The sequence below is a fragment of the Mercurialis annua genome, linkage group LG5, assembly GCF_937616625.2.
Source record: "Mercurialis annua linkage group LG5, ddMerAnnu1.2, whole genome shotgun sequence".
In the NCBI taxonomy this organism is placed as follows: Eukaryota; Viridiplantae; Streptophyta; class Magnoliopsida; order Malpighiales; family Euphorbiaceae; genus Mercurialis; species Mercurialis annua.
In genome coordinates this window covers 50,932,537-51,076,715 of record NC_065574.1, presented here as the reverse complement: position 1 = coordinate 51,076,715, position 144,179 = coordinate 50,932,537, and the positions used below count along the sequence as shown (strand labels likewise).

Here is a 144,179-nt window from a genome sequence, read left to right as displayed (position 1 = left end):
ACATTTTTCACCCAATTTCCATCACAATTTTGTCACATAAAAGTATTTTCATCAATCAATCATCCTTGGAAGTTGCTCAAATTAGACAAAAATACATTCATGCCATTAAAGATCGGGAGATGTCATAAGTTGATAAATTTCCAAATTCCGCCACAATCACAAACATACAAAACATTCAAAATCATGCTTAGAGCAAAGATTTAGTGGAGGTGACTCAATAACTAGACTACTACAACAACAAAGTAAAATAAAACACACTAAAGCATAAAACAAGATAAATTTCAACTAACGACATACAATTGACTAACCCTCCTCACACTATTTCGAACTTAGTCCCTAAGTAAGAAATATAAAGCAAAATTGTATGAGTTGAGTTAGAGAAATGCAAATCTCGTTTTAGTCGAATTCCGGTGGTTCGGGCGATGGAGTTGGAGATGGATAGGCCGGCCCTCCTTGGGCATTGAAATAGTCACGTAATTTCTCTTCGTGACGCCTTTGTCGATCATGAAGCCTCTTTTGGCGATATTCCATACGTGCCCACATCTTGCGTTGATCCTCCATGAATCGGAGTTGGGCGGCTTCAAAGTCATTCCTTGTATCCACATTAGGAGCGGGAGGCTCCCATTGCACGCCCTCCGGTATTGCTCCTCCTTCGGCGCTTGTTCCGGCCGCATATTTGTCTTTCCGTCGCACCGGCTCTACTTCTTGTCTTGGTGATGCGCGCAAACCACGCGGAATTGGCATGCCGGGATGTGTTTCCACCCAATTATCGTGTAAGTATTTCCCCACTATTTTCTCTTTCCTCACATATCCTCCTATACCCAAATGATCCATATCAATCATTCGTGGTGATTGAATCCGATATTTGCTTTCATCAAAATCCGGGTCTTGTCTTGCCAAGAACAACACTAACCATCCGAATCCTAGCTTCTTTGGAACTTTTGGAATCTCCCGGAGCAATGCCATCAAACGATACCCCATACTTAATTGCAATTCTTTTTCCGTTGGATGGTCTAAAGCTCGCAAAAGGAACAAATCCGACTTTGATACTTTGTTATGCTCATGGCGACCATGGAAAGTGTGACCATACCACTTAAGCAAGATTATGGTGACAAAATCCCGAACCTCTTTCAATTTGGCGATGTGTGAGTTGTAACTCGGCTTCCTCGATGCTTTATTCCAAATCACGTTTGCCTCCATATCGTCTAAACCCGGCAACTCTTTAAATCCGAACTCATTCAATTCAAGGCCTTGGATCAAACTTTCCATGGAGTATTCCCGCTCTTTGCCATCTAACCGAAATGTAATAGAAGTGTTGTCGGATGACGCAAGAGTGGTGAAGAATTCAAATGTGAGTTCCTCACATTGATCATGTGGTATCTTAGTTACTTTATCAAGGTAGAGGAAGTGAAGACTTTCTTCTAGCGCGTCATCAATTTTCAACTTCTTCATGGTTTCCCAACATATGGCATAAGCATCGGTGATACCCCATTTCTTAAGCTTCTCGTAGCGTTCACCGTCACTATCCGAGCGGATTTCGAAGGGTGCCTTGTATTTCCGTGAAAGAGCCCCGAAATTGGTTGTCTTTCTTGAAGAACGGATAGGTTGTGGTGGTAGCTCCTCTTGAAATTCTTGCTCATTAGGAGGTATGGATTTTTTCTTGGAGGCTCGGCTTGCTCTTGTATTCCGAGACATTGTAGAGGAAGGAAAAGGGTGTTTGAAAGTGTATTTAGTTTTGAGTTTGGCTTAAAAATGGTGGAGATAGAGCTTGGAGAATTTTGCTAGAAGAAAGAGAATGGAGGTCTTGGCTATGGAGTTTTTGATAAATGGGGAAAAGAATTTGGAGAAGATGAAGTGTTGGAGTTCTTTTTGGGGTAAGATTTGAAAAATAGGAGAAGAGGGGTGGAGATCTTGCCATGTCATGAATCTTTGTGAAATGCTTTTCTAATTTGAAGGCCAAGATTAAAACACCTCATCAATCCAACACCCCTCAACACCAACCAATAGGAACATTCCAAAATTTCAACCAATAGGAGCAATGGAATTTTTAAAAAAAATTTGCCCCCTCTTCATTAAAGGGGGGAGCTCGAATCGAGCTCCCCCTTTTAACAGCCATGCTCGAATCGAGCATGGCCTTTTCCATGCCATGCTCGAATCGAGCATGGCAATCTGGTAACCCAGATTGCCATGCTCGATTCGAGCATGGACTTTGGTAAGCCATGCTCGATTCGAGCATGGACTTTGGTAAGCCATGCTCGAATCGAGCATGGCAATCTGGTTACCCAGATTGCCATGCTCGATTCGAGCATGGTCTTTTCCAGACCATGCTCAATTCGAGCATGGTCTTTTTCAAGACCATGCTTGAATCGAGCTCCCATTTAACGAGGGAGACTTCGATACAAGCCTTTCCGTTCAACCTACACACCAAAAATCAAACACACCGGCGTTATCTTGAACAAAAAGACATAAAACTAACAAAAAACAACATCTAAACAATCTAAAGAAGGTAAAACAACAACAAAAACATTAAATCGAACCTCTTGGGAATGCCTCCCAAGTGCGCTTGTTTAGAGTCGAAAGCTCGACCGTCTCACGGTGGACTCATGTAGGATTTGTGAAAGATATCTCATCTTCCACCCGATTCGTCAAGGGTCCAAGATATGGTTTGCACCGGTGGCCATTAACCTTGAAAGTTTCACCCTTGGAATTCTCCAATTCCACCGCACCGTGATTCGCCACATTCCGGATTTTGAATGGGCCACTCCAACGAGATTTCAATTTTCCCGGAAACAACCGCAATCGTGAATTGTAAAGAAGTACAAACGAACCAACCTCTAGAACTTTTGGGGAGATGTGAGCATTATGCCATCGCTTCGTTTTCTCCTTATAGAGCTTGGCATTCTCATATGCCATGAGTCGGAATTCATCTAACTCATTCAATTGAATCAATCTCTTTTCCCCCGCCTTCTTGAAGTCAAAGTTCAACTTCTTAATAGCCCAATACGCTCTATGCTCAAGCTCTAGAGGAAGATGACACGCCTTCCCATAAACAATACGGAATGGTGACATACCAAGTGGAGTTTTGTAGGCCGTCCTATACGCCCACAATGCATCATCCAATTTCAAAGACCAATCTTTCCGGGATCCATTCACCGTCTTCTCGAGAATTCTTTTCAATTCACGGTTCGAAACCTCAACTTGGCCACTCGTTTGGGGGTGATAAGGTGTGGCGACCCGGTGATGCACATTATACTTCCTCATAAGAGCTTGAAATTGCCGATTGCAAAAATGCGAACCACCATCACTAATAACCACTCTAGGAGTCCCAAACCGATTCATTAGCCGCTTAAGAAAACTCAACACCACTTTAGCATCATTAGTGGGCAAAGCCTCCGCTTCTACCTATTTCGAAACATAATCCACACATACCAAAATGTATTGGTTTTTGAATGAAACCGGGAAAGGCCCCATGAAATCTATACCCCATACATCAAATATTTCCACTTCTTGAACCGAAGTCAAAGGCATCTCATCTCTTTTCGAGATGTTGCCTACACGTTGGCACCGATCACAATGGCCAACAAACTCTTTGGCATCACGAAACAAAGTTGGCCAAAAGAACCCGCTCTCAAGCACTCTAGCGGCGGTTCTAGCCGAACCATAATGTCCGGTCTCATGACATGAACTCAAAATGGGCATCATTTCTCCCAAGGACACACATCGTCTCAACATTCCATCACCACATATTTTAAACAAGAAAGGTTCGTCCCACAAGTACCTTTTAACATCGGATAAGAACTTCTTCCTTTTGTGGGATGTCAAGTCCGGAGGCATGACTCCCGATGAGAGGTAATTTGCAAAATCGGCATACCATGGTGTCTCCACTTCCCGAATCATCATAAGCGTTTCGTCCGGAAACCGCTCATTAATCTCCTCACCAATAGGAATTGGTTCCGGATTCTCAAATCTCGAAAGGTGATCCGCCACCACATTCTCCGTACCCTTCTTATCTCGGATTTCTACATCGAACTCTTGCATGAGAAGAATCCACCGAATAAGCCTAGGCTTTGCATCTTGCTTAGTGAATAGATACCGTAAAGCGGCATGATCGGTGTATATGATGCATTTCGACCCAAGCAAGTATTGTCTAAACTTATCGAGAGCAAAGACAACCGCCAACATCTCCTTTTCGGTAGTGGTATAGTTGAGTTGTGCTCCCGCCATAGTTCTACTAGCGTAATAGATCACATGCACCCGCTTGTCCTTTCTTTGCCCCAACACGCAACCCAATGCTTGGTCACTAGCATCACACATTAGCTCAAAAGGCAAACTCCAATCCGGAGATGAAATAATGGGAGCGGTCACAAGTGCCGACTTTAGCTTCTCAAAAGCATCTTGACAATCCCTTGTGAAGTCAAACGACGCATCTTTTACTAGCAAACTTGTCAAAGGTCGAGCAATCGACGAAAAATCTTTAATGAAGCGCCGGTAAAAACCCGCGTGGCCCAAAAATGCCCGAACTCCTTTGACCGTAGTTGGAGCGACTAATTTTTCAATAACCGCCGTTTTTGCCCTATCCACTTCAATTCCCGCCTCCGATATCCTATGCCCGAGTACAATGCCTTCATCCACCATGAAGTGGCACTTTTCCCAATTTAGCACTAAATTTGTCTCCACACATCGTGCTAAAACCCGCCTTAGATTCGCTAAACAACCATCGAACGAATCGCCAAACACGGAGAAGTCATCCATGAACACCTCCATAATATCTTCAATCATATCGTTGAAGATTGAGGTCATACACCTTTGAAATGTGGCGGGTGCGTTGCATAGTCCGAAGGGCATTCGCCGGTATGCAAATGTACCGTAGGGGCATGTGAAGGTCGTCTTCTCTTGATCTTCCGGGAGGATTAAGATTTGATTGTAACCCGAGTACCCATCAAGGAAACAATAAAACTTGTGTCCCGCTACCCTTTCTAACATTTGATCGATAAATGGTAGCGGAAAGTGATCTTTTCGGGTTACCTCATTGAGCTTCCGATAATCGATGCATACACGCCAACCGGTTACCGTCCTCGTGGAGATTTGCTCTCCTTTTTCACTCTCCACCATCGTCATACCGCCCTTTTTAGGAACACATTGAATGGGACTAACCCACTCACTATCCGAAATCGGGTAGATTATTCCGGCGTCGAGGAGCTTGACGATCTCTTTGTGCACTACCTCCTTCATATTCGGATTCAATCTTCGTTGCCTTTGAGCCGACTTCTTTGACTCGTCTTCGAGATTAATCTTATGCATCACAATTTGAGGACTTATTCCTCGAATGTCTGAGATTTGCCAACCCATTGCTAACATGTGCTCTTTCACCACTTGCACAACCTTCCTTTCTTGATCCTTAGAGAGCTTGTTCGAGATGATTATCGGCAAGGTTTCATTCTCCCCAACAAAAGTATACCGAAGGTGTGGCGGAAGCGGCTTCATTTCAACTTTCGGGGGCAACTCCGAAGATGGTGGAGTCACACCATTGCTCTTATCTAAACTTTCCGGCTTCGGTTCATCCTCTCTAGTATACTCATCATCCCCCGACTCGGAATGAAACGAAACTTGAGAGATTTGTTGAGGACAAATTTCTACCCTCTTTGCTTCATTCAACAATTGCACATTCTCCCGGAGTTGCTCTTCCACAATCTCATCAATCACATCAATTCTCATGCAATCCTCCTCCTCGATGGCATTCCGCATCACTCTCTTCATATCAAATTCCACACTTTCCTCATCAATTCTCAAGGTGAGCTTGCCGGCATGAACATCAATGAGAGCACGCCCGGTGTTCATAAAAGGGCGACCAAGAATCATAGGACATTCTTTATCTACCGCATAGTCTAGGATCACAAAATCCACCGGAAAGATGAATTTATCCACTTTAACGAGCACGTCTTCCACTATCCCATATGGCTTTTTGAGAGAGTGATCGGCAAGTTGCAATACCATCGAGGTGCGCTTTACCGGTTGATCGCCAAACAAAGACCTAAAAAGAAACAATGGCATCAAGTTAATACTTGCCCCAAGATCGCACAAGCAATTTATAGCATTCATATTTCCTATAGTGCAAGGTATAGAAAAACTCCCTGGATCCTTAAGCTTTATTGGTAGGTTGCTTTGGATTATGGAACTACAATGCTCCGTGAGCGGTATTGTCCCATCTTGCTCCCAACTACGCTTGTTCATAATTATGTCTTTCAAGAACTTTGCATATTGGGGCATCTCCCGAAGTGCATCCGCCAAGCTTAGATTGATTTGCAATTTCTTGAAAATCTCAAGGAACTTGTGAAATTTTTCGTTCCCTTGAGCTTTCCTTAACCGGCTTGGGAATGGAACCGGTGGCACAAACGGTGGCGGCGGTGGTGGCCTCACATAGGGCTCTTCAACCTCGATAACCACTTCCTCACATTCCTTTGGTAGTTCTTGGCTTGAGCTTGCTACATCAACAACCACTTGAGGCTCATCCTCCTCAACAACATGCTTCTTCCCATTGGCTTTCTCAAGGTTTCTCCCGCTTCGGAGCTCTACCGCCTTAACTTGCTCTCTAGGGTTGTTTTCCGTAGTGGATGGCAACCCTCCTTGAGGTCTTCCTTGAAGCGAAATTGCCATTTGAGAAATTTGAGTTTCCAAATGATGGATAGTAGAAGCTTGATTCTTCTCCCTTTGCTCCATTTTTTCTAACTTCTCTAGCACTTTGGAAAGCACATTTCCCTCATCCGTATTCTTTTGTGGTTGGAATCCCGGAGGGTGTTGAGGTCTACCACCATAGTTGTTTCCTTGCCCTTGATGGTTATGATAAGGGCCTTGATAAGGACCTTGTTGTTGGGGCCTATTTCCTCCTTGGAAACTAGGACCCGCTTGTTGATTTGCTTGCACATTGCCTTGACCCTCTTGATTCCTCCATCCGAAGTTAGGGTGGTTTCTCCACCCCGGATTATAGGTATTCGAGTAAGGATCATTCCCTTGGCGTTGACCTCCCACATAATTCACTTGTTCGTTCCAAGTTTGACCCATGGCATAGCACTCATTACTTCCATGATTGAAATCTCCGCAATGCTCACAACCTACTTGGACATATGCAACCGGAGCATTCCGTGGACCCACTTGTTTCTTCAAGGCATCAACTTGACTTTGTAAAGAGGCATTCATGGCTTTCATCGCTTCAAACTCCTTGGATTGGTCAAGTGTCATCAATGCCTTTTGAGCCGGTGGTCTTCTCCTCTCCGAGGACCAAGTGCTACTTACCATAGCCAATTTTTCAATCAACTCATTAGCCTCATCAAGCGTCTTTTGCATCAAAGAACCTCCCGCGGCCGAATCAATGGTAGATCTTGTGATTTCACCCAAACCATTATAAAATATTTGAAGCACATGTTCCCTTACAAGCCGATGATGAGGTACGTGCCTTTGGAGATCCTTGAACCTCTCCCAAGTTTCATAGAGAGATTCTCCCTCATATTGGTAATAATCAATGATGTCCTTTGTCAACTTCGCGGTTCTCCCCATTGGAAAGTACTTGTGAAGGAAAGCTTGAGCAAGATCCCGCCAATTGTGGATAGATGCATTAGGAAGTGATCGAAGCCACAAGCTAGCCTTGTCTCTTAGTGAGAACGGAAACATTCGAAGCTTGATTTGATCGGAGGTGACATTATGGAGCTTGAATGTGTCCAACACTCCCAAGAACTTGGCTATGTGTTCATTCGGATCCTCACTTGGTAACCCAAAGAATTGGCACCGATTCTCTAGGAGTTGAATCGTGCTAGGCTTGATCTCAAAAGTAGCCGCGGTGACCGGTCTTGCAAAGCACCCATAGGTAGCATTATCCACATCCGGGAGGAAGAAATCCCCCAAAGTTTGTCTTTGTGCTTGATGGCCTTGAACTTGAGGGTGATTGTCCCCTTGTTGCTCTTGCCGATTCCTCTCATCGAGTGGAGGAGGCGGATGTTGCCTCACTCCATCGACTTGAGGGTGATAATGCTCCTCCTCATAGTTATCATCCCCACGTTCCATGATAACGGGTCTACGATTCTCCCTTCTCACACTTCTTTCAAATCTCCCGAGGTTGTCTTGAAACGGTTCTAGCGGAAGATTGACCCTTCGTGTATTGTGCATACACTATAGTTGATCCCCTACACAAACAATAACAAGCAAACCACGCGTAAATCCGGAAAGAAGCAAAAACAACAAAAGTGATAAAAAACAGAAAATAAAGCTAACTCGACCGAACAATAACTAATTTCAATCAATCAATAAACACTCGTCACTCCCCGGCAACGGCGCCAAAAACTTGTTGAGAATAAACCCAACTTGTAATAGAGTGGACCTAAGTCCGAGTTATCGATCCCACAAGGAGTGAATTCAAGAGTGATTATCAATGAGAATGAACTTAGTTGCGATTCAATTCGTTTAGCACAATAGACAATTGGAATTTGAATTCAAGTATCAATTTAACAATAGCACTTAACTAAAATAAAACTTTCAATTAACAATTAAACAACAATTCTAGAAGACTAAAGCGCTCAAACTATTACGGATAACTCAATTAATAAAGGGGTTTGGAGGTCGAAACTACGCTTAGGTCATGCAATCAATGGTTCGGGTCTAGGGCTTCAACAAGTGAACCGAGCGTTCCTAAAGCATAACTCCCGCTCTCTCGAGCCTCAAGGAGTTATAAAATCACAAACAAGCCAACTAACCAAGCCTAATCCACTCTCGTGGCACTAAACACGATTAACAAGCCAATTGGCAATTAACAATCCACTCTAAGGTTTCCTAATTTCTAACCCACTCTCATGGTGTCATTAATTAGGATCCTAATTGATCTATCCAATTAATTAACCTTCTCTCAAAGTGTTAACCAACCTAGAATCATGTTTTAGGTAGCTAAACTAAAACAAGCATTAGGGAAATCAATTAGAACAACAACAATAAGCCCAAACCCTAACCCAAATCATACATTTCTAAACTTCATTTCAACCCCCAAACAAAGGGGTTTAGCCAACCATGGCTAAAACAACAAACATCAAGCAAATAGAATAATAAATCATTGAGAGATAGATCTAATTACCTTTGTAGAAACCCAAGCCAATAGCATTCAATAAGATAATACTTCAATAATAAAATGAGAATAAATCTTCAATAGAAAAAGTTTAAGTATTCAACAATGGAGGAAAATATGAAAATCTGGAAATTCTATTGAAGAAGGTAAGGACTACACTTGGGGATTTCTAAAATTAGGAGAAGATTCAAAAGTACAAAATAGAATAATGTCTAGCAAAATCTTCTATACCTAAAATAAAGATAAGGCCCCATATATATAGTACTTACAAAAGAAGGAAAAAGACAAACATTCAATTACACATGTGTTGGGCCCAAAATAGCAAATTAATAAAGCCTTAATGCATCTTGAATTAAGATTTCCCCATTCCAGCAAGCCCAAGTTCGAATAGAGCTCCTTGGGCTAAATGAGAAGCCCGATTCGAGCTGCCATTTTCTGCTCCAAATCTCAATCTTCAAACCTTCGTAACTCGGTGTAGAAATGTCCGATTCAGTCGATTCTTGAACCGTTGGAAAGCTCAGGACGTCTACTTTAACTTTCATGAAGATCACGAGTTCATTTGAGGCTTCGAGCTAGTCCAAATTGGTCAATTAGTGCCCCGGGGTCAGCTTTTCAGATTTGCAAATGAGCTTCCGCATCGCTTTTGTCGTCTTTTCCAACTTTTGCACCAAAATGCTTCCGCAATGCTCCTAAGTACCTGAAATACTAAAACACGTAATAAGGCATACGAAATACCATAAAACCGTGATAAAACGTTAATAAAGCATGCGGAAACGACGCTAAAGATAGGAGTAAAAATACTCCTATCAGTAACTAAAAGTTCCTCTGGAAAAAGTTTTTACATATTTTACAAGATAATTTTAAAATGCCTCATTCATTATTGTAAATGAGTCATTTCGTTTATATATTTTTTACTTTATTAAGAGGTTTAAATTTGATAAAATAATGTCTTCTGTTTATTGTAATTATATATTAATTTTTGAAAACTTATCTAATCTAGAAGTATTGCAACTAATTATTAATGAATAAAGGATCACTTTCACCTCCGAATTTGCGTTAAAGTATCAAAATGCCCAAAATTAAAAAATCGGATCACTTATACCCTGAATTTGTATAAACCGGATCAAAAAAGGTCCTTTGATGATATGGTGTTCTAATTGGAGAGTGAGATTTAAATCAATCATAATCAACACTAATTAATCTCTAATTAATCATAAAAAAAGACTAGTTAACACAATCTAGCACTAATTAAATGAATGATTTTTTTGGATACTTACCTAAAAATGTTTTTTTGGAGCGGCATGCTGCTCCTCGTTTTTCCAAGGAGCAGCATCTCCCTATTTTTTCCGACGAGGAGCAGAGGCTCCTCATCAAAGAGGAGCTCTACTCCTCAGATGAAGGAGCAGAAGCTCCTCGAAAAATCGAGGAGCAGATCAGGTCGTCCATCTGAAGAGCAGATGCTCCTCGGAAATCGAGGAGCAGATCTGCACCTCCATCTGAGGAACAGATGCTCCTCGGAAATCGAGGAGCTTCTCTTCAAATGGAGGAGCAGATCTGAGGAGCAGATGCTCCTCAGGTTCCGGCGAGGAGGAGCTCTCCTCGCCGAAAAACATATTTAAAAAAAAATTATTAATAAAATATATTAAATTTTAAAATTAATTATTAATTCAAAAAATTTATATGTTAATTTAAAAGTTTCATATGTTAATTTAAAAAAATTAAAAAATTTAAGCACCATTTTAACTTTTTTTTTTGTTAAAAATCACTTTGAAAGAAAACCATTGTCTAAAACCGGAGAGTGTACCTTACTCTTCAAGGTGAGAGTGGGGAGGGGTGTTTTTGAGCCGAAATACGTAAGTTCAGAGAATAAATGATTCTATTTTCCAGTTTTGGATTTTTTTGATACTTTGACACAAGTTTAGGAGTGAAAGTGATCCTTTGTTCAATTATTAATGTTAACTATACAAATTTCATAATTATAACTACATTGTCCATTTGGTAGCTAAAAATTCTTGTGAATAACTATTTTTGCAGATGTAGAATACACAGCTTATATGCTGAAAGTGTACGATAAATATTTGGAGATTCTGACCTCTGGAAGTGTACGATAAATATTTCGTCCACTAAACTACACCTCATTAAAAATAAAAAAAACTTGCTAATTAAGCCACTTAATAATATGAGGAAAAAGCAAATTAAAGAGATATTTGGCTGCAATAACGATAGTCTTATTCATGAAGATCGTAATTTTCAATAGGGCATGCCTGTCTCTGCATGGGTCCAAAATTTCGCACATTCTCTAAATTCAAATAAAAGCCAAATTTCACTCATTTTCATATCTTTTTTAATGCAGAAATTTGTACATCTCACATTGAATTTTTTTGTCTAAGATATTGGACCACAAAGGGAACCGAAATGTTTATTTTATTTTTTAAAATTTGTATAATAACACAACAAAATTTTAAATCTTTCAAAAATGGATATATTATTATTTACTAATATTTTTTAAAATTTGTATAATAACACAACAAAATTTTAAATCTTTCAAAAATGGATATATTATTATTTACTAAGTAGTACTAATATATTGTAAGAGGTAATAAAAAACATCCTAAAGTAATAATCAATTTATTTTAAACACTAAACACTTCTATTTACTTATTATTTCACTTTCTTATTATTAATTTTTATTCATATATCAGTAACAAACAAACAAAATCTCTAATGCTAGGAAAAAAAATGACAATTGAATCAGTAGCGGAACTAGTACTCTAACTAAAAAAATATCGAAATTTTTCTATTCGGATATTTAAAACAAATCAAACGGGAAGTAAATTTGCAGTTGTAGGGGCAGTTTTAACCGCTCCTACAGAGAACAAACTGCACCTAACACATATAGAGGGGGGGGGGGGGTTCTAACCAGTGGTGGAACTACGGAAGGATCAGGAGGGTCGGCCGACCCTCCTCCTCGCCGGAGACAAATGAGAGACCGGTGCTAATCTGTCGGTTTTTGTCTTCGTTTCGACCCTTCCATAGCCGCAGCCCGCAGCAGCCAGGAGATGAGGAGATCTGCCTCAATCCTATGGTCGCAGCCCGCAGCAGCATGGAGATTGCTGTAATGTCTCCGATCTGGCCATCTTTCACGAGTTGCAGCGCTGCAACTCGTGATATTATTTTGCCCTTTTTTGTTTTATTTTTTTATACCAGACGACGAGTCGTTTGGCTTTGAGCCAAACGGCTGTCGTTTGGAATTAAACGTTTGAAACAGAACTAGCCTAAGGTTGTTTCTGTTTCAAACCGGAAAAAGTTAAATTAGGTTAGTTTTTTTTTCCTTTTATTCTTTTATTTTTCAAAACCCTAATCTTAAATTTGAAATTTAATTAATCACCTTTCTATAACACTTAATTCTTAAATCCATAGTAATCTTCTCTCTAAAACCAAAAGCTCTCTCTTCTCTCTAAAACCAAAAGCTTTTTTTCTTCATTTTTTTAAGGGTGGGAGAAGAAGATTTTTCCGGTTAACCAGAAAATCATCTTCTTTCCGCCCATAATACTATTAATCGTAGATCTACTTTTCTTATTTCAATAAATCTTCTTTTAACGTGTTTGTTTAAATTTTATTTTGATTGAATGTTGTTGTAGATCTAAGAGTTGGAAGATAACTTATGGATCTATGTTGAAGATGAGGTTTGAAAAGTTTGAAGCTTCAAGAATCAAGCGGTTTTAAGATCTTATTTTCAGTTTGATTCATTTATGTTTTGGTTAACCTTTTGATGGTTGAAAAAGCCCTAATCGATGACTGTATTAACAGTTCTCATCATTAATTTAGAATAGTTCGTTCAATATGTTGAAGAATCATTCATCTATGTAATTTTCATTCTCATCAATGAAAGTTTTAGCCTTTGATAAAAAAAAAATCTTAAATCCATCGTTATACTTCTTGCACTTTCCAATTCTTAGGGTTTTATTAATTTTTATGTTATTTATTATTATCAACTCAATATTTAGCATTTTAATTTATTAGAAAAATTTATTTAACGTATTTTTATATTTTTTTAAACTTTGTATTTTTATGTGAAATCTCGACCCTCTTGAAAAAAAATTCTGGTTCCGCCACTGATTCTAACTGCCCCTAATTAAAAACCATAAAAAATCTATTTCTTTTAATTCTTTTCCCGGCGATAAGGGTTGGTCCTCTTCAACCCTCCCTAGCTCTGCCACCGAATAGAATAATAAAAGCAGGAAGTATAATACTAAAACAAATGATTTAAAATTAGAAGGGAATGTGTTATGGTGGATAACATGTTTGTTCACATCTCTTATATAATTAATTAATATACACCTCTTCCTCTAATAATAATAATAATAATAATAATAATAATAATAATAATAATAATAATATACACCTCCTGTTTCTAAAAAAAAGTTATCATTCTTTTCTCTAAAGTTCCTTCGACAAAAGAGGGGTGATTTTTGCTTTGTTGATTGGAGAGCAATCTCCTCTTCCACCTTGTTTATATAAAAAGTTTTTCATCAATAATTTTTTTATTATAAAGTCTGTATGTGTGTATAGTTTAGAATTTTTTTTTATTTGTTAATTTTATAGTGGTGTATATGTAATTTTTGATTCCATCATTGTTTTTGAATACATGCCGAGAATTCTTAATTCGTACTCTCTCTATTTTTTTAATTGTCTATTTAAGCAAAAGCGCATATTAAAATAGTACGTGTTTTATCTTAAATTATAAAAATAAATATTAATATAATTCTATTAGTTAATAAATACATTGTAAATTGATTCATAGAGTCATTTATTAAAAATGAACAAATTTAAAAGATAATATCTAAAGTCATATCGAAATTTTTAAAAAACAAGTAATTAGATAAATATATTTTGCTAAATAAACAATTAAAAAATAGATGGAGTGTGATTTTAAATTTAATTAACGATCAAATTTGTTGTAAAATCAATGAGTGTTGTAGCTCATTTGTTAGATTAGATATTTAGATAGTGAAAACAGGGTGAGCTCGATTTTGTTCAGACTTTATTAGGAACGCCTTTTATATATCTCATTTCCTTATTTTTTTGTTGCTCATTCGGTTTGTAAGGTTTCGCCTTGACTAATTCAGATTCGACCCGCATCGCGTACCTGGTATAGTGGGTGAATTTGCCAGCAGAAATTTTCTACATTCATAAAACTCAAACCTGAAACTTTACTTAAGCGATATCAACCCGCTTACCACTTGATATCTCATTCCCGTATTCATGCATAAGATAATGTGCATCAAATCTTCTCGCTCATCCACACAATTAATTCATATGATTTGCTAATTTATTAAGTTTACTGATTTGTCGATATCTCTAATCACACTATAATGACAACAACTGAAAAATATTTGGAAAGTTAAACCCATTGAAAAATATACTTTTCATGTCTACAAATTCATAATAAAAATATTTTTAAATTTTAAAGTTGTCTATTTAAAGAATAGACAAAAATAACGACTGAAACTTCTGAAAATAGTTTTTAGACCTCTATAAGTACACGTGATAGAAATATGAACTCGAAACGAGATTATAATAAAAAAAATAGATTATGGCCAAGATGATATTGTTCGACGCGGAGAACACTTGGTATTGATGTCTTTATATAATGGCATTGACGTCATGGTGATATAGAGTAAACACCATCTCTTTTTGATGTATTTTTTTAGAAGTTTTTATTGAACGTTTTATTATTTTTATTTTTTATTTTTTTATTATGTATAAAAATTTGTTTACAGGTAGCATGTTTTATGTCTTATATCACATTTTTGATTAAATTTGTAATGCTTTATAGTTTGATTTATTATAATACTTTTAAAAATTATTAAATTATGTCAGATTGATGACAAAAGGAATTAGTTAAAAAATGCATTTGATTTATGGCAGTTGCAGGAGTCTATTTGGTTAAATATATTTTCCGAATAAAAAATCATAGACGTGGAAGAAAAACTAATGCAGGTTTCCAACTCTTCAAGCAAACCATTGGCGGACAAATAAACAATTTAAAACAATGATCAAATATTTTATTGCATGTTTCGAATGTTCTTTTAATTAATTGCACATGCATATTACTTTGAATGTTAATTTAATTTGGGCGGCGATAATTATGTGTATTCTATTCAACCTACAGTGGAAGTTTAGTTTAGTTTTATCATTTTTTTTAGCAGAGGACCATGAGGTGTATACACCAGTTCTAATCAGAGTGATTTTATATAATTCAACATTTTTAATCTATCTTTCTATATTGGCTAACGTGACAATTAAAAAATGAATTGATTAAATTCTGTTTTTAAAGATATATACTTTTGAGTGAAAATTAGATGAATGGGTTAAAAGAATTGAATTAAAAAAAATATAAAGCATTTTCCTTCTAATTATAAGACAATATTCTTTTATATTTAAATTAATTTTTATTCGAGTCGCATAAATGTTAATTATAAAATAATATTTTTAAATTTTTTATATATAATAATCACCAATGGCTACTGAATTTTAGAAGTACGGGCACAAAACCCCTTAATGTTTAAAAACGAGCACAAAAACCCCTAATGTTTGTGGCGGCACTCAAAAAACCCAACAAATCCCAAATATGATAAAAATACCACTGGCGCCGTCTTTTTTAGCCAACTATCATTTTTAAAAAAAAATCTGACACTGTCACATCATCTGCCATGTCAGCAAAATACATTAAAAATTCCAAACACCCAAAATACTCCTAATTTAATTTTGAAAAAGACAAAAAAAAATTAAATCAACTCAATCTAATCTAAATCAATAGATTAACCCAACTACCGATCGGACCACTACCCCCACCCGACTACCGCCGCCACCCGACCACAGTCGAAAAATTTTCCGGTCATCTTCAACATGGATCTGTTCTTGAGGAACAGATCTGGCGGGTTTGTTTCCTTTTCGATGACCGGAAAATTTTCTGGTCATCGTTAACTTGGAGAAGATGACCGGAAAATTTTCCGGCGGTGGTCGGGTGGCGGCGGTGGTCAGGTTGGCGGTGGATAGATTGGCCGAATAGTTTAGGTTAGATTGAGCTGAGTTGGCTGGATTAAGTTGGGGTATTTTGGATTTATTTTTTATTTTTTGATAACGTGTCAGATGATGTGGCGCGGCAGATTTTTTTAAAAAAATATCAGTTGACCAGAAAAGACAGCTCCAGTGGTATTTTCGTCCTCATGGAATTTTGTGAGCGCCGCCACAAAGATTAGGGGGTTTTGTGCCCGTTTTTAAATATCAGGAGTTTTGTGCCCGTAGCTCTAAAGTTCAGGGACCATGGGTGATTATTAGCTTTTATATATAAATTGATTTTCATTCAAACATATAGATTTTTCGAGAAAGATAAAACTCTAACTCTAAATATTAAATTTTTGCATGCATGGGTACAATTTAAACTTGCGAAATATATTTAATTTAAAAAAAACATCTTATTAATTTATAATACGCCTTAGTTAATTAGTTTTATACTTTTAATGTTCTTATAGAGAATAAATACTAAAAATTTAGTAATTTTAAAAATTGACAATACAATATAATTATGTTATAAAAATTATTTTAAATTTTAATATGACATAAAATAATTAATTATTTTAAATTATCTCTGACAATATTAATAAAAAAAAATTCATATTCAATACAGTAACAAGAAAGTCATTTGAGACTATAATGTAATTATTTGGGTGTTTATTTCTATCCTATTAAAACAAAATTCATTGTTAATTTACATAATGTTTAATAAAATACAATTCATTTTTCTTTTAAATCACTGTATATTTTAAAAAGTAATATAATATTCATATTTCTTTTTCTTTTTTGAAATCAATATTCACTATTTCTAATTAATGATGCAGTAGAAATATTTGACACCTATAAAAAAACAAAGAGAATAATAAATTAGGAAAAATTGCACCAATGACGTATGGACTTTTTAAAAAAATTATATTATAATAAATATACTTATTCTTTTGCCTATTTAAATGTTCGAGTTTATTTGTTTGTATCAACCATGTGCTTGTGACATGTTATAGCAGTTTTACAAGTCAAAATGAAAAACTAGTTGAAATACCTTTTACAATTAATTATAAAATGATTTACAATGGTTTCCAATGTTTATTTTTTATTTATATTAAATTCAAATAAATATAAATTAGAATAATTATATAAATTAATAAATTAAAATAAACCATATAGTAAATCAATGATTTTAAAAAGATTGGACATGCCTGTTAAACCGATAACTGAAACTGGAGTTTAATCAGGTTTGATCATAGATAAAAAAATTGAAAATTTAGACTGATCATAAATCAATTTTAACTGATATTTTTAATTTTTCCCGGTTCCTTTTTCTATAAACAAAAATAAAAAGAAAAATAAATTATAAATAAAAATAAAATATTAGATAAGTATTAGTAAATCAAATTGACCGCTTGATAGTTATATAAGCATGTAATTTACATAATTATTTAGATTTATTTTTTATGTTTTCAGTATAATTTTTGAGTTTGTAAAATTATTTTAAAATATTTTATTTAAAAAATGAAAAGATTGTAACACCATATTAAAAATATAATTTTAACATAAATATAGTGTATTTAATTTTAAAATGATATTTATAAAAAAAACTAAAAATAAATTCATAAACATATTTTCGGATAATTGATTCTGACCATCACTGACTTTTCCTGTTTTTTCATTTCAGTTACTAAACTATTTTTTTTTCTTTTCGATCATTGAACTTTTATTTTTTTTTTATTTTAAGATTTTCGGATAAAAATGCTTAGCTGGCAGCCGGAAATTGACATGTGACAACCAGATTTTACTAGTTTTACTTTGAAAATTTATCACATATGCATATTTTCACTTTCAAAATGAGTTTTTAGGTCAAATTATGTATATATGACAAGTTTTCAGGTAAAAATAAAGTATTTCCGGCTACCACCGAAGTATTTTTCGCCGAAAAATACTAAAATGAGAAAATTGGAAGTTCAGTGATAAAAAAAATAAAAAATTAATGACTGAAACGAAAAAACTTAAAAGTTTAATAACCTTCAGAATCAATTATTCCATATTTTCATTTAACTTGTAAAATCTTGCTACAATACCATATAAACATAGGGAGAAATTTTTGTATAAACTTGGACCAGCACGTCATTTGTGGACTAACCCTATCATATTATGACACGTTATTAAAATGATAACAATCTTATAAATTCGTTTGTTACTTATTTACATATTTGAATAGTATATATTATAACGTTGTCATCATTTTAATGACGTGTCATAATATGATAGGATTTAGTCCACAAATGACGTGGTGGACTGAGTCTACCTAAAACTTTCTCTAAACACCAGTATAATACAAAATAAACAAGTTCAAACATTTAAAATGGACATAATAAAATATAGAGCAAATTATTATGAGACCTTGCATATATGTTATAATTTACAGTTTATGCCTCATATTTGAAAATCAAACGATATTATACTAAACTTTTATTTTCTTTACCATTTTAGTATTTTTTTATCCACTTTTAGTGTTAGCCAACTGAGTCAAAAAACTAGATTGAAAAAATAAATTTTAATTTAATTTTTAAATTTATATTTTTAATATGTCAACAAATTAATTTTATTATGAAATTTAGTAATATAACGGTTTTTAGTTTCATTTTTAATACTATTTAGTAGTATTTTAATTTTTTGAAAATAAATATTTTTTTGTTTTAAATATTTTTAGTTTAAAAAAATAAATGAAGTAAACAAATTAAAGGAATTTAAAAATAAAAAATAAAAAATAAAACAATTGTATTTATTAAGTCTTGAATTTCATAAATTATATTTATAATTTATATTTATCCTAAAGATAAATTTTAGAACTAAATTAAAATATAATTTTTTAGTTAAATCTAACTAATACCAAAAGTAAACGGAATGATTGAATAGTTGATAAAAATAAAATTGAAAAATCATACTGTCTGATTTTCAAACAGGAAAAATAAAAATACAAATTATATCATATGTGTGGGTCTGAAATAGAAATATCTAAATAAAAAAAATTTAAAATGTTCAAATACTTTTTTGATAATTATGTTTACCTATTAAAATAATAAAAATGTAAAAAATAGAAAAATTTGAATTTTTTAGGAATAATGTCATAAAAATTCATCAACTTTACATCTTTTCTTGATTTAATTACGTTTTCTAAAATTTCTCATAAAAATATATCAACTTTTAATTTTTTCCAAATTCATACACGGTGCTAATATATCACTCATTCATTGATGCAATTTGTTAAGGTGTAAGTTATTTTTAATCAATGAATGAGTGATACATCAACACCGTATATGAATTTGGAAAAATATATGAAAGCTGGTGTATTTTTATAAGAAATTTTAAAAAATATGATTAAATTAAAAAAACATGTAAATTTGGTGAATTTTTATGATATTAATTCAGTTTTTTATTATTAAAAATTTATTATTTTATCCCCACGCGCATATAGATATATAAATAAAATTATTAGAATTCGACAATTAACAATAAAGACACAAAGCACTAATCATTTTCTTGTTGAACAAAACCATGTGCTAGCTGTGCGTTCGACATCTTGAAATGTTGGTGATAATTACCAATTCTGCCCTTTTCTCTACAGTATAGAGCTTGACCAGTCCGATTGATTCCATATGCGTGCCACACACTATATATAAACTATGCATTAATTTTGTCGAATATCAAATAAATAATCAAATACTAATAAGCTATTTTTGGAATAAATGATTAATTTATAAAAGTATGCACTTGATTATATTATAATTTTATTCAAGTGGCATGTTGCATATCAATTAATTTCTATGTATCAACTATTCTAAATTGACTTGATAGCGACCCTCTTTTTAATAAAGAAATTTCCTACTATATTTTTTAATAATTAAAATAATATTTCATTAACATCAAACAGTTATAAGTGTAAGAATTCATAAAAAGTAGAATTGTTTCTAATAACCTAATATAGAACAAGAAGTAAAGATTGTTCGCAGATCGACTTATAAAATTAAAATCAAAATTACATAACTGCTCTATCATCATAAGAATTCTATTTTTCATTGTCTAACAAAAAAAAACTCACCAAAATTTCATAAAAACCCAACAAACAAACTTATTGATACGGAAAGAACAACAAATCTTTCGATATAAAAAGAACAACAAATCTTTCGATATAAAAAGAATAATAAACCTTTCGATATAAAAACGACAACAAACCTTTCAAAAAAGAAAGACAATTACCATAGCAAAAAGCATCAAAAATAAAAAAACTAATATAACCTCTAAATAATTTATCTCTAATTTTTTATTCGAAAATATATTGATATGATGTGCCTCACCGATAAATTTACCAACAAAATAAAAAAGATAAAAAAGGAGTCTGTTATTTATTTATTCTATATAAATAAAGCAATAGAAAAAAGAAATGTCTACCGTCAACGGAAAAAATACACTATTGACGACAGCTGAAGTAAAAAATAAAAAGAAAATTTTTGACAGTTAGAGTTTTTTATTTATGAAAAAAAGAGAATAATTTAGTTTCCTGCTATACCTATACAAATTAGAATGACCTAATATTTTATGTTAATTAACTTTGATCTAATCTATAATCCTAATATATAAATAGCTCCTTGGAAATATTATTACATGTAATAAGTCACTAAGTTCAAATTATAAGGTTTAGCAATAAAATATATAGAGTTATGAAGGAATGAAATTAATTTGATGAACAAATATCCTGCAAATGCATGATGCTTGTGACTCATAATAATACTATTTGGGAATAGTTTTATTTTGGGCAGAGATCCTCTAAAATGAGGCGAATTAATTAAATAATCATATTTCTGTTTTTAAAAAAATATATTAAATAACCATATTAATTAGAAAAGTTAAATGTCAATGTGATTATAATATTTTGTTGTGCTGCCCACATGTATAGGCTTAAGTGATAAGAAAAGAACAAAGGATCAAATCACCCCCTCAACTTGGCACGAAATATCAAATGAGTCATTTTGGCCGGTTTTGGTACAAACTAACCCAAAAGTTGCGTTTTTGTCTCAAAAACCCCCCTCTGCCAGAAATTGTTCAATACGCGCTGATAAAAGCGAGTCCTTGGTTTTCGTGCGATTTTGAGCGGGAAATTAATGACACGTGGACGGCTGATCTGCACTAACCATAACGACTCTAAAAATTAACATCTAATCAAAAAAAACCCTGACCTTTCTTCGATCAAAGCTTCCATTTTTCTGTTTCTCTTAGTTTTCTCTCACCTAGGGCAAAATTAGGTACTTTCAATTCGTTCATAGCAAACAAAATTCCTCTTAACTTCACATTCCCAAAGTGAAACCCATCACGCTAGAAGAAACCCACAGAAGAATCGTTGCAAACGTCGCTGATTTGAAGGGAGTGAACTCGTCCTCTGTGAACTGCGAAAATCAGCAATCACTGCCAGGTATTGGGTTTTACTCACAATTTATTTTGTAAAAGCTATTTTGTTCGTTGGTTTATGAGGGTTGGTGTGTCTGCATTGTATGTTATTGATTATTATGTTGTGCTATTCATTTTTTGTAACCTAGGGTTGCTGTGTTTGCATTTAATTCAGTTGTATTTTAATTTTAAATGTGTGCAAAATGGAGGACAAGTTGGCTATCAAAGTGTTATTGAAAATTAAGCATGGAGGGGTGTTCCTCTTTAATCCTGATTTTAGATATGCTGGGGGAAGGTATTTCAGGCAAGTTATTTCTGACCTTCATCAACTTAACTTCTGTAGGCTGCAACATATTGTAAAGGGGTTGGGGTATGCACAGACACCTAAGATATTCTGGTTACCTAATGGGGGTCTTGTGAATAAAGATTTGAGGTTTTTATATAATGATGATTTCAGGGAGGTACTTTTAGATGAGGGTAGGGACACAAGGGTAGCTAATCTAAACATTTTTCTTGATCATGAAGTAGATGAGCCAAAGATCCTAGGTCAAACTGATGTGTTGTTGCTGAAATGGAAATCTGATATGGATGACAATGATGAGTTAGATGTATTTGGGGGATCAAATAGGGAGACTGAAGTTGGGGGAACAAGTAGGGAGGCTGAAGTTGGGGGAACAAGTAGGGAGGCTGAAGTTGAGCCAGATAACCCAGAGAATTTATTAATGAAAAAAAAATTAGCTGAAATGTGGGATGAAATTGTGGCAAGGACAGGAATTGAAGAAGATGGAAGAGTTGAAGTGGGAATAGAGGTTGACAGTCAGGATCAGAGGGTTGTAGAAGAGGGGCCAGAGGTTGAGAGTCAGGTTTATGTGGAACAAGATGTTCATATCAATGCTGAAGAGGGGCCATATGTTAATCCAGTGCATGGCAATGTAGAAGGGGCAGAAAATGCTCACTTGTTTGATACAGACTGGCTAAGTGGCTTTGATGCAGAAGTAGTGAATGAACCTGGTGTTGACCACACTGCCAACAATAGGTCTTCTAGTGTAAACATGAGTGACCATAATAAGGCTTCTACTGAAAGAAGGCAGGCAAAGGGTAAAAGGAAGCAGACTCCTAAGACAAAAAGTAGGGGTAAGGCCTCTGTTACTGAGAAGGGGAAGAGAAGGGTGTGTAAGTGGGCCAGTCTATGTGTGAGGAGAGAAATAAATGAGCATGTTGATGATGTGGAGGAGGATAGCAGTGGTGATGAGAGGGGCTTAGATTATACTAATGAAGCTGATTACTGCTCTGATGTAGATGATGAGGAATTGTTAAATGCTAGAAGCAAAATGAGGGATAATTATATGAGAAAAATGGATAGAATAGCAAGAGCTCAAAGAGAGGCAGAATTGGGAGATATACAAGGGGAGCCAGTGTTAGTAGGTGAAGATGTTCAAGAGACAAGAGTTCCCAGTGCTACAGTAAGGGTGGTTTATGACCCTCAAACCAATAGTCCTGCATTTGTAGTAGGAATGGTATTTGAAAATGCTGCTCAGTTTAGAGAAGCTTTAAACAAATATGCTGTCAATAGGGGTGTTGAGCTGACAATGCTGAAAAATGAACCATCCAGAGTGAGGGCAACTTGTAAGAAGGAGGGTTGTGATTGGACAATATTAGCTAGCAAGCAAACTAGCACTGGTGATTTCAAGGTTAAGACCTATGATCATCACCATAAGTGCTACAGAGAGTTTAAAATTAGACAAGCAACTCAGAAGTTTTTGGTGGACTATTTCAGAGATAGAATCACTAATTTTTCTCACCTCAAAGCAAAAGAGTTGAAAGCTAGGGCTAAGAAGGAGCTAAAATTGGATGTCACTGATATTAAGTGCAAAAGGGTGAAAGCTGATCTGTTGGCAGAGTTACAAGGGGACTACTTGGAGGAATATGGTCTGTTGTGGGACTACAGAGAGGAGCTACTGGAAACTAATCCTGGAAGCACAGTTGATATATTGGCTGATAGGACCAATCCTGCTGAGTTTGGTGCCATGTACATTTGCTTTGCTGCTTTGAAGCAAGGATGGAAGGCTGGGTGTAGGCCTGTTATAGGGCTGGATGGTTGTTTTCTAAAAACAATTTGCAAAGGTGAGTTGCTGACAGCCATTGGAAGGGATGCCAATAATCAGAGATATCCAATTGCCTGGGCAGTTGTGAGAACAGAATCCAAAGCTACTTGGAGGTGGTTTTTAAAACACTTGAAGCAGGACCTTGACTTGGGAGATGGAACCAAATTAACCTTGATAACTGATATGCAAAAAGTAAGTTTTGTGAATATTTAGTAGATGTAAATTTTATTACACTTGTTTAGTGACTGACAACATGACTTTTATGGTACTTTCAGGGCCTCCTTCCAGCCATCAAGGAGGAATTTCCTGAAGCAGAACATAGATGGTGTGCACAACATATCTTCATGAGGTGGCAAAAAAGATGGAGTGGGGGTGATTTCAGGAAGCAGTTTTGGATGTGTGCAAGAAGCACATTTGAGGAGTATTTTCATGATCAACTTGAGAAGATGGATGCCTTAGGTAATGGTTCAGTTGAACATTTACTTACATATCCACCACACACATGGTGTAAGGCATATTTTTCATTTGATTCTAAGTGTGATGCTGTTGATAATAACATGTGTGAATCATTCAATGGGGATTTGTTAGAGGCTAGGAAGATGCATATTTTAGGACTTCTTGAATGGGTTAGGAAAGATGCAATGAATAGGATTCACAAAAAGAGGATTGAGTGTCAAAAATGGTTTACTAATGTGAGTCCCAGTTCTGTTTTGATGCTTGAAAAAAATATGAACAGGGCTTGTAATTGCCATTTAGATCACAATGGAGAATCTATGTATGAGATTTCAGAGGGAGAAAATGGTCACACTGTTAATATTCTTACTAGAAGTTGCACATGTAGGTTTTGGGATTTAGCTGGAATTCCCTGTCCTCATGGTATTTGTGGCATATACCATAGTGGAAAGGATTTATTAAGCTTCATAGATGATTGTTATTCTAAGGATAAATACTTGGCTAGCTATGGGTATGCAATGATGCCAATTAAGGGAAAATCAATGTGGCCAAGGACAGGGAAAGAGCCCCTTTTGCCTCCAAAGGTCACCAGAAATGCTGGCAGACCAAAGAGGGCAAGAAGAAAAGATCCTGAAGAGCCAAAGCCTTCTGGAAAATTGGCTAGGACAGGTGCTGTGATGACTTGTGGTTACTGCCATAACAGAGGCCATAATGCTAGAGGATGTGTGAAAAAGAAGAATGGTATTACAGTGCCTGCAAAGGAAAAGGGCAAGCAATTGCATCTGATTGATGAAGATACTGACATAGAGGAACAAGCACCAGCAACAGGAACAGCTGAACAAGCATCAACAAGACCAGCAAATGAACAACCACCAGCTCCAACTGCTCAGGTTTCTTTCTTGTTTTGCATTCCTGTTTTTTGGTTGGAGGGGGACATTGACCCAATTTAGACAAGTTTGAGGAGTTATTTGATTCTTTTTTTGCTAGTTAAGGGGGGAATTTGATCTAAACATATATTGTACAGGGGGGTGATTGATCCATATTTTATTTTGACTTTCATTTTTTTCCAGGAAAGGGGCAATGCTTCAGGGGTTCAAAGGGGCAGGGACAAACAAAAGATACGTCTCCCTAGTACCAAATCCAAGAAAAACATGTCAAACACAGTGGGGGCAGGACTTTGCCGAGATGACATTACAGGGGAGGTTTCATTCAATGTATGTTGGCTAAGTGCTTTCTTTTTTTCTTTTTAAAATATGTCTGATTATGTTAGCTAAGTGCTTTCTTGTTTCTTTCATTGTAGTCTGGTCAACTAGGGGATAACTTATTCAATTCAGACAATCCAATACCTAAAGAGCTCCAAAGAAAGATACTCCATAAAACTAGCACCGTGCAATATGAGGGCAGACCTTATTATGGCAGATTCAGGGCACCTGGCTCTCAATGGATGGGGAGTGAGAGCATATCAACTACACAACTCGAATCTGAAGTTGAGAGAAGGATTGGGCAGATGCAGAGGAATAAAGGGGTTACAGTAGAATCAGCTCCTAACCCCCCATATAACAGCTTCTCTATCCCAACACCACCTGCCTTTCATAGTGTAGGTCCACCACATTTCACCCACACAGTATCTGGTCAGTCTCTGTCACAAACTGATTCAAACTCAGTCACTACACCAACTCCATTCAATGTGCAGCAATCCACTTCCATGGGATCACAACTTTCACAGTCTGCTTCGCATGTACCTGGAGTGCAACAGATACCCAACTTAGGAGGTGTTGCCCATGGCCAGAGGCAAAAGCCAACAAACAGAGTTAATGCTCCTTTCAAGCAGCCAACTCCCAAGCCAAATTGGAGGATATGACTGACCACTTGGCTATGGAGTTCTTTTTGGTTTGTATTTTGTGAATTTTGTGTGCCTGTGTGCACAATGATGATGGTAGTCATCTAGATTAGGTATTTTGGCAATGTAGTGCATGTATAAGCAAACTACATTTTGGGCAGTTTATTAACAGGTTTCTTGTAATGAATGTTGCTCTTTTTGTTATGGGAACAGGCTTGTTATCTCTGTTTTTGGTTAAATGAAAGATTAGTTTGTTATGTCAAACAGCAGTGTTATTTTTTACATGTAATATCACTAACAACAACAACTGCATGCACACACAATACTAACATTTGCTTAACCTGCAAAATTTCATTCATAATTAATAATTCCATTACATCATTTAGATAAAATAAACTACAAGTCATTAGGCACTGCCAATGACAGCAACTATTACAAGACCTACAACCATTACAAGTACTCCAAATGCACCACCTACACACCAGAATCTCCTTTTATAAATATCCCCTTCTTCCCTAGCTAGTTTCACCAAATTCTCCAACTCTCCTTTATCTTGCAGGTTATTGAAACAATCATTCCCAAGAACCAAATCATCAACTTCATCCAACAATTCATTAATCAATTGTTTCGATCGAGCAGTATACGCATCATCAACCCATTCAAAGTATCCACAACCCAGCTCAGCATTTTTGCACCCATAAAATCTTCTTCCTGGGTTATCTTTTGTCCAAGATACCCAAATCGGAGCCTTCACAAAAACCCCGCAATCACAGTAATGAGGTCTTCCTTCGTAATGAAAATCAGGCCGGTTGGAGCGCTCACGTCGAAGGCAACGTCGTCTACTAGATCGACTTGAAGATCCTCGAGAAGTTGCCCCAGTTGACATGTTCAACAAGTAGTAACAGAGAAATTAAGGTTATGAAAAACTGAGGGATAGGGAATTTCAAAGAGAGAAGAGAAAATAAATAAATTTGGGATTTCAGAAATTAGGGATTTCAAAGAGAAAAGAAAATTAGGGTTAAGAAAGAAATTGGGTTTGTAAGAAACGGTTTCTATTTAAGGATCAACGGTTTCTATTAAAAAATTAATAAAATGGGTTGCGTGTATGTCAATCGCGAACTGAGACTGGCAGAGGGGGGTTTTTGAGACAAAAACGCAACTTTTGGGTTAGTTTGTACCAAAACCGGCCAAAATGACTCATTTGATATTTCGTGCCAAGTTGAGGGGGTGATTTGATCCTTTGTTCGATAAGAAAATTATAATTCGATAATAAATTATTGGTCACTATCGATACTTTTGAACAGTTAAATTGATTATTCTGGATGTATTTTTTGGGTGGTTGTAGCTCAAGTGTTGGACCATTTTTATTAAGGAGAAAATAAATATGTACAAAAAAACATTTATCTTTTGGACCACAAAGAGCAATATTAATTGCTGATCTTCAAGAAAATAATATGCACATGGTTAGAGTTTGATAAAATTGAATATATTTTTAAGTCTCATTTTCTTTTTAACTAAATTGTCAATTTGTCATAAAAAAAAAATCTAAATTGATTTAACTCGTGCCATTGGTATTAATGGGCTATTTTTTAAATAGTATGAATGCGAAATAATTTTAATTTTTTTTTCACATATGCTCATGCTCTCGAATAATAAAAACAACTGGTGTTGTGGATTGTTAAATAAACAATCCTCAAAAAATTATAATTTGAAGTACCAATTTTGTAAATATGAAACAAATTAATTAGGATACCTTTATCATGAATAATTTGTGCATTCAATAATAATTCTTTCTGAAAGACCGAAATAATTTGAAATGACTTAAACAATAAACACAATGTACTTTCTATTCTTATTTGTACTTAGGTGTTAAAAAAGGTTCCACATTCTCTTTAATAAAAGACCTAATGTTTTAAAAAATTCTGACCTTCCATCCTCTTTTCAATCCTATCCTGACATTAAAAATCAATTAATTTTACCGTATTTTGTATTTTTTTCATTTCGATTGTATCTTAAAACATAAAATTAACTTTTTTTTATTTGACAAAAGTTTTCTAATTTTTTTTATATTATATTAACTGTTTATATTAAAATGACCATTTTTAAAAAACTTTATTAAATTTTTGTCAAATAAATAAAGATCAATTTTATGCTTTAGGTTACAATTGAAATGAAAAAAATACAAAATGAAATAAAATTGATAAATTTCAACGTCATGGTAGGATTGAAAAGGGGATGAAAGATCGGGATTTTTTTTAAGGCATTAAGCCTTAGTAAAAAACCACAATAAACACCCACCTTGGGTTTGACTCACTTGATTCCAAGGATGGGCTCAGTTCCAACCTTACATCTTAAGTATTTGAAAGAGTTCTTAAGATCCGTATTAAATAGAAAGGCCAAACGGTCAGACGCCGAATTTAATTTTCTTGAAAATTTATTAAGATGGTAAGATTCAACTTTAGAAAGATGATCAGACTCCATCAAATTTTTTTTCGTAAAAAAAGCACAATAATAACACACTTAAAATTATTGATAAATCAAATCTAAATAAGAGTAAGAAAATATAGTTGTGTTTATTGTCTAATAATATACAAAGTTATTCAAATTAATTTTTAAAATGATCTAATTATTTATAATTTGTATTACAATAAAAATTACTATATTAGAATAGTTACTCTAAATTAATTTTTTAAATTAATTAGTTAATTTATATATACTAGTTTCGCATTACGTGCTATGCACGTGGCTCGTAACGTGATTCGTCAATGTATAATAAATTTATTATAATTATATCAATTTTTTTAATTATAATCAATATTAAATTAGTTAAGCATTTTTGTAAAAGTAAATATAATATATTCACTTATTAAATTTTTTTCTATACTGAATTTATTCTTTTTTTTGATTTTATGATAATCATAATTAAATAATTAACTTAATTTTATTAATAATATCTTAAAAAATAATAAAAGGGAAATTAAAATAATAATATGTCGATCAAATGCAGTATTTTAATTTTGTAGTTCAATCAAACTAAAAGATAAATATTCCTACTAATTTGGAGAAATGTTTTCTACATACTAAAAACTAAATTGGAGACAATTTAGCTATCTATTCTGATTAGGACTTTAATTATAATATATGTTTAGTGATTAGTTAAATAACTAAATAGTTAATAACTATAAAACCATTATTTAGTAATAAACTGAAAAGGATTATTCAGTAAATTTGCATGTCCCTCCCCCCATCCGTGCTTTTATATATAGTATAGCTTTATATAAATAACTTTAAAATTTATTTATTTTATTAAATATAATCTATTTTTTATATTATGAAAATATTAATTATTATAAGTATTACCCTATATAATTAAGGTCTAATGGAAAAAAACATCCTAACCTTTACAGCTTGTTGCAATTTAATCAATTTTTTAATTTTTACAATAATAATTAAATTATACTTTTCTATTGCAATAATAGCCACTGGCCACTTGTTATCTTCAATTAGACTATGAGTCTAATTTTTTTTTTAAATAAATAATAATATTTTTTTTGTCAAATAAATAATAATATATTAAAAGGTACAAGAAGTGAAAAAAACTCACAGTCAAAATCTCCGTATAAAATATGCAATATTGCTATTATTGTAATAAAAAATACAATTTACCTATTAGTACAAAAATTTAAAAGTTCGGATTAAATTGTAACAAATTTAAAAGGTTTAAATTTTTCTCACCATTAGACTTATAATTAACTAACATTTTAATCAGAATGATTAATCGAATCTCAGTAAGATTATACTCCTATCCGCGATCAGTAAAAAAATTATCTGCTACCAGTACCGCCGACTGTTGAACCAGATAGATCTAATAATTTATTATATCGTTTAATGCAAGATATAAGTAGTATATAAATTAGGATTGGAATTTACTCAAGTTCATTTTGAACTTGAGAAGGTAATGATCACGATCTACACCATTTATTGTAAAATGAACGGTGTTAGATTGAAAAGGTACAATTTTAATTAAATTAGTCTATACCGTTCATTTTACAATGAACAGTGTAGATCGTAAATATGATCTCTTCAGGTTCATTTGAACTTGAGAAAATCCCAATGCTATAAATTAAGGAAAACGAAAAAATAGAGGTGGAGCAATGCACACCATGCCACAACTCACATTAATGCTTCAATGACAATAATTCGATGGGTTTGGAATGGAACTATTTGGGCTATTTCTGGAAACTTAATCCATTTCTGGAACTATTTGGAGTATATTTTTGAAGGGACACTGTTTGTGGACCCATATTCAAACTTAAAATTATTCAAAACAATGAACTATGTTTGTTTTAAATCATTTTTTTAGCTATATAATTTTTTAAATTTGTATATTTAATCAATTACAATTAAATATCTTAGTTTTATAATTGTCTTTTATTTAAAAAAAAATTTCAATCATATTCCAAATTTTGATTTTATTTGTCAAATTTGAATTTTTACACATTTTATCAATTGCGACCGAACTTCTATATTAATATTTTAAAAATTTAGAGAATACCTTTAAAATTCGATTGGAATTTTTTGAATTAAATAATTACATTTTAAACGCAACTGTAAAAAACTTTTTAGATCGGATATAATTATAAACATTTAAATAATTTGATCGTAATTGATAAAAGAGGAATTTTTAGGTAGACTCGGTCTACCATACTAAACCTATTACATTACGACACGCCATTATTTTTATTATTGTAATATTACAATTTAAAAGTGTAAAATAATAATAAGTAAAATTACGGTAATGCCACTATTTTAATGATATGTCATTATGCGATAGAGTAGTTCACAGATGATGTGATAAATTGAGTGTATCTAAGAATTTCTCTTTGATAAAATACGAAAAAAATTAGTTTTTAAAAGTGACACTGACAATTTGATTTTTGAGAAAATTATAAATATTTTAAAATTACATATATGGTATGACTTTTACTCAAGATGGCTATCAGAAATGCGCTAAACGTGAATTTACCAAAAAATAGTTTTCTGCTTTTTTTTTTCAATTTCATTTTTTCAGAAGAATTTCATTTTCATGTACACAATTTGGCATGTGGGATGCTTCTCTTACCGTACTACTCAAGTGGATGGGGGTAGATTTGCAATAACTTTCCTACTTTTCTTTTAAGGTGTATTATTGAATACGGATGAATCAAATCCGAATGTTTGGTGCTTTATCAATTATAATCAATTTTTTAATTTTTTTTTTCAATTATTAATTAAATTTTAAATATTTTATTTTAATTATAATTAAACTCATTTAACTAAATCAATTGAATTTAATTACGTCACAACCATTAACTTATTATATTTTTTTATTCAAATCCGGTTATAAACAAGTTTCATTGTAGTAATGGGAGTGCAAAAACCGACTAAAATAGAAAATTAAATCAAACTAACAAATTTGATTAGGTTTGATATAAAATTACTAGTTAAATTTTAATATAAAACAAATCAAACTGAAAAATTGGCTTACCAATTGACCTATTTGATTTCAAAAAACTACACTTTCATATCTTTTTGATTCGGTTGAATTTAGAGGAAAAAAGATAATTTAACTCGATTTAATTAGATTCGAAAGGAATGCATCGTATAGCTGATTTGCAGAGCCATATAGTTGTTTTATAGTATAAAAAAAATAACCAAAAGAGAATAGTGATAAAAATACTTTAAAAGCGAAAAAAAATTATTTTTAAAATCAAAGTACAAAATTTACAAATAAAATTAAAGATGGAAAATTTCATATAAACTTATAAATTTACCACTATTTATCATGGAGAGAAGAAAACTTCTTTTAGAAACTTGGGCTTGGAATAAGAAGCCGAATTCTGTTTCAAATCTTCAAGTTCAAATGGAAATTTTGGGCCTGATCTCAATACCTGGAACAATGAGTCCATTAGGAACAATTACTTCATCATCTCTACTCTCTAGTACCCCTTCTTTTCCATTATCACTAAAAGGCTCCCCCAACTTAATTTCCGACCAACGCTTTAGGTCAGTTTGGATTGGACCTGGACATTTAATATTTATATTACGTTCAGTCAAATCTGAAATCCTATTTAATTCATATTTCATGTACGGATTTGAACTATAGGCCTGAAAATGTCCGACCGAAATAAGAAGAAATTGAACTCGTCTAAGATCTAAACCAAATTCAATTAGAATTGAGTTTATATGTAAAGAAGTCAAATTTGTGTTAAACTTGACCGACAAAATATAAGGTTTTAGTTTTTCATTTTGATGTTAAATACAAGGTTTTAGTTTTTTTTTATGTTAATTACAAGGTTTTAGTGTTTGAATTTGATGTTAATTACAAAGTTTTAGTTTTCGACCTTGTCACCCAATCCCATGTTAATACTCTATTCATTAGAAAAAAGCAACCATTTAAATTAAAAAAATAAATAAAGATGTATAGTATTACTAGCTTACATTCTTGCACGATCTCAATTTAATATTGGATCACAAAGTTTCTTTTCATCTGATTTTTTTCATTGAAAAATTATCATTTAATGCTTATTTTCATCACAGTAAAAACATATACAAAATTTTGAATGATTTACGGACGAGTCCTACGTTTCCGCGAGTTATTTTTATTTTTGAAAACGCTTTTGGAATTTCAAATTTTATATTTATAATCTAATATTATAAAAAATATCATTTCCCCGTCTCTTTTTTTGAGAAAATTTCCCCGTCTCATTTTAGTATTTCTGTTTTCGTGCAACACAGTATTTGCACTGAACATACATATTACAATACCAAGTTCAATAATGTAAAGCAGTGGAATTGAAGTTGCTCACTACAAATCAAATCCTCAAGGAAGAAAAACTAAACATAAAACACAAGAGATAATAAGATAATTATTAATTAGAACCTGAAATTATTGAACCACTTTAGGCCTGAGCTCAATCCCTTGAACAATAAGGCCAGCTTTAGCAGCATGCACTTCCATCACACTCATCTCTAGTTCACCATCTTCTCCATCTCGGTTCACATACTCTCCGATTTCAATCTCTAGCCACGAATCTTGTCTCCGCTTCGGACTCTCTAATCCCGCCACGCGATCACTTCCGCTTCTTCGCGATCGAACCCGCCTCCGCTCCTCATCAGGCACCAAACAAACTGTTCCTCTATGTTTTTCGCCGCCAACAATGCCGATTGAAACCAGTGTTGCATAGGAATCAAGCCCGTATGCACCTTCACGCAACCTGAATACCAGATAAGCTGCATAATTGGTTTCAGGGGAGAGTATGGAAGTGTCAATCTTGCCGCGAATTTCAAGCCACCACACAAATTCAAGCTCAGCCACCTCCGCGAACCTACGTATACATGCGGTTTTATGTACACATCAGTGAACTTGAATATATTCATTTGATAAAAAAAATAAGGCCATGGGAATGGAATTATAATGAAAACACAATTCGAAATTTAAAGAAGCTCATCTCATAGACATTTTTAAGACAATTATGTAGAATTTAATGTATTCATAAAAATAAAATATGCAAACAGCAAAAACAATTCCTCGCCTAATCCTTGTCTTCAAGGATCACACCATGGAGTATAATTTTGATCGAATCAACTCACAAGCTATTCAAAACTAATCTAAGAAATATATATATATATATGTAAATAAAAATCAAGTTGAGCTCGAGTTCCAACTACTTGAGTCAATAACTGATTCGAGTTTGAATATCAAGATATTCGGCTCTACTTTATTACTAAAATTTAATTTTCAAATATTTATACGAATAATTAAATCGGCCCGAGTCAAAATCGATTCTCATATATTACACCAAACTCGATCACTTAAAATAAATCACCAATCAAACAAGCATAAACAAATTAGAAGGCAAATAAGAAAAAATAAACCTGGAATCAGTAAAAATTTTCCATTGCCAATACTGAGGAGTACCGCCCCATGCTATCATCAGATCTGTTGGGTCCGGCAGTAGCTCAAGAGGGGGGGGGGGGGGGGGTGAATTGAGACTTTAAAATTTTTCTGCTAAAATATGATAAGCTACAGAGTTAGCTTAAGCAGATAGAGTTTTAGTCAAGCCAAGCTAATCAAATATGAGAGATTTGATAGCTTCCAAGAGATCAACTAAAGAGCCATAGAATAAGCTTAAGTTGATATGTTCAAGCAAGGATAAATTGTTCAAATATTGAGGATTTGACAGACAAGTAAGATCAACTTCTAAGCTATTAACTCAGCTTGAGTTGATGCAGATTAGTAAAGATAAGCTAATCAAATATGAATGATTTGTGAGCTTATCAATACAAGAGATAAAGCTAAGTAAACAGAAATCAGATTAGTTTGAGAAATGCCTATAAAAGTTCTTTAGAAAATCTCTTTTTAAAATCAGTTTATTGTGAAGCTAATTAAAACAGAAATGAAAGCATAAAGCTGAGACACCGGATTTTTATAGTGGTTCGGCAACCCTGCCTACATCCACTCCTTAGGGATCCCCATCCCTAAGTATTTCACTCTTCAATCTCTATTGCGGGCTAGAGATAAAGCCAATAAGAATACAACCCTAGTTCTACCCAGAAGCTAGTCTGTAACTTACACGCTGATTTGTTAGCTTCAGCAAACTATTTCCCTTTGAGATTACAAACCTAGTTCTACCCAGAAGCTAGTTTATAACTCACAAGTGATTACATATAAATTTGGTGGTAAAACTCTCACTCAAAACTAACCCTAGTTTCTTTGAGATGAATAACCAACTTATGAAGCACAATGGTGGTGGTGATGATTTTCTCTCTTGATGCTGCCACACTTGATAAATGGTTGATGGAGAGGTATATATAGTCTCCAAGAATCTTCTAGAATTAGGGCTGAGTCATGTGCCTTGATTCTTATCCATAAATGCAAGGTGTGCAATATGCCAAATGGAGGAGCCTCTTGCCAGCCGAGCTAATCAGATCAGGTTGAGAATATTCTGTTTGCTAGTGATCAGGCTGACAATAGTACACTGATGATTCTTGTTTGTTTGTGACTGCCAGGCTGTATGGTACACTGTCAAGGTCTGATCTTGTCTGCTGAGCTGATAAACCTCAAGCTAATTCCAAAAATGCCCTCCAACAATTTTGCTTGCATTTCAAGATAGAATAATCATGAACCTTCTAGAACATGGGTCTTGCAACACTTAAGTAAACAAGTTAGTGGGTTTTAGTTATCATCAAAATTAGGGCTTAGGATAAAGGCCTTTAGCCAACAAGATCTCTGGCAGCAATCATGTAACATTTTTTCCCACTCTGTTTCTCCAAAGAAAAGCTCTGCAACCAAACAAAACACGGTCAACAAAATTACTATAAAACAAGAAACGTTATTATAATTCATTGAGATCGGATTACTTACTTTCTTGGAATCGTCGATAAGAATTGGATTATGGCAGAGGTGAAAATAGAGCTGTTTCTTTGAAGATATTAGCGATGATGATGAAGAAGAAAAGGTTGAGGATCGGGAAATGATGGAGTGGTAATGGGAGGGCAGTAGTTTCTCCCAGAGATCATCGGAATCAGCTGCTGATCGGAATGTTTTAGAGACGACGGAGAATTTACAGGCATCAAGAGGGGTTGTGAATGATAAAATCTTGGCTATGCAACCCTCCGGCAACTCTTCCAAGTCAACTTCACTTGACTTTGTCTCCATCTTTTTTCGTTTTGGTTCTGTAATAAGTTCCGCCTTGGAAGTTTGATTATGAATTTAAAATGGTTGTGACGTGTTATGAGAAACTTAATAAATACTGTAATTTATTTCCTGTCGTGTGCAGTCGACTGCGTAGTGGGTCGTTCAGGTAATAAATTATTTGGATGAATCCGGTTTGTTAGATTATAATTTGATTAAGAAAAGTATTTATTGTTAATTAAAAGTTATTCATTGATATAATTTGCATAACTAGCACTTTTAATTTAATTATGATTTATGTAGCAATCCATGTCCACAATTGATAGTTTTATTTGGTGGTACAAAATTAAAATCGAGGTACTTTATAGCAGTGTTTTAAAACCCGGACCGGCAAGAGAACCGGTGGGGGCACCGGTTCAAGGTTCAACCGGTTCAACCGGTTAAACCACCGGTTGGACCGTTTAGATAATAAATAAATAACCAAATATGTATGTATAATAATATATTCAAAAAATGATGGGCATAAAAAGATAAAAAGTTTATTTTGGGCTCTTAATAAATATATGGGCTTTATAATCAATATTCTGTATAGGCCCTTCAAATTTTATATAATCAACCACTTTTCTATTAGGTTTATGTTCTATTTTACAACTTATTGCACTTGGCGGCGGCTAATTTTTCGCAAAACCTTTCTTTGGCAATGAATAATTGGAAACGTGAAGAATATAGATCCTTTTGTCTTTTTGTTATAATCTTCACTTCCCATTACATGATAAATCTGTTTGAGCCATCATCAACAATTGTAAAGCCATGGTTTTATTTTCATTTATCAATATGTCCATTTCTTTTGATTTTTCTTAACTGAAATATTTCTTTCAATTAAACTGATGTGAAACCGGTTTTAAAGGTCTAACCGGTTATCCGGTTATCCGGGTTTTAACGGATATTTCCGGTTCAAAGAGGTTGAACCGGAAATCCGGGTTTTAGCGGAAAATCGGACTGGACAGGCATCCGGTTCCCGGTCAAACCGGTTGAACCGGCCGGTCCGGTCCGGGTTTTAAATCATTGCTTTATAGATACAAAATTAAAACCGAGATATCAAATCGTTTAATTTTCAAATAAAGGGTATCAAACTGTGAATTATGACATACGTGAGGGGTTTTAGAGTAATTTCTTTTAATTAAATTAACTAGGACTTTTATCCAAAAAAAATTAACTAGGACTAACCTTACATGTAATGAAATTTAAACTATATTTTAAATTTTACTCTGAAATTTCTAATTCGTGAGAAATTTTAAGGGTTAGTTCCATAAAAAATCACGACCTTTATACGAAATTTCATTTTAAAAGTTGGCATTTAGAGGCACGACCTTTCATTTTATTTTAAATCTATCATCAAAATAAAATTCGGTGTATTTTTTCTAACGAAAAATTACTAATTCTACATCCTCTAGTCGAAAGATAATAATATTTGGTGTTGATTTATAATTTGGGTCTTTAATTAATTGTTTAATGAAACTTATAAAAAAAAATACTCTAATGAAATTTGTTTTGGGGGGAGAGTATGGAAGTGTCAATCTTGCCGCGAATTTCAAGCCACCACACGAATTCAAGCTCAGCCACCTCTATGAACCTCTATATATGCGGTTATGTGTACACATCAGAAAACTTGTATATATTCATTTAATCAAACATAAGGCCATGGGAATGAAATCCTAATGAAAAATCTGTTCGAAACCTCTTGTTCCTTAAATTCATGCTTAAAGCATAGAAAAGCCATTACTCACTTCCTCATCCTTTTTTCATACAAACAAAACAATGGCTGAATCTATTCTGCAGAACCTTGCTGACAGCGTTCTCGGAAAGTTGGCCTCTCTTGCACTTGAAGAATTTATCTTGGCATGGAGACTTGAAAGTGATCTTCAACAAATTTACAACTTCTTAAAGGCCATAACTGATGTGTATTACGACGAAAGGGTAAATAGTCATTTTGAGATGAAAGTGTGGGCATGTATCTCCGACCACTTTGATTTAGAAGAAGTTCTTAGAAAAATCAGCGAGGCTGCCACAGGTCAAAAATGTGCTGGATGGGGTATAGAAAAATTGCAAGCATTCTTGAGGGAGACTGTTAACAATAAAACATATTTGCTTATCTTAGATGATGTGTCCAATAAAGACCGACGAAAGTGGAATGAATTGCGAGCTTTATTGATGGGGGGTGCTAATGGAAGTAGAATTTTGGTCACGACAAGAGAAAATAGTGTTGCCTCGGTCATGGCTAGTGTTCCCCCTTACAATTTAAATGATCTTTCTCATAAAAATTGTATGTCTTTGTATTTCAAATGTGCATTTAAAAACGCGCGGGATGCAGAATACCATCCAAATCTTGTAAAAATGGGTGGAGAAATCGTAAGAAAATGCAAAGGAGTTTTTCTAGCAGTAGTAACACTAGGGAATTTGCTTTATTCCATTACGAGTGAGCATGAGTGGGAGATTGTAAGGAATAGTGAGATGTAGAAACTAGAGCAGAAGGAGGATGATATAATGCCCGCACTAAAAATAAGTTATGAATAGTTGCCGTCTTACTTGAAAAGATGCTTTGCGTACTGTTCATTTTTCCCAAAGGATTATGAATACGGTGACATTGAACTGATTCAATTTTGGATGGCACATGGTCTTCTTCAGTGTAAGAATGAGAATGAAGAGTTAGAAGATGTCGGATTGCGTTACTTCAAAGAGTTATCTTCTATATCCCCTTTTCAAGATTTTGAGCAATTGATTGGTGGAATTTGTTGTAAAATGCATAATTTGATGCATGATCTTGCGTTATCATTGACACAAAAAGAGTGCTCGATTGTAACATCTACAACCCAACAAATACCTACATTCTTAGGTCTATAAAAATTGGTAAAATTGCCATGGTGGCTTCTCAATAGTTCCACCAGCACTCTTCAAGTTTTAACTCTTGAACGCTCACCCAATATGAAAGAGATGCCTGTTTGCCTCTCTGGTCTTCAAGAAATAAGTATAGTTGATTGTAAACTACTTATAGAAGATTTTTCCTGGATTCCTAATGTCTCCAAAATTCGTATCAATGGCAAGGAGTTCATGTATTTTGACCATTTTCTTCATCTAACCTTGTTTGTTTTTAGATGTTTAGTCTTTTAATTTAATTGCACTGATAATCTTTGTTTCCAAGCAGCTACAACTCACATCCCGAAAACAAGTTTAATTTCTTCTATATTAAATAGTATTCGGTCACTGAATTAGTCCCGGTAAATTTAGTTTTAAGTCGAGTATAACCATATGGATAGTAAAGCTGTTCTTGCTGAATTTTAATGTTTCAGGATAATGCAACTCTGTATCATTAGTGATTTATTGAATCGATGATTGAGCCCTGTAATGTTTGAGACTTGTTGGTTTTGTCATTTTATTTGTTTTCTTAACGATATTGTTTTTGGAAATGGAAACGCTTCTAAAATTACAAAACTTAAAATTTATTACCAGTTCTTGTAAAAGATATTGTTTCGCTATATTTTGGATGCAAATCGCGCTCATTAATTCGTCATTACTTGTTTTTCACTATTTATATCTTTATTGTTTTTTGTTCTTTTAAGACTTGAAGGTATTAAGAATTTGGCATGAGAAGGAAGTATGTTGCTGGATCATTTCCTTGTTGTACTACTGAGCCAGCATAAAACATTTGAGTCGGTCGATCTCTGTAGAGTGCAGCAATTATACTCCCCAATATACTTCACATAAATGCCAAAATCAAAGGTGGGAGAAGCTACATTTCGCGTAACCGTTGCTTCAGAATCTGCAGAATCCTGTCAAAATGCCCCTGCTATACTTCTCTCTTTGTAGTAGCCAGCGTTGATTCTTTCCAGGATCGAATTCCGGAGTCCATCGAAATAGATAAAATAGAAAAGTACCGATTCGATGGGATTCATATGCCAAAGCTTTGACAACATCTTGTGAAGCATAAAGGGTTATCAGAACATGTCTATGGTAAAATGGGGTCCATTATTACCATTTATTAGCAATATTATCTGATGGCAAAATGGGGTTTGATGATGGAAGAGCAGGATTCCATTTGAATTCAAACCGATCAGCTCTAGTTCATGCTCTAACGAAAATTTAGTATTCGATATATTTATTATGGCGATAAAAAAACTACTAAAAAATACTCGACCTTTCATGTAATGGACACATTTAATTTTATAATAAATTTCAATATAAAACAGTCTCTAATTAAATTTATTACAAATTAGAAGTAAACCTCTTGCATGTTCCTAAAATTGTTAAATCAACAAGCAAAAAAGCCAATTTAGTTACTGAATATTTAACATTAGATTAAATAATCAAAATTATTCAGGATAACTACAAAACTATCCTAAAAAATCAATTAATTTACAAAAAATACGTACTTAGTTAAAACAATTCAATTTCACCTACAAATTTAATTTTTTTAACATAATTTACGTATTTTTTTACTATTTGTTTCGCATTACGTGCTACGCACGTGGTTCGTGATATGATTCGTCAATTCATGTATTAATTAAATTTATTACAATAATACCAATATTTTTAATTAACATTAAATCAATTAGAGTTTTTGTTAGAAATTAATACTTCAATTTCTTAAGTTATTAATCTTAAAATTAATTGACATTAATAATAGTTATTTAACATTAATCCTTATAATTGCACTAATGCATTTTATTTATAATCAGTGTTAAATTATTTAATTAGTTAGAGTCTTTGATAAAGAAATATTTTGTGAGTTAGATTAAAGTTATTATAGATAATAAGGTGTTTTATTTAAAATTAATTAGAGTTTTATTAGATTATAAAATATCTTATAAGGTGGATTAAATTTATTATAATAATCAATAACTGTATCGTTTTGTTTTATTCGTAATCAATATTATGAAATATTTCATAAGTCACGTCAATTTTTTATTAAATAATAATATATTTTATTTATAATTAATTTTAAATTATTTAAATCGCAAATGTTATAAGAGTCCTATTTAGGAGTGTCTTACTAAATAGGTTTATCTTTTCAGAGAGGAATATATTTCCAAGTAAGAAAGTGATTCCGTGAGATCTGATCTTCTAGATATTGTTCCATTTTCATGTAATCTGATCCTTCGACGATGCGCTTTAGACTTAATTCTTTTTTTACCGAATTTTACAGGATTCGGTTTTACTGGGAATTCAGGCGAATCCCTTTAAATACTCCTCAATCACGACGAAGTCACTAGAACTCGAGCGTCGTTATTTTTGGGCTTTCAGTTTAGGCGAGTCCCTGGATTCACTCGGATGAGTGGATCATTTACGACTCGGTTCATAGTACTTATGTTGAAATTCAGTTTCCATGGGTACTCATCAAAATTATGTCAAATTTGACATTTTGCAAATATAAGACCATAAATAAAAAAAAAACAAAATATTTTTTAATTTAACTTTATTAATTTACATGTAAATTTTTAAATATTATTTAGCAAAATCTTTCCAGATTTTATAAAAATCTATCTAACTTTTCAAAAATGTATATCTATCCTAATCTGATCAATTCGCTGAAAACCTAGTTAATTTTTTAAAATTGATTTAACTATTTTGAATATTTAAAAAAAATAAAAAGAAAAACAGTTGTAGATTAAGATGTCATGTGGATCGAATAAATTATAATTTCATATATTATGCCAACTTGGCATGCCACGTATACACAATTAAATTGATCTTGAAAAATTGAGTAGATTTCCAGCGAATTGATCAAAATGAGATAGATCTAACTTTTAAAATATTTAAATGTATTTTTTGAAAAGTCGAAAAAGTTTGGCCTTTTAGCACTATCTCACTTTTATAATATTATTAAAAAATTATTTATAAATGTAAATCTCTACCCATGCGCTCTAAATAGATCCGTTCACATATTCATTATTTGTTTTATCTATACCAATACGAAAATTTTATCGTATTTAACATTTCAGTAGTTTATCTATGTTTCCAAAAAGATTTCTAAAACTTCAAACTCTATGTTTAGTAAATATTATTTACCAACCTATTTCAAATGAGATAATCAGATTATTCAATAAATTTAGGCCTAATCTCAATGCCTTGAACAATAAGGCCAGTCTTAGGAGCATTCATTTCCAATAAACTCATCTCTAGTTCACCATCTTCTCCAATTCGATTCAAATACTCGCCGATTTCAATCTCCAGCCACAAATCTTGTCTCCGTTTCGGACACAGTAATCCGACACAGCTGCGACTCTGTCTCTGATCCACTTCCGGCATCAAACAAATCGATGCTTTATGTTTTTCGCCGCCAACAATACCAATCGAAACCTCGGTTGCATATGAATCAAGTCCAGCTGCATCTTCACGCAACCTGAATACTAGATATGTTACATAACTTGTTTCAGGGGACAGCATGGAAGTGTCAATCTTGCCGCAAATTTCAAGCCGCCAGACAAATCTAAGCTCAGCCACCTCCGGAAACCTGTATTAATTTATATATGGTTTTGTTTGCACATCAAGAAAATGTATATATTCATTTAATCCAAATTAAGGTCATGTTTGCTAGGTCATCGAAATGGAATCCGAATGAAAATACTTTTTTTTTTAAGTTGAAAGAAGTTCATCTTAAATTATTAGAAATAACGCTTGATAACTGAATTGTTACTTCATCCATCCTGGTAACGTGTGGATAATTAACGTACAATCATAGGGGCGAAGCAACCTCGACCAGATGAGAGGACTCTAAATCCAGCAAACAGAGCTCCTGGCTATGCCAAATCGATAATCAAGATACTATTGGATGAGATACAAACACATCTATCTTACAAAAATCCATGGTGACCGAGATACAAATATCGAGTTAGGAATTATCCGTTATCACCGCTATGATAACATGACTTACTCTCCGGCGTTCGCACCTAGATTCCGAGATACAAATACCGAGATATAACACGGGATCTACTTAATAGGGGAAATGGGACCACCAAACAAGGTCTATATAAGCCACATTATGGGGAAACTCTAAGGTATTTCTTTCTTTTCACTCAATGTAATTTTTTTTCTTTTCTCTCTTCTTTTACAAACTTAAAAAGTTGACTTGAAAATGTATTTCTGATGATGTTGAACGAAAAAAATTATTTTATTTGTTCTATTTTATAAATAATGAGGGTTTAATTGTGCCTAAAATTAAGTTAAATGCTTATGTATATTTTTATAAAAACTAGGAATGTTTGTTTGTACCTTTTACTTTCTTTTTTATGAATAAACTTATATTACTCTAAATTGGTTATCAATCTATTAGCAGTTTCATGATAAACCAAACAAACATGCCATAAACGAATTAAAAGGTAAATAAACCTGGAACCAATATGATATTTCCATTGCCAAAACAGATGAGTACCACCCCACGCTATCATCAGATCTCTTGCACCAATCATATAGCATTTCTTTCCACTCCGTTTCTCCAACCAAAAGCTCTACATACAACCAAACAAAATATAATTATATGTATAGATTAGAACAAGAAAAATAATTATTTCATTAAGATCAGATTACTTACTTTCTTGGAATCGTCGATAAGGATTGGATTATGGCAGAGGTGAAAATAGAGCTGTTTCTTTGAAGATATTAGCGATGATGATGAAGAAGAAAACGACGAGGATCGAGAAATAATTGAGTGGTAATCGGAGGGCAGTAATTTGTCCCAGAGATCATCGGAATCAGCTGCTGATCGGAATGTTTTAGAAACGACGGACAATTTACAGGCATCAAGAGGTGTGGTGAATGATAAAATATTGGCTATGCAACCCTCCGGCAACTCTTCCAAGTCAACTTCACTTGACTTCGTCTCCATATTTTTCTTTTGGTTTGTTTAACTCCGCCTTGGAATTCTGTTTATGGTGTTATGGCAAAACAAACAAATGGATGGAACCAAATTAAAATTTATAGTTTGATCTGTTTTCTAATTGGATAAAGCGAGTATCATTTGGTTCATACTTCTATTCTTTTTATTGATATAATCTTTCACTTTTATTTTCGTCACCTATTTTATCTTTCTATATATTTTTAGTATTAGTTAATTGAATTAAATAATTCAATTAATAATATTTTAATTTTAATTTAGTTCTTAAATTTATATTTGTCACCAATTTAATTAAAAATTAAAAATTTGTAAAATTCAGTGGTTTAATAAATTTAATTTATTTAATTTTTACTCTTTACTTTTAATTTCTTTTTAACTTTAATTTTTGGAATTTTTTTTACTTCATTTTTAGTTTTTGAAACAAACAATTAAAATTTATTTTTCTTTTTCAAAATTTTAAACATTAATAAATATTAAAAAAATAAATTGAAGCCGTTAACTCACTAAATTTCATAATAATATAATTTTTATTTAGACATATTAAAAATATAAATTAAACTGTTAAATTGAAATTTATTTATTTTTTTAATTTAGTTTTTTGATTTATTTGTTTAACACTTAAAATAGATGGAATGACTAAATTGTTGATGGAAATAAATCGTTTGATTCGCAAACATGAAGGAAGAAAGTGTGCATTGTGATATATTTGAAGGGTCTTATAGTAATTTATTTTAAAAAATATAAAAATCTAATTATTCCATTTTGATGTGATTTTTAGTCTGAAATTTCTAAAATCGAACCAAACATGACGTGTTTGAATTGGAAAATATGTTTATTTTTAAATAGACAATACCGTGTAAGAGGCCGGATCGTATTAATCAAATTAAGATGGGCTTACATACACGATCCTAATTTCCTGTAATCGAAATAGGGTTCCATTTGGGCCAGTTGTTATGGGCTCTAATCTGCACCAGTAAAGCTGGTCCATCTAGTTAATTGGGTCAACGTAAATTTCGGGTTATTTTGATTCATAATTTGTACAAGCAGGGCTTGGGCTGTAGTTAATAAGTGAAAAAGCCATTTCATTTCATCACAACCTTGGACTAGGAGAAACAAAAGAGGTTTTACCTCATTTTTGATCGTGTTTATCCCGGAATGGATATGTCACGTCATTTTTATAGTAAATTAATGGATATTTATAAAAAAAAATTATTTATTTTTTTATCATTAATTATCACAACATTACAAACGTTTCATTTGTTTATTATACGAATAACATGACCGTTGCGTTGTATGATTATTTCATTTTTAATATGTCCATTAATCCAGATATTTTTAATATGTCCATTCTTCTTTTTCTTAAGAAGAAAAAGACATCTTCAGGTACTATTGCTCCAATACAACATTTAGATGCTGTTGCAGTAACTTTTCGGAGATGGGAAGATTTAGTTGATTCAGATTCTTCAAAAGATCCATTAGATAATATAAATGTAAATATTGACAAATGTTTTGAAACAGATGGTTCTCAGTGTTTGTCAAATATGCAAGAAGAAGAGTATTGGAACACAATTCAAAGAAAAAATTTGGCGCATCAGAAAAAATTTAAGGTAAATCTTTCTAAAAGAATTTTAAAGGAATCAGTAAGACTAAATTTATGAAGATAATTTATGCATCCTCCGGCTCAAGTTTGTTTCTGATGCGGTTCGATCTTCTCGTCGAGCAAAGAAGCGTTTCTCGAAGATAACCTGGGGTTGGAATTTATTTAAACTTTAGTCTTTTTATCCCTTGTTGGATTGTTTAGTTTTGATTTTGTATTCAAACTTTTTATTTTTATTTGTAATAATATTTGGAGCAAGAAATGTGATTTCTTGACTCCAACCTTCACTTAAAAAAATCCAGATATTTAACTAATTATGTTTTAATTTTAGAGTTAATTATTAAAAAATATTTTTTTTATTTTTCCACTCAATTGTTTAAACATTCAACAATCGTTAATTTTAGCCTATTTTTCGATCTTCAGTTTCAATTGTAGCTAGGCTAATGTCATCGTATCATAAACGTGTCGTGTACCCATTTAAAAATAAATATATTTATCCAATCAAAACACGACTCGTTTAACTAATTGTGTCAAAGTTTCAAACTCAAATACAACATGTTTATTAGACGGGTTAGAATGTGCCGAACTGTCTAACCTATTTATTAAAAAAAGGTCATAATAGATCACGTGATTAACCTGTTTAACACGTCCATTTTTTGTTTGATGAATTGTTTAACATGTTTGTTAATAAATTGTTTAACACATTTTTTGTTAACTAAATGAGTATATAATTAAATAATTAATCACTAAAAACTTTTAATTTTATACGATAAACAACAATTCATAAATTATATTTGTTATATAAGTATAGTTGGTCACGTATATATAATAATTTAATTAATTAATATAGTTAATATTAGGCTTAAAATTGTTTTATACGGCTTATGCAAATTTAACATGATCAACCTGCTATTTAACCTGTCATAAAAATATTGATCCATAATGATTTGAACTTGTGTAAACTCAATCCTGACTTGCTTAACTTTGTGTCATGTTGTGCCGCGTTGTGTCATTTAAATGGATCGTGTCAAAAGTTGTCATTTCTAATTATAGCATTTATTATTGGAGTTAAAAAAATTCAAATATTTCTTCATATTTAGCTTTTTTGATGGTAAAATAAAATAAAGTGGAACAAAATGAATTTCAAATAATTGGAATTGCATTTTCCATAAGAGACTTGACACCTTCTAAAAACATATATGCATGGCTGATATAAAATAAGAATAGAAAGAAAATAATATTGAAGTGATAGACAAAACCAAAATATGAAGGGAAAAAAGAAGATCGGACAGCTATGAAGAGGAGACAATACACGATTCAGAATCCAGCACAAAAACAAAGCTATACCCATAGGCCGGTTAACTCGAGAAGCATGGCCGCTATACAAAAATATACCCTTATCTATATCCAAAAACGACAATGTTTTTGGTCGGAAGTTTAAGCTATACAAAACAATACTACTAGGACAATTATACATCCATCACTTCAAAATTATCTACTCTTTAGTTTCGGCTATTGCAAATAAAAAGAATATCTTTTTTTGCCCATTTTAGAGGGAATGTTTCTTTAAAAAATTTATTTTATTTTATATATCTCATTTCTATTGTAAATGATAACGTAGAGATAACATATAATAGGGCATAACAACCTAGTAAAATTAAATATCACTAAATCAAGTATAGACCATTTGAGTAACCGACTTATAAACAGTTCGGAAACTAGATTACTCGAGACACTACTAGAAAAAAAGCATTTTAGCAACGGATTTTTCCGTCGCTAAAGGTTGAAATCCGTTGGTAAATTAAGTTTTTTGTTGGTAAAAGGTTGAAATCTGTCGCTAAATAAGATTTTTTATGTCGGTAATTTGATGCTTTCTAGTAGTGAGATAACCCGGGGAGTCGATAATCGAAATACCAGACAAATATCATCACACCTGAGAGATGATTTTAAGGGGACCACATCAGATTTGATGACAAACGAGCATGTTCCCTGTGCAGTTTGCACCTGATACACCACTCGAGGTATAACCGAATTGGGCATCTAAGGCAAACAGAAAAGTGGGGACCAGAGAGAAAGAATAGAGAAAGGTTTGCACAAGTGACTATATAAACCATCTTATATGCAAATCCTAAGATACGAATCTATTCTCATATTTTTAACCCTTCCTTCTTTCTCTTCTCTCTTCTTTTCCTTACTCAAACTGACTTGAACATCGTAGACAGCCGGTGAACCCTGTTTCTTCTGATCTTTATTTGTTCTTCCTCTCTAGGTATTGAAGGACAGCTCGGATCGTGAATTATCAATAAAAAAACATTTAATTATTTTATATACAATTTATAACATAATACTTAACATGAATAAATTAAGCAAAAGGTCTCAAAAGCCACCGAATTTTATTTTCAATTGCACCCTTACATTGAAAAACAATAAATTTTGCCATATTTTGCATTTTCGACTTCGAATTGTATCCTAAAGAATTAAACTAACGTCTTTTTATTCGGAAATTTTTTTAAATAAATCCTTCATTATTATCATATATTCTAATTAGACTAGGGGTGAGCACTGTTTGAAAAAATCCGGAGATCGGCAAATCTCCGGAACCAAATCAAAAACCGGAGATATCAAAAATGGGATCTCCGGATCCGTACTAATGTTCGGTTCGGTTCAGTCCGATGATTTTATTTTTCGGTACGGTTCGGTATAGAAATTCGGTCCTAACGATTCGGTACGGTTCGATACGGATATCGTTAGAACTGCGGATATTGATTTATCTAAAATATAGTTTTTTTGTTCTTTTTTATTCTTTTATATAATTTCAACACCAATTTTTACGATCTAAATATGTATTGCACATTTTTGCAAACTGGTAGAATTTTTAAAAACATGATTAATATTCATAATTTACTTTAACCTACAACAAAGTTACATAATTCACTTGCTAACTAGGTCATACAGACATGCAAAAAATTATTCACTGATTATAATAAAAAATATATCAAAATTCCTTCATCATATTGTTCTAATACAATGATAGAATTTTATCATTAAACAAAAATCCAAAATTCACCAATTCATACATTAATTATAATTAAAACTGCCAAACACTCAAAATTAGTTTCTGATCATAAAAAAATGCTAATGTCTTTTAAACTAACTAATATGATATTGATTTTCGGTGCTTCAAAATAGTTGTTTTTTATCTTAAAATTGTCAAATAAATATAACAAAAGTTAGATATAAAAGTTAAAAATATAAACCAAAAAATAATCCCCCATTTTATACACTAAGCAATTATCGACTAAAATTAAAATTATAAATTAAAGAATAATAATATAATTAAACACCACAATAATTTTATGGTTAAAATAAAAACTATAAATTTAGCTATAAACAGTGGACTGATGAGTATATAAGATAAACAGTGAACTATAAGATTGAAAAGAAAAAGAATAAACAGTGTGAAAAACTATCTCACATGCCATTTCATGGTAGCTAATTTGCTATAAATTAATCAATCATTCAATTACAAATTAGTAAAATTTAACATGTATTGGTTTTTATTTTTCATTCCAGCCAAATGTCTAAATTTAAATTGAAAATTTCATATACCTTTTTACTTTCGAGGTTGACAAAACGCTTAATTTCAGGTCTTGAATTATTTTTGAAAACAAATTTTAAATAAAATTAAAAATATGTAAAAATGCTAATTAAAAAGCATCCATAATGCAAAACTATAATTAAATTACGTACCCGATTCAAAACGTTCAAGATCTTCTATTGCTTCCTCAACTTGAATTGTTTTTTTAAAACTCCCCAACTAATGTTGACAACAAATAAAAACTTCAGCTATTGTAGGAGTTAAAGAACTCCTAAAACGATCTAAATCAATTAATTTCATATATAATTCTTACTAGATAATTAGAGATTATAATATTAATTAAATTTATTATGGTTATGTGATTGTGTTTTATTTATAAACATTAATTATTAAATTAGTTAGAGTTTTTATATTCATTAAGGTTACAAAATAATTATTTAGTAATTTAAAAGTAATATGAATATAATTATTAAATTAAAAATAGAATAGGACATATAGAATTTTGGTTCTTCGGTTTAAGTTTGGTTTTTCGGTTCGGTATGATTCGGTACGGTTTTCCGTAGGGTTATCTACCTAAGATCCAGAACCGTACCAATAAAATTTTTGGTACGGTTCAGTTCGGAAAAAGTCAATGGTCAACGGATATTTTTCAGTCCTAGATATTTTCGGTTCAGTTTTTGGTTCGGTTTTGGAGATATCCAGAATCTGTGTTTACCCCTAAATTAAACGTTGATGTTGTAAATAGTACAATTTATTTCTCACTAAATTCAACAAAACATAATATTTTTTTATTTAATGTAAATTAATTATTATAATTTTTTAAATAAAAAACTGGTTATTACGATAAAAAAAACTCTTTAAACAAAATGGAGCCGACTAAAAAAAAATTCAAAAATACTTTGCCGGACTCGATTTACAAACTAAAACCAGATCTGGTTTTTTCATGGAGAAGACTTCATGGAGAATCATCTTCCATGTAGAAGACGAACGGTTTGTCTTCTCCATGGAGAAATCACCTGTTAGTTTTTTCATGGAGAAACCAAAAATCGGCTGTTGGTTGTTTTCTCGATGGTAGTGAGTTCGTGAATAGGAGGAGCCAGCATAAGGTGGCGGATTCGGAAGAGGTTTTAATAAAATTTTAAAAATTAATTATATATTGGATGAGTCGGCGGAGTCTGAGTGTTAATAATGTTGGTTTTTAGTTTATTTAATTTTTAAATAAATTTTTAAAAATTAATTAATTATATATTAAATTAATTTCTCATTTATGACTTATTTGACTGTTTTTAAAGATGAAGGAGTTATTTGAATTTTTTTCTACTCATTTTATCTTTCCTCTTTTTCTCTTTCCTTTTTCTTTCGGCTCCTTTTCCTTTTTCTTTATTTTTCTGTAACGTTGTTCTCTTTTTTTTTTCATTTCAATAGAATTAAGTAATGATAATCGATCGTATGTCTCTTAAAGAATTTGAAGTAACGATCCTGCCATTGCTATCGTTGTATCCTCTTATTCTGAATCTTCCTTTTCCTCTTTTTATTTTTTTATCTGTTAATTGTCAATTATCATTGACGATTTGGTACATATGTTTGAAAATATTGTAAATTATTTGAAACTATTCTATTTTGAAACTGTTTTTAGATAAATTTTACAAATTATGTTTTTGGAATGTGTTTGAAACTGTTCAAAAAATAATTTGTAAACTGTTTGAAACTCTTTTATAAACTGTATTTTATAAACCGCTTAAACATTTTTATAAACTATATTTCAAAAACGACTTAAACTTTTGTAAACTGTTTGAAGTCTTTTGAACATACGTAAATTGTTTGTTAGAAACCGCTTTAAACTGTTTGAAACTTTTATAAACTATTTGAAACCTTTATAAATTGTTTTAAAATCTTTGTAAGCTGCTTGAAACTGTTTGAAACCTTTGTAATTGGTTTGAAAACTTTTGTAAACTATTTGAAATTTTTTAAAACTGTTTTTATATAAAAGTTGCATATTGTATTTTGGAAATTATTTGAAATTCTATTAAACTGTTTGAAATCTTTGTAAACTATTTAAATTTTGTATAAACTGTTTAAAACAGTTTTCTTTTGGTACTGTTTGAAATCTTTGCAAACTGTTTGAAACTATTGTATAATCTTTTTTTTTAAAAAAACGATAATAAAATTATATTTTAGAAATTTTTCGAAACCGTTTGAAACTGTTTTTAATAGATTTTTAGTTAAAAAAAATAAACTAAAAATTTACCATTTTTTATTTTTGGAGAATATTATGATCGTTGCATCTGAATTCGAGTAAAATTCGAAGCGATTTATTTTTAAATTAAAAATTCGAGTGGATTAGAAACTAGATTTGAAATTCAAAATAAATTTTCAAGAAGTAATGATAGAATTAAAGAAATCAGTTTGTTGAATTGTTATAAGCTGAAAATTTTGAATTGATTTGTTAAATTTTTAATTAGTATTTTTTGAATAAGCTGAAAAAGAAGAAAAAAGCTTTAAAGTTAACAAATGCTAGTATTTTTTCTATTTAAATTATTTGCTAATTTTCTCTTAAAAAATTCAAAAGTCCATGGTTTTTCAGACTTTTTGTCAAAAATAAATAAAAATAAATTTATTTATTTTTAATATGTGGATAACAAAATGAAATATTGGGACACAAATAATACATTAAAATAAAATAAGAGGGTGCCTTCATAAATTATTGATTGGCACCTGGCTAGTTATTTATTCTTAAACCATTGTATATTTTGTTTTGTTTGTTTGATCGGCAAATTAAAGTTTTTTTTTTAAATATCAAATTTTATTAAATTGAATCCAAAATATTTATATTTGAAGGAAATTTAGAAAATTCAAAAATATAAACCGATGATCTCACATAGAATAGACTATTATTCGCGTTGTCTGATTCACAAATTTACTTACAAAAATAAAAACTAAATTATCAACTGTTTTGCTAATTAAGTGAAATCCTAGCTCAAATTTCTCTAACGCCCGCTAACTGGTTTCTGATATTAAAAACAATAGACATAATATATGATTTAATCACCACTGACAAATCTGGCCTTTAAAAAAAGATAATAAATTTTTCACATAGAAAGGACAATAAATAATATAAAAATTATTATAATTCATAAACAATTCTCTTTTTATTGTTGAGTACTATTGAATATCACCTAGCTAGTTATTTATCCTTTATTATATCCAGTTTTTTTTTAAATTCAGTTTTTTTTATTTCCTTAGGATATAAGCTATATTAAAATTTTATTATCCTCATATAAAAATTATTATAATACATAAACAATTCTATTTTTATTGTTGAGTACTATTCAATGTCACCTAGCTAGTTATTTATATTAAAATTTTATGATCCTCCACCTCATGGTTCCCTTAGTCTCCATAGACTCCATTGATTGAAAAAATATAAATGGATATGCTTTTTAATGCATTTCAATAACCTTCTTTTATGGATCTTATTAGTATGGAGAAATAGGTTAAAAATAAATTATAAAAATACAATATTAAATATTTGTCAGAATTAATACCGTCAACACATTAAATTGCAAAATAAATTTTAATAAAAATAATAATACACAAATTCCATATCTATAAATAAAAGTTCAACCATTCATATCAAATAATTTTTTTTAATATACTCCAAAATAGGTAATATCTTCTCTATACTATACTTTTAAATAGATATAATTGTCATGAATTGAAATTAAAATTTTAAAATAACAATAATTATGTTAAATATTTCATAAATAAAAAATCATGCATTAGTGGTTAGATTGTCCCTTTTAATCTTATCTTAAAAGAAAATAGTTTTGCCCCCAATTTAGGGCAAGATAGTATTACGTGTCTTGAGTTGAGAAGTCTTGGTATATGTTTTTCTGTATAGGACGACTTTGACAATGTCTCAAAAAAAGATCTGATTGGAAATGATCAATAAATTTAATTGGTTTGTCAAAGTTTGGTATTAAAGTATTGCTTATACTTATTTAAAATATATGTAATGTAGGTTTTAAGTATTTTAAACACAAGCATATCCAAATAATCATTATTTGATCATTATTTGGAGTAATTAATAATCATAGCTTGGTTTTTTTTATATGCATTTTAAAATATACTTATATCAATATTTATGTTAAAGTATGGCCTGAAGATTTCTCATCAATTAATCATGCATTTTGTCTAATTCCAAGGAAACAGAAGTTTCTCAAGCAATTAAGGATTTTAGCTCTTTTAGTTATTAAACAATATTATTTAAATAAAAACATATTTTCTGGGATATTTTGTGTTTGTTTCCCTGGAATAATTAATCACATTCAAATTCAATACAATAAATTAAATAGTTTTGAATAATTGTATTAAAAAATATTCGTATATATAGATAAAACAAAAGATCCCCAATATTTAGAAATGGATTGGAAATTGTCATTTATAGTTATACATAAATAATTGATGACATGTTATATGTCTATAGATCATATCTCATTTATATTATTATCATATAGATTATGTCCCTTCACTTACTATCTTCAATTATTTTGAAGGTTTAATTGTTACAAAAAGACCTCAATTTTTTAATATATTTTTTTTATTTTATTCCGACATTATAAAATCGCCAATTGTACTCAATTACACATATTTCGGATTTCAATTACACCGGATTTTGACGGCAGCCGAAGCGGAAAAATAAAATAAAAAGTCTTGACGGTTAGAATTTTCTATTTGAAAGAGAAAAAAAGGGAATACCCATTTGTTAGTTTAGATAGAAAAACTTATTTTACTATAACTTGCATATATATTATTTTGGAACTTTATAAGTCTTAAAAAAAATTATTACTTCATGAAAATGTGTTTGTTATCCTCCATAAAACTTAGGGTTAAATGCAAATTCATACACCAACTTTGACCTAATTTGCAATTACAACATAAACTTTGAAACTTGGCAATGTCAGTAACCAACTTTACACTTTTGGCAAATCGATACACCAAACTCAAAAAACACTAACGTGGACATTGTAATAAACCGTCATTTGTCGTTTTATGATTGGTCGGCGTACCAATTTGCCAAGAAATGAAAGTTGGTTACCGACATTGCCAAGTTTAAAAGTTTATGTTGTAATTGCAAATTAGGTCAAAGTTGGTGTATGAATTTGCATTTAATCCTAAAACTTAAAAAGAATTTAATTCTGATTGGCGAGATATTAGATTCGTTTAAAGCATTGTCACATAAGAATAGTATATTATCAGTATAACTACCGAGTAAAATGTTGTTTGTTAAGTATATTGTATATAATTATTTTATTAAGTAACGTCGATGAAGATCAAGAAGAATGTCATATTTACAATATGATTTATATATAATTTTATGTATGTATACATTTATTTACTTTTATTAATGATTATTAATAGCTAATTTTAATTGTTAGACAGATAATATACCACGGGTACGTCTATTGTTCTTGAAAGTCGGTCGTTTGATTTACCCCTCGTATAGGAGTTTTGCAAGTTTTTAAAATCACAAGCTTGTAACTAGTGGCAGACCTAATTTTTTTTTTTTATAAAATGCGCAGATTGTACTAAAAATTTATAAAATCTGGCAAAGTTGACAAAACATGAATTTTAAGGTGGACAGTGCTTATTATTTTAAGGCAGAAAAATTATAATATTAGATTATATATTCATATGTTTTCAAAGATTCAAAATATTAAGGTGGTCAACCATAAGCTTTTCATAGGTCCACCTCTTATAATTAAGCAAAGAACCAACTTGATATAAATCATTTTATATCAACTTTCGACTAATATAAGAACTGTTAATTTTCTCTTTAAATCTCATTTTTAGAGAGTGACCTTTCGAACATCAATTTCCGATCACTATTTGACCCTTCTAAATATATCATTGTCGCTTTACGTGTTTCACATCTGGTTTGTAGTGTGACTCGTCAAATAATGACAATTATATTTAGGGGCAATGTCATAAATATTCACCAATTTTATATATTTTCTCAATTTAATCACGTTATTTAAAACTTCTCATAAAATACACCAACTTTCAATTTGTTTTCAAATTCATACACGGTGTTGACGTGACACTCATATATTGGTGCAATTTGCTGAAGTGTAAGTTATTTTTAACCAATGAATGAGTGACACGTCAGCACCGTGTATGAATTTAGGAAAAAATGAAAGTTGGTGTATTTTTATGAGAAGTTTTAAAGAACGTGATTAAATTGAAAAAAAACGTATGAAGTTTGTGAATTTTTATGACATTAACCCTTATATTTATTATGGATTAGGATAATTATATTTATATTTAATTAATAATTAGTTCTACAATTATAAATTGTATTTAAATATAAAATATTAAATAATAATTAAAGTAGTAGTTAATTAGAAATAGTTTATCTTATTTATAAAGAATATAAATAAAATTTATTAAAATGATAATTAAAATAGTAATTTATTAAAAGTAGTTTATCTTACTTATAATTATAGATTAGATAAAAAAATCAAAATAGTAGTACTTAAATATTTAAAATATTTTATTTTAATTAGTACTCTAGACAATTATCTTAATATAATATTATAAATACTTTATTTTTGTTCGTACTCTAACTCTAATAAATATCTTAATAGTTTTTAATCAATAATTATATTTTATAAAATATAAAAAACGTTAAATATGTCTCCTCCACTATCCGTACTCTTCTATATAGTATAGATAAATCAATATTTCTAATCTATTTACGGTAGAGAATATGACTCATTAAGATCTGACACATTTGGATAGCGAGTCCTATTTAAAATTAAACATCAAAATAATAAATAAGCATGAATTTTATAGGAATTATTCTCAAAATACCTCATTTTCAAAAATATTTACAGCTTTTTTATCCATCTTTCCATAATTTTCCTCTCCACCCTTATTGAAAACATAATATTAAAAATACCCTATTATATATTAAAGTTTTATTTCATTTTAGGGCATTTAATTTTCATAGACCAACCACAATATTTCTCTCTCCTCACAAATTTTTTCTCTTTCTCTCTAGTTTTCTCTCCCTATCAAATTTCTCTTTTCCTTTTCATTTCTCTCCCTATAAATCTTTCCTCTTCTTTTCTTCTTTTCCGATCGCCGCTTTTTTTCATTTTGCTGTCGCATGTTTTCCGGTAAATTTTCAGTCATATTTTTTTCACCGTCGCATTTTTTCGGTGGATCTCTCATTTTTGCAATTTTTCCAATGATTTTCTCGCCGCTGCGTTTCTTCTAATGGATTCCTCCACGTCGTTTTTAGATTTTTTTTAATTTTTTGTGATAAATTAAATTTTTTATAAAAAAATTGTTGTAGATCTATTATTTTTATGTTCATAAATTTTTTCTATTATTCATATAATTATTTTATTTTTTTCATATTTTTTTCTTTTATTTTGATGCTACTGATTTTATAAAAATGTATTGATTTATGGTGTACTTGTAGTGTTTTCATGGTATATTTACGTTATAGTGTATTTCTGGTGTATTTATAGTGTTTTCTGGTGTATTTGAAATGTTTATGGTGTATTTGCAGTGTTTTTGTGGTATATACTATAAAAACACTACAAAAACAACATAAATACACTATATCTACATTATTGTTACAATACAAAAACATCATAATTACACTAAAAATACAATAAATACACTATAATACACCATATTTACATTAAAAATACAATTAAAAAAATTAAGAAAAACGCCAGAAAAAATCTGTAAAAAAGAGAATTAATCATTAAAAAGTAAAAAAAATATTTGTAAAATTAAAGAAAAAGTATTTTTTTTTTATAAAAAAAAGGTTAGAAAGGTAAAAACACAAAAGACAATGTAAAATTTTAAATAAAATAAAAATAGTATAGCATAAGAAATTCTGTCTTTTTTACACACATTTAATTTTTGTCCATATTAAAATTTGGTGTAAAAAGAATTCCAAAAATAATTGAGTTTTCAGACTAAGAAAGTTTCAGAAAACTCTAAGCAAATCTATCCATGGTGGTACGTTGTTGATAGGGATGGCAATGGGGCGGGGTGGGGACGGGGAAGCCATCCCCATCCCCATCCCCGTGTCTATGGGGAATCCCCATCCCCGTCCCCATTTAATTAATGGGGTTTAAATCATCCCCGTCCCCATACCCATGGATTCCCCATCCCCATGGGGATCCCCGTTCCCCGTACAATTAAATATAATTTATAAATAATTTCATTATTTTCATAAGATATTTAAAAAAACTAATTATAGAAAATACTATTATCTTTTATAATATTATATATTTATAACTAAATTGAAACTAATAAAAAAATTAAATTAAATTATTTAAAATTATAAATAACATATTAAAACTTATACTAATATAATATAAATATGCATAAATATAAATCGGGTCTCCATGGGGACGGGGATGGGGATCCCCATGGGGTGGGGACTATACTCCCCGTCCCCTCCCCATTTCCGTGGTTGGGGATTGATTTTTCCCCATCCCCGTACCCATGGGGGTAATTGGTGGAGATTCCCCGCCCCATTAGGGGCGGGTCCCCACGGGGAACGGAGAATCCCCTCCCCATTGCCATCCCTAGTTGTTGACCCGTAAATTACAAGGCATTGCATTGCATGAACTTGTTACCTAATTAGAAAGGTTGATTTCCTCGCACTTTCATATGTTGCATCAATGTACTAGAAAGAATAAGTAAGCCTCAAGACCAAATGATATTCACATAATAAATTCAAATAATTATATATAAAGTGGGTTATTATTTGAGGTAGTGAGTTATTAACTTATTATTTAAAGTTACCTCTCTCCACTACAAGCGCTCTCCCGCACGCAATTATTAAAAAAATTCAATTGAAAAGACTATTTATTGGTGATTGGGTTATTATTTGCTATAAATAATTAAATGGTCTTTATTGATTTTAGATTTTAGTTTTTTGTTTGACGAATGAATAATTTATGAAGTAGGCTCGTGATAGGAGTAGAAATACTCCTATTTCCGTGAACTTTTCAGGATGTTATTGTTTTTTTAACATGCGATTTGAACTTGTTTAAGTGCTTATTTGTGATGTGCAAGCTTTTCAGGTATATGTGTTGAAACCGACGATTTTCAGAGCTTAATGGAGCACTGGGGACTTATTTGAAGAATCACAAGTGTCGGGATGAGTTTCAAGGTTTTTCGAGGAGAAAATGGTGTTAGCACGTCGTACCAACATCTTGCACGTCGTACTAAATGTTCAAGAAGTCATCCTTAGATCAGAAGAAAACGCACGATGGAGTAGAGAGGTCAGCACGATGTGCTGAAAAGGGACCCCAATTCAGAAGAAAACGCACGGTTGAGGAGAGACATGGGCACGTCGTGCCCCTGAGAGAAAATTTGGCTGGCACGACGTGCCAATCACTTGCACGTCGCGTCAACCTTAAGTCTGCAGTGTTGAATGTTACAAGTTTGCCATTACGATTCGTGATTCATTAAACGAAGACCCGGGGTAATTTAGACATTCCGAAGAGCTGAGAATCAGAATTAGACCCTAATTACACTAGGGTATAAAGAGTTTAGCAATACATCTTGTAAAGGGTTCGATTAATTACCGTTTCTAAGACATAAACCCTAGTTTTAAAATTTTAAATTTCATATATTCGTTCTTGGATTCTTTTCAGTACTTTTCTTCGATTATCAGTAGTTTACTTTCGAACAAGGTACGAATTATTATAATTTCATATTCAATATTCAGTTTAACCTAAGAATGAATCTCTTTATTATTTCCTTAAGTTTTTCTATTATTATGTGTAGCTAAACCCTTCGTTGGGGATTATTAATTAAATTTATGTCTGTTTAATTAAATTGGAATTATAAGTTTTTGTTCTTGATATGTTTTAATTATTGTACCTAATGCTTAGACTGAACTGATCACTTAACCTATGCCATATGTTTTAGTTTTAGCTCGAGAGAGTAAAATTTGAATAGAACAATATAATTAAGATGTAGGAGTTAATTGCACGAGAGTGAATTGACGATTGCGTGTTCATTGGATTCACTTCATAAACACTCAATTAAATAGCTTGTAGGTTTTTTTGACAATCGAATAATCTTTCATTAATAATAATGAGCAGTTACAGGTGTAAGAATTTAGAAAGGATAAAACCGTCATGGAACAAGATGTAAACCTTAATTCACAGATTGCCTTACAAAATAAAATCAAAAGTACATAACTACTCTACCACAATAAGATCCAATCCTTTTCTGTCTAACAAAAAACTCACAAACTTTTCATAAAAAAACAAACAATTCTTTCATAGAGAAAGAACAACAAAAATTTCGTAAAGAAAGACAATCGCTGTAAAATAGTTATAGAAAAACTAATATAACCTATAACGATTTCATCTTCAATCTTGTAAGATCTTGCTTTATCTCTAATTTTTAATTTGTTATATTGAAATTGATGCGCCTCGTTGATAGATTTACCAACAAAAATGAAAAGGATGAAAAGGAGTCGGTCATTTATTTTATTGTAAAGCAATAAAAAAATAGCTATCGCCAATGGCAAAAATAAACCATTGACAGCAGCCGAAGCGAAAAACAAAAAGAGAACTCTTGAGAGTTAGGGTTTTTTATTTGAGAGAGAGAGATATATATTATATTATATCTTGATACAACTACGTACTTACTATCTAGAATTGGTAAATAGCTTGTAGGTTAATCATTGTGCGTGGGTGGATATTTAACCTATTGTTAGTTAGTTTTATGTTTTTGTCTACAATTACTCGAGAGATAATTTTAGATGCTTCTGATTAGTCCGAACCTTATCAGAACAACATAACCCATAACTCGAATTAAATAAACAGCATAATAAAGATTAATAATTCATGTTTTTCTCATTATTATTAAACACCATTTTAATTACAGTTTAGTTTATTTATTTATATTACTTTAATTCTGTCTTTTAATTACATCAACAAAACAAAATTATCTTTTTAACTATACAAATCGAGTCTTTTAACTGGTTGTTTTTAGAAGCTTTCTCTGTGGGTACGATATCCGGATTTCGCAGTCTGTATTACAAGTTGGCTCCATCTTGCGTATTTTTACCAACAACTCGATAACATATTATTAACGATAAATTTATAATCTTTACATGGTGAGTTGAGTTTGCATTTTTCTCACTTCTAAATTCTAATATGGTTGCTTCGTGAAATGTTTCACTAATTAAACAATACAAAGCGACAACATAATCTTTATTGTAATATGAAGAGTGAGTGACCTAATGACCAATTAACAACTATAATTTTCATAAATTGAAGTCACCTCTCTCATTTCTTGATGTCAACAAAATTAGGTGATCAGTAAAACGTTCAAAGAATTTTCAACTATACATCAAATCATGTTGGCTTATGGATATATTGGGATTTCAATTTCAAGTGAAGATATTAAAGGGTCCGAATCTTTGTTCTTGCCTGCTACATATATTAGAGTAAATTACTTTAAGACACCCATTTATATTATATTAAACATTTAAAAAGTCACATTTAGATATGTATCGTATCGTGTAACCCGTGTATATTCGTGTCGTGTTTGGGTTTTGTATTTCAAACCAGATTAATAGTCATACCGTGTTCGTGTTTAGATTAATTGTGTTCGTGTTTAAACAGGTCTAACCCGTTTATAACCTGACACATGTCTAATTTCACCCTTTTCTTTCTGTTTTCTATTCAACAAGAAACGCTTTCTAACTGAAATTACAACCTTAAATAACTGCTGAAAGTGATTTAACGGTGACAGTCAGGAATTCGATTACTGCAGTGGAGTTCTTTATATTATAATTAATTATCATATTATATAGTAATTAAATTAGATGAATTGGATTAGAAGAATATAGAAGAAACAGTTGCGTTGACATAACATTTTCAGAAGACAAATTAAATTTGTGCCACATTTTAACAAGTGATTGGTGATGAAACTGAATATACATACAAATATTCATCATTTTCAGGCAATGATTTAATATCCATACAATTTATAAATAACTGGTTCGTTTTAGGTAAGGTTATGGACCACTATTTGATGCTGATTTTGTCAAACTTTAGACAGTCCCCTAACCATCCATACTTTTAAGCTGCTGTCTATTATATATTCAAAAATGACAACAATCTTGTATTTTTATTGAGTTTTTCTATTTTTTTTTAATAATTCTAAATTTTTCTTTGGAATGAGCTTAAAATTTTAATATATTTAAAAATCTAAAAAATCGTATCTGATTCCGAAAGGTTATAAGATTTTTGTATTTAGCAAGTGCACGTAAATTGTTTATATTATATCTATCACAATTGAACCATGACACTTGCGCTGAATAGTAAACGTTTGATCCAACACAAATAAAAATTCAATAAACTTCAATAAAAAAAAATCTAGTATGTCGTATAATAATCCTCATAGAAATTATTCCATTTAAACTTTCTATCCTATAATACTAAAAATATTTTATCTGTTTATCAACTGTCGATTCATATTTTTTTATAAGATGATAAAAAAATAAAAAAAGTAATTTATTTCATTGTACTTTTGTTATGGACAAAATAAAAAATTCAAGCTGAATAAAAATCTAATATCAAATTAATTTTAATAATATTATTTTGTAAATTAAATTTATAAAATAGATAATTATCTACCATAAAGTGTCCATGCTATTGATTTATTTGTGAGTTTAACTAAGAAGCTGCCTACATTTTAGTAACGACCACAAATTCAAATAATGAATACGAAATTTCTGAAAGGAAAACAAAACACTCCTTGACTTGTGATTGCAACTTGTAAATAAAATTACCCAAAAAGTATATAGAAAAAAATACAAACCCATCTACAGACCTTTATATTTATCATTTTTATTCATGAGGTCCCTATCACAAACTTGCAGTCTTTTTGGTCCTCCTATTACCAGAATTTCAATTCTCATGACCTTACATGAACGGAATTTGGTAAATGCATCCCTCCCGTTAACTACTAACTCTACCTAATTAAACCATATCGAAACTTAAAAATAAATAAAAATCAGTTAAAAGTCCCCGTATTATATTATTTTTATTGAATAGGTCCATATATTATACAACTTATGACGTCAAATATATCATAACTTCTCGCGCGGGTGATACGCATCAATCCAAGTAAGGGCATGAAAATTAAAATTTAGATAGTTAAAGGACCAAGAAAAATTGGAAATCTGTGGTATGATAAAATATAGGGATGTTATAAAAAAAATAGAGCAAATTACTTAGAGACCCCTGAGATATACCATAATTAACAGTTTGGTACCCCTTATTTCAAAAGTCTACTTAATGGTCCCTCAGTTTTAATTATGTTAACAAAGATGTCATTTTGTTAATTTGAGGGACCAAATCGTTAATTAACGGATTGAAACTCGGGTACTAAATCGTTTAAAAGTAAGGGACCAAATCGTTTAATAAAATTAAAAATGAGGGACCAAATCGTTCATAAAATTAAAAGTGGGGTACCAAATCATTTGAAAATAAGTGTCGAAATTAACGGAGGGACCTAATAGTTAATGAAATTAAAACTGAGGGACTATTAAGTAGACTTTTGAAATAAGAAGTATCAAACTGTTAATTATAGTATACCTCAGGGACCTTAGTGTAATTTGCTCAAAAAAATATAGGGACCTCAGAAATAGGTTTAGCACAAATTCAGACAAAAATACGAAGGAAAAAAGAACAATCATTAATTTATGCACACACAGAGGTCAAGAAACTCCCTTACGTAAATTCTCCTCAAAGCAACAACCACTCTCTGTGTTCTTCTTCCTCTCAAAACACACTACCAGACCATCACTTCTTCTTCTTTATTATACTCATCATCAACAAATTCTCTGGTTCTCAAGAATTCAAGAAAATAAAAAAAACCATGTCTTCTTCAACAAAACATTTTTCTTCATATTATCTTCATCTTGTTCTGTTTACAGTTTTTTTCTTTACAACTCCATCATCTTCCTCCATCGAATCCTTCATTTTCGGCGGATGTTCACAGCAAAAATACACCTCCGGTTCACCTTACGAGTTCAACGTAAACTCGCTGCTCACTTCTTTAGTCAACTCAGCCACCTTCACAACTTACAACAATTTCACAGTCCAAAGCCCTTCTTCTTCTCAAGACACCATCTACGGCCTCTTCCAATGCCGCGGAGACCTCTCTAATAACGACTGTGCTCGCTGTGTTGCAGCCGCCGTGACTCAGCTCGGGTCTCTCTGCCTCGACTCAAACGGTGGCGCGTTACAGCTTGACGGGTGTTTTATTAAGTATGATAACGTGAAATTCTTAGGTGTTGAAGACAAGACTGTTGTGTTGAAGAAATGTGGACCGTCGATTGGGTATAATTCTGATGCGTTGACTCGGCGTGACGCGGTGTTGGGTTATTTAGGAGCGAGTGATGGGTCCTATAAACCGTATAGAGTGGCTGGGTCCGGTGATGTTTCTGGTGTGGCGCAGTGTGTACAAGATTTGAGTTCAAGTGAGTGTACGGATTGCTTATCGGAGGGTGTTGATCGGATTAAGACGGATTGTGGGGCAGCTGCTTCGGGTGATATGTTCTTGGCTAAATGCTACGTGCGATTCTCTGAGCGTGGAGTTCACTCTCACGGTGGAGATGGTAAGCGGTTTCGCCACCGTAATGGGTGGTGGTTTCCACTTTTTGTTTTTTGGTGTGTGATTTTGTTTGAATTAGTGGGTAATTAGTGAAAATGGTAAATCTTGATTAAATCTCGAATTTTTGTTAAGTAGAGCGTCAATCCGGACTCTTAACTTCCAACTCGGATTAAATAACTTTTTTTATCATTTCATTTTGATCAATATAAAACACTCGATTTTTAGGTCAATTATAAACAAAATTATAAAATATATTAACAAGTTTAGGAATTAAAGTGATCTAATTTTATCTTTAATTGACCTTAGAATAAAAATGTTGTTTTAATCGACCTAAAAACTGAAAGTGTTGTCCTTAATTAATCAAAATGGATGAGAGTGAGTTATTTGATTCCGAGGTATAAGTTTAGGAACCGGATTTACCTTTGCTCAACATTTTTTTACCTTTTACACCATGTCAAAATGTAAATAATCTTTGGTGTGTTTTAAATTTGCATGGTGATTAATTGGACTATTATTTTTTTTGGATGTGTTTCTGTTTTTGTGTTATGAATTGAATGGTTGAATTGTTTATTCAAGAATTGATAATGTAATCGTATTTTTAAGGAACTCATGTTCTAATTATTTTGTGTTCCATTTAGTAGATGTGGTAAGATATGATTGAGTTTATATTGTGAGAAATCTTAAACATTGTTAAACATATGTAATTAGAAGAATTAAGTGTTATGTGAAGCCTTAATCACCATGGCATGTGAGGGGCCCACATTGAGTTAATGCATTAAGAATCGACAAGAATCCAACGTATATATGAGTAATTATCCACTAATCATTGTTTTAAATATTCTAAGTTTTTAAATAAATGTGATGAACTAAAACATCAATTGAGAAAGAAAAAAAAGAACTAAGACATCAATTTGTCCCATTTTTAGAACTCATTGCAAATGCATGGGAATTTTATTACTCATTGAAATAGTAATACAACACATTCTCTTAGACTTTGCTTAGTTAATTGAGAATGTTAATTAATTGTGCAATTAAGAAACATATAGTACTTGTTTATGATAGCAAAAAAGTTTTCCCGAGTCTACGGTAAGCTCAGATATATTTTAGCTAGATTTCCCATTTTTAATCACCTCGATTATAAATTTTATTTATTCCGTGACAATATGGTGACTTACTTAGTTTTCGATTTAATTATAAATTATAATTAATTAGGTTTCTCAATATCAAGTAAAATTAATGTTGATTAACACTCTAAAATAAAGAAATTGTAATTATTAACTTATGATTGTTTTATTTTCTTGATTTTACGTAGGTAACAACAATGATGATGAGATTGAGAAGACATTAGCAATATTAATTGGACTTATTGCTGGGGTTGCACTACTCATTGTATTCCTTTCTTTCTTGAGAAAAGTGTGCGAAAAAGGAAAAGGTATGTCATTTTATTTCTTTAGTTCCCTTTTCCTTGTTTTATTTAAAGAATAAAGGGTCATTATGATCACTAAATTTGTACATTATAGTCAATTAACTCACTTTTAACTATTTTTATAAATTAATGATAACATTTTATGTTTTTATATCAATTAACTCTAAATTATACAAAATACAATGACTCAATTCAGGAGTGTAATTGAAAATGCAGAGTAATATCCCTAATTAACTTAAAAATATATAATGTTGTCTTTAATTGATTAAATTGATTAAATATGAGTTAATTGATCGTGACGCACAAATTTAGAACCTTCAATGACTCTTTGTTCATTCTTAAAAGGCAAAAAGTGCACTTAAATTATTTTATTGTTGTTGTCATTTCGGCTCTCAGTATTTTTAAAACCGTACAAATAAACCATAAATAATAACACCATTAAAAGTTAGTCTTAATATACTCACATGGAAATGATATAGCATTTAAAGAAAATCTTAAAAAGAAATAATGTCAAAACTTCTTTTCTTTTTCTTTTTGACATTGTCAACACTCATATATTTTGTGCATGCAGGTGGTAAATGATAGAAATTCTTATGGACATATGAGGAATTGATTCTCCATCTCCTTATTGTGCTATGGTAATTTGGTTAGCAAATGGTGGCCATTTTGCTTCACTTTACCTTTTCTTTTTTTTGAAGAACTCAAAAGGGTGTGGATAGAAAGATTGTTAATGGAAAGGGGTTATCTTGACACTAGTGATAAACAAAGTTGCAATAAGGTGAAAAAGTCCAAAGATTCCTCACTTTTCTTCCTAGTTCCTATTATACACCCACTACAAATCTTTTAGCAATATATGTTAGCCCTTTGTTCAATTGTTTCTAATTATTTGTATAAAATAGTCCTTTTTTTGTTGATGTTTAGTTAGTGTGACATTTTGTTGGGTGTTATTAGATCATTAAAGTTTGATTTTCCTCAAAAAAAATTAGGTGATATGTTAATTTTTATGTCAAATTCAATGTTTCAAAAGTTACTTTTCCATTTATAACAAATTCTAGCTACTTGTCTCCAGTCTCTCCATGAAATGATTTTAGTTTATTGAATTTAATTATATAGACTATTTATAGATCTTATATATTAAGAAAAGTAAATATTTTTAGAAATTTAATCTTAATGTAAATAATATATATTAGTATCTTTGTAAATATAGTCTAGTGCTAGGATATTTTATCAATAAAGGTTCATTTTATCTGTAAATTTAAAAAAAATCAATTAACTCAAATCCATAGTTCTAAAAACAAATCATCTAGAATTTGAAATTTTAGCTCGTTTTATCTTTTCGCTTTTAAATTGTTCAATAATTTTCTGTCATGTCTAACTCCAATCTGTATAAAATACTCTAATTTATTTTTTCTCATCTCATGTGAGAGTGTAAAATAAGATAAAATGTCAAATTTGTAGTAATTATTTTTCTTCAACACCATGAGCTAATGGACTTTAACTAATCTTTTATGCTAAGTTTAGGGTAAAATGAAACTTTGGTTATATTTTTACTATTGAGACTACTTTTAAAAAAGCAAATAAAAGGTTAATAATGTGATTAGAGTTGCCAACTCATGTTTGACTAATTTGTCTAAAGACCAAAAACACAATCGAAATCTATTTCTTAGAATTGTGAATTGAAGCTGATCAAGACAATATGCTTTTGCACTTTATTTCCTTTAAATCAAAAACTTAATTTAATAATTAATGAGAGAATTAAGAGGGGCAAATTGGATGGATTAAAGGTAGAATGATGAGGAACATGACACACTGGCTAGTGAGATATAAAACCTATATGAAATGAATTTAATTAAGTTTGGTTCTATATCTCTCATCTATTATCATCCATTAGCTTTGGCAAAATGTTATTGAATTTGGAAGTTTTGTACATATATGTGTAGGGCTGTCCCAATCTAGTCCTTACAACTATTACTTTAATTCATCTTTCACAAGTATGGTTACACTTTACAATCATTCTTTTTATCTCTCCAAATATTTGTTCTAAATCCGTTTTTCAATCAATGGATATTAGGATGGACGGCAGTTCTTATAATCATTGGTTACCCTATTGGAAAATAAATTTTTATCAACGGACTCGTTGATAATCGACATGAAAAATAGTCAGTGATCATATGTTTTTAATAATTAAGTTGCACGGAAATAGAAACGGCAATTTTTTTTTAAACCAAACATATAGAAGATATAAAATAATAGAAATATAGAAATAGATTAATAAATATTATGAATTATATAATTTTAAATATCATATATGATTTTTAAAATATATATTTTTATGTAAATTAGTTATATATATTTATGACATTTAATCCCCCCCCCCCCCCTTCTATCATAAAATATTTCAATTTTTTGTTAGATTTGAATTTTTATATAATTTGCTCCCTTTATTTCTTTTAAAAAAAAAAACTTAATTCTTTCTTTTTCTATAAAATATATGTTAAACAAAAAAAAAAAAATCTTCTTTAAGTTATATTTTTATAAACTTCTTTAATTTTTATATAGATTTGAATAAACTAGTACACCTTATGAATTTTTATAAAGTATACATGTTAAAAAGTAAAAGAACTATAAATAAATTCTTATATGTATATACAACTGCAGGAAGGTTCCTGAATTAGTTCTTTCCAAAAAACATTTACTAGAGAATGATATCAGTTTGATTCTATTCTATCCTTTAAGCCATTTTCTCTTCTTTAGTTTAGATAATATATATATTTATATAGCAAAAAAAAAAATGGGAACTCGAAATATTATTTACTCTTCTAATAATTTCCTCAATCAGCATAAATTAATAATTGTTTGGCCATTGTAAAAGAATGCAATACAAAATAAGCTTTACTTCAGTTTTCTGAGGCATCGTTTTCCAGCAATTGTTTACTTAACACAATCTCATATTCTAAAAAACAAAAGAAATTAAAGTCCTGATAGTTCGATACGCTAGACATTATCCACTGTAATATTTTTTTTTAAATTAAAAATATATATTGAATTCAGAAGCTGTAAAAGGTTAAATTCGAACTGTTGAAAAATTAAAATTAAATTCGACAATCAGATGTCATTTAGCTGGACTGGAATTTTTTAGTTCCGCTATTGATATTATTGGTTGTGTCAACGGATGATGCGGTAGACAAAGTAAGTATATTCTATAATCTTATGATAACATATGTTGTAGTTGAATGATTTGTATACTGACATATGAATACATATAAAGTTTTTTAGTTCATTAGCTAATTTTAATTAAGAATACTAGAGAGAGAGGACAATAAAGAATGGCAATGCTTTGCCAAAATGAACTATATATTATATTATATTTAATTAAGAATATTAGAGAGATAAGGACAAGATGATTAGTTAGAAAGATTATTCGAAGACAAGGATAGTTACGTGTTACTCTCAAGTATGCTTGTTATGGAATTAGGAGTTAACATTACATTATTATAATTAGATTTGGAAATTAACAATAATATTCTCATTTTCTAACCTAAGTAGTTGGTCTAAACCTTATTAAACATATTCTTTGAAACATACTGCCCAACCAATTGCATTACCAGTTTATTTATGTTTACTTGGAGATTTTTTTTTTGTTAATCCAGCTTGATAAGTTGGATTATGAAATATATATTATATTTTGTATTTGAACCAAAAACTTTATTAAATGAGAAAAATTTAGTTTGACAGAACAATTACTTGGTTATTTCCTAATATTTTTTGGGTCAAATCACATACAATTTAGCTATCATTCAGTATATATTTGCTTTATTATAGCTGATTTTTTTATTACAAAAATGCATAGCTGATAACAATTAATATTATTTTTTACTCTTACCTTAGATATTTATAGATATTATTTCAACAAAAATAAAAAACCAATTGGCACCTTTTAACATAAAAAAAAACAATAAATTAAACTACACTAAAATTATGGCCTCGCTTGGTTGGGGGGAATTCACTATGGCATCAAGTTTTGTCCCTGGTTATATACATCACATTTGATTTTTTAATAATTAATATCAATTATAACTTTTTTTTACAAATATAACATGTATAAAATATATTTAAGTATTATATATATAATGAAAAAAATTAAGTATCATGTATACATTACAATGTATATAATTTTACATGTCGAATTGATTCACACAATAATTTTTTTTTCCATTTCTTTGTATCTTTACTAGTCGGACCTTCAATAGGATAAGAACGGCCCATTCGGCCTAGCCCATCAGCAACGTTTCAGAATGTATGTCTTGCATGGTTTGGGCTACTCATCCTATCCACAAACTTTGACCCGGCCTAATTATTAAAAATGAGCAATTGCAGCACTAATATCAGAACTTTATCAGATATCAATTTAAGACTTTTTTGTAATTATTCTACTATTACTCTACCTTGTCTATTTTATCATTAAACAATAAACACAAATAAGTATAATTTATTTAAATGATTGATTTTACATAATCAACAATTTAATGAGGCTAAAGCATCACATTTGTTTGATCTTTAAATAAATAAATTTAACAAAATAATTAAATTTAAGTTTATATTTTCTATTTTTTACTTATTAAATTTTTAGGATTTATTATAGTTCTAGAATTTAAAGAAAGAAAAATTAAGTGCAATTACATAAAAAAATATGAAATTAAAATTGAGCATGAATTAGATTATTTTTAATTTGGAACTGTAACCTCAGATTCCAAAAAATAAAATAAAACCAGCTTAGAACTGGGTAGCTTTCGGTTTTTAGCTGATTTTGGTCTGATTTCAGGTTTAACTGTTTTCGTATCGGTTTTATCCGGGCCCTGTTCCAGCCCAAACCGGCCATGGCCAGGCCTCACAGACATAGTCACCCTATAGAGACACATCAAAGCCTTGATCTGTGACACGTGTCATCCCAAACTAAAACCGCTGAGTCACCGTCGCCGAGTCATTCTCTTACTCACGAAGAAAAGCACAGAACAAAACCACCAAAAAAAACAGATCTAGAATTCCCAAATTTCCCCAATCATGGCACTCGAATGGGTTGTGTTAGGCTACGCCGCCGCCGCAGAAGCGATCATGGTCCTCCTCTTAACAGTTCCCGGCCTAGACGGACTCCGTAAAGGCTTAATCGCCGTCACGCGCAACCTTCTGAAACCGTTTCTATCGGTGGTCCCGTTCTGCCTCTTCCTTCTCATGGACATATACTGGAAGTACGAGACAATGCCGAGCTGCGAAGCAGATTCGTGCACGCCGTCGGAGCATCTCAGGCACCAGAAGTCGATAATGAAGAGTCAGCGGAACGCGCTTCTGATCGCGGCGGCGCTTGTGTTTTACTGGCTGCTGTTTTCCGTTACGCATCTGGTGGTTAAGATCGAGCAGTTGAATCAGAGAATTGAGAGGATGAAGAATAAAGAGTGATTTAAAGGTTAGGTTTGTAATTTTGTTTGTTTGTTTAATTGTTGTATGTTTTTTAATGGTGATTATAATGCTGTTTTAATCTGACTGTTTCTGAAATAAATATGATATGATTAATTAAAGACTTATTTTGAGTTTAATCTGATTGCTAAATTTGATTAGAAAAATTATCAATATTAAGCACAAATGAATTGATTATGTTTAGGCTTAATTTAATGCATCATATATTATTTAGATATAGCAATGCTAATTTTGGTGAACTTAACAAGTAAGTGATAAATAAAATTTAATTGATTCTTAATCTAATTCATATATGTGCTAGTTGCTAGTTCAGATTGCTCGAATGTCGATTGACCTTGATATGGATACAATAGGTTATTTGCCCGACTTCGTGCTTTTCGGTTCAATTCTCATCCACTATATCCTTTAGCATTTACAAGATCTCTTTTGTTTCCAAGTTTAGTGGAGCTTTGGTTAGTTGAATTCAAGAATTATCCGGTCTAGGTAAGAAATTTTCTTAGTTCAGTTCGATATCATCGGCTGATACGATGGTAAATGGTTCTAAGTATAGTTGAGCTTTTGTGAGATAGTTCGTGAATTATCGGATCTAGGTAAAACATTTTCTTAGTTTATTTTGATATCATTGACTTATTCGATGGTAAATGGTTCTACCAAACATTTAGTAGTCGAGCTCATTTCATTGTGAAGAGTTGTAATAGACCTTTTGTGATGCATGAATCATGATGATACCAATTTAGAGTTGTTAAGTTTTTGTCTAAAACTAAATTTAGTACTTAATGCTGCCATTTCTTCAGATAAGAGACTTTTTCAACACATATATGGAGGCAACCGTTCTCTTTCATGGCCAGATAGCATGCATAGTATATGTTTTATCTTTGTTATCTAAGATGGTGATATATGGTGTTCGGATATTTGTCGAATTCTATATTTTGTAGTTTTATGCTTTTGTTTTTCATTTTTGCAAATACTTTTAGAACACGTAATTATTTTGCCTTTTTCCATTGCAAAATTTTCTCTTTCACCGTTTTTGTTTTGATACAACATAGGTAGTTCATAGATGTTGATGCGTGGATGAATTGTCGAAAGTCTCGAGTGGTATATGCTGTAACATAATTTTATCATATAAAGATAGAAATGGAACACTAAAGAACACTTGAACGCATGAACTATAATTAAGCATCTTTCATTACTAGTAGTAGTTGATATGGAATTCATATATGTATAGCTCTCTGCTATATTCTTTTATCATGCATAGGTTTAAGTCTCCATAAATACGGTCTCCTTAAACTTCCCGAGATTATATAATGAATATTAGCTTCTTGAGGAGAATTTTGAACATCAAACTCGTATAAAATCAAATCCTTTTAACTTGTACTCTTCTTATAATCCAATGTGTGATCCCTTTTGCATGGTTGTACTTGGTTATGTTTTAGTGAACTTTGCCAAATGAAGGATAATACAATCAACTTTTAAAATCAAATCCTTTTAACTTGTACTCTTCTTATAATCCAATAGAAACTCTCGTGTAATTTATAGAGAGAAAGGGGAGAAAGAGAAGAAGGAAACAAACTATATAATGTCCAATTGTTTTTGCAATTAATTTGGTTATAATCCATTATTTGTTTTTAAAAGTTGATTGTATTATCCTTCATTTTTTCCTTACTTTCTAATAAAAAAAAAAATGAGTGGTTCGATTCTTTACTCTCTCCTCTTTATATCTCCATTTTGCACAGGAGGATGCACTCGTATAGTTACTTGGAAGTTGGAACCTGTAATGTTACTAACATGGATAGATTGTTCCTTAGCAGGGTTGCAACTAAAGAACTAATGTTTGCACCATTTCTAGTTATTTCTTCTCTTTGCTTATTTCTGTTTCTGATCGATGAAGGTAGATATTTCTTTTACGGAATATATTAAATTCAGATAAGCCGGTGATTTAAACTCACATGTCTAATTATGTCTAATTTTGGAATGGAGGGTGTAAATTTAAACTCATTTATAACCATGTATGATTAATCGCATTGATGAAGATATTTCCTTCCATTATTTAATGTGTAGTAGCATCTCAATCACCATGTGTATATGTCTTTCCATTCGGATCTCCATGAGTACTCATGATATCATTTCAAAAGACATAAGGTAAAGGATAAGCTCATTTTACTCCCACGAAAATAAAGGAAATCAATTTACTCATTGGATGATGGTTATCTAATAAAAGATTAATTTGGAGGACTTTTTTAGACTTTTTTAAATAAAAAAAAGATCAATTTAATGTGTAAGGATACAACGAAACGAGAAAATGCGAAATATGGTAAAATTGACCAGTTTGCAACGTTGGGATAGGAATGAAAATGGGATAAAAGAATCGGGTGTGTTTGAGATATTAAACCTAAAATTTATCTATACATCTTACATACCCTTTGTGATCGTCTTTGTGTTTTTGCAATTGTTTAAATTTATAAAGCTCATATTTTTGAAAAAAATTTAGGTAGATTCAGTTCAGTCTATCACGTCATTCGTGGACTAAACCAATCATATCATAACACTTCATTAAAATGAGAGTATTCTTGTAATATTATTATTCAAAAGTGTATGTAAATAATAAATGAAATTATAAGAATATTCTCATTTTAATAAGGTGTTATAACATGATTGGTTTAGTTCACAGATGACGTGGTGGACTGAGCGTGCATAAAATTTCCCCATATTTCTTGATCATTTAGATCATTTCGTTTTTTATCTTTGAAAATTTGTATGGGTTTGATGAGTGAGCCTTTAAACATTATTATTACATTTAAGCGTGAGCTAACTGAAAAACATTTAAGATGTTTTGCAGTGAGCCATTGAAAAACATTTATGTGGTTTTGAATTAGTCTAGAAAACTCAATGACTTCAGACTTGCCATAAAATTTCAAAGTTGTGTGTGAACTTGATAAAATTTAGTTGAATCTCTAATTGTGTTGATGTTAGTGAAATTTAATTAAATGTCTATAATAATTAATTTTTAAAAATAATTAAAAACACAAAGGATTTTAATTATTATTTGATATAATAAAGTGCTGTGAGATAAGGCGCAGCGGAATAGTAAAAAATTAATTAAGAAATCAAGTTTCAGGTAAAATATAGAGTTGAACTAAAACAAACACTAGATTTACGAGTTTTTGTCAAAGACTAATCTACAGGCGAAGGAACGATTTTTATTCATTAATAGATGAAAATTACAAAAGGGTTATATAATTTTTTTTAATGCCCAAATCTAATAGTAAACCCAAATAATGTTTTAGTCGTACTCAGGGGCGGAACGAGGGAGGGTCGAGGAGGGTCGGCCGACCCTCCCTCGCTGGAGAAATACAAGGGACCGGTGCTATTCTATCACCGGTCCCCTTTGTCTTGACCCCCAGCAGATCGAAGATCTGCTGGGTTGCTTCCTTCAAACCAGTTGTAGCGGCAGCGCTGCAACTGGTTTATTTTTTTTAGGGTTTTAAAGGGCCGAACGACATGTCTTTCGGCCCTTTTTTAATTTATTTATTTTTGTCCAAACGACTTGTCGTTTGGACCAAGCGTTTGAAACAGAAACAGTGAAGTCTGTTTCTGTTTCAAACGAAACAAATCATGAAAAAAGGCTGAATGAAGCCCTTCTTTTCTCCCTTCTTTCTCTTTTCTTTTCTAAACCCTAATCATAAAATTGGATCTCTTTCACTCAATTAATCACTCTATATCACTTAATTCTTAAACTCATCCTTATTTCTACTCAACTATCAAAAGGTATTGTGATTTGTTTTTTTCTATTTTAACCTAGTTTTTTTATATTTTTCTATTTTTACATAATTAGTTAGTTTTGTTATATTATCTAACAATAATCTTAAATTATAGAGAAAATAACAAGAAAAATCATAAATCACAATTGCCATCTTAGATAGAGTTATTTCTTTGTTACTATTATTATTTCAATTAATAGCACAAAACTCATTTAGTTTTCATTTACTGCCATCTTTCTTAAGCTTACATGTGTCCAAACCTCCACCCTCATTTAACTGATTTTTTTCCTTCATCCTTACTCTCTTTTCCTTCTCGTGCACTGCTACTGCCACTAACCGCCTATTTTACTAATGCACTGCTCATTCATTTGCTCTTTACTTTCTTCTCCCTATTTTCTGGGGCCTACTTATTCAATGTGGACTGGTCCCTTTTACACATTAATTTGGAAATTGTTAATATTTTGAATTTCTCCACTTTTTTGGCATCAAAACAATATGACAAAATGTGATTTCTAACGACAACTATGAGCCCTTTGTAATAATATATATATATATATATATATATATATATATATATATATATTAAATCTTGTGTGATATGGTTTAATATATTAATACAAACTTGACTATTAGTTTTGTGACCGGGTGTATAAGAGTTAGAAGAGAAGAATGAGAAAATGGTGAAGTATTCTGAAATGATTATTTTGTCTTAATGTTAGGCTTTTGTGTATAAAGTTAATTGTTCATTTTGATGAGCTAAAATTTGCAATTATGAAGTATAATTTAACTATGTAGTTATGATATTGGGTGGTGGTTGTGGTGGAGATAGCTGGAGGTTGGAGAAGACATGTCAATTAATTTTAAAGCTAAATTTTTTTTAAAATTATGCTTTTCATATATTTTGTTTTTCAATTTATTATTGAATAGAAGCTTTTTAAAACTATTTGTAAAAATATTTATAAAAATACTTTAAAAAAATTAAAAAATATTCAAGATATTAGAAAAATATTTACAAAAATGCTGGAGATATGTTTGATACAACTATGATATATATTTGATATATTTCCGATACATATTTGATACATTTCCGATACATTTTTGAAATATTTCTAATACATCTTTGATACATTTTTGGTATATTTTTGATACATCTTCGATACCTTTTGATACATTTCCATACATATTTGATGCATCCGATATATATTTAATACATATTCAATCGTTCGAACTCTTTTTCTTGTTTTTTATAAGTCTTTTTTTAGTCTTATTACATATATTCTTTTAATACATATTTGATAAATATTTGATACATGTTCGATACATGTGTGATACATATTTGATACATTTTTGATACATATCCGATCGTTCGAACTATTTTTTCTTGTTTTTTAAAACATCTTTTTTAGTTTTATTACATATTTTTTATACATATTTGATACATTTTTGATATATAATTTGTACATGATAGATATTTATTTTTTAAATGTACTTAATAGATACATGATATATATATATATATTTAATTATATAATTCACACATGATATATCTCTGATACATTTTTGTTATAAATTCGATTGTTCGAATCATTTTTTTTTGTTTTTTTATGTCTTTTTCTAACATTGTTATATATTATTTATACATATTTGATACATCTTCGATATATAATTTATACATGAAAAATATATTATTCATGCATCAACATGTGTTCGGAATGTATCAACAATGAATCCGATAAATAATTTATAAAATTATATTTTTTAAAATTGTATTAGTATATATTTTTGTATTTTTACAATTAAATAAATTTAATAAATTAAAATTTTAAATTAAAATTTGCATTAACTTTTTCAAAATTAAATATTAAATAAATAGATATAATAAGATTTGTATTTTATTAAAAAAATCATTTATATAAATATGATAAGAATTTTGTTTTATTAGAAAAAAAAAAGAGGACCACGTGGAAAAAGAAAGAGAGAAAAAGAAAAGAGTTGGACCACATGAGAAAGACAAAGGGGACCACATGACAAAAGAAAGAGAGAGAAAAGAGAAGATGGGACCACATGAGAGAGATAAAAGAGGACACGTGGAAAACAAAGAGAGAAGAGCTGATATCATTATTCACATAGATTCTCTCTTATTGATGCACACATGTCCTCTTTTTATTGGGATGACATGAATGTAAACTTTTAGTATTTTGTGATATGAATGTAAAATAAGTGAGCTAAATGGCAATTAGTGTAATTGGAGCCTATTTTTTGGCAATTTTGTTATTTTCTCTAAATTATATCTTTTTAGGTCATATATATTGATTTTGCAATGTCAAGAAGTGGGTTTGACAAAACTTTAACAAGTAAGTTTTTGTAATTATTGTTTATTTTTACCATTAATTACATATTTAAATTGGTGTGTTGATGATGAATCATAGATGAATTAATTTTTTATATGTTAATTGTTATATAAATGAATTGATTTGAATGTCGATTAGTTTTTATGTTTTGTACTAGTGAATTGATTGATTAAATTGATTGAATAATTAGCTTGATGAATTAGATAATTAAATTGATAGATTTTTTTTGTTAATTTTGTAAGGTAAATCAAGAAATACAAATATATTGAATTTTTTCAAGCCTAGAAATGTTGATTCGAGTACTCCTTCATCTTCTGAGGCGACTAATATGCCACAAAAGAGAAGACGTGTAGAATTTAATCCTAATGAACTTATTGTTGATCCTGGGCTTCGACCGTGTATTGATGATTATGATGTGAGAATTAGAGACCAAGTTAGAAGACAATACTTATTAAAGGGTCCGTGTCAACCATATGGTCATAATTTTCCAAAAAAAAAAAACAAGCAACAGAAATGAGAAGTTTTATAGAGACATGGTTTAAAAAGTTTATTTGGTTGGAATATAGTGTAGAGAAAGATGTTGCATTCTGTTTGTATTGTTATCTGTTTGCAAGTCCAGGTTCAAAGAGTGAAACTTTTACAAGAAAAGGATTTAGCAATTGGAAAAAGGCAACAAAAAATTTTAATGACCATGTTGGTGCAGTAAGCAGTGTTCACAATGACGCAAGACGTCATTGTGAGGATTTTCAGAATCAACGCCAAAGCATTTCACATGTTTTGACCACTCAAAGTCGTGAAATGGAAAATGCTTATCGTACTCGTTTGACAACAGTGTTAGAAGTTGTTCGCATTCTTGTTTGGCAAGGTTTAGCATTCCGTGGTCATGATGAGACTCTTGAATCTTTACAAAGGGGGAATTTTCTTGAGGTAGTGGCATGGTATGCCAAGATGGATGAAACAGTCAGAAATGTCATCGGTGGTAATGCTCCTGGGAATAACCAACTGACATCTCCCAAGATTCAAAAAGAATTAGTTAGTTCTTGTGCCTCACAAGTAACATTAGCCATTCTTACTGAACTTGGAGATAGGAAATTCTCTTTACTAGTGGACGAGGCTCGGGATTGTTCTGTAAAAGAACAAATGGCAGTGATGATAAGGTTTGTGAATAAGAAAGGTGAAATAATCGGGAGGTTTCTCGCCATTGAGCATGTTAGTGACACTTCATCGCGTTCTTTAAAAGCGGCTGTGGATATGTTGTTTGCTCGGCATAATTTATCTATTTCTAGATTGCGAGGTCAAGCATATGATGGAGCATCCAACATGAGGGGAGAGTTTAATGGGCTTAAGGCACTTATTCAACGAGAAAATCCTTTTGCTTTCTATGTCCATTGTTTTGCTCATCAACTGCAGTTGGTGATTGTTGCTATTTCAAAACATATTCCGGTTGTTGCTGAATTTTTTACTAACATCAATATGATTGTTACTATTGCTGGTGCTTCTTGCAAAAGAAGAGATGAATTAAACAAACATAGGGATGCTGACATTTTTGAGAAATTAGAGACTGGTGAGCTTACTACAGGAAAAGGGCTTAATCAACAGACTAATCTTGCAAGACCTAGTGATACTCGTTGGGGTACAGATCATGTCACTTTAGCCCGTTTGTTGTCTATGTGGAGTTCAGCCTTATATGTGCTTGAAAGGGTTTATGAAGATGGAATTGAACCAGAGTCGAGGGGCAAAGCAAGTGCCTTGATTAAACTGATGGAAGACTTTCACTTTGTATTTATTCTGCATCTAATGCTTAAATTATTGGGTATAACAAATGCATTGTCGCTTGCCTTGCAACAGAAAGATCAGAATATTGTTAATGCGATGAACTTGATAGAAGTTTTGAAAGTAAAGCTACAAAACTTGAGAGACAGTGGATGGGATGCTTTGATACATGAAGTCACCATGTTTTGTAACAAGCATGGCATTGTAGTGCCAGATATGGAAGATCAGTTTCTTATTCCAGGACGGTCACGTCGTGCAAGGAACTTGGTAACTTGTTATCATCATCATCATAATGAGGTTTTTCTTCCTGTGATTGATTTGCTTGCTGTTGAGATGAATAATAGGTTTTCCGAATCTAGCACTGCATTATTAAGTTACATCTCATGTCTTGATCCAAGAGATTCTTTTTCTTGATTTGATCAACACGGTTTGATTTGCCTTGCTGAACTTTATTCTGATGATTTCTCTGCTATTGACTTGCAATTTTTGAGAGAGGATCTAGATACATACATTTTTGAAGTAAGAACAAGTTCTGATTTTACTAGTTGTGAAGATCTTTCTGTCCTAGCAATTAAGATGGTTCAAACTGGTAGACATTTAGTGTTTCCATTGGTTTATCGTTTGATTGAGTTGGCTTTGATCTTACCGGTAGCTACCGCATCTGTTGAGAGAGCTTTTTCTGCAATGAAGCACATCAAGTCAGATTTACGGAACAGCATGGCAGATGAGTGGTTGAATGATTTAATGATTTGCTTCATTGAGAGGGCGATATTTGCTTCCATCGATAATGAAGACATTTTACAGCATTTTCAAAACAAAGAAAACCGGCGAACTCAACTTCCACCTCTTGCCCTTTCTAATTCTTAGTGTTTTTTTAATTTTTTTATGTTATTTATTATTATCAACTCAATATTTAACATTTTTATTTAACAAATTTTTTTATTTAATGTACTTTTATATTTTTATGTGAAATCTCGACCCTCTTAATTTACAATCCTGGTTCCGCCACTGGTCGTACTAATCTGCCTCATATTCTTAAATTTTACGAGGCATATTAAACTTTAACAGGATGAATATTGTATTTAAATTTTAATAAGACAAAAACTATATTGGAATAAATTAAAAAAAATTAGAAATTGAACTTCGCACTAATTTTTGAAATTGAAAGATAAAATTGAAGTAATGGGAAAAACATGTACAGATAAAAAGTCGTAAGGGTTTATATCGAAATTTTACATATGAATTAAACGCTAAGAAATTTCAGACAAAGGACATAGCGCATATTTAAGGATTCCAAGATCAGGTCAACTCCCTCAAATCTCCTCTGAATTTTTGTTTTTGCTCATTCTTATTACATAAATTATTTAATCTAAATCGTTTCAAAAATCCTTAATCCATTTACTTATCTTTTTTAATCTTCTTTTTGTTAGTTTTTAGATTCAATTAGTCTGTTCATAACACTGATCAATCACTAATTTGCTATTGATTTTTTTTCTTCCATAATATAGTTAGCTGAAATTTTAGTTTCTTGATTTTGAATTGAAAAAAATGGATGATATGAAAGATAAATTCAAGGGTTTCGTCAAGAAAATGAATACCCAATTATCATCATCATCTTCCTCTGGCAAATTTAAGGGTCAAGGTAGAGTCTTGGGTTCTTCTTCTTCATCAGAACCAACTAATTCTAATCCTATTCATGCCCGTTATTCACAACCCGTTAACCCTAAACCAATCCCAAAAAATTCTTCTTCTTCTTCTTCATCAAATTCCAAATCTTTACCTCAAAAAACAGTACCCACTTCTGTCAACAATTCGAACCCGAGCCGAAAACCGGCTGATGGGTTTGATCCATTTGACTCGTTGATCACCAATGGAGAAAGATCTAAAAATGGGTATTCTTTAAACGTGTTTGAATGTCCAATTTGTGGGCAGCCCTTTAGATCAGAAGAAGAGGTTTCTGAGCATGTAGAGACCTGTGTTAATCATAATCATAATAATGATGGAGAGAATGGGGAGAATGGGAGTGAATTGGAGAGTTGTGTGCATGTTTATTTGTCAGGGAAGTTGCCAGATGGTTCTGTGGAAGTTGTGCTTAGATTGTTTAGAAATATCGTTAAGGAACCGGAGAATGCGAAGTTTCGGAGGGTGCGAATGAGTAATCCGAAGATTCGGGAGGCGGTTAGTGAGGTTGCGGGAGGTGTTGAGTTATTGGAGTTTGTTGGGTTTGAGTTGAGAGAAGAGAGTGGAGAAATGTGGGCAGTTATGGATGTTCCTGATGAGGAGAGAGTTAGGTTGATTAGTAAAGTGATTGGGTTGTTAGAACCTAGAAAGGTGGAAGAGCAAGTGGTGAAGGTGGAGGATAATAAGTCGTCGGAAGAGCTGGTCGAGCCGAAGAAGATTGATAGAGAGGTATTTTATCATGTGTTAGTGTTTGATTTGCAAATTGTATTATATATATAGATTGATGCTTCGTGATGGATCACATTTGATGTTTTGCTATGTTTTTGGCTGGCAATTGTTTATTAGGCAGAGTTTAGGAAACTGGTTTATTTGTTTATGTTTATCTTAGAACACCTAAAGTAGAAAGTAAATAGAACTTAAAGGTTGGTTTCACAACTTCAATTCAGAGTGTATTGAGGTTTCTTCTCTGTATGTACATTGTAATGCCTAATTTGAATTGAAGAAGACTTGTGGGATCTTTTTTTTTACGTTTATCGGTATATGTATATATCTATGTGTTAGAACTAGTATAAGTCAACTTAGGTTTGCCCATTTTCTTTGGTAATTTGATTTAGAATTTATCCGTTTATTAAGCTTTCTATGTGAAGGTCTAGCTCATTAAATTTTGTATGTATCCTAAAAGCACGAATGAAATGCATGATTGGGGAGGGAGAGGGACATGAGCTTGCGAATTTGCAAAAGGATGAACATGTAGATTTTTGTTCTCTCTGGCTGAACCTTCAAAATTTTGCCTAGATTGTCGGAAGTTGCAATTTCTCGAACTAGATTTGCGCGGGAACATAACTCAAGATATCATGTAAATGGTTGAAATAGAACTATGTTTAGTGAACAGTTATTGAATTTGTGTGTTATGTTGCAACTAGAAGTACTACACGATATTTGTCTGGCATACATACGTTTTTCATTTTATTATGATCAACACATGTGATTATAAATCTTCATTTTGCTCAAGTCCATCGTACCAGCAGGTCCAGCACACATGTTATTCTGATCAACTCTTTTGGCTTGCCAGATTCGGGTTTTCTTCTCTGTCCCAGAAAATGTAGCTGCAAGAATTGAACTACCTGATACATTTTACAAGCTTTCTCTCGAAGAGATAAAAAGAGAGGCTGATTCTCGGAAGAAAAAGATTGCAGACTCTCAGCTTTTGATTCCAAAGTCTTACAAGGAAAAACAAGTACAGGCTTCCAGGAAGAGATACAAAAGGACGCTTATACGTATCCAATTTCCTGACGGAGTGGTGCTTCAGGGTGTCTTTGCTCCATGGGAACCAACTAGTGCACTTTACGAGGTCAGTTTGTTCAGCTAATTTTACAAATACATTAGCTGTTTTATTCTGATCAGCAGTTAAACTGATGAGCACCTTGATGCTTACTGAAAATTAACTTTCATTGTTTAGAAATTATCATTTAATACAAAAATTGTCCTCATCTTACATCACGTTGAACATTTTTTTCCTCATGCCTCTCTTTTTGGCTGAACTCTTTACTATGAGGATGTCATATTTTATTGTTTGATTCTCTTGATCTATGACTTGTTTTTCAAAAATCCTACCGGCCCACCTTTGTGTGCATGTGGTCAATCCAATAAAACGAACAGACTTAGAATGATAATTGGAACGGAATGCTATCATTAGTTGATTTTCATTTGCATATGGGTGATGCCCAAGGCATCAGGAATGGGAATAGTTTCCTCGTTCTTCGTGGTAAAACAGTGCCCAAAGTTTGCCCTTATGTGAAAAATCTTGAGGCTCTGAACTGGCTACTAACATGCATCAATTTTAGGGGTGTGCATTCGAGATCAAACCAAACCGAACTGAATGTACGGTAGATTTAAAATATTACAAACCAAACCTGTCGGTTTGGCTTTTTTTTAGTTCAGTTTGGTTTTTATCAAAAGTGAACTGACTTTTTTTAATCTTCAGAAAGAAACCAAACTCATTTTTTTATACTTGCAGACCAAAACAATTTTGGCTCAGTTTGGTTGTTATGTTTGGTTTGATTTTTGCGCACCCCTATGCATCATACTTGTGTTCGTATATTTGAAAACTCAAGGAGTGCATGTAGCTGTGTCTTTCACTCATGATTTAAACTTGTAATTTATTTCAGTTTGTAAGCATGTCGCTAAAGGACCCCAGTTTGGAGTTCGAGTTGTTAGATCCTGTCCTCGTCAAACGCCGGACAATCCCTCATTTTCCCAATGTCGGACAGAGGGCCTCAACGCTAGAGGATGAAGGCTTAGTCCCTTCAGCTCTCGTCAAGTTCAGACCAAGAGAAACGGAAGACTCCTTCTTCACAGGGCTCTGTAATGAGCTCTTGGAAATTAGTGAGCCTCTTAATTGATTCCGGAATGGAGTGCAAATGATAGTATCAACGCCTGTGATCTGTTTGCAATCGTTTTAGCAACTTTCTTTTAATTTATTTTTTTGTGTGATCTCTTCCACATTTTTTCTAGCAAATAGATTGTACCTGCCATGAAGTGTGTTTGCATTCGTGTGCTTATAGTTTTCTGTACACTTGCAATTAAAATAATATGAGAGTTTATACAGTTTGCAAATATAAAATGTACTTGAATTGTAATTGATTTACAATGTCCCTCTTTTAAAAGAATGGTGATGGCATTTCTTACTTGTTATGAAGAACAAAAATTGAGGATAATAATTATTATTGCTGAGAGATTCGGTAATTTGAAATTGCATCACAAATGTTATTTATTCTCTTAAAAAATGTTACTTATTTATTGTTTGTTTTCTTTTGATTTTTAGTTATTTAGATAACTTAAAATGCCTTGTAAAGAAGTTTCAATTAAATAGATCTAAAATTTTAAAGGAAAACAATTGTTCCTTTGTCCCTAAATTGATGGATAATTTATGATAAGTACAAGTAATACACCCATTTAATTTATCTAAAAAAATAGTTAATTGATAAAAAGAATTAACATTTCTATCCTTATTTAATATAGTATTAAAAAGGCTTAATTACTTAAAAAAAACCCACATTATAACATTTATTCGTTTATACCCCTTTTTTTGATTTTTCATTTTCGTCTCTACCCTAAAGAGTTAATTTGACCTCTTTTCATTTGAAAAAATATTCAAAATGATCATTTATATTCAGCTTATATTCTAATTAAACATTAATAATCTTAATTATTTATAATATTTTCATACTTTAATTAATTTAATTGTCAAAAATTTAAATTTTAGGGTAGAGATGAAAACGAAAAATCAAAAAAAGTGTACAAATGAACTTTTTCCTACGTGAGGGTATAAACGAAAAAATGTTACAAGGTGGGGTTTTTTTTAAGTAATTAGGCCTAATAAAAAAGATAGCAACTTTAATAAATTAATAAAATTAATTTTCTGTAAAAATTGCTTAACAATCATCAATCATTACATAGCTTCCATAGAAACAAATTCAAGAACAAATCTTTACATAAAACACATTTAAGCACAAATCTTTACACAAAACACATTCAAGCACAAATCTTCTGCAGCCAACTCCTATGATTGAACCTTTTTTTTTTTCACACAACACTGCATATAAGATATTCAAAGCTACTATTTATTATTCTTGTTTCTTCTACTTCATAATAATCTGTCAACCTGTTATCATATTTACGAAAAGAATGAGAATTTAAAGTTGATTGTTAACGAGGATTACGTTTTCTTTTTAGCGGATTCTTTTTCTTTCTCTAAGTGTTCGAATACGCTTCCGTCATACACCGCCCTAACCGTGTCTTTCTGCAGCAAACCGTCCTTATCCTTGCAAAGCATGTACAGAACTTTCCATTCTGTAAAGCTTGCAAGCCTGCAATCATAATTTCACCGCACATGTTTATTATTAACGCTATGAAATCAGAAATAGGATTGACTACTGATAATTCGAGCCATTATTTACATGCTTAAGAAATTAAAATTAGAAAAACTAACCATCCTGCGTAGTTCTTTGGTTCTCTGTTTGCCTTTAGCATTGCCTTCAGTTCCATTGATGTTAGGGCATTTGGATTTGATTTTGCATGCTTCCGAAAAATTTCCTCGAATTTTTCATGAACGAACCTAGAAAAAGTTAAAAATTCAAGAATAAAAAACCATAAAATATCAAACTTGTATTTTACGTTATCGTCATCTTTTCTTTTTCTCGTTTTCTCATACTTTTTATCTAAGCAAAAGTAATCTTATTATAGGATTCTTATAGCGACCTTCCTTCGGTGTCGTAGGCCCCTGAATCGCTTCCATGTTTGCCTCTGTGGATGTTCTTGATCTCGATAGGGAAAAGTAGAGAGGGAAACTTCCCCTGCAATGCACAACAACTCGATAAACTTACGAAATGATTGATAATGTTCTGTTCAAATTCTATTACAAAATTATCCAATTACTCTCTAGGTTAAAAATTCGACCACATTTAAAGATATATACATAATTTTTATTTTTCAGCGACCATAGGTACAATATATTAAAGATTAAAGTTCAATTATCGATTCAAATGCTAAGTTAAATGAAGTGAAATGAGAAAATCCAGATGAATAGCAAGACCAACAAATCTTGAGTTAAGCTAGCTCTTTTATACACAGATATAACAAACTAAATCATAAACTTTAGCCTATTTTACAATTATAATACAAATTTTTTAATTTTAGCAGTTTCACATACCAAGTATCATATTTTTACGATTCGAAACACCAATTAAATTTCTGATACATTTGTGGCGTGGACACCAAAAATTAGTAAATAATAGCGTTATTTTCGTATTAAATCTGAACGTTTCACGTTCTATCTGATCTCATTCTTAACAACGTTGAATCATTGTGTAGCATATTTCTGTTTTGTGAAGTTGTTTTATACAAAATGGCGCCGTTTATTTATACATTTTTTTTTAACATTTTATTTTGGTGAAAAACGACTATACACTATACAATGCAAAAGCGCAAAAGGTCAGAATGTAAGATGTGACGTTTTAAAAAATAGGATTACATCTCTAAAAACATAAAACATTGGAATTTAATATGCAAATAACACTAAATAATATAAGTAAAGAGATGGAGAAAAGGAAAATACAGGGCGAGTTTTTCGGCTGAGGCCAAGGTTGATGAAAATGGCACTTGCAGTAGATAAGAGGAAACCACATCCAATTGCTCTAAAACCTTTAAAAACAGAAATCTCTTATCAAATACTTGGATGAACAAGGTCAACCTCTCAAATTTGTGTCTCGAGATTAAAGAAATACATTTTAACTTTTTCAGGTCAATTGTATCCTTAAAATTGTATTTTGAATCAATAGATCACCTTAATCAATTAGAGTATATAAATTTGTGTTTCGGGATCAAAGTCCGGGTTGGAGGTTTATAATTTTGAAGTTACTCGACCTAAATTAAGAAAGTTTTAGTGATCTAATTAACAGATAAAATTTAAAATGACTTAAAATAATTTATTTGACTCTAAAACACAAATATGAAAATCTAAATAATCCAAAAAAAGATTAAAATATATTTATTTAACCGAGACACAAATTTAAAAGCCGGTTAAATACTAAACTAAGTAATTAACTAATGAGAAATTACCTTGAAAAGTCTCCCATGGATAAACAATTCCATCTTTATTTCTATCGAAGAACAAAACATGTTTCTGTAAAACATTGTGTTCATTCGGTACAAATTGCCCTTCAAAACACAACACATAATAATCATTAACCAACAAAATACAAAATATAATTCCCCTCAAATTTTTCATTTGAGAAAAATACAAATTACAAAAAAAAAAAAAGAAAATTAATCAGAGATGAATCATATAAATTATACATACCCTTTTGTTGGTTTTCAGCTGTTACGGTGGTAGGAGCCATAGGTAGAGGGAAAAAGTGGTGTTTGGTTGGCGAGAAAATCGGATTTGTTTATATTGAAGAAGAAGAAAAATAAGAGAAGTGAAAAAAATATTGGTTTTGCTGTAATTGAATGTTGTTGGGATGTTTGTAATTGAATTATAATGGAAAGACAGCTCTGATTTATAAAGATAAAGAGTTAAAAACAAAATTCTCATTATTATTATTATAATGTTGTTTCTGATACGTTATGCTTTCAAATCAGATGTTTCGAATACAAAATAAGCCATGTTTTAGTGCTATTATTATGAATTAGAAAAAAAAAAAAGGTACCATGGATTAATCAATTTACCTCCTCAAATTGGCATCAAATATCAATAAAGTCATTTTTAAAATTTTTGGATGAAATAAATCCACCACTTTCTCATTTTCGTATTAAATCACACCTCCTCCAAAAAGTGGAACACTTTCCAGTTTTAAATGGTAAAAAGTTCAAAATAAAACTCAATTAGAATTTTTTTTTATTTTTAAAATTAACGCTTAATGATTATTAAATTTCAATTTTTGCCTTATATTTTAAAACTTCAAAAATTAGATTATTTTTTTAAACAAAAATTAAGGGACTTGTTTTCTTTTTTTTCCTTCCTCTCCGGTCAACTCCCTCCATTCTGATTTCACCGCCGACGGTCCTTCAAAACGAGGAGCTGCTGCTCCTCGCCAGCTCCTTGCGAATGAGGAGCTGTTACTCCTCATTTCGGAGGAGCAAATCCTCCTCGATGGCGGCTAACGGTAGCGGCGATAGAGCGGTGTGTGGCGGTGGTGGTTGTCAGTATTTGATTTTCAGGCGATGGGTAGCGGCGGTGGGACGAAAGAAAAAGAAAGGGGAAAAAAGAAAAAAAGTCCCTATTTTTGTTTAAAAAATAATTTGAATTAGTTAATCTTACTCTCTTTTTTTGGTAAAAAAGGTGAAATTTATCCGTTTTTGCTACGTTGTGGGTTGAATTGATCCGAATTTGCTCACTTGTGGGTTCAACTGATCCGAATTTGCTCACTTGTGGGTTCAACTGATCCGATTTACTCGAAAATAACTTCTTTTATATTTCGTGCCAAGCCGAGGGGGTGAATTTATCCCTTGTTCTAAAAAAAGTCATATAAATAAGGTCGCGGATTTAATCATATTCAAATATGCAGCCGTTTAAAATTTGAGATAAGAGCTTTGTTTTCCACAAGAAGTTTGAGCAGAAACGAGTCTAGATATGGAAAAATTAAAGGTACCATAATTAGAACTCATCCAAAGTGTCTAATGTATGTTATACTAAAAAAAAATATGATTTGAAGTGTCAAAAGATTTTGACATTAACTTTATTGGCCAAGTAAAGCTATAAATATTTTAGTATTTTACTTATACCCTGAATTTGTTCAAACTAGCTTTGGACTTGTTTGAAATTTTAGACCAAATTGAGGGGGTAAAATGATCCTTTGTACAATATATTATTGCTTCATTATGCGATATAATAATAACCATGTGGGGAATCACACAAATCGACCAGAATATTTTTGTTTAAGTAGCTTTGCATTTAACAATACTTTGATAAACATTGATATATTATCAAAATGACGTCATTTTGAAGTTTAATTTTTTTGTCGATTTGGTTAACTAGTGATAAAAGTCAAACTAAAACCGAAAACGAACTTTTTATTCATTCACATCCAAGTTAATTATGTTTAGCCATTTCAATTGAATCATAATAAAAAAATATTTAGTTTGCTTCAAATTACAGTTCAAACTATAAAATTTTCGAATTGAAATGTCCCTTGAAGCTAGTTTATCGACATATTAGTTTTCCAATTTCTTCTATAATTTTAGGGGAAGGAGAGCATCGCGTCTCGAACCAAACATCCTAAGGTGATTTGAATAAAAGTTATAGACATAATAAAAAGGACATAAATCAAAGAGAAATTTAGCTTTAATAAAGGAAGTAAAGAAATGGAGGAATAAAGGAAATAAAAATTGAGGAGTAATGTGAATACAACAAACAAAAAATAAAAATAAAAGAAAGGATAACTTAAAAAGTGTAGCTTAAGAGGAACAACAAAGAAAAAAGTGATGCTAAATGCTTTTACGCCACTTCCACTCTCCCCCCATACATAGAATAGAATCAACTCATCGCCTAAATTAGGGCATTTATTTTGGTGACTATATATGTAGCGTAAATTGCCAATAAATTTACCCATTTCATTCACATTATTTGATTGCTTGCTGTTTTTAAATACCCTGTTTTGTGCAGCTTATAATATGCTAACCGTGTAAAAAATTAAGGCTTGTTTAGTACTCCCTCCGTCTAGGGAGTACATCGAACCAAATTAACCGGAAATCGAATTAAACTGAAAAATGATTAATTCGGATTATATATATTGTAGGTTTGCTTCGGTTTTAAACTTTAAAAACACTAATATAAATATATCACAATATTTTAAACACTCAACTTTTCTAATCAATTTAACCGAATCATTTCATAAAAAAATAACTTAACGAACCAAGCTCAAACTCCAGCAACCGACACTCCAACTTAAAACTTTTTATATAACCACCTCTCAACCTCCCACAACTTCTAAATCAAACATCACTCAGCCTCTAAACCAAACATGGAGCAACCAAATTATCTTAAGCATGCATGGTTTTGGAGTGAAGTTTAAGAGCCGTCAGCTATTAAATCTTACTTTAAGATTTTAAGCCATATATATCACATTTATAATTAATAGATTATTGTATTAAACAGACGTATGGTGACACAGGATAAGATGAGAACATGGTACATGACTACACGTTGGATCAAAAAACATTATATGAACATATCATGACCAGATCCCTTAGTTGACAATAGCATCCATAGTTGTGTTCAAAATTAATACTCAAACTCTAGTTAAGGTATAACACATTTTTTGATCCTGAACTAATTGTATTTTGGAATTTGATCCATCTACTTTTATTTATCAATATAGAGTTCTTACACTTTTAATTTTATAGACACTGGATCCCTCCATCACAAAAAGTATTAAGTATTAAAAAAAACAATCTAAGAACTTAATATCAACAAAACTAAAAGTGTAGGGACTAAATTTTAATAAAATTAAAGTAAAAGAACAAATGAAAAATTTATTCCAGCCGCAGTAACAGCACGTGTACTTTATTTCCGTGACGGAAGGGCTTGTTATCTACAAAATTTAAAGCGTAGGGACTCAACATTGACATATAAAAATGTGGGGATTCAATGCCATAAGGTGAAAAAGGACAAGGACCTAAAAATGCATTTTGCATCCATTAAACTAACTAAGGTTAATGAAAAGAATCATTGTATGCGTGTTAAACTTGAAATTCCAAGACACCAAAGATTGTTCTTTTCATAAGAGGAAAAAAGGAAAAAGCTTCCATGGTATATAAATATGACAAGTACACACATTTCTTCATGCATAGAACACACACCGAATCATAAAGATGGAAACTGAAATAAAAGGGGAGTGTTTTTACGCTATTAGAATTGGCACAGCAAATATAAATTGTTAAAAATGTGGGACAATTCATCGAGTTATAATTATTTTAGCCACCATGTCATTTTTCTCATCATACACAAGATTACATACCAGTAGGAGGAATAGTGTATTACCTATATACAGTTTCTTGTTCACACAGCTTAGAGAATACAACACTTCAACACAAGCCCTTTTTGATCCATCCTTCCCTCTTCGTTTCCTGCAATTGCAAAATCTATGTGAATATATATCTGTAGACTAATTTACGGCAAAGAACAATTGAAATAATCAGAAATAATAAAAGCAAGATTGCAAACCTTCAGGAGGCTGAGCAAGCTTCCGGTTTTGCGGTAACACCATTTCTTTCTTCAATTGAGTCAATATATCCTCCATTGTGTACTCCCTCTTCCAATTAGCAAGCATAGGGAATACACTAGGTTCGACCTGATAAATTTGTCACCCGTAAGCCTATTTTCAATTACTCAAAATCACAGCCTAGGAGAACTAAATAAACATAATCCCACTTACCGCTCCAGTTTCAGGATTGACACAGGTCATATTTACGCGGGACTGGAACCTTACGGTTGGTGGATTATCTGGATAATCTGTTCCACAAAATAATTTCAACTGGTAGATACGACCCTCGTGAACAGTCTGACAAGTAGCACAAATAAATTCATTACTATTTTATGTGGAAAAATGATGAAAATTAAAATCGACTGTGAGTGCAAAACCAAATTCATAAATGGACAAAGGATACGTCAATGTCAAGAAAGAGACCCAATGGATTGCACTGACAAACAAACAGAATACAAACCCATTAACAGGGTTGTCACAAAAGAATCACTTGTTTATCGCTCTCTTTCTTATTACAAGAGCCATAATCATTTGATTTCATTCCAAACCAGGTTTCAATCAAACCAATTCTTTTTTTAAACTTGGGAAAGGGTTAGCAAGGGGCAATAGGTTTCTTTCTCTAAATGCATACAGCCAGAATTGTGTTTCGGAACCCGAATAGAGGATGCAAGAAATTTCTGTCGTCATGGGACTGAGAAAACATTATCAGCCCATAAAACCACAAGCATGCACTCGATTGCTACTTCTGCTGAAACATATCCCACAAAGTAGGTTGCTACATTTAGAATTCCCTAGATAAGTCCAGAAACTTGATAAAAACTATTAAAAGAGGGGCAGGGGTAGATTTTTTATCAGGACTTCGGAAAAATCTGTCAGAAAAAGGTAATTATAAATTGTTGACTGGGAAGGAAACAGCTCAGAAACTGACACCTCAACCAAGATAGGAGACGGTAGCAATTCAAGTGGACAGTCCATAATTTTCAATTTCAATAATAGTTCATAACAACTACTCCCTCCGTCCCATTCTAATTGAACACTATTTTCTTTTTGGGTGTCCCATTCTAATTGACAGTTTCTATTTATAAAGTACTTTTCACACTACTTTTCTCTTTATACCCTCTTCAATTAATGCATTTAGAAAGCATATTTTTAAAAAGTTGTGATGCATTTAATGTAATATAAGGATATAAAAGTAATGTTACTAAAATTTCTTAAATAATGTGCAATTGAAATTTTCTCAATTAGAATGGGACAGAGGGAGTAATAAACATAAGAACAAAAGTTTTCTGTTGCTAGATCAATGGCATGAGGCCACTAGAATAGAACAAACGATGAACACTTGCTAATATTAATCCTTAACCACATAAAGAAATGAGAATAAGAAGGTGACTGCACTCATCAATTGTAAATTGTACCCAGATGGTAATCACCATGGTTAAATCTATTCCCAAAACGATGAAAAATGGTGATACGAATTGATGTTTACCATTATTGTGAGATTTAGATCACACAACTATTAGCAGACCTCCCAAATCCAAGTACATCCACTAGCATGCACAACCAACATGAGAAAGATAAAATGAGGAAAAAGATGCATACACTTGGGGGTCCAATAATAGTTCCTGTCCATGATTGCATCAAAATATCATCAGCATCATCCATTCCATAGCTGACAGTTCCATCTCCAATCCCCTTCTCCCCTCTCTCAAGCTCTTCCAGTAATCTGAAATTCCTGGGCACTGCAAATGCCGCCAAAAATATTAGTTATAATTATTCTATCCTCATGTATGAAAACTCTAGGAAGTTCCATTGGTTAGAGTATCTAACTAGAATTAGTCTTACGCAAATTGACTGTTTAAGGAAAAAGAAAAACGACATGTCTCACATTATAATACTAACAAGCAGGTTAATTGCTTTTTTTACTTGAGCAATGCAGCTGTAAGTTTGTAACTACCATGGCAAACTCTCCAAGAAAGAACCCTCTAATAAAATAAAAATGATAGTGCTCGTCATATTATTATGCATAGTGCATACTGTAAAGCACTAATGCAGCATACCAAGCGTTTAAAGCCACAAGTCAAAAAATTGGAGAATACTATATATTTTGTCGTTATAAAACACTTAATCTAGCCGTGCTATATTTTTAAATCCGGAGAATTAGTATAAAATATCAGCTCTGCTACTTTGAATTATATTGATTCAGTTCACAATCCTAAGCGTGATTGCCTTGGACCTCTTTTCGGTGTGATTGCCTAAATCATTCTAAGTGGGATTCTTTCTTTTCACTTAATTTCCTGACCTGAAATTCTGAAAAGGTTACTTCTGTCGTTTTACTATTCAAACATTTAACATACATAAAATGAATTTCTCAAATCTCCTACATCAATCCCTCTACACGATACATACCATTATCAAATCTTTAGTATTTAATATAATCTAACTGATCTAACAAAGTTTCAACCTTCTAACGACTTCATGGAGATACATGTACTAGCTGCGAAAAAGATATGATGCATGGCACCAAGTCACCAACCCCAGCATATAAAGTTCCAAGTTATTATTTTTTCTGATTTGTCTTCTTAAAATTGTTAAATATCAATGAATTCGAATGAAAGAGGTTTACAACCCATGGCATTGTTAGTTTATATGTCTGTATCAGTACCTTCAACTACGGCAGCATTTGCTTTTTCATGCAACAAAGGATAAGTTAAACCCAAGGGAAGGCTGCTTTATTTATAACTATTCTCTGGTACTACAACATCTCAGACTCTTTTGCAACATTAGAGAAGCAATTGAATTACAAACAACGAGAGCAATTAAACCATTACGAGCCTTCATCCTCTCAAAAATTGTTCTTACATTACGAATCCTCCACTTCATTGCTAATGAAGTTACTAAAGCAGGGCAATTCCAATCAAAGTTTCAAACTGTGAACTACAGTCAGAAATAGTCTCTACTATTTGATCTTATCAATAAATTTCGTACACCAGAATGCCCAATGATTCAAATCTCAGTTCATATCCAAGCTAATTTATTTTTTAAAAAAAAAACTAAAAAAATGATCTTTTACTATACCCAGAAATGAAACTCAGTTTTAAACGTAAAATGAAGCACAACCGCATAAAATTAATCAAATTTAAGAAATAAAGAATTGGTAAAAAAAAACTAGGGTTTATAATAATTCAAAGAGCTCACTTACCAACAACACTTGATCCTTCAGAACCCATTGTTAAGTGAATGTCAAAATTGGCTGACAAAAAAATTAGGGTTTGCTGTTCAGCTACAGATTAGAGAGAGAATTTCAAAAAATCTAGAGAGAGAAAATGAGAAATGGAGACCAACAACTACTGTCTTGCAGTTTATGCATACGACCACCTCGTAGGTCTACTACAATCTACTTGGCATGTAATAAGTTTATGTTTGTTTGCAGAATAATCCTTTATCTTGTTATTTGTTTTCAAATCCGTCCCTTATTTTTCTCTTATAAAAATAGTAGTTAGATTACCGCCATATCACAACGGTTAGTTCTTAAGAATGCATTAGTGAGCTTAATTATGACCAAAGGATCAATTCACCCCCTCAACTTGCCACGAAATATCAAAAAAATCATTTTGGACGTTTTTAGATCAAATAGACCCGCAATTTGCGGGTTTCGGTCAAAAAGCCCCTCCCCCACTCCCAGCTAAGCAAATGTGTTACACTTTCCGGAAAAAATAGAAAAGGTATTAAAAAACCCTCAATATTTTATTTATCTCTTAGATTAATACTTAATAATCTTAATTTTCAATTACATTTTTTAATTTTTAAAAATTCAATAACTAATTTAACTTTTAATAAAAAATAAAAGGTCCTTTTCTATTTTTCCCTCCTTCTTCTTCCATTCCCCTTTCTTTTCTTTCTTCTTCTTCCTTCTTTTTTTTTCTTTGTTCCGGCCACCACTGTCTGTCGCCGCCTTCGTCCCCCACCACCTCTTTAAGCAAGTTCGTCCCCCACCACGTGCTCAGGCGAGGAGCAGCGAGCAACAAGTCCTTGAGGAGTTGCTGCTTCTCGAAAACGAGGAGGAGCAGCTCCTCCAATGAGGAGCGGTTTGTGACAGAGGGGGTCGGGCAGTTTCCAACGGCGGTTTCCGGTGGTTTATATTTTAGGTGTTTAAATAACATAATTAGACTAATTAGATCTAATTAGAATTTTAATTGCGTTTTATTAAGGTTGTAATCGTGATTAATTAGAATTAATTAGCAATCTCACTTTTTGGATGTGCTTTTGTGTTAGAGTGGCTGATTTGAGCGAAAAACGCAAGTTGCTGATCTGTTTAATCTAAAAACGTTTAAAATGACTCATTTGATATTTTGTGCCAAGTTGAGGAGGTGAATTGATCCTTTCTTCGCTTAATTATATAGAACGTGAAAGCTTAAATATCAAAATATTAGGGAAATGCATTTATTATTTCATAATCAAATGAATCAACTACATGTTTTTTAAATTTTGGTAAATAAAAGGATTAATTACACCAAAAATCATGAATTTTACATCTTTTTAAGAAAATAACATGACTTTTTAAATGTGGCAAATAAAGGCACAACCTTTCGTTTATGTTAAGTTCAACATTCGCACATTTTTCGATGAAATTTTGCTGAATTTAAAACTTGATGGGTGTGCCGCGTGTCCTGTCACATCAGCAAAAATGCCCCTAATGTTGAAATTGCAATAAAATGAAAGATGACGCTTTTCTTTGTCACGTTTTAAAGGTCATGCTATTTTCGTGAAAAGTGTAAAAGTCATGATTTTTTGATATAATTAACCTTAAATAAAAATACAAGAATATATATTAAAACATTATAAATTGCGTCCATTATACTTAATTTATACATTTTCAATGTTTAATCATCTAAAAATATTAAAACTTTATTTGTTGTTCTAATTCTAATTAAAAAATTTAAAATCGTCCATTTTAATTTATGATCCTCGCCTATCTTTTAATTATACCTATTCATTTAAATAATCAAACTTTTATAATTTTTTTTTCCAATTCTAATCAAATTTATTTCTTTAGTTGAGAGGTACTTATCAAAATTAAAGAGTTTGGTGAGAATTGAAAAGATCCAAAAAATTATTTTTCTTTTGCATAAATAAACCTTCAAAATAAATTAACTGCATTTAATATATCATTAAGGGCTATTATTTGTTTAATATCAAACCTTTGTTGGTTTTGTTAGTTATAGCCAAATCTTTCAAAATCGTCAAGATTATTCCATTTTGGGATATTCAGAACCTTTTGTAGCCAATTTTTGAATTTAATCCTAAGTTATTACATGCAGGATTAGCCTAAATAGCTAGAAAAAGTTATGAATATCCTAAAATGGGCTAATCCTGCCGATTTTGAAAAGTTTTTGATTTTTCGAATTTTAAATATGAAATTAATTTTAAATGAAATGAAATAAATTGAATATTGTATTTCGAGTTTAAACGCAAATTTAAATTATAAAAATTCATTTGAACCAAACACATATTTTGTAAGAACTCAATTGAATTTCATAAAAAATGTGAAACTTATTTCAACCAAACAGACTCTTAAAAAAAATTTGAGACCGAGAGAATATACACAACAAATTCAACAACCGTTTTTTTTTTTAAATTTCTCTATTACTAATATACAGTCTCAACTGCAGTACTTATACTAACAACTCAAGAAAAAACAGTTACAAGAGAAAATACTTTATTATGCATAAGGTAAAAAGAAAAAATTCACTACAAACTATCATACAAACAACAAATTAAATATTTTATTATTGAAGCTTTACTTCACATGCTTTGATTATTGCTGCATAAGCTTGAACTGCGCTGCACAAGCTAGGTAGAATCCTTGAGCTCATTCAATTGCCTACAATCTCTCTGTTCTAAATCGATAGACGCTTTAAGACAGATTATACATACACAAATTATTTTAATTTATCAAGATAAAATAAATTAAATATATATAAAAAGAACTCAATAATCCGATAAAATTGGATAATGATAGAAATCAGTACATCGGAGCTCGGAAAGGGACTCCTTTTCTGGATTGCTTTAGTATCCTCTTCTTAATAGATGATGCGCAGTCTTCATCTTTTTGGCAATAAATGGCTGAAACCTATCAGTCAAATTAATTACATTATGAGATTAACATTAATTTTTCCAATTATTAATAAATTTCCTTCAACAAATACTATAATTAGTAAATATTAGGAAAAAAAATTAAGAAACCTTGCATGAAATGCTGCAATATAGTGAACTATTATCTTGTAATCTTCTGCTGCATGCAATACAACTATAACCCCTTGCATGAATTTGTTGCTGTAGTTTGCGGCCATTTCTTTGCTTTAAGAACAACACTTTGGCTTTGTTCGTAAGATATGTCTACATATGAAGATAGAAAAATTAAAATTATATATTGCATTCATGATCATATATCTAATTTTACTCCTTAATTAATTTGGAAAATTTGGATTCAAACATTTATTTGTGTGGTGGAAGAATTTGTACAATTAGGTGAACTTATGACATTTATATTTAATGCACTTCATCATTCCTATTTTAGAAGCATATTAATTTGATTTTGAGTTTCCATTTTTGGTATAAATGAATAGCAATTAATGAAAGCAAATAAATAAATAAATAAATTGCATCTTACCAATTCACATGGTCATTTTTATCTGGCTAATAGACCGAAAAACTCTCGATCTTTGATTTTTTTTCAATAACATCATGACGTTATAATTTTGTCAATTTTACCCTTTTTGTATTTTCAACTTTCAATAGCATCCTAATGTTGGTTTATAATTTTTGAAACCGCAAACCAGACCAATCATTACTCTTTTTCTATTTTCAAGCCAAAATCAAACCAATAATCTTCTAAACCGCAATATTTGGTTTGGTTTGGTGAACTGGTTTGACTTGGTTGGTTTGACAACTCTATTAAAAACACCCAACCTTTTAACCTCTTTCCAATCATACTCTGACGTTGAAAATTAGTCAATTTTATCCTATTTCGCATTTTTTCGTTTCAATTGTAACCTTAAACATTAAATTGACCTTTTTTATTTGAAAAAAGTTCAAAAATTCTTTAAATTGATCCTTTTTGCATTAAATTGACCTTTTTTGAAGAACTTAATTGAACTTATTTGAACTTTCTAAATAAAAAAATGTCAATTTAATGTTTAAGAGTACAATTAAAACAAAAAAATTATACGAAATAAGATAAAATTAACCAGTTTTAAACGTCAGACTAAGATTGGAAAGGGCTAAAAGGCCGTTTATGTGTTTTAAAGGATTAGGCCTATTCTGAAAAGTAAAAAACCAAAAAAAATGTAAGATATTAAATTTCTTGGCAACGTTATTGATGAGTACTATGGAGTATAATTGAGGTTACAATATTTTCTCCTTCATGCAATTTGGTTATTGAACTTCTAAATGTTACCGATTGGTTATCGTACTAGTGACTCCGGCATATTTTCAATAAAATTCGGCTAATTTATGCATACATGGAAATCTGTTTGTTTATAATTTTTTTTTTATTTTCACATCAACCATATTAATAAAAGATATCTCACACTCGTTCACCATGTCACCTTTTCTATTCTTCCAAATTTAAAACTTCAATATAAAATTTGACTGTCACGTAAGTATAAATTGACCAAATTTTATTTAAAAATCTACCGGAGTTACTTATAAAAGCATAGTACGTTTAGTAATTTGTAACGTGTTAAGTTCGATACCTAAACTGCAGTAAGGAAAAATTACAGTAACTCCTATAATCAATTACTCGTAACATGGAAGAACTAAACATATATGCATTTTATACCTGTATGCCAGAACAATTGAAGAGCTTGCACAAGTCTTGTCGATTGATCACATCACTATAAATATATCTCCGAATCTTTAAAAAACAAAATAAACATATAAATATATCTCCGAATCTTTAAAAACCAAAATAAACATATATATTAAAGCACCCGAATATTATTATACAATAATTAATTATAGGATGATAAATAATTACCAAAAAATAAATATATGATTATATTAATGCATGCATGCAAATATATCTAGTTTTAGAAACCTTGATGTGGTTATGGTGAGCATGATGAAGTGGGAGACAATTAGAACAGAAAGAAGAACAACAATCAATGCAAAATCTATCCTCTTCATTCTTCTTCACACCAATATGAACTTTGCATTTTCTGAAGAACATTGTGTTGAACATTACAATTACCCATTTTGGTATTACCATCATCATCTGCAACGAAATCGCCTTAGTTAATTATAAGAAAATTAACGAGTTATTTGCATGTAAAATTTCAATTTTTCGCGTTCATAGCAATTTAAGCATAATTTTTAAAACTTGATAGAAAAAAATTTCAACCTTTTATTTTTTAGCATGCACGAAGTCAGTTTTCTTCACCAAACGATGTCGTTTTGACCGCTTTCTAATAGCTAAACAACATCCAATAATGACTTTGGATTGTACAATTTAAAAAAATTAAAAGTTAGGGTTTTATGTGTCAAATTTTAAATATTGTAGTTAGATCGTTACAAACACAAAAAGCTGAGATTTATATGCAAATAATTCAAAATTAATTAGTAAAATTGAAGAAGATAAATATGTTTTTTTAATTACTTGATTTTCAGTTGTTTGAAGCCTTCTGATGCTCGCCTTTCTCATATTCTTTTATTTTTCTTTCTCAATCTGTAACTGAGCTCTCTTCATGGATATATATTTGAGGTTATAATTAGTATAGCATTTATATTTACAGGCTTTGAATTAAATTCCTCGCAGTTTTCTCTGGATTATTTAACTAGATTTTTTATGAGGATTGGTTGAAAATCTGTCAGTAGCAGTAGTTGTAGAATATTCATTCAACTTCAAAATGATTGGAATCTTTTTAACTTGTAAGTATCATTAAACCTTATTTATAAGTCATTTAACTTATAAATTCTTGATTATTTATTCGATGTAAGATTTATTCATACTTCTAACATTCTTTTCTGAGTGTTTATCCCGCACAACGGATGTGTCACGCCATTTTTACAACAAACCAATAAACATTTATAATAACAAATTTTTATTTATTATTTATTTTTTTATCATTAAACATTTACATATGGCTAACGCCCCATTAGTTTGTTGCACGAATGACGTGGTGCAACTGTTGCATTGTATAATTATTCTTCTTTTCTTGACTGTAAATGGATTTGAATCGGTTATCACTTATTTAACATATATGTAGTATTTTCATTCATAATATACTCTTTTTCGCTAGTTTCGCATTATATGTTACGCACTCGGCTCATAACGTGGTTTGCCAATTTATATATTAATTAAAAATTCATTATAATTATATCATTTTATTTTACATAAATCAATATCAAAATTAAACTATTTTTTATTAAAAATAATTTTATTTATAATTAATATTATATTATTTAGAAAATTTATTGGATTAAAAAATATCTTTATGAGTTCGTTAAAGATTAATGTAAAGATGTAAGTCCTCCCTCTTTCCATCCGTGTTTTTATATATAATAATGGGTCTAATTATTAAACCTTTGTTTAAAGTTATATTAATAAAAAAGTAGTTCTGGTTATAATGAAACTACATTTTTTTTAAATGGCTTAATTCCTTAAAAAAACCCCACCTTGCACTTTTTCTTCGTTTATACCCTGACCTTGTAAAAACACCATTTGTACCCAATTTTGAGTTTTTATGTTTCATCCCTACCCAAAAGCATTAAATTGTACTCTTTTTATTTGAAAAAGAGTTTAAAACATACTTTTTTCTATTTTAAAAAATACAATAAATCCTTAAACTTAAAAAATAATCAAATACATCCAAATAATTAATTAATTTTTTTAATTTTATAAAATAATAAAAAAATTAAAAAAATTTATTATTATTTTTAATTTTTTTTGAAGAAGATTGTATTTTTGTATTATTAATAACATTAATATCTAATTAGTATATAAGTTAAAAATGAAGGATTGTTTTAAACTCTTTTTCAAATGAAAAGAGTACAATTTAATACTTTTGGGTAGAGATGAAACATAAAAACTCAAAATTGGATACAAATGCTGTTTTTACAAGGTCAAACGAAAAAAAATATAAGGTGGAGTTTTTTTAAGGAATTAAGTAATTCTAAATTAAATAAGATAACAACGAAACGATGAAACTGAAATAACATACTGAAAAGGGATTAATAAACTTTTGATATCTGAACTTTTTAAAAATGATAATATGGTGTTTTAGTATAAATTTATATCAAATCAGTAAGTGAACTAGATAAATAATTATAAATTAATTATTCCATCCGGTTTATGCCAGAAAAAGGTGACATGAAGGATGACGTGGCTGAAATATTCAGGTGACTAACCGGCGTTTTTATCTGCTACCGAAACAAAACCGCCGAAACCACTAATTTGTAATTATTTAACAAATTCAGACACCATATTGATATAATTTGTTTTTGAAACACCATATTGTCATTTTTTTTTAAATTCAGACACCAAAAATTTATTAATCCCTACTAAAAATTAAAAAGTTTGTATTTACTATAGCAGTATTAGTCCGTAAATTAAAGGCTATTTATTCCACACACCAAATTATCTTAGAACACTATAATAAACGTACGGTAATCTTGATTGCTTTGGCAATTGAATTCCGCTTTCTACATTCTGATGTCTGGGTATGAATAATTCACACCCAACTCATCTACACTTGATACGAAATTAGTTAGATTCCATTAATGAATGTAATGCATAAACAGACAGATATCAATTATTGCTCATAAACCAATTTTAAAACAGCTCACAAAATATTTATAAACTATTTTATAACTATGAGGTAATATATTATAAGTTTAAGAAGTAAATTTTCCATCAAAAAAGAGTTTAAGAAGTAAATTGTTATATTTTATTAATTAAACTTTTGTTCTTTTTCAATTAATGATTGCATACAATGGACATCAATTAAAAATGGGGAAAAAAGTCATTCATGCCCCTAACGTTTGAGGTTTAGATCAAGCAAGCCGTCAACGTCCGGAAAGGTTCACCCATGCCCCAACGTTTGTAAAAATGAACAATCATGCCCCTCGGTTTAACACCATTTCACGGCTCCTATAGGACTCCGTTAGTGTGATCCTATGTGGCAGAGATAAAAGGATCGTTTATGCCCCTAAGGTTTAGGTCTGGAATCAAATGAGCCCTCAACATTTGAAAAAGGTTCACTGATGCCCCTAACGTTTGAAAAGGTTCACTTATGCCCCCAACGTTTGAAAAATGAACAGTCATGCCCTAATTTAACACTGTCTCATGGCTTCCCAGACTCCGTTAGCGTGATCCTACATGACTAATATTTACCGTCAAATTTTTCTCTATGGTCGGTCTTTCTCTCAGCAACAATAGTCTGTCATTGCAAAGCCATTTTATTACAAGACCGAGCTAAACCGATAGACTGCCCTTCTCCAACAATGGAATAAGGAATTCTCTTCAGTAATCGGTATCTTATTTGATGAAACTAGACAGAAACGCAAAATAAAAAAGAATACAATCTCTATCCTTTTAGTTAATCGTTTTATATAATTGTTGGGTTTCTAATTTTTGGAGGAATGTAATTGTCGAAGCCAAACACATGAAGAAGATGAATAAACTGATTTTTTTTTATAATGTACGTTTAATCGTCCTCAATGATAGCGGACAATTATTACCCATTAATTGTTTGACGGTGGTCGCTTATGGTTGGATTAATGGAAAACACTAAAAATTAGCCACGTATGATCACACTAATGGAGTTTGAGAAGTAATGATAATGTGTTAAATTGGGGGCCTAATTGTTCAGTTTTTTCAAACATTGGGGGCATAAGTGAACCTTTTCAAACATTAGGGGCATAAGTGAACCTTTTTTAAACGTTGAGGGCTTATTTGATTCTGGACCCAAACCTTAGGGGCACAAATGATCTTTTTATCTCTGCCACGAAGGATCACACTAACGGAATTTTAGGAGCAGTGAAACAGTGTTAAATTGAGGGGTCTGATTGTTCATTTTTACAAACGTTGGGGGCATAGGTGAACCTTTCCGGACGTTGAGGGCTTACTTGATCCAAAACCCAAACTTTAGGGATATGAATGACAATGTCTATTAATGATCTTTAAGTTTTAAGTCAAATCTGGCTTCAAAAAGGAGACCGGAATACCAAATATTTTCACGCAAGCACTATGCATAGACGACGGCGCAATACTATCACTGGATTATTTGATGAACAGAAACGTTGGCACACGGATCCTTCCATTATCAATCATCTCATTTTACAGCATTTTCAACAACAATTCCATACTACCCTTCAACATGATTCTAATGAGGTACTCTCTTCGTTTACATCCAAAATAACCCCTCATATGAATGATAAATTATTCCAAACGGTTACGGATGTGGAAATCTCCAATGCTGTTTTTTCTATTAACCCATCTAAAGCACCGGGTAGTGATGGCTTTACATCACTGTTCTTTCAACATTATTGGCATATTATAAATAGTGATATTACCAATTCTGTTATACACTTTTTTAGAGGAGGACATTTATTAAAAAGTTTTAATCATACGATAATTGCCCTCATACCTAAGGTCCAAACTCCCACGGTGGTTTCTGAATTTCGTCCAATTAGTCTTTGTACCACCTATTATAAGATTATTTCCAAAATTCTCACATCTAGACTTCAAGGTATTCTTCCATCACTTGTCTCTTCTGCCCAAAATGCTTTTACTAAAGGTCGATCAATAGCGGATAATATCTTACTAGTGCATGAGGTGATACACTACCTGAAAACTAAGACAACTGGCAATGTTCACTTTATGGCACTCAAGTTAGATATAAGTAAAGCTTATGACAAGCTAGAATGGCCGTTTATTGAAGCAATGTTACAAGCTTGGGGTTTTCACCCTCAATTCATTGGGTGGTTGATGGAATGTATTACTACGGTGTCATACTCTATTCGTATTAATGGCACTTCACATGGTTATTTTAAACCAACACGAGGACTTCGCCAAGGGGACCCGTTATCTCCACTCATTTATGTGTTGTGTTCTGAGGGTTTCACACATATCCTAGCAAGGGCAGTGCAAGCAAACACATTGACAGGAATACGTATAGCTAAACATTGTCCAACTATTACACATCTTCTATTTGCAGATGATACTATCATTTTTTCGAAGGCCACATTTTCAGATATAACGGGTATTCAACATCTTCTTAAGCAATATGGCGACATCAGTGGGCAGTATATAAATTTTCACAAATCGTCAGTTATTTTTAGTGCCAATGTTGATCCTTACCATAGAAGCCTATTGACTCATCTTCTTCAAGTTCCCCAAAACATCATTCAAGAAAAATATCTTGGCCTCCCGTTTCAGCTCCAGCGTTCTAAAACTCGTTCTTTTGCTGGTATTGTATCCACAATTGTATCTAAGTTACATGGATGGAAGGAGCAATTCTTATCTTCAGCTGGCAAAGAAATAATGATCAAAGCCGTAGCATCTGCTATTCCAGTCTATGCCATGATGTGTTTCATTATCCCAAAATCCCTCTGCACTCGTATTACTCGGGCAATTCGTCAATTTTGGTGGGGACAACAACGTGACGAACGGAAAATTTGCTGGATACCTTGGCAAACAATGAATCGAAGTAAATGGGAAGGAGGATTGGGCTTCAAGGATTTAGCAACATTTAATCATGCGCTTCTTGCTAAACAGTGCTGGCGACTGTTACATTCCCCACATTCACTATTATATAAAGTGTATCAAGGGAAGTATTTTCATAATTCAGATTTTATACATGCTTCCATAGGTAACAGACCTTCGTGGGGATGGCGTAGCCTCCGTTGGGGTTTCCAATTACTCTCTAAGGGTCTCAGATGGCATATTAATAGTGGCACTTCCATACATTGTCTCTCAGATCCATGGATTCCGAGCTCCTATCCTTTTAAACCCCAACACTCGGCCAATATTCATCTTGCTCCTCAATATGTGGTACAATTAATTAATCCTCAACAACGCAGTTGGAATGTGCCATTAATTCAACAAATCTTTGCCGCGGAAGATGCCTCAATAATTCTTTCAATTCCTCTTCCTTATTGGCCACGATAGGACAATATTCTGTCAAATCAGGATATTATATTGCATTACACCAAGGGTTCCAACCGTTTACATCGTCTATTCCTGCAATGAACAAAAAAGATTGGCAATTCTTATGGGGTTTACTGATTCCTCATAAGCAGAAGCTTTTTATTTGGAGATGTCTGCATGATGGTCTTCCGACAGGCACAGCGTTAAATATACGCCTACATATTGATGCGACATGTGGGTTCTGTGGGGTACAAGAAGATCTTATGCACATACTTTTCCATTGCACTAGAGCTCAACAAATTTGGTTCACTTCCCCTTTAAATTTTCGTTTTATATGGGAAATGAATTCTCCCTTTGCAATGATTTGGAAACACACTACTTCTCAACTTCAGCATTTGGATCCATCTGATGCAGCTACTCACCTTTTTATTTCCATCCTCTGGCATATTTGGAAATCCCGAAACAAATGGATTTTTCAGGGTTTAGAGACTCCTACACTTATTGTTATAAATACTGCTATTCAAACATGCCAAGAATTTGCAGAAGCTCGGCGGTTGGAGCAACCAGGAACATTTAGGACTTTGAATAATATTAGTCAGTCTGTTCCGGAAGACACAAATATTGCAATTCCGGATGGATTTCACAAATTATCTTATGATGCTGCGGTGAATTCTCATAAAAAATTTGGTTGTATTGCGGTGGTGGCCATTAACTCTTGTAATTCACGTCTCCTCAAATTTTCAGCTGTTTTCCGACATATATGGGACCCTGGCATACTTGAATGTTTGGCACTTCGAGAGGCTATGAATTGGGCAATTCAGAATGATTGGAAGAATGTTATTTTTGAAGGCGCACTCCAAGTATCCTCTATTATTAACTCAAACATTTGTAATGTTGCAGCTTTGCAGGGTATTTGTGAAGACATTTGGCATCTTAGACGATCCTTCACTTCGACAATCTTCCGTTACATTCCGAGACAGGCAAACAAGCTAGCGCATTAATGGGCACAATCGGTCAAAGCTTCATATAGTTAGCCTTAATCATTTTTTTTTTTGGATTTTTAGTTTTGTTGTTCTTCTATCTATCTTTGTTTTAAAAAAAAAAAATCTTTAAGTTTTAATGATTTTTTTGAACATGAGTAAATCCGCCAGCAACTCTTGCCAATCTGTAAATGATCTTTAAGTTACCATGATGCATGTACAATTTCTCTTATAGTTGCAATTTCAAGTCATTTGGATCCATTTGATCTGGAATTATAAATTTATGGGTCTGTTTGATTTTAATAAAAATAATTGGATTTAATTGATCTTGACATACAATTTTATGTATTAAAATGACCATTCCCTCGTTTATTTTAGACTGCAGTGTTTTTGGCCATTCATAAGCAAGGTTAAAAAAAGTATATGGCGAGCAATTGGTCATTTTATAATTTCATTTTTTTAAAAAATTATTAATTTAAAAGTGAAAATATAACCATTTGATTTCAAATAAAAAATAAAAATAAAAATTATAACATATATAAAGTTACGAGAGTAATTAGCTCTAAAACTTATCAACAAAATTTAGATTTAAAAGATTTTAAATCCTTTTTTAATGTTTAACTTTAAAAAATTAATTTTTGTCCAAACAAAATTTATATAAAGGATTAATGTTATAAGTTCATCAACTTTGTAAGTTTTTATAATTTAATCACGCCTTTTAGAATTTATCATAAAATACACATTTTTTTTTCCAAATTCATACAAAGTGATGAGGTAACATTCATTTATTTGTATAGTTTATTAAAGTGAAGGTCATTTTTCGGCTGCCGTCTCAGCAAATTATGATTCCGTATATGTATTTGAAAAAAAAATTAAGGTATTTTATGATAAGTTTAGAAATTGTAATTAAATTAAAAAACGTATAAAATTGATTAATTTTTATAACATAATCTCTTTATATAAAACATCAAAAGTTTAATGGCTTAATATATTATTTAACCCTTAAACTTGACCACCTTATTCCCTGTTGCGACTCATAAACTAGTTTTGTGTTTCATTAAACCTCTTAACGATTTTTTGTTCTATTTAACGCCTCAAACTATACCATTTATTCTATTTAATCCCTTAACTATTTTTTTTGCCTATTGTACATTTAAATTTTAAATTTTTATCCATTTGACCTCCTAAAAAATACAATTAATTTATTTTCAACCATATTATATCTAACATGAATGTTTAGAAGTATATAAATAAATTTTTATGTACGACGACATATAATTTTTTTAAAATATGTTTATTTAAAATTTTAATAATTTTTTTGTAAATTATTGACGCAACTAGAAATTAGAAAGAAAAGGGTAGAAATAAATAAAAAATATTTAAAATTGATCAAATGATTACATTATATTACATCTTAAACATGTAAATATTTTTTTACATTTCAACAATGATAAAAGAAGTTTGTCTCTTTTTGTAAACGATATTTATAAAATATATAAATTTATTATACTTTGATAATATTAAATGAATGTTTAATTGATTAAAAATATTTAAATTTTAGTGTGTTCCGTAAATTAAACTCGAATTTCTAATTTTAGAAATTTTAAGATACCAACTTTTAATTTTTTTGCAAAATCAAACTTTTCAAATCAATTATGAAGCTTTCAAGTTTGTGTTTAAATTGCAAAACACGCTAAAATTCATGATTTTTAAAGCAATTAATCCTTAAATAGATTTTTAAATAATATATAAAATATATCGCTCTTTATATTAAATGTAAAAATATATTTATATCCTTTTTAAAATTAATACATTGTGTAAGAGGTTAAATGGATAAAAAAATACTTTAGATGTTCAGTCGGAAAAACATTTTGTTAAAGAGTTGAATAGAACAAATAGTATAGTTTGAGGGATTAAATAGAACAAAAAAATAGTGAAAAGGTTCAATGGAACTCAAAACTAGTTCAGGTGTCAAAGGGAACAAAATAATAAACTTTAGGGGTTAAATAATATCTTAAGTTAAAGTTTAATCATTAGAAAATTAAGTTATCAAGACAAGTTAAACATTATCCTACAGAAACACAAAGCACATGAACACCAAATCAAAACAAACCTTAATTTCATGACAACATTCAACGAATTCGATCAATTCAACGAAGCTAAAAAATTCGACGATTCCAAAACCGGCGTTAAAGGTTTACTAGACTCAGGCCTCACTACTATACCTCGTATTTTCATCCACCCACCCGAAACTCTATCCGGTATCAACCCCGTTAACCGAAAACCCGGCTCCGATCATGTCATCCCGACCATCGACCTCTCCGGAGTTCACTCCGGCGACCGGAGATCAACGATTGTGGAGGAGATATCACGTGCAAGTAGAGAGCTAGGGTTTTTTCAGATAGTGAACCACGGTGTGCCGGTGGAAGTTTTGGATAAGGTTATTAACGGAGTTAAGGCGTTTCATGAACTGCCGACGGAGGTTAAGAAACGATGGTATAGACGGGATATGGTTAACGGAGTTAACTTTTTTTCTAATGTTGATTTGTTTAAGTCTAAAGCTGCTAGTTGGAGGTGTGTGTTGTTTCGATAATATTGCATAATTACTGTTATTTTATCTGTTTAATTGAATTCTTGATTAATTTTACGAAGCGCGGAAATAAAAATGCTGAAATTGAAAATGCCGAAATATGGAAATAGAATCGATTATAAATATAAAGTTTTTGAAATATTTTTGACAAAAAATCTAGGAGATGCTGATATTTAAGGCTCGAAAAATTTCTGTGCATTATAGCATCAAAATTATCGAGAAATTCTCATACAAAGAAGGTGCGAGACACGGAAACTTAAGGCTCGAAAAGATTCCGTGCAATATAGTATGAAAGTTCTTGAGAATTTTTCATAAAAAGAAACTACGAGATGCTGAAACTTAAGACTCAGAAAGTTTCCGCGTTACGTAAAAGTTCTCGAGAAATTTGCATAAAAAGAATAATGAAACGCCCAAGACTCGAAAATATCTGTGCATTGTAGCATGAAAGTTGAGAAATTTTCGTTACAATGTAGCATCACAGTTTTAAATTTGTTTGATATATGTTATGTAGGGATACGCTTCAGATAAGGCTAGGTTCCAACTTAGCAGAGATTCCTGAAATTCCGGAGGTATGCCGGGAAGAGGTCATGGATTGGAGTGAAGAGGCCGTGCAGGTGGCGGAGCTGTTAATGGAGTTGTTATGTGAAGGGTTAGCAGTGAAATCAAGTACCTTGAAGGAGATGTCATGTTTAGAAGGCAGGGTGATGGTTGGTCACTACTATCCGCACTGTCCTCAGCCTGATCTTACGGTTGGGATCACATCACATACCGATCCTGGGGTTTTAACTCTGTTACTTCAGGACTCTATTGGCGGTTTGCAGGTTAGGCATGGTGATGAATGGGTTGATGTTACTCCTGTTCCGGGAGCTATTGTTGTTAACATTGGAGATATACTTCAGGTAAGAATAAGCTAAATTATACGGAATTTTTCGAATACTACCTCTCAGTACTTTTTAGATATTTTGAGAAACGCTTCCGAAACTCTATATTTATAACTAGTAAGTAACTACTAACTACTCTTTAAAAATATGTTTTGCCATTTTCTGTTTTTTAGTTTTCCATTTAAGTGTCTCTGTTTCGGTGCTATATAGAGAATAAATTATGTCGAAAGAGTGAATGCTCGAGTTGATAACTGATGTTTGATGCTGTCTACTAATTTTCCTGTCTGCAGATTATGTCCAATGATGAATACAAAAGTGTAGATCACAGAGTGTTGGCTAATCCTTCACACGATCCGCGAGTTTCCATTGCCATTTTCTTCAACCCTGGCAAGAGAGACTGCCAGTACGGGCCCCTTCCGGATCTAATTTCACCAGAAAAGCCAGCTATTTATAAGCAATTTACGCTCGTGGATTACATGAAAAAATTCTTCTCAAAGGAATTGGATGGCAAAGGTTTGACAGGTTACTTTAAGCTGTAACTAAAATACCTAAATGCAGTATTGTAATAAAAAACAGGACAAGCAAGTACATTGACATTTTAATCTAAATTATACCGATTGAATGACATTGTATTCTAAATTAAAAGTACCGAAATGGAAAACAATATAAATTGTGTTTTATAAAAATATGGTATAAATATAGAGTTTTGTTTCAGAATTGTTTTGAAAATGAAATGAAACTATCAGAACCCTTCTCCCCTTAAAAATAAAAGGAAAAGAGGAGGGATGAGTCTCATTAGGCCAAAGCGAAAAAAACTGAAATGAAAAGTGATGAAATAATTTTTTTACAAGAATAATATTTTAAATAAAGAGTTTTCACATTTTAAATTGTTTCTCGAGAAGTTTTTGTGCAACATATTAGAAACCGCATACAGTTATGGAACTCCATTTTCATGAGTTGCAGAGACAGAGCTGTTCGATTCAGTTTTCTTCGTATGCCCAAACCATTCAGCCATATCTTCATCATAAGTAGCTTCAACATACTTGAATGTTCCCCGTGTGTCATCATCATATTCAACTTCTTCGTCACTTTCGCTCGTTGTGATAACACTTTTATTTTTCTTCTCTAACATCTCTGCCTTCCATTTCTCTCTTTTTTGTTCATCTTGAGACAAAATGCTCTTACCTCCTACAATTGGGAAGTTCATATATCTAGCATCTTTGTTGCATAAACTTGAGTCGTCGTCATCTTCTTCTTCCTCTACAAATTTCCAGTTACGTGGACCTTTTTTTCTATTTTTTCTATCGCGTTTTTCAGATTTATCATTCGCAGCTTCATTTTCAGCGTTGTTGGAGCTCAACCTACTATAGCCTCCATTATCTTGTTCAGGTTTAGTAGATACATTGTTGGGAGAATTTAATGCCTTTGACCTTCTATGATCACATTTCAAGCACACCATATTTCTTCTGAAATTAATATAGTTGCACCTGGAAAAAAGCTTGAAGAGTAAGCGACTAGGGGTGTGAAAAACCTAACCAAATAGAATAACCAAACAAACTGAAAAAATAAGTTCAGTTGTAGTTGAAATCTTTTCGATATTTTTTTTTAATTTGGTTTGGTTTGTTAAAAGATATATATTTTATGATTCAATTTGGTTCAAACCGAATGCATGAGTACTGATATCAATAGGCTATTCTACAGAAAACTTACGATTCACATTCCCACTCCCCGAGACTTAGCTGCCGCTTTGGAGGTTTCTCTTCACACTGTAGACATCTTGTATTCTTTGCAAAGTTCAAGAAATTGCATCTGTAACAATTAAAAGTGACATAAGAAATCAAGCATAAAGTATTATCATGCCATGAACAAATGAGACAATCATTACTTTTCACAAATCCAGTCTCCTTTTTTCAATGGAAGATGATCTTGATCCTCTTGTAGTCGTCTTAGTCTATCTTGAAATAAACCATTACAGCGTAAACATCGAACATTCCTGGCGAAGTTGAGGAATTTGCACCTGAAAGCCATGAATTAAAAAGGAAAATGTTAATTTCACTCTAGACCAATAATAACAAATGGACCAGTATCGTAGAAATCGCGAGATATGCAATCTAGTATTACTTGGGGCAAAGCCAATCCCCTTGCTTCATTGGAATATTTGCTTGTCCTTCAGTAGCCTTTGGCGGATCAGTGTCATCTTGGTTACTGCTATAATCAACCATTTCCTTCAGCAACCTTCTAACAGATTCCTTAACGATTTTGTTTTGAGATAACTTGTTATCCGAATTAACCAAATTGGAATCAAGCCCGTAGGTCAACAGAAAGCGCATGACATCTACAGTGCGACCGCCTTCATCCTCACGTGCCTTGACATATGCCCTTTCACAGTCTCCCCTCATCTTGCAGGAGCTGCAAACCTAAAAAGATCCTCTCCTAAGTTAAATGAGCAGACAATAACACACATACAGAATCTATAAATTCTGACCATGAAAATTCATAAAATAAAGTGCTGAATCGTAACAGATCTTCTAAATGTGAAAGGAAAAGGCACAGAACATACATTTCCTTCATCAATGCGCACATGTGCTCTAAGGCGTTTCCCTGAGTTGACGACTTTCCTATCTATGCTTGGGCAGCCACATACTGCAATGAAGTGGATATCTCTCCGAGAGAAAAACCTGACAGCAAACAAATCTCTTAGAAGGTTGATAGAATTCCTTTATGATGCACAGAAAGCGAAACAGTGAAATGGGATATGTTGAAACAGAAAATGGCAAAATAATTTTCTTTTTTACAGTTATTTAATAGGTTAAATATATTAAGCTATGGAGTTTCTTAAGCATTTTCAAAAACTAAAAACAAACACCAACTCGTCAAGTTCCCGTGCAATATAGAAATTCCTTTAATTTATAGTTGGAAGCAAGTATCTAATAAGACTAAGCTCTTGTTTCTTGCCCCTTGCTTTCCCTAATAGTTCAAAAGCTGAAAAATCTCCTCTTACTAGAATAATACTCCACGGGGAACTGCCGCATATATAATAATAACTGATCAAACACATAGTCAGCTTACTGATTCCAAGTTGTCTGAGACGCATCACAACTTTCTTCATTCTCTTAAATGTTAGGAACCGATTCCAAGACACGCAGCTTTAAAGGGACATATCTAAGTTCTCAGGTACCAATTTTTATTTTTTATTGGTGACGAGGACTCACTCTCCCGAGTCGAAGCTCAAGATCATTGTCAAATCACGGGATGTGGACCACTCGCAAGCCACATATCTTGCAATTTCGGGCTATAATGGCCAGCAGTCCCGTCAACCACTCCATTTATTATAAAGGGCGTAGTTTGAACCCGTGACCATAGCGCACAGATGGTCTAGGCTTAGACCACTAGACCAAACCCATGCGGTGTTTTGCCTTACCAGCCACTCATAAAATGGCGTTCTTAAAACAGACACCATTCTATAGCATTAACCCAAAATCAAACAGGTTGCGTGCATACTCCGAAAACAAAACGGGAACCTATCTATAATCAAAAAAATTAAAATGAAAGCCGAAATCCAACATAAAAAAATGAACATAAATAGAAATTAATATCTCAAAATAATATCTTACAAAACCATTCTAATTCATGCTACAAAAAAATTGAAAAACTACTCTTATATTACCGTATGAGCCCGCATTGATCCCGAGCAAAATTAAGGCAGGCCGTTCGAATCCAGTTCGTTTCCTTCGAACCCAATTCACCATTTACAAACGGGTTCTCTTTAGCATCAAAATAACCTCTCTTTAACAACAATTCCATCAAATCTACCCATTCAGGCCAGGGATGTGAAATATGAACCGTCGAATCATTTCGTTCAGTCTGTTTATTTTGAGCACAGAGTTCATTGCTTTTTGATGATTGGTGAGATATTTGGTATCTGGGTCTTGAAGAATCGACCCTTTTAACTTCATCGAGAACAAAATCAAGCTTTGAATTGGGATTTAGGGTTTTGGAGTTACTACTGTGTAGCTGCGAAATGGGTACTGTGAATTTGGGGGTTTTTGTAAAGTAAGTTTGGAGTGTGGAATAGAGAGATTTGTAACGAGATTTGAACATTTTATGGATTTGATTAATGGAGTTTACGAAGATGGCGGGAAAATTAGGATGAAATGAAACTATCAATTTGGAGCCTTCTCTAAAGGCTTAACGGTCCGATTTTCAAACATTGTATAGTATAGTAATGTTTTTAGAAGAAAGGGTCCATGAACAACTAATCTTAAATTCTTTTATTTTTCGGTCAGATTATTCCAATTCCGGATCGGAACCGGCGGTTTAAGGGTTAATCTGTCGATAAGGTGCTATTTAGTTTTTAATATTTATATATAACATTAAAAATTTGATAGATTAATTTTATATTGTAAAAGAAAATTTAAAATAATTTTATCGCAATAATTAGAAATTTTCTAATTTTTTTCGCATCCCTCACCTGCAATTTGTATTTCACGCATTTTTAAAATATAATTATCGAGTAATTTAACCCAAAATAAAGAGTTTTGAAGTTACTTATTCAAAAAACAAAAAATGGCATTAAATGGTTTTGTGTCATAAAATCAGAGGGCGTGTTGACCCTTTGTTCAATGTTTTTAAAAGTTATAGTACTATTTTTACACTAAAAAACATATATTCCTTTTTGTATTAAATTTTATATTATCATCAATAGTTATATATTATTTTATTATTTTACAAATTATATCTAAACTTAAAAATTTGTACATATTTATCCGAAAATAAAAATTATTAATAAAAAAAATATTCTTATTGTTTTAGTTGTTTATTATTATCTAATAATAAAGAAGTATATTATTTATCAAATATATAGTGTAATTAGTTTATGATATATAGTTATATACTCTTTATGTATTTTTCACAATTTAGTTACTTTTAATTTTTATTGTTTGAAATTGGATATGCAGGTACTTCAAATCAGACGAAACTAGAAGGTAGGATAAACAATTGTTTTATTATCCGTCATTCATCAATTATCTTTTTATTTCTTTAAAATTATTTTATTTTTGATCATTTCACTTCACTTTCTTTAGGCAGCGTCAGCGTGACCTAGTGTAGTTAGTAAAGCGTCTCCAAATTTATTTGGAGGTCGTGGATTGAAAATCCATCTCTATAATTAATATGTAATAAAATGAGATTTTAGTAGTTGGATGTCATCTATAATTAAAAAAAAAATTATGGTTATTTGACTTTTTTTTCTTTCTAATCCAATCATATTAAATACCTGAATCGTGTCATGTGTGCGATTGGAACTTTAAGTCCAAAAAATAACGGTTTAATACATAGTTTAACCCCTAAATTTGTACCCTTTTACCCATCTAACCCTTAAATTACACGTCTCACCTATCAAACCTCTGAACTTGTTAAATAATCCGATTTGACCCCTGAACTTGTTAAATAATCCGATTTGACCCCTGAACTTAATAAATCCATAAATATTGAATCTCTTAGTGTCCACCTGTCAGTTGAAACATTCTAGAAGAAATTGTGTACGGATGGGTTCAATGTTTATGTATTTATCAAGTTTAGGGGTCAAATCGGGTTATTTAACAAGTTCAGGGGTTCGATAAATGAGACGTTAAGTTTGGAGGTTAGATGGGTAAAAGAGTACAAGTTCAGGGGTCAAACTATGTATTCAGCCAAGAAATAACCGTATTATAACATATGCTTCATGTCCTGGGTAATTGATTCGGACACCACTGTATTTTCAAGTTTTTTCATATCAATCATTAAACTAAATTTTTTATCATTAAACTTTTTCTTCATATAGGATTTTTTACTGAAAATTACTTAGCTGGTAGCCGAAATTTATTTATTTTTACTTGAAAACTTGCCAAGTAAGCATAATTTGACCTAAAAACTCCTTTTTAAAATAAAATTATGTGCATGTGATAAATATTTAAAGTAATATTAGTTAAATCCGGTTGCCACATGTCAACGTTCGGCTGCCACCTGAATATTTTTTGTCAGATAATATCAAAATAAAAAAACTAAAAGTTTAATAATAAAAAAATAATTTAATGACAGAAATGAAAAATTTGAAAATTCAATAATATTCAAAATCAATTACCCTTTATATCCTTATTCAAAACTGATTAATGTAAAAAATCCAATCAGGATCTAATTATCGTTTCTTTTTAAGAAGAATTAAGGATTATTTTAAATATAATTAAAGGAGACGTGAAAATATAATATAAGAGTCCATCATAAAAAGATAAAATATGGAGTACAATTAATATTCAGTAACAAATTGTCAAAAAGATATATCCAATGTAGAAGTATCTTCACATTTAACACAAAATAGAACATGTTACAAACTTTTCAAAATAATAATAATAATATTTACAAGCTAATAATTTTCTCATATATGACCGGAAGAAATTCTTAAAAAAAATTCAGTCTAATATGTTATCTGTCTAACCTATCATATGACACGTAATTCAAATAGTAGCACTATCGTAATTTTATTTATTACTACTTTTTTATACATTTGAATAATAATATTACAATAATGTCATTATTTCAATGACGTGTCATAATATGATAGACTTAGTTCACAGATGATGTGGTACACTGAGTCTATTTAAAAATTTCTCATGTGACTGGTTAATAAAGTAGAAAGTCTAGATTACTAATAGTTTAAAATTTTTATTTATATTTATATGACCAATATTGTTCGAGTATCAATGACATTTAAAATACGACATTGAATTAATGTAGGATTCATAAACTAATTGATGGCTGCAAAGTCAAGCGATTCTTTTCCTTGGTGGGAATTGCTAAAGAAATTGGTCATGTAATCTCCAAATATAATTTCTCTATAAATAGCTAATCCATCTTTTTTCACCAGTTGAGCCAATGGTCCAATTTTTTGTGTTGGTTTTGGAATCGTAAAAATTGGTATTGACACCCTTGATTTTTCACTTGTTGTCCTCACTCTATGTTCTGCACTTTTATACTTTCCATTGCTTACTATCTGCAGCAAACAATAGTGTGTTTGATAAAATATTTAACAATTTAAACTCATCAATGATTAATTTTAAATTGAATATTTAACAATTTTAATTTAGGAGATTAATTATATTTGTATCAAATTAATTATTTGTAAATTAAATAAAGCTTATAATAAACTTAAACTAAAGAAAATAATCACAAAAGGAAATAAATCTTTTGAAGGTGTCTGACATCTTATAAAATAATAAAACGAGCATAAATGAGTCTCTTGTACATAAAATAATAATTTGTTTTTATATTATATTAATTTTTTTATATCTCTTAATTTAGGCATATAACATCTTATTGTTGTACTTCAATTTTTTTTATTGCATTACATACGGGAACTTTTTAATAGTTATTTTTAGTTAATTTAAAAAATATAGTTATTTTTAGTTGAAACCAGACTTACTCGAGTCAAGTTCGAATATCATTCGAGTTCATAACTGAAGTTGAGAATTTAAGTCAATTTAAACTCATTCTCGAGCTTAACTCATTCTCGAGCTTAACTCATAACCTAAGAAGCACGGAAACTTCAAAAAAGTTGCGTTTCCCGTTTCAGAAATGTTTCAGAAACCAAAAACTCTTGGACACCCGTACGAAACGTTTCGGGCCGTTTCCGTAAATAATAAAAATTAAAAATTTGTAAAAAAATTAAAATATTACCCACAAATAAAAAAATCTAACTAGTTACCTATAATTTTTACATTTCCATTGTCGACAATACATCAAATATACTTATTTGTGTTGAATTATATTATACTTTTTTATATATTTATAAAATTTTAAATATTTAGTATATTAAAATGAATTATTTTGTTAGTTATCATAAATATTTAGATAATATTTTTATAAATATATCCCTATATTTTTGTTATTTGCACGTTTTCCCCACGTTTCGTGTCCTTCATTTTGAAAAAATTTTGTTTTCCCGTGTCCGTTTCGTATCGTTTCCGTTTCCCATTTCCGTTTCCGTGCTACCTATAACACATTTGAGTTCAATTTCAGCTCGACTTTTTTAGACTCCTAAAGTTTCATGTATAATTTTTTTGAATTTTAAAATAAGCTAATTATTACTCCAAATAACGAATGGAACACAAAAAAGTTGATGATTTATTCCAACCTGTAACATATCACCAACATTAATGACCAAAGCACCAGAAATTGGTGGAATCTCCATCCATTCTCCTTTCTTCTCACCATCTTCAACTTTGACATACAAACCGCCAATGTCATCTTGTAATAACACAGTAAGGGTACCCATGTCGGAGTGTTGTCCCACTCCAACGGTAAGTTCAGGATTCGGACATGTCGGATAGAAGTTCATGTTTACCATCTTCGACCCGATCAATGCTTCTACTATTTCATCTTCTACTTCCACTCCTAGCTTAGTAATTAGAACATCCACTATTTTTTTCACCATCTTGATTGATGTTCGTAAATATTCCAGTACAACATCCCTGAAAAAGAATAAATGTAACGCATGATCGTTATTGATAAGTCACTGCTGCTTCGACCCCATGATGTGTTATTACAACGTTATCAATTATAAAGACAATAATTATTGATTTGTTGCAATTTATGCTTTATGGTGGTTTGAAACGACTCTTTAAATATCCTAACTCTATAATTAAGCTAGGTTAAGAATTTTTATGGTCCTAAATCCTGACTCAATGTTTCATTTAATATCAAAATTTCAATTTAGATCAAAGTGGTACCAATTTTTTTATTTTTATTTTAGATAACAGTATCTCGTCAATTTCTAGTCTCAAATGACAAATCGATAGGATGCACCTTTAAAATATATTGACACCACATTTATCACATGAGAGTCGTCATCTAATGTGCACTTTGATATTATAAGAATAGGGTGATCAATATATATTATATATGAGTCTAAAATGTTGGATTTGGAGTAATTAATATATTTTTTTTAAAATACTTTGGCTTAAGTAAAAATTAAAGTCCGTTGCTTACTTGCATTCCTTAGGCCAATGTTGATGTGCTTCTTCATCAGTAGTATACATCATGCTTATATAATCTTTCCATTCCAATGCCTTCTCTTTCTCCGGCACAAAACTGGTGCCATACTTCACATAAGGGCTAGGGCTCACACCCTTGCAATAGATAGCCTTTCGTTCGGGTGGTTGGTTAAAGAGACTATGAGCCGCATGCTTCAACGTCTCTAGCACCTCGACGGGAACACCATGGTTCACCACTTGGAAAAACCCTAAAGTCTCGGCGGCTCTAGCTAGTTCCTCCGTCACTCGATCATGCTCCGGACCGTCTAGTTTTGACAAATCAATTGGTTTGTTTTCATTTAATGTGGATTTATGTTTGTCTATTCTTTCTTCTGGAGGTTGAACATATTGTTGTGGTACTTCTGATAGCCCTAAATCTACCATCCCTTTCACGCCATTGCCGTCTCTCACAACAAAATTGAATAATGAGTTTGATTCTGAAAAACTTGGATGAGCCATTTATCAACTTATTTTAATACGGAAACAATATACGTTGAGCGGAAATGTGAAAATCAAAAATTAAGATGGAAAATATCGAAATAAAAAATAGAGGAAAATAATATGTTTTATGAAATGTAATATAAATATTAAATTTCCGAGTTTCAAAATATTTTAAAAAAGGGAAAGAAAATGCAGAAATTTGTTAGTAAATATATTTTCTTATGGATGTTGAGGGTTCTATTATATATACTCTCTAGTCTCTCCTATTAAGAGGAAATGACCAACCATACTCTCTGACTATTTTATCTGTAAATGTATTAACTCATAAAATCTAAATCTGAAAACCTAAAATTTGAATTGATATTTAAAGCAATAACTATTTTTTTTTGTATGCCAGAGCCATATTGATATGTATTTATTTTCCATTTATATTATTGTATATCTGTAACTAATTTTTATTTGACTTATTCATCACCCCTTTTTCTTTCTCCTTTTTATCCTTTTTTATTTATCCATTTTTACAGTCAAGAAATCAGAACAATGCACTCCTCTTCTAGTAGGCAAATTAGATAATCTTACAAAAAAGGCCCTTAGGCTTTTTGACCTTACTATTGTTAACAACTTTGCCACGGAGCTTTCTCAAAAAAATTCTAGAAAATTAAACTTCATTCAAAAAGATCTCCTAGAATGTTGATAGAATTTCTCCATGTTGCATGGAATCAAAACGATGAAACGGGATATGTTGAAATGGAAAACGTAGAAATGCATTTTTACAAAAATAGGTTGTGATATAAAGTTTCGGAGTTTGAAAATGTTTATGAAAACTACAGCGAAATGCTGAAATGTGGAACTCGATAAGTTTTCATACAATATACAGCTGGTTGCGGAATTCAATCAATTATACTAGTGAATCACGCAGTGGCGGATCCAGAAAATTTGTGTGATGGGGTCCATATATATTAAATTTTTAAATAACAAAAATATTAATTTTTTGATTTTTTTAATATTAAACAATAAGTTGGTTTATTAATTATCCTTGATTAATTTGTGTATCTTTAAAATCTTAAATAATTGCATCATTATTCACACTATTAAAAGTTAATCCTTCGTTATACTTTAAAATTATAGTATATATAGATATATATTAAAAAAAATTATATATGAACAAGACACTCTAATTATTTAAAAATTTAATTGTGTACTTAATAATTTTATATAATATTTCTAAGGTAAATTTAAATTTTAAAATAACTTAAATTTTATTTTAATTAATATAAAATGTATCAAATATTCTGAGATGGACAATAAATTTTGCTGTTAAACATTGAATTTATGAAAAATCTATAGGTTGTAATTTGATTTTGTTTAAAAATATGGATATGTTATAGCAAATTTTATTTAATTTCAGAAAGATGGGGTCCATGGACCCCACCCTCTCCTATGTGCATCCGCCTCCAGAATCACGTATTGGGCTAAATAATTATACTGGAAAAATTCACAGGATAGATTGGAAGGTTATAAGCGGACCATTTAAGTACCAACCTCCATAAACAGAATTGAACTTGATATAAGCAATAAAGAGAACACTAGAATTTTAACGAGGTTCATTCAAAAGACCGGCTTACATCTTCAGGCACTGCCCAAAATACACCACTAATCGAGGGAAAGAACAGCAAACGGAAGCCTTAAAAATAGTAGGCTAGTTTGCTTTAGAATGGGATGCTTAGGAAATGGAGAGTGGGTTTTCTTTTATAGGTGAGGGAAGACCCCCACCTCTCCCTCCCTAAGCAATGTGCGACAAACTTCAATACTTTAAATGAGCCTATTTCAACAAATCTTCATTTAGGCAAATTTTCTTTTTCCACAAACCCAGAATACATTTAGCAGTGCTTTATGTGCTTCAAAAAGCGCAAACTTTCAAATTCTGAGAATACTAATCATATTCAAATAGTGTTTGAACTTAATTGCTGTCACCACTTTTGTCATCATATTTGCAGAATTTTTCGCCTGCAGGATTTTTTTCGTGGTAAAAATTTTCTGAAGTAGAATTCCACCTTCTTTAATAACCTCTTAGATGAAATGATACTGGACATCGATGTGCTTCGTCCTTGCATGGAAAACTTGGTTCTTTGCTAAGCGAATAACACTCTGACTATCACAATGATTCTCTACATGTTTTTGTCCAACTCTCAGTTCACCAAACAACCTTTGAAGTCAAACTGATTCTTTAACAACCTCCGTACTTGCCATGTAATTTGCGTCTGTAGTTGGCAAAACAACTGTTAATTGCAAAGTAGACTTTCAACTAATCAACGCCTTTGCTAATATAAACACATAGCTTGTACTCAACCGCCGCTTATCTAAATCACCCGTATAATCGAATCACACTACCGAACAACACTTTAACCATCTTTCTTGCCCCGCTCAAATATTAGACTAACATGTCAAGAATATACCGTAGAATCCATTTTATAGCTTGTTTGTGAAAATCCGCAAGCGTACGGATGCCAACTTATAATACAGGCTGTGAAATCCAAATACCGTATCCACGGGGAAACATATTAGATACACTCAATTATAATACTCAATTTGAATAGCTAATAAGATCTTTGAATGTTGTTATTAAACTAATTAAACTAAAAGAGCAATTATGATAAAAATTAATTAAAACTGTAATTAAAATGGAGTTTAAACAATAATGGAAAAGATCAGGGATTATTAATCTTCGCTATACCATTAATCTCATGGGTTATGGATTTCATTGTCAAATTACGGTTTAGGAGTGTCGAAAGCACCTATAGCTCTCTCTCGAGCAGCTACAAGTAAAAACAGGCAAATAAATAATTAATAAGAAAATTACTCAATCTCATGTTATAATTAATCCAATTAACTACTCAGTTGATGTTTATTAAGCGAACCGTAAGAACACATTATTGATTAAATGGTCTATTCAATTCAACTTTCTCAAGTTACAATTAAAATATAAAACAATAGATTAAATGATCATATTAAACTAGGCATTAGGAACGATAATCAATATGCAATTTGGACAACAGCCCATAAATCCAATCAATAATCTCCGAAAATGGGTTTAACTACTAATATTTATAGAAAATTTAATAATAACATATAAGGAATTCACAGATAAGAAGAAAACAACAATAATCAATCTCTCATTGTACCTCGGTCGCTAGAATTTCAATACAATATAGATGAATAATCCATAATATAGTCGCAAAACTATAAACTGGAAGTAAAATATGCTAATACAAAGTTTAGGTCTAATTTAGAATGTCACGAACCCTTGCTTTGATGAATAATGTGGTATAATATGTCTTTCAGCTCAGAGAATGATTTTGTCTCGTATCCATGTGTATTCCTGAAGTTACCCTCAAGTTTAAGTGAATTCAAATGATGTGGAAAGGTCAAAACGACCATTTACTACCTTGGAATCGCAGAGCGTGCGTTCGCACACTATTTTGCCTTTCTAAGGGTGTGCGTTCGTAAACCCTTATACTTGGCCAAATTCTTTTTTCAAAAGTCATTGTAAAGTATGATTTGATCACACACCTCAAATTTGTTGCACACTGTCAACTCATAACTCTATGTAGAAACGTCGAAATGAGTCGGTTTTTGATTTTTTGGAATGTTTAGGATGTCTACGTTATTTATTAGGGATAACATAAAGTCAATTGAAGTCTTTAAATGCTTCAAAACGTTCAATCAATGCAGTATGGTCAAAATTACATATACACAAATGTGATATCAACGTCTTTTTTTTTCGATAACCTCCGCAGTGCTCCCATTAAGCTCTAAACTCATACATTTATATACATTTAATCCGAAACACTCAAAAATAATAATAATAAAAATCAAAATAGCTCAATTATAACAGTAAAAGCGCAATAAAAAGACTGAAATACACATAGGATATAAGAGTATTTCTACTCCTATCAAGTGAAATTGTTTGTAAGAGTTTTTCGTGTCTAGATGTCCCAACTAGATGGAATTCAACATATCTTATGTTAAATACTGCTCTTATGTATCAAAAAGTTTTTAAAAAGTATAGGAAAAAAGAGTCTATCTTTAAGAAAGATTTGGGTAATGAGGTTCCTGATTTTGCTGATTGGGAGAATGTGAGGGTGTTATGTAGTATGTTACAATATTTTTATAAAATGACTCTGAAAATTTCTGGTTCTCTTTATGTGACTTCTAACAACCATTTGAATGAGATTTCTGATTTATGTACAATCTTACAAGATTGGATCAAGTCTAGTGATGAGTCTTTGAGGTCGATGGGCACTAAAATGAAATTGAAATTTGATAAATATTGGGGTAATCCAACTATGATGAACAAGTTGATATTTTTTGCTAATATTTTAGATCCTAGGGATAGAGTTGTGTATATGGAGTATACCTTGGTTCAAATGTATGGTGTGCATCAAGGTAAATTCCTGTACAGATTTGTGATGGATGATTTTCTTGAATTATTCAATAATTATGAATTGCAATATACGAAAGAGAAGGCTGCTAGTAGCCAGAATATTGTGTCATCTGAATTTATTGGCCGATTCTCTCAAGCCAATTATGTGCTGAAAGAAAGGTATCTACAACAAATGATGGAGACTTTAGGATGTGCTTGCAGTACCAATCTCCACAATTGCTTCTCAGTCAGCATTTAATACTGGTGGAAGAGTTCTTGATGACTTTAGGAGTATTCTAACTCCTATAATTGTGGAAGCCCTTATCTGCACCCATGATTGGCTAAAAGATCCAACAAAACCTGTTTCTGTTGATGAGTCTTTGGAGGAGTTGGAACAGTTTGAACAAGGTAATTCCTTTGCTTTCTCAATTCTGTTTCATTTAGGTTTTACTTTTAAACATTTATGAATTACTAACTTTTTAATATTCTTTGATTTTCAGGTTTTCAAGAACTAACCAATGCTAAAACTAACCTAATAGTTTGTCTTTATATCCTTGCTTTTTATACTTATAACTTGTATGCTGCTTTGGCCTGTTGGAACTTGAAAGCCAATATTCTGCTATGATTATCCTATCTGACTTAGTTGCCTTGGTGCCTCTTGATAATGATAAGTTAGCACTGGCATTATAGAGATATGATTTATAAGTTTATATTGTTAGAGTTGTTACCTGTTGGATTTGATTTCTCTGTCTTTATGCTTATCTGGCCATGATAATGCTTCCACTTTCTAAGTTTGGATACTATAGACTATAAACTGACGATGCACTTAAAAGTTGCCACCATTTTATGGTCTTTAGTATTTGTACTTGACATATTATAATCTGAGCCTTTATAGCAATTGACATTGTTGATGAGATCTGTTTCTGTTTTCTCTTATATGTCTTGTGCTAATTTATCATTACATTTTTAATTATGATGAGAGCTTCCACTTGTTAAAGTCTGCTATTAGCTTGACCATTAACTGTGCGATATAATTGTTACCTTTTAAGAGAGTTGAGCTTATATGACTTATAATATTTAAAGATTGAGCCTCTTGTAAATTTTTTACACTTCATACTTTGTAAATATATTTATATTTTGCCAAACTCATTGTTTTCTGTTTTGTTTAATTTGTTTTACAGATTTAATCACTTGGAAGCTGCAAGGAATTTATTGGATGCATAATTTGTAAACACAATTTTGCTCACCCCTACTAACATATATTTTGTTAGATTACATTACTTGCATTTTTTGTTGCAACTTTAGGTCTTATTTTTATTATGCCTTAACAAATATGTTAGATTACATTAGTTGTAATTTTTGTACAGGCAATATATAAACACTTTGGCCTGCATTTTTATTGTAAGCCGTAATTTTTTTGGGGGCAATAATGTTGCAATAGATGAATGTAAAAAAGTTTATGTATATATAATTATATAGTTGTTATTTTAATTTGTAACAAAAAATGTTTATTTTTTCGGTGCACCGTCCGAACTGTATTAGTTTAAATCGACATTTCAGTGTACCAAAAAAACCATACACCGAAATAGGTGGTTTGGTTTTCATTTTAACAGGGTCGGTTTGGTTTAGTTATGGCAAATTATACTCCACACTGAGTCCAACCGAACCGTGCATACCCCTAAATATAAGAATTGCATGTGTGCGGTTGGTATCTAAAATCCAACAAAATACCAATTTGTTGTTTAGTTTCTTGCAATTGGTCTCTAGACAATGCACATACTTGCCAGTTTATGTAAAATTAAGTGAGTTATGTTCTTCTTTGGGGGCATGTATGAGCTACTCTTTCTTTTATTGTTGGTTGTTATGGTCCTAAATGGACAATTCTTAATATAAGTATTGGTCAGCAAAAGTCACCTTTATGGTCAGCAAAATTCATCTGCTCATTAGATCACAATATGTTTCTCTCACTCTCTCTCTTGTCTGGTTATTATACGGCAACTACAGGCAAAATATAAGCAATATTGCTGAGTCTTAACAATAAAATTTAAAACTTAAAACTTGATTCCGTTCGAAATTCATCGACTTTTAACTTGTTCAATTTCAAATTCGGTAGAATAATTAAGAACTAAAATTGATTTGACTCAATTTAATTATCCATATAAAAAAAATTAAGCAAAATTTAGTACAAAAATAAAAATATTATTTTATATGTTTATAATTACAAAAAAAGAAAATTAGTTAGTGTTACGAGTCTGACGATCTTAATAGTGTAACTACTAAAAGATTAGAGTAGGCTCTAGTCCGGATTGCTGTGAGAATTTTTTGAGAGAATGAGATAGAGTTCTTAATGAATCTAGAACTAGGAGAAGACCACGCTCGGACCGGCCACCGGAAGGTCGTAGCTGAATTAAAGATTAAATCCAAGCTAAAATAAAATTATAGTTCCACTCTACCGACCGGTTGAGTATTTTGAAGTTCAAATTCTACTCGGATCGCCCTAGCTAGTCCAGCCTGTATTTAGTTCAATTTGGCAACTGTTTTGACATTGAATCTGTGAATGTTTGGCAGTTCCATTGATGGATCCATCTATATATCGGCTGTATCCGTTTTGATTTAGTAGGAATATTGCATACAACTAGATATCGTTAGAGTAATGAAGAAATTATATATCATAATAATTATAAAAAATGATTTATAAATAGAGAGATTAATAGTGGTTTATAAATAGAGATAAATTTCATATCATAATAATTACAAAAAAATAATTTATAAATAGATATATTGAAAGTGGTTTATAAATACAGATAAATTTCATATCATAACAAGTAGTTTTGTACAAAATAGATTCCAATCCGTAAGTCATTTGACTCGAGCACTTCCAAAATCAATTAGCTATACATTTTTTTTTAAGGCCTAATGTCTTAAAAAACCCGACCTTTTAGCCCCTTTTCAATCATACCCTGACGTTGAAAATTTGTCAATTTTACCCTATTTTGCATTTTTGTGTTTCAATTGTACCCTGAAAAATTAAATTAACGTCTTTTGCGTTTGGAAATTTGTTTAAAACATTCTCCATGTCTCGCATATATTAATTGTATATTTTTAAAATTTATTTAAATTTAGTTAAATTAATTAAGAATTTGAATTAGTGTTAATTTGATTATGGTTTCTATTTAGTTTTTAAAAATAAAGGACTTATTTGTACTTTTTTGAATAAAAAGAATTTAATTTCATGTTTAGACTTAATTAATTGGATGATTTCATCATTTAAGTAAAAAAATTAATAAAAATTAAAATATTGGGGTACAATTGAAAACGGAAAATTCAAAAGTGGGTAAAATTGACAAATTTTCAACGTCGGGGTGGAATTGAAAAAAAGTTTAAAAGTGAGGGGTTTTTGAGTGATTAGACCTTTTTTTAATTCATCGGATCTCATTAAATTGAATATGAAATAGTTAAATTTATAAGAAATTCGGGATAATTTAAAAACTAAATCTGATGACCTGACATGGAACAGACAACATGCTGCCTGATTCGCAGACCTTACTTACGAAAATAAAAATAAATTATTAACAGTTTCGCGAATTAAGTGCAGTCTTTGATTACTCTTCGTTCAAACTTCTCCAAACATCCGCAAACTCACAGCATCTGATTCAATCAACACTTAATATAACTCCTTCTAAAAAAGAGACAACAACTCCTTCTAAAATGGAGGCAACAAACCTTTCACAAAGAAAGGACAACAAACTCCTAAAGAAAGGACAAAATAAAACATTCATAAAAAAAGACAAACAATAAAAAAAAACTAATATAGCTCATAGGCGGATCCATTTTGTTACTGAAAGATCTTCAATCTATCGTCGCTTCTTGATAATTGAATTGCTTTTCGTGATAAATTTTAATCCGTCAGAAAAATGAAAAAGAATTGGCTATTTATTATATTCTATGAAATTAAAATAATATAAACAAAAGGGGTGGCTACCGTCAATAGAAAAATTAAGTCATTGACAGCTGCCGAAGAAAAAATAAAAAAAATTATATGCGGTTAGGGTTTGCTAGAGAGAAAAGAGAAGATTAGCTATACATATGACAAACTTATCAAATATTGTCATTTGTCAATATAGAAATAAAATGTTAGAGCCATTATGAAGAAAAATATTAAAGATCATAATTATATATTTAAGAAGGCAAATAACAACACAATTAATGGTGTCACACATCTAATCGTTAAGATGTAGGTGAGTCTTTTAATTTAAATGAGGTCGTATGTTCCAACTGTACTCATATATACAGTAGTTTAAAGTCCAGGGCTAGAATATTCCGTCTCTCGAAAAACTTATCTGACTCGAGAAAAATTAACTTAAATGTACAAAGTTTAAAGGTATTCAACTCCTCCAAAACACCTCATGTACTCTATAAGTAAAAAAAAACAAATGATGATATACAACTACCTAACATGAACTAATGTTGAAATTGGGTGCAAGTTATTATTTATGAATAGCAAGTTGAGTGGTTAACATATACCTTTAGACCATGTTTGGTTCATGGAATGGAATAACATGAAATAGAATAGCTATTTCATAAGGAATGGAATAGCCATTTTTTAATTTTTGAGAGGAGTACTTATTCCACAAAATCATGGAATAGCAATTCCATAGAATACCTATTCCATGAACCAAAGCAAAGAATTATCATTCCATATGGAATAACTATTCCATTTCGCACCTATTCCATAAACCAAACATGGCCTTACTTCTAAAAATTGTAATATGATAGGAGTTGAAACTGAATTTTGGTTTTAGAGGCACAATTAAGGTCCATAAATTAAAAGCTGAGAGTTCTTACATTACACGCGAACATATATGGTGCTATTTGGCAAATAACTTTCTGGTTTGGCCTAACCAATAGCAATAATTTTAATAATTTGCATTTACCATCCCTGAACTATGTTTTCTATCTCAAAACCGTCCCAATAATTCATTTCATGTTTCAGTTTTCCTTAAACTTTTATTTAATAATTTAATTGTATCTCTATCGTGAATTTTTGTCTTATTCTGTTAATTTGGTAACATGTCAACCAAATGGAATCCTATTGAACCCATTAAATCTCAAGTTTTATATTCAATCCAAGGAAATCTTCCAACGATGTGGATTTTTAATTAAGATTTTGAAATTTTAATATATTTACTGGATTCTAAAAAGTAAAAGTAAAAAAGTATAAATAAAACAAAACAAGAGTCAAGGGTGGATTCAGTATGATTTAAACTGGCTGACATGTTACCAAACATAATATCAAACTCGGTAATAAATCATCAAAAATTAATGAGTATTCGAGGCATCGACAATCAGATTATTAAATAATTTTTTTAAAACAATTAAGGTATAAAATAAAGTTGAAGGATGGTTTTGAAAGAGGAAAGATAGTTCAGGAGGGTTAGTGTAAATTATCCCAACAATTTGAGTGACGATAGTGAGCATTATGAGAGGAAAGAATCTGATACATGAAGAATAAATTGAGTGGGATTAGTTATGGCAGCTTGATTTAGAATTGTATTCCCCACTTGCCAATCAAGAATAAGAACATTTCCTTCATCAAGACTAATTAATGAGTTTAGAAATTTTGAGTTTGGTGAAAAAGATAAGTTCATTTTATCGGATGAATTTGGCGAAAAAGATAAATTAAGACCAATTTTAAAGCCTGAAAAAATATACTACTAATAAATTTGATGTTTTGGTTCGTTATACATCTTCGGCTTTAAATTGTCTAAAAATATTTTACCATCTCAACTCCAATTTATAAATAGTACTTCTAGATGGGGGTAAAATGAAACAAAATGTCAAGTTCGACAATCAAAACATCGTTATTGTTCGACATTCTCTGTTGCCATAGATTAAAGCCGGTCATATTGTAGTATAGTAAAATTTATTTTTTAACTTCATAGTTTCGTAGGAATCTTTTCGTCATACAAAATTCATGTAGCGGTCTTCTATTTCTTTCATCTGCTTTAATGCGATGACTAACATTACATCTACAATCACCATCTTTTCGAAAAATCGAGATATTTAAATTGTGTATACCGAAACAATGTGACCTTACTCAAGATAACTCTACTTTCTCCTCCAGTCCTACGCTCACCAACTTCTCTAAATTTCTACCTTGTTATTTACTCTTTTTTAGGTCTCATTTATTAGCATAATATCATGTGCAAATATCATACATCAAGGAATATCATCTTGAATATTAATTGTAATTTTTTTCTGTTCTTTTAAAATTCTTAAAACAACGAACCTTTGGTCCCCTATAAGATTATGAATTGATAATTCCAGGGTAAAAATGGGAAGAATTGGTTCTTACGGATTAAGATTTGAACATAACATTTAGATAGTTGGCTTTCCTTTAGAACAAGGTTCCATAAAATGTAACAAACTCATAAATCAATGAAACTTTTTATTTTAATTACAATGGGAGATACATTAGCGATGATACATTAGCGAGACTTTAATCACCCTAATCTCAATAATTATCTATAACTTTCTTCATAGCATCGTAGATTAAGTAGAGTCGCAAACGTAGGAGATGGTAAACGCCTTTGATTTTCATGTCTAGATCTGCGTTTTTAAACTAGCTCCTTGGTGTTTCTAAATTTTTAAGTATAAAAGATCAAAAGAGTTTAAGTTCGAGATTTTTTTTAAAAAAAAACTCATCACTTGCCAATTTTAGTCGTTTTACACCATAAACTGACATCAATCTCACGTCATTCTTGATTGTCAAGGGGGTAAATTACTCAAAAATTAACAAGGAGTGGAATTTTTTTGTTCAAAACTAAAAAATTTAATTTTTTTTTATCTTTAATCTTAAATTTGAGGGGTGAACTAAATCTTTATTGCTCTAAATTTACAATTGAAAACTCATCCAAAGCATTGTGAGCAAACTATACAAAGTTAAGTTGTTGTTCATATAGCTAGCATTGAGCGCATGGATTTACATTTTCATCCTTTTCTTGTTGTAAAAATGTTAGCCTCCTAACTAGTATGTCCAATGCTTCTTTCATCCACCAATGTCTACAAGCATCTCTTGCTTCAGCCACAGGCAGCTATACAATTTAACATAAAAAATAAATTAGAACAATGCATTACAAAATTAGATTTAATTTATTTTATTTTTTTCATTTCGAGTGACTTACCCAAATTCTTTGGCGGACGTGGCTTTCCGGCCAGAAATCGAGTTGCTCCGTCACAAGTAGAGGGAACATATACCCTTCATAAAATGTTCCATGTCTTTTGCTCAAAAAGTTCCATTTTCCTAGTTCATCCTGTATATACATCATACAGCAAAACTATATTTAGATATTTTATTTATAATAAGAGGGCAGAATGAAATGATTAAAGAAAAAAATAATATCGAAAAGAATAAAAAAAATAATTGGTAAGAAGCAATATTAAACGAGTTAAGTTGTTGGTGAGTCTGTGACTGTAGAAAGAAACGCGATGAAACAACTAAAAAATATTTTAAAAATCGAAAAAATTATCTAAAAGTTATAGGTGACCGGTGGGTAGAAAGGACGGCCGCCCATTTCATCGGTTAATTTGGTAGGTGAGTTCAAACTTTGTCTCAACTTCGTAATAAAAAAAGAACCATAGATTCAATTTATTAAGAAGCAAAAATGGAAAATAAACTAACCTGAACATTGCCAAGCACCCCAGCCTCTTCAAGAGATTCCCGGGAAGCTGCCTCTTCAACGGATTCATCAAGCTCCCAACCACCCTGAAAATTAAATTAAATGCAAGATACATCAGTTAATTATTTAATACATTAAAGTTCGTGATTTAATTGGCATTTAATATCGTATTAATATTCACTTAAATACAAAGGATCATACCTTAGGAAACATCATTCCTTGACCACCTTTTTGAGAAGAGATCAGAAGAATCTCTAATTCATCATGACTGCAATTCTTGTATCTATAAGGAACGCACCTGCAATTTCATGCCACACAAATTAGATTATGTTATTCAATTCCTATATAGTCATATTAAATATCAATAAAATCATAAACTATAACGTATTTTTTGTAAAAATAATCCGCAATTCGAATGATCGATTAAATGAGATCTATCGCTTACCCTACGACTTGGCGGCGGCCTTGCGTATCATATCGTTGCAATTCCCTTCCTGAACGAGACACCATACATGCCATTTTTTTTCTTTAAAGATAATAATACAACTTCAAGAACAAAAACGAGAACGAAAATAATACGAGACTACGAAAAAGAGAGAGGATATATTAATTTATTTTTATAGATAAGAAAAAGATTGGTTTATATAATTATGTTTGTTTGTTTGTTACTTAATTTGTGTTTGCTTCAGAAACTAAAATTTCAGTAGTTGAAAGAGAGAGATGGATGAGATGTTATTTTTGTAAGATTGAGAAAACCAGTGAAAACTAAAGGGCTTATATAGACAAAACAGAAATAAAACAAATTCCGTATAAAATAATAAAGTAATATAACAAAAATAGACTTTTGAAGTCTTTAACTAACAACGTGGATGCTTTGAGGGACCAATCAGAAATCAAGATAAAGTCCACACATATTATACACATAGTTTACATATATATGTTATCTCTTAATTAATACTCATGTCTATACTATATATATTATGACGCGTTTTATGCCTAGATATGTCAGTTTCTATGCCGTTTCCTTGAACCATTTTTTTTTTAAATTCATCGGATCTCATTAAATTGAATATGAAACAATAATATTTATAAGAAATTCGGGATAATTTGAAAACTAAACCCGATGACCTGACATGGAACAGACAACATGCTGCCTGATTTGCAGACCTTACTTACGAAAATAAAAATAAATTACTAACTGTTTCGCGAATTAATTGCAGTCTTCAATCACTCTTCGTTCAAACTTCTCCAAACACCTGCAAACTCCCAGCATCCGATTCAATCAACACTTGATATAACTCCTTCTAAAAAAGAGACAACAACTCCTTCTAAAAAGGAGATAACAAACCTTTCACAGAGAAAGGACAACAAACCTTTCATAAAGAAAGGACAAAGTGAAACATTCATGAAAAAGACAAACAATAAAAAATAAATAAAACTAGTATAGCTCATAGACGAATCCATTTTGTTACTGAAAGATCTTCAATCTATCGTCGCTTCTTGATAATTGAATTGCGCTTCGTGATAAATTTTAATCCGTCAGAAAAATGAAAAAGAATTGACTATTTATTATATTATATGAAATTAAAATAACATAAACAAAAGGGGTGGCTACCGTCAATAGAAAAATTAAGCCATTGACGGCTGTCGAAGAAAAAAATAAGAAAAAAGCTCTAGACGGCTAAGGTTTATTTAATAGAACCTCTTTAGATCTCTTTTGTTTTGTAATTATAAATTTTCCGAAAAATAACTTTCCAGGAAGTTAATTATTTAGAAATTTTGATTAGTAGGAAAGTAAGAAATATTTAGTTTGTTTTTTAACTTCTTAAAAAAATTATTTTTATGCTTTAAATGATAAAACAAATAAAACTATTGATAAATAATTAAACAATTAAATATAAAGGCATTATTGTATTACATTTGTTTATGTAGGAAAATACAACTTACCTAAATTTTGTTAAGAAAGTTACTTTCCTAGTGAATGGGAAGTTTGACTATCAACTTCCCGAAAAATAAGACATATAAAATGGATGAAGCAAATATTTTTTTATCACTTTCCAAGAAATTTTATTTCCCTGGTTAACTTACCCCCAATCAAGCGAAATTTTAAATTGATACTCTATAAATTAATAAATTAATAATTTTTTTAAAATAATATATTTCTTCAGTTTCGATTTGAGTCAATTGAAAAAATTATCAATTTTGGTAAGATTGTCACTTGAAAAAATTATCAATTTAAAAGTTTTTATATAAACATATGGCCTCATTAATATAAATTAATAATTTTTTGAAGTTATAAATACGACTAATATAAATTACTAATAGTTGGAATTATTTGCGAAATACCTGTTTTTCCAAAACTATTTACACCATTTTTGGCCATCTTTCTCTTATTTTTTGCGCTACCTATTTTTATAACTTATTTACAAAAGTATCCACTATATATACTAGCCTTATCTCATTTTAGGTTAAACTTTTATATAGTTACTTTTTTTCTCTCTTTTTTCTATTCTCTCTTAAAGTTGTCTTTTTTTTCTTTTTTCTTTTTTTTCTTTTTTTAATTTTCAGTTTTTCTCTTCCGGTTGCTTTTTTGTTCGTCTTTTTCGTTCGCTTTTCTGTCCGTCCACTTCCGATGGATTTCTCGTTATTTCCGGTTGTTTTTTTCGTTCGTCTCTTCCGTTCGCGCTAGTCCATTAGTCTCTTCTGTTCGCGCTATGGATTTCTCGACATCGTTTTAGATTTGTATAATTTTTAATATTTTTTGTGATGATTTAAATATTTTATAAATAATTATAGCTCTATAAATTTTTTTATAAAATTGTTTTATTATTCATATAATTTTTTTGTCTTTCTCTTATTCATATATTTGTTTATTGCTACTGATTTTATAAAGACAAATTGATTTATGATGTATTTATAGTAATTTTATAATATATTTATGTTATAGTGTATTTTTAGTGTATTTATAGTGTATTTCTGGTGTTTTTGGGAGATTTATGTTTTTGTGTATTTATGCCCTTTTTTTAGTATATCTATGGTGCATTTGTAGTGTTTAGGGTGTATTAGCAGTGTTTATTGTGTATTTGCAGTGTTTTTATGGTAACAAAAACACTACAAAAATACCATAAATACACTATTTTTACACTATAAAAATATCATAAAAACACTATAGATACACTATTGTTACACTATAAAAACACGATAAAAAATAAAAAAAAATTCAGGAAAAAAATCTATAAAAAAAAGAAAATAAATTATTAAAAACTGAAGGGCTGTGCAATCGGTTGGTTCAGTCGACCGAACCAAAAAAACTAAAAATCGAAATAGAGTGAAAACCCAAAGCTGAAAAAAGGCATTTTTCGTAAATAAAAAAAATCAGAAAAGAAAAATTAAAAACTGGCCTGTAAAAGTGTAAATAAATTAATTTACCACTTAATAGTTCAGTTTACAACCTCTATGAATTTTAAATTTCGTTAAATTCTGAAAATGCTTAGTAAAAACCGAATGTTACTTTATCAGTTAATTAATAACTATAAAATAATGAAATTTTATGGTCTCAACAATGTAAATTTATATACATTTTATTTATATACTTACCTTATTACAACAAAAGAGAAACACCTCTAGGGCACTACTGTTTCATTTTAGTATAAAATCTAAAAATTTGTAACAATAAGTAATTTAAAACAGTTAGTCATTTTTTAGAAAACGATAAATTTTATATTTTATATTTAAAACGTGAAACTTTAAATTAAGAATTTTGAAAGATTATGCTAATTAAATTTTTTAATTTTAAATTTTAAATCAAACGATGAATTTCGGTTAAATTCATAAGTTTTATAATACTCATCTACAAAATCTGAAGGTTGGTGCTGTTTGATATTTGGACGGGCATATGGGGTCCGAGTCCTCAGCCGCGGGTCGACATGAAAAATGGATAATTGATGGAGTCTGCCTTCTGAACCGGTGAGCGAACCTGCAAAACAGGGTAGAAGCTAACCGGACGGTGGTTGTCCGATTAACTCTCCGATGCTAAAGTCAGTTTAGAGCTTTGAGCAGCGTTTTGAGTATATGAATGTAATTGTGATTCTAGGCATACCTCGTGCTCCTTTTATAGTAGTCGAATATACCTAGTAGAGTTGTATTAGGCAGGTGAATCCTACTTTGTAGGGATTCGGCCGTATCGCAAGGATTCTCCTGATTTGTCGAGATCTACCTTAATCTGATAAGAGTCCTATTTAGGAACGTCTTCCTAAATAGTCTTATCTTCCTAAAGTAGAGCTTATCCTTCCATATGTAGTGTTTGTGTCCAAATAGGACAAGATTTCCATATTTAGTCGTTTACCCGAATTCCGGACCTGACGCGCTCTTGGCGGATCATGTGGGATTCGGTCTTTATCAGTGTGTTACCGAATCTTAGAGATTCGGTATCTCCTTCATATCTTTCCGTCTTCAGGGGGAGTCCGGTGTCGCCTGAGAGTGGATCTCCTGCAACTCGGCTCCATTATACTTTCAGTGGGATTCGGTATCCATCATTAGCCCCCCCGCAAGTGAGCTGAAGTAGTTTGGCATTTATGCCTTAGTGGATTTTAGCTCTTTTGGAGCTGAGTTCTCTTATACGGGCGAGTCGCTTTGTATTCCGGGCGAGTCGTTTCATATGTTTGTGGGTGACGTTTCCTCTTTAGTAAGATTCTGTGTTGCCACGTGTCGGCTTTTAATGATTTAAACGGTTAATGATTCAAAAGCGTTTTGTATTTAATCTCTTCGCATTTCTTCTTTTCCCTCTTACTTTGCTTTTCGAATTTACTCTCCTTTCTTGTAGCTATTTCCTTTTCGTTCTTCGTTTGATTATTTGATTCTTCGTGACTTGTTTTCTCCAGATTTTTCAGGTATGTTTTCTTTCGTCGTTTGGATGTTAATATGGCTTTCTTCTTTGTATATTCTCCACGCTTTATATTCTGGAAATTTCTTCTGTACTTGTTGTTCTTTGATGTGTTCTTCAACGTGTTCTTCAATATATTTTTTGTTTGATCCTTATTTTGTGTTTATGTTTGTGCTTCCCTGTTCTAGGATGCCTCTTAGTCGAGTAGAAGATGCTTGCGCTGCTATGGCTTTTACCCGATCGAAGCTTCGTAGGGATGAAGTCTTAGATATCTATTTTAAGTATAGTTTTCCTTTTGATTATAGGGTAATATTACCCGGTGCTGATATGGCTGCGTCTGATTCTCCCGGATCTTCTTGTAGGGCGGTTCTTTTTGAAGAGCAATTTGCTGCTGGTCTTAGGTTTCCTTTGGATCCATTTTTAGTAGAAGTGTGTAGGGATTTAAAGGTTGCTCTAGGGCAACTTTACCCTGGTACGATTAGAGTAGTGCTCGCCTTTTCGGAGGCATGTAGGCTCCGGGGCTGTGCCCCTTCTCTCAAAGTGTTATATCATTTTGTAGATTTTAGGAAGTGTGATGGCTGCTTCGTTTTCGCCCTTGGTAGAGAAGGGCGATCTCGTATTTATCTTCCTTGCCTAACCAGTCGCTGGCGAAGGCGTTTCTTTATTGTCTATCATAAATTTGCTTTTCTTCATTTTTCGGATGGTTTTTCTTCTCATCCAGTTCGGAGCTGTTCTTCTTCTTTAAGTTTATCCGAGTCAAAACTTGCTTTTGACATATCTTCTTGTAGTATTGTGTCTCGTCCCATTTTAGATGTCTTGGTTAATAGTCATCTTCGGAGTCGATGGTTTCCTTTGGAGGATCCTCCTCGAGGCTTGGCGGATCTTTGCTACTCTTTTGTTCAAGGTATATTAATTTGCTTAAGTTCTTTTTAATGTTTCTTTTGTAGGATGTCTTCTTCTTCTGACGATTTCCTTTCCGGATTTCAAGTAGATTTGGACGTTCCGATGGGTGGTCCTGACGTTCCTGTCGCCAACGTTATTCCTGGCGACATTGTCGTGGATGGAGCTCCTGTTGATATCCCCCTAGCTTCCGCCGAGGTAGCGTTGCCTGAGGTTATTGTTATAAATGATGATGATGGTGATGACTTGGCTGTTCCAGTCGGTGACGAGGCGATTCCGTCACTACTTCCCCCTCTAGCATCATCTATCGTTTCGGGGGGAGTTGGGGGTGTGGCCTTAGAGGGGCCTGTTGTTGCTGATTCGGGGGAGATTTCTCTAGGTCGAGACCCGGATTCTCCGTCTAGAAAAAGACGTCGAGTTGTCGATGATTCTCCTACGAGGGAGAGTTTTCCTGGAAGCTCTTCTTCTGCTCCAGACTTGGTTCAATGGGTCGAAGGTCAGGATCCTGCCAGTTTGCTGAATCCGAGAGTGCTAGCGGAATATATCCGGACTTTGGCGATTCCTGATGATGTCACGTGGTTCTGTGGTAGGCCGGGTCAGGAGCTTTCCGATCTGGCTTGTTTTCATGGTTTCTCTGTAAGTGCTTTCTTTCTTGAGTATAATATGTTTTTTGTATTCAGTTGCTTTCTTATTTGTTTATTTCTGGTGTGTAGGCCCTTCAATCTGTTCTGGTATTGAACGACCGCCGACAGTGTGCCGAGGAGGAGGTCGAGCGTCTGTCTGCTCTTTTGGCGACTTCCGAGTCTGAAAGGGCGAAATTTAAGGCCTCTTTGGAAGAGCATGATTCCCTTCTGGCGCAGCTCAAGGCGCAGGATGCGATTAATGATCGCCAAGTGAAAGTGATTGAGAAAAAGACCGATGACTTGACTCAAGAGATCGAGGAGCTCATTCGGATCAATTCCCTTGTTGGTGGGGAGAGGGATAGTCTTAGATCGGAGGTTGAAGGTCTTCACATCCGTCTGCTAGATACGAAGGCTTTTTACTCTGCCCTGATAAGCGAGTATCGCCTTGCGATTGGGAAGAAGCTTCTGGAGCAGAATCCCAATATTGATCTTTCTGGGGTCAACGGGTTGGATCCCCAGGCCATCGCCCGTGATCTCCTCGTCAAGATTTCTAAAGACTGTGTTTAGTAGTTTTCTTTTGATTGTATTTGCTGATGTATTAATTTTGCTTTTTGTAATTCGCAATTTATGAATATATTTTCTTCGTTTTTCTTCGAAATGTGCTTTTGCCTTATCTTTATGTACTTGTCTTGCCTCGAGGGTTATTCTAAACCCTGTTCTTGGCGTTGTTTTTTGTAGAGTTAATCTAAACTCTTTTTATTTTTGTTTTTGTTTCGAGTTAATCTAAACTCTTTTTTGGCGATTCGCCTTTTCTGAGTTAATCTAAACTCATTTTTAGCCTTTCGTGGCGATCTGCCTGGTTCGGCTATTTTGCTTTGAGTTAATTTAAACTCATTTTCTTGGCTCTTAGCCTTTCGTGGCGATTTGCCTGGTTCGGCGATTTTGCTTTGAGTTAATTTGAACTCATTTTCTTGGCTTTTAGCTTTTCTTGAGTTTGATCTTTAATTTATTTTTTCTTCTTTCGTCTTTGATTTAATCATTCGTGGCTGTTCTTGATTTTTATTTCTTTATTGGTTCGTCTGGCTAATCAGATGGTAGCGAAATTGAATTTTTATTGATAAAAAGATGGCATACAAAGCATTAAAGATAGATTTGACGCCATCTGGTAAGACGGAGAGTCGTTACCGATGATGGGTCGTTTTTCATTCCTATTCTTCCTTCTTTTCGGTCTTGTTTTCTTGGAGATCCGCCACTGACTCATCATAGCACTTCTTGGCTATTCCTTGGTCTCCTCTCAGCGTCACTACTCCCTTTTCAGTCGGTACCTTCATTGCCAGTGCTCTGATGCTGGTTACCGCTGCCGAGTCATGGAGGAAAGGTCTTCCTAGGATGGCATTATATGTCAATTCCATGTCCACTATGTTAAATAGTGACATGATTTTCTTGTTCATTCCTCTTTCTGGGCCGATTATTACTTCCAAGGTGACTGCTCCCAGCGGGGTGATGGAGGGTCCACCGAGTCCTGATAGCGGAATTGGGACTCGGCGTAACCTTGACGCTGTTCCTCCCAACATTTTGTATGCTGCATTCGTCATGAGGTTTACTGCACTTCCTTCGTCGATAAGGATCCGCTCCATGTTCCAATTTTCAATGATAGTAGTCACTACCAAAGCATCGTTGTGAGGTGCTTTGACGTGTTCATAGTCTTCTACATCGAAGATCACTGGCGGCATGTGAGTTTCTCGTATGTTCATTACTTCCTTCCTCTGCTTCCTCCTGATCGTGGAGCTACTATGCCCTCCACCATTAATCATGTGTATGGTTCCCAGAATTTTGGATGGGCGCTCGTCTTCCTTTTCTTTTGGCTTGTCTTCTCTGTTTCTTTTTTCTCCCTTGTCATTGCTCTTCTCTTTTCGGGCCACAAATTTCCTCAGTTCGCCTGTGTCGATCATTCTTTCGATCTCGACCTTTAAGTCTCTGCAGCTATCCGTTTCGTGTCCGTAATCGTCGTGAAATTTGCAGTACTTTCTGGTGTCTCTTGCTTCTGCTTTCATTTTGGGTGGCCATACCACGTTTTTGATGTTTTCTTTGATCCACATGAGGACATTAGTTCGGCTGGTGTTTAATGGAGTGAAGTTATTCTCATCATCTCTGGGATCGTATCTCGATTCATATCTTGTCTGGGGGGCGAATCGTCTGCTTTCTTCGGGTCTTCCTCTCCTGTCATCAGGTTTGGACTTGGTTTTTTCTCTGGATCTCTCTTTTGATTCTTTTCCTTTTGCTTCCTTTCCGCGAATCGCCCTTCGCCCTTCGTCTAACTCGAAGTATTTCTGAGCTATGCCCATTAAGTTCGAGAAAGTTGTGGGTTTATTGACTAGCAGCTTGTCCACCAGCTTTCCGAATCGCGTCCCGTCTCGCAATGCTTCTGTCGCCATGTCGACGTTCAGGTTGTCTATCTTCATAGCTTGCTTGTTGAATCGTTCGATGTAGCTTCGCAGGGTTTCTCCTTCTTCTTGGATACAGGCTCTTAGGATACTGGTAGTGGTTTTAGCTGGGATGTTTGTGAGATATCTGTTGAGGAATTCTGTTGAAAGCGAAGCGAAGCTTTTGATCGAGCCTGGTTTTAATTTGTTATACCATCTCTGGGCTGTGCCCGTGAGCGTGGTAGGGAAAACCCTGCAGAGGATGGCGTCTGATACGCTGAGTAGCCCCATGGTCGCTGTGAACCTAGAGGTATGGTCTCGGGGGTCTCCTTCCCCATTGAAAATTGGCAAGGTCGGCAGCTTCATGCTGTACGGGATGGTTTCCTCCATGATCTCGGGCGAGAGGGGTGATCCTTTCAACCTGAGGTCCTCTATGTCTAATTCTTCAGATTTTAGTTTCTTGAGCGCTTTGGCGATCTTCTCTTCTAAATCTTCTTCCACCACATATGTGGCTTTGCTTTTTTGGGGTGTCTCTGACGATTCGCCCTCTCCTTCTTGGTGTTTTTTCTTATTTTGTTCTTTCCCTGCATCTCTTTCTTGTCGCTTACTCCTTGGTGGGGCGTCTTCTTTTTCCTTCTCCCTTCGTTCGTCTCTTTTCGTATTCAGACCGCTTCGGGCGTCCTCCTGGTTGTGCTCATTTCTGGGTGCCTCCGGTGATTCCTCGTTAGATTTTTCTCTGTCAGGACTTTCCTCGTCGCTGGTTTCCTTTTCTCGCTGGTTTCTTGCTTCGTTCCTTTCTTCGTTTCCTCTGGTCCGAGGTTCTTTGCTTTTGTTGTTTTCTGCCCTTGTCTCTCGTCGGCCTGGGTTTGCTTTTTCTGTTCTTTCTCTTCTTCTGGGAGCTGTAGGGCTGAAGTTTTCCCTTAGCATTTTCATAGTTTCTTCGTGCCTGTCGTTTGTTCTTTTGGCCTCATTGGCCAATCTGTCAAGATTTGCCTGTACAGATTCTAGTATCTTTTTCAGCATTTCGCTGTGTGGATCTTGTGCCGCTGCATTCGGTGCTTGTTCTTCAGTGCTTAGGTTGAAAGCAATTGGGATGCTTCCTCTTATTGGATTAGTTTGGTACTGGGGTGTTGAGAAAGAGAGCCCTCCGGTGTTGCTTTTTTCTCCGGAGTTGAGAAGCCCGTCTTTCGTCACGTTGATTATCTCCGGAGTGCTTTTTGGGTCCATTGGTTGCTTGTCCTTCAGGTTTACTCTTTCAGAAGTCATCTTCTTCAATGAGATTTGTTTTTGAGTTCAGAAAAGCTCCTTCTTTTGAAGTTTAGTTAAGCTTTTCCCACAGACGGCGCCAATTGATGGAGTCTGCCTTCTGAACCGGTGAGCGAACCTGCAAAACAGGGTAGAAGCTAACCGGACGGTGGTTGTCCGATTAACTCTCCGATGCTAAAGTCAGTTTAGAGCTTTGAGCAGCGTTTTGAGTATATGAATGTAATTGTGATTCTAGGCATACCTCGTGCTCCTTTTATAGTAGTCGAATATACCTAGTAGAGTTGTATTAGGCAGGTGAATCCTACTTTGTAGGGATTCGGCCGTATCGCAAGGATTCTCCTGATTTGTCGAGATCTACCTTAATCTGATAAGAGTCCTATTTAGGAACGTCTTCCTAAATAGTCTTATCTTCCTAAAGTAGAGCTTATCCTTCCACATGTAGTGTTTGTGTCCAAATAGGACAAGATTTCCATATTTAGTCGTTTACCCGAATTCCGGACCTGACGCGCTCTTGGCGGATCATGTGGGATTCGGTCTTTATCAGTGTGTTACCGAATCTTAGAGATTCGGTATCTCCTTCATATCTTTCCGTCTTCAGGGGGAGTCCGGTGTCGCCTGAGAGTGGATCTCCTGCAACTCGGCTCCATTATACTTTCAGTGGGATTCGGTATCCATCAATAATGATTATTATGATTTAATTAATTAATATTTGCATAAGTTAAAGTAGTTGACCTTTCAAAAACATGCTCACGTGTGCTCAGTATGGTCTCTGATTTTCTTTGCATTGTTTGAAGAACAGAGAGAGAGTGGTTTGTTTATCTTTATTTTTAGATCAAATTATTATATAAATTAATTACATATAAAATCACCACCTCTACACGAATTTTCAAAAATAACACGACGTTTAAAATATGTTAATTCAGGGCATCACCTTTCATTTCTTTTCAAAAACAACATGAGCACGTTTTTAGATAAAATTTTGCTGATTTGGACACCCAATAGAAGTGCCACGTGTCATACCACGTTAGCAAAAACGCCACTAAAAATGTGCCCATGTTGTTTTTAAAAAGAAATAAAAGGTGGTGCCCTGAATTGCCACGTTTTAAAGGTCGTATTATTTTTGCAATTTCGTATAAAGATGGTAATTTTATATTTAATTAACCCTTATTATATTGCCTTACGCATTTATCACAATTCATATTTTAATCTATTTTGTTTAAAATCAAATTATGTAATCGTACATTTTTATTTTTTTTAATAATTTAATCTTCCGTTCATTTTTTATGTTAGTCAATTAAATTAAAAAATTTAGATATAAATTAATTTTCAAACATAATATATAAAATCGTTGACAACAAAAATAAAAAACGAAATCGTTGAGAGAAATAAAATTGGTAGACCGTATATTTTCATTGACTCGGTTCTAAACATGCTCATGGGTTTGGGTATTCGGCCCGCCCGTCCAGACCCGTCCTCTAAATGCCGGGCTTGGACACCAATTTTTAGTCCCAAGTCCGGCCCGAGCCCGAAAAAAAGTCCGATCTGTTATGGACGGACTCGGGTATTTAATATTGTAAAAAAACAATGTAAGCCCGCCCAAATCCAGCTCGAACCCGTTAAAATAGTGCATTAGGGCCGGGTTTGGGTAGTATATTTAAAGCCCGAACCGGGCTTGGGCGGGCTCGGGCTTGCTATAACAAAAGTCAAGCCCGCCTAAGCCCGGCCCGAGCCCGTCCAAGCCCGGCCCATAACACCAAAAATAAACGAAATAACTAAATCATCGACAAAAATAAAAATCATATTTTCATTGACTTGATTTGGTTCGGTTATTTGGTTCAGTCGGTTTTTGCACACCACTAATAAAGAGAATATGTACAGATGCTCATCTAAGTCTAAGTGTGCAAGCGACTGATAGAGTAAAGTTTGAGGGCATAAATATGTATTTAACCTTGTATTTATTAGAATAATGATAATGTTACAATGTCCCTATACGACATCTGATGTTCTATCGCACTTGTAAGACTTAACATATCCATCATGGAAGAGCTTAATCTTTTTGGACAAAAGGTCAATGCGATCCCTAAATTTGTGACACGGGGTCATCTAACCCAATTTATACTTTTTTGACCAATGAACCCCAAAACTCTTCAATTTTGGGTCAGATAACCCCATAATTATATTTTTAAAACGTGTAAAATACAAATCGGAGGCGAGGGATGCAAAAAAGTAATTAGATATTTCCCTAATTATTGTGATATAATTATTCGAAATCTATTTTTTAAAATAAAAATATAAATTATCGGGTTATTTGACCTAAAAATGAAGAGTTTTGTGGTTAATTGCTCAAAAAATATAAATTGGATTAGATGACCCCCACAAGTTCAGAAGGCGCGTTGACCCTTTCTTCTAATCTTTTTCCCTTATTTCAATTTACCCAAAAATCAATTTTTAGCGTGTTTATAATTTACTTGAATCTTTTAATGTTAATAAATTGTAATAATTCTATTTCAATTGTGAAAATTAATTTAGAGTTGTATGTAATTGTTTAGTTGAATGCCGATGCATGAAGTATGTGATTATAATTTTTTTCTATTATGACATATTATCGCTCATGACAATCAGATTAGTTTTTATAAATATAATCAATTAAAGACTATTTTTTAGGGTGAATGTCATAAAAATTCACCAAGTTTACACGTTTTCTCATTAGAATTTAAATTTTTTTTCATTCTCATACACGAACTACCACTTTTTCTCAAATTCATGCACGATGCTGAGGTGTCACGGCTCCATTGGTGTAACTCGCTGAGGTGAAAGTCATTTTACACCAATGAATGAATGGCACCCCAGCACCGTGCATAAATTTGAGAAAAAGTGGTAGTTCGTGCATGAAAATGACAAAATTTAAACCGCGTGATTAAAATGAGAAAACGTGTAAAGTTCATGATTTTTTTTACATTAACCTTTTGTTTTTTAATATCAAACCTTTACTTGTATCATCAGTTATAGCCAATCTTTTCAAAATCTTTTATAGTCATTGTCGAATCAAACCTAAAAAATTGTATTGTTATTCGCCATGTCGAGGCGAGTGACATAATAATATTTTTTGTTCAGTTCGCAATTGGTTATAAAAGATTTCAAATATCTCAAAATGGGCTAAATCAGTCAATTTTGAAATATTTGAATATAACCGAGGATATTCTAAAAGGTTTGGTACTAAAAATTATTACATTAATAAAATCAACTGGAAAATAACTATAGTAAAAATAATTAAAATTAAGATGAATCGGATTTTTAATTAAAATATTAAAATGATCAACACCTTGAAATGGTTTCAAATTATTTTTTGATGCTTAGACTTTTAATTTAAAGATAAATACATATTTAGACTTTTGTATTTTATGATGTATAAATAAAAGTACGTCATCTATCAAAATCAAGTCCATATATTTTAATTTTTATCAAAATTAAATCCTTTAAATGATTTTATAAAATATTAATATTAGTTATATAAAATTTTCACTAAAATAAACATATATTTTAGCCATTCATAAAATATTAAGATAATATATATATATGTATAGATATACATATATATATATGTATATATATATATACATATATATATACATATATATATGTATATAAGATCATAGATAAAAATATAATATAATAAATAAATATTAATATC

General features: G+C 31.8%; 12 protein-coding genes and 1 non-coding gene across 18 annotated transcripts; 6 read left to right on the top strand and 7 right to left on the bottom strand.

Moving 5' to 3' along the window:
• Window positions 1-7,429: 7,429 nt before the first annotated feature.
• On the top strand, window positions 7,430-7,536 carry LOC126685213 (small nucleolar RNA R71). The gene has a single exon (XR_007643324.1). It is a non-coding gene; the product is annotated as a small nucleolar RNA R71 (small nucleolar RNA).
• Window positions 7,537-31,861: 24,325 nt separating this feature from the next.
• LOC126682966 (F-box protein At2g02240-like) lies at window positions 31,862-43,692 on the bottom strand. Of its 4 annotated transcripts, XM_050378764.2 has the most exons (5): window positions 35,427-35,779; window positions 35,292-35,344; window positions 33,938-34,003; window positions 32,943-33,387; window positions 31,862-32,082 (listed from the first exon to the last, which is right to left on the bottom strand). In XM_050378764.2, the coding sequence occupies exons 1-4, from the start codon at window positions 35,718-35,720 to the stop codon at window positions 32,949-32,951; spliced, it is 852 nt and encodes a 283-aa protein (XP_050234721.1). In that variant the 5' UTR covers window positions 35,721-35,779; the 3' UTR covers window positions 31,862-32,082; window positions 32,943-32,948. The 4 variants fall into 4 exon arrangements, with proteins under 4 accessions (XP_050234721.1, XP_050234720.1, XP_050234719.1 ...); XM_050378763.2 differs by lacking the exons at window positions 31,862-32,082; window positions 35,427-35,779 and adding an exon at window positions 43,282-43,649 and having other exon boundaries at window positions 32,832-33,387; XM_050378762.2 differs by lacking the exon at window positions 31,862-32,082 and having other exon boundaries at window positions 32,832-33,387.
• An 18,853-nt stretch (window positions 43,693-62,545) lies between these two features.
• LOC126683272 (plasmodesmata-located protein 6) lies at window positions 62,546-65,955 on the top strand. Its single transcript, XM_050379120.2, has 3 exons — window positions 62,546-63,465; window positions 64,774-64,893; window positions 65,459-65,955. The coding sequence occupies exons 1-3, from the start codon at window positions 62,724-62,726 to the stop codon at window positions 65,467-65,469; spliced, it is 873 nt and encodes a 290-aa protein (XP_050235077.1). The 5' UTR covers window positions 62,546-62,723; the 3' UTR covers window positions 65,470-65,955.
• A 3,892-nt stretch (window positions 65,956-69,847) lies between these two features.
• Window positions 69,848-72,405, top strand: LOC126683455 (uncharacterized). 2 transcript variants are annotated; one of them, XM_050379355.2, is made up of 2 exons: window positions 69,848-70,348; window positions 72,093-72,405. In XM_050379355.2, the coding sequence occupies exon 1, from the start codon at window positions 69,949-69,951 to the stop codon at window positions 70,339-70,341; it is 393 nt and encodes a 130-aa protein (XP_050235312.1). In that variant the 5' UTR covers window positions 69,848-69,948; the 3' UTR covers window positions 70,342-70,348; window positions 72,093-72,405. The 2 variants fall into 2 exon arrangements, with proteins under 2 accessions (XP_050235312.1, XP_050235313.1); XM_050379356.2 differs by lacking the exon at window positions 72,093-72,405 and adding an exon at window positions 71,154-71,380.
• A 4,576-nt stretch (window positions 72,406-76,981) lies between these two features.
• Window positions 76,982-79,108, top strand: LOC126682030 (uncharacterized). Its single transcript, XM_050377585.1, has 2 exons — window positions 76,982-78,585; window positions 78,787-79,108. Exons 1-2 carry the CDS (start codon window positions 76,982-76,984, stop codon window positions 79,106-79,108), a joined length of 1,926 nt encoding a protein of 641 aa, XP_050233542.1.
• A 446-nt stretch (window positions 79,109-79,554) lies between these two features.
• LOC126682774 (plant UBX domain-containing protein 2) lies at window positions 79,555-83,109 on the top strand. Its single transcript, XM_050378532.2, has 3 exons — window positions 79,555-80,650; window positions 81,495-81,773; window positions 82,591-83,109. The coding sequence occupies exons 1-3, from the start codon at window positions 79,790-79,792 to the stop codon at window positions 82,822-82,824; spliced, it is 1,374 nt and encodes a 457-aa protein (XP_050234489.1). The 5' UTR covers window positions 79,555-79,789; the 3' UTR covers window positions 82,825-83,109.
• Window positions 83,110-83,817: 708 nt separating this feature from the next.
• On the bottom strand, window positions 83,818-86,518 carry LOC126683444 (probable peroxygenase 4). The gene is made up of 7 exons (XM_050379343.2): window positions 86,283-86,518; window positions 86,042-86,140; window positions 85,539-85,624; window positions 84,683-84,777; window positions 84,414-84,539; window positions 84,145-84,291; window positions 83,818-84,017 (listed from the first exon to the last, which is right to left on the bottom strand). The coding sequence occupies exons 1-7, from the start codon at window positions 86,320-86,322 to the stop codon at window positions 84,008-84,010; spliced, it is 603 nt and encodes a 200-aa protein (XP_050235300.1). The 5' UTR covers window positions 86,323-86,518; the 3' UTR covers window positions 83,818-84,007.
• Window positions 86,519-89,804: 3,286 nt separating this feature from the next.
• LOC126681068 (ubiquitin-conjugating enzyme E2 variant 1B-like) lies at window positions 89,805-93,572 on the bottom strand. Its single transcript, XM_050376446.1, has 5 exons — window positions 93,386-93,572; window positions 91,786-91,925; window positions 90,358-90,483; window positions 90,147-90,273; window positions 89,805-90,049 (listed from the first exon to the last, which is right to left on the bottom strand). The coding sequence occupies exons 1-5, from the start codon at window positions 93,411-93,413 to the stop codon at window positions 89,991-89,993; spliced, it is 480 nt and encodes a 159-aa protein (XP_050232403.1). The 5' UTR covers window positions 93,414-93,572; the 3' UTR covers window positions 89,805-89,990.
• Window positions 93,573-96,058: 2,486 nt separating this feature from the next.
• Window positions 96,059-98,887, bottom strand: LOC126681069 (protein RGF1 INDUCIBLE TRANSCRIPTION FACTOR 1-like). The gene is made up of 5 exons (XM_056105932.1): window positions 98,843-98,887; window positions 98,285-98,461; window positions 98,027-98,101; window positions 96,430-96,582; window positions 96,059-96,316 (listed from the first exon to the last, which is right to left on the bottom strand). The coding sequence occupies exons 1-5, from the start codon at window positions 98,885-98,887 to the stop codon at window positions 96,209-96,211; spliced, it is 558 nt and encodes a 185-aa protein (XP_055961907.1). The 3' UTR covers window positions 96,059-96,208.
• An 8,481-nt stretch (window positions 98,888-107,368) lies between these two features.
• Window positions 107,369-109,503, top strand: LOC126681067 (1-aminocyclopropane-1-carboxylate oxidase homolog 4-like). The gene is made up of 3 exons (XM_050376445.2): window positions 107,369-107,889; window positions 108,417-108,804; window positions 109,077-109,503. The coding sequence occupies exons 1-3, from the start codon at window positions 107,438-107,440 to the stop codon at window positions 109,323-109,325; spliced, it is 1,089 nt and encodes a 362-aa protein (XP_050232402.1). The 5' UTR covers window positions 107,369-107,437; the 3' UTR covers window positions 109,326-109,503.
• A 111-nt stretch (window positions 109,504-109,614) lies between these two features.
• Window positions 109,615-112,996, bottom strand: LOC126681066 (zinc finger protein VAR3, chloroplastic-like). Of its 2 annotated transcripts, none has more exons than XM_050376443.2 (6): window positions 112,454-112,996; window positions 111,347-111,464; window positions 110,908-111,203; window positions 110,672-110,803; window positions 110,497-110,595; window positions 109,615-110,273 (listed from the first exon to the last, which is right to left on the bottom strand). In XM_050376443.2, exons 1-6 carry the CDS (start codon window positions 112,885-112,887, stop codon window positions 109,721-109,723), a joined length of 1,632 nt encoding a protein of 543 aa, XP_050232400.1. In that variant the 5' UTR covers window positions 112,888-112,996; the 3' UTR covers window positions 109,615-109,720. The 2 variants fall into 2 exon arrangements, with proteins under 2 accessions (XP_050232400.1, XP_050232401.1); XM_050376444.2 differs by lacking the exon at window positions 112,454-112,996 and adding an exon at window positions 111,856-112,108 and having other exon boundaries at window positions 110,908-111,195.
• Window positions 112,997-115,567: 2,571 nt separating this feature from the next.
• Window positions 115,568-118,310, bottom strand: LOC126679851 (scopoletin 8-hydroxylase-like). Its single transcript, XM_050374858.1, has 3 exons — window positions 117,808-118,310; window positions 116,954-117,290; window positions 115,568-115,813 (listed from the first exon to the last, which is right to left on the bottom strand). The coding sequence occupies exons 1-3, from the start codon at window positions 118,308-118,310 to the stop codon at window positions 115,568-115,570; spliced, it is 1,086 nt and encodes a 361-aa protein (XP_050230815.1).
• An 11,265-nt stretch (window positions 118,311-129,575) lies between these two features.
• LOC126680080 (nudix hydrolase 18, mitochondrial) lies at window positions 129,576-131,137 on the bottom strand. The gene is made up of 5 exons (XM_050375129.2): window positions 130,840-131,137; window positions 130,596-130,692; window positions 130,397-130,480; window positions 129,900-130,028; window positions 129,576-129,809 (listed from the first exon to the last, which is right to left on the bottom strand). The coding sequence occupies exons 1-5, from the start codon at window positions 130,911-130,913 to the stop codon at window positions 129,678-129,680; spliced, it is 516 nt and encodes a 171-aa protein (XP_050231086.1). The 5' UTR covers window positions 130,914-131,137; the 3' UTR covers window positions 129,576-129,677.
• Window positions 131,138-144,179: the final 13,042 nt, after the last annotated feature.

Coding starts and splice junctions, on each gene's coding strand:
- LOC126682966 (XM_050378763.2), bottom strand. CDS start 43,575: ATGGAGACGAAGTCAAGTGAAGTTGACTTGGAAGAGTTGCCGGAGGGT. Junction 35,345..43,281: donor TTATCGACGATTCCAAGAAA/GTAAGTAATCTG, acceptor GTTTGGTTGCAG/AGCTTTTCTTTGGAGAAACA. Junction 33,388..33,937: donor AAAATTTTTACTGATTCCAG/GTTTATTTTTTC, acceptor ATGTATACGTAG/GTTCGCGGAGGTGGCTGAGC.
- LOC126683272 (XM_050379120.2), top strand. CDS start 62,724: ATGTCTTCTTCAACAAAACATTTTTCTTCATATTATCTTCATCTTGTT. Junction 63,466..64,773: donor TCACTCTCACGGTGGAGATG/GTAAGCGGTTTC, acceptor GATTTTACGTAG/GTAACAACAATGATGATGAG.
- LOC126683455 (XM_050379355.2), top strand. CDS start 69,949: ATGGCACTCGAATGGGTTGTGTTAGGCTACGCCGCCGCCGCAGAAGCG.
- LOC126682030 (XM_050377585.1), top strand. CDS start 76,982: ATGAGAAGTTTTATAGAGACATGGTTTAAAAAGTTTATTTGGTTGGAA. Junction 78,586..78,786: donor GCTGTTGAGATGAATAATAG/GTTTTCCGAATC, acceptor TGATTTTACTAG/TTGTGAAGATCTTTCTGTCC.
- LOC126682774 (XM_050378532.2), top strand. CDS start 79,790: ATGGATGATATGAAAGATAAATTCAAGGGTTTCGTCAAGAAAATGAAT. Junction 80,651..81,494: donor CGAAGAAGATTGATAGAGAG/GTATTTTATCAT, acceptor TTGGCTTGCCAG/ATTCGGGTTTTCTTCTCTGT. Junction 81,774..82,590: donor CAACTAGTGCACTTTACGAG/GTCAGTTTGTTC, acceptor AATTTATTTCAG/TTTGTAAGCATGTCGCTAAA.
- LOC126683444 (XM_050379343.2), bottom strand. CDS start 86,322: ATGGCTCCTACCACCGTAACAGCTGAAAACCAACAAAAGG. Junction 85,625..86,041: donor TCCATGGGAGACTTTTCAAG/GTAATTTCTCAT, acceptor CTGTTTTTAAAG/GTTTTAGAGCAATTGGATGT. Junction 84,778..85,538: donor TCAGCCGAAAAACTCGCCCT/GTATTTTCCTTT, acceptor TGTGCATTGCAG/GGGAAGTTTCCCTCTCTACT.
- LOC126681068 (XM_050376446.1), bottom strand. CDS start 93,413: ATGGGTTCTGAAGGATCAAGTGTTGTTG. Junction 90,484..91,785: donor CTATTATTGGACCCCCAAGT/GTATGCATCTTT, acceptor GCTACTTGTCAG/ACTGTTCACGAGGGTCGTAT. Junction 90,050..90,146: donor GCTTGCTCAGCCTCCTGAAG/GTTTGCAATCTT, acceptor TTGCAATTGCAG/GAAACGAAGAGGGAAGGATG.
- LOC126681069 (XM_056105932.1), bottom strand. CDS start 98,887: ATGAGAAAGGCGAGCATCAGAAGGCTTCAAACAACTGAAAATCAA. Junction 98,102..98,284: donor CTCACCATAACCACATCAAG/GTTTCTAAAACT, acceptor TGTTTTTTAAAG/ATTCGGAGATATATTTATAG. Junction 96,317..96,429: donor ATTGCAGCATTTCATGCAAG/GTTTCTTAATTT, acceptor TTTGACTGATAG/GTTTCAGCCATTTATTGCCA.
- LOC126681067 (XM_050376445.2), top strand. CDS start 107,438: ATGACAACATTCAACGAATTCGATCAATTCAACGAAGCTAAAAAATTC. Junction 107,890..108,416: donor TCTAAAGCTGCTAGTTGGAG/GTGTGTGTTGTT, acceptor TATGTTATGTAG/GGATACGCTTCAGATAAGGC. Junction 108,805..109,076: donor ACATTGGAGATATACTTCAG/GTAAGAATAAGC, acceptor TCCTGTCTGCAG/ATTATGTCCAATGATGAATA.
- LOC126681066 (XM_050376443.2), bottom strand. CDS start 112,887: ATGTTCAAATCTCGTTACAAATCTCTCTATTCCACACTCCAAACTTAC. Junction 110,804..110,907: donor GGGGATTGGCTTTGCCCCAA/GTAATACTAGAT, acceptor CATGGCTTTCAG/GTGCAAATTCCTCAACTTCG. Junction 110,596..110,671: donor GGAGACTGGATTTGTGAAAA/GTAATGATTGTC, acceptor TAATTGTTACAG/ATGCAATTTCTTGAACTTTG.
- LOC126679851 (XM_050374858.1), bottom strand. CDS start 118,310: ATGGCTCATCCAAGTTTTTCAGAATCAAACTCATTATTCAATTTTGTT. Junction 117,291..117,807: donor CATTGGCCTAAGGAATGCAA/GTAAGCAACGGA, acceptor ATTCTTTTTCAG/GGATGTTGTACTGGAATATT. Junction 115,814..116,953: donor ATGTTGGTGATATGTTACAG/GTTGGAATAAAT, acceptor TGTTTGCTGCAG/ATAGTAAGCAATGGAAAGTA.
- LOC126680080 (XM_050375129.2), bottom strand. CDS start 130,913: ATGGCATGTATGGTGTCTCGTTCAGGAAGGGAATTGCAACGATATGAT. Junction 130,481..130,595: donor AAGGAATGATGTTTCCTAAG/GTATGATCCTTT, acceptor TTTAATTTTCAG/GGTGGTTGGGAGCTTGATGA. Junction 130,029..130,396: donor GGGTGCTTGGCAATGTTCAG/GTTAGTTTATTT, acceptor ATGTATATACAG/GATGAACTAGGAAAATGGAA.